The 129,667-nt window shown below is 40.7% G+C and overlaps 5 protein-coding genes across 8 annotated transcripts; 3 read left to right on the forward strand and 2 right to left on the reverse strand.

Moving 5' to 3' along the window:
- Window positions 1-5,517: 5,517 nt before the first annotated feature.
- On the forward strand, window positions 5,518-37,142 carry rap1gds1 (RAP1, GTP-GDP dissociation stimulator 1). Of its 2 annotated transcripts, XM_038731248.1 has the most exons (15): window positions 5,518-5,847; window positions 8,932-9,039; window positions 11,705-11,827; window positions 13,663-13,788; window positions 17,745-17,891; window positions 24,772-24,900; window positions 25,357-25,482; window positions 26,305-26,448; window positions 28,232-28,363; window positions 28,687-28,821; window positions 30,041-30,166; window positions 30,719-30,858; window positions 31,868-31,994; window positions 32,468-32,596; window positions 34,581-37,142. In XM_038731248.1, the coding sequence occupies exons 1-15, from the start codon at window positions 5,844-5,846 to the stop codon at window positions 34,706-34,708; spliced, it is 1,824 nt and encodes a 607-aa protein (XP_038587176.1). In that variant the 5' UTR covers window positions 5,518-5,843; the 3' UTR covers window positions 34,709-37,142. The 2 variants fall into 2 exon arrangements, with proteins under 2 accessions (XP_038587176.1, XP_038587177.1); XM_038731249.1 differs by lacking the exon at window positions 17,745-17,891.
- A 1,431-nt stretch (window positions 37,143-38,573) lies between these two features.
- tspan5a (tetraspanin 5a) lies at window positions 38,574-56,033 on the reverse strand. Of its 2 annotated transcripts, XM_038731553.1 has the most exons (11): window positions 55,679-56,033; window positions 53,174-53,224; window positions 50,549-50,695; window positions 50,288-50,458; window positions 49,138-49,263; window positions 48,596-48,643; window positions 47,692-47,808; window positions 47,497-47,558; window positions 44,646-44,759; window positions 41,770-41,810; window positions 38,574-41,669 (listed from the first exon to the last, which is right to left on the reverse strand). In XM_038731553.1, exons 1-9 carry the CDS (start codon window positions 55,757-55,759, stop codon window positions 44,687-44,689), a joined length of 876 nt encoding a protein of 291 aa, XP_038587481.1. In that variant the 5' UTR covers window positions 55,760-56,033; the 3' UTR covers window positions 38,574-41,669; window positions 41,770-41,810; window positions 44,646-44,686. The 2 variants fall into 2 exon arrangements, with proteins under 2 accessions (XP_038587481.1, XP_038587482.1); XM_038731554.1 differs by lacking the exon at window positions 44,646-44,759 and having other exon boundaries at window positions 55,679-56,032.
- Window positions 56,034-59,728: 3,695 nt separating this feature from the next.
- LOC119912485 lies at window positions 59,729-65,618 on the reverse strand. Its single transcript, XM_038731693.1, has 2 exons — window positions 65,276-65,618; window positions 59,729-61,434 (listed from the first exon to the last, which is right to left on the reverse strand). The coding sequence occupies exons 1-2, from the start codon at window positions 65,559-65,561 to the stop codon at window positions 61,019-61,021; spliced, it is 702 nt and encodes a 233-aa protein (XP_038587621.1). The 5' UTR covers window positions 65,562-65,618; the 3' UTR covers window positions 59,729-61,018.
- Window positions 65,619-68,932: 3,314 nt separating this feature from the next.
- On the forward strand, window positions 68,933-111,584 carry frem1a (Fras1 related extracellular matrix 1a). Of its 2 annotated transcripts, XM_038732424.1 has the most exons (37): window positions 68,933-69,024; window positions 79,369-79,811; window positions 80,248-80,342; window positions 80,447-80,757; window positions 81,537-81,733; window positions 82,266-82,589; window positions 82,684-82,792; window positions 83,434-83,565; window positions 84,995-85,339; window positions 85,441-85,583; window positions 86,582-86,778; window positions 86,866-86,956; window positions 87,061-87,228; window positions 87,317-87,525; window positions 88,506-88,599; window positions 89,302-89,554; window positions 90,302-90,505; window positions 94,621-94,806; window positions 94,987-95,183; window positions 95,268-95,478; window positions 96,608-96,752; window positions 96,851-96,992; window positions 97,803-97,998; window positions 98,153-98,417; window positions 99,497-99,914; window positions 101,656-101,857; window positions 101,939-102,083; window positions 102,168-102,297; window positions 102,457-102,529; window positions 104,381-104,530; window positions 104,797-105,005; window positions 105,100-105,147; window positions 105,229-105,414; window positions 106,263-106,394; window positions 106,953-107,068; window positions 107,267-107,352; window positions 110,077-111,584. In XM_038732424.1, exons 2-37 carry the CDS (start codon window positions 79,569-79,571, stop codon window positions 110,277-110,279), a joined length of 6,555 nt encoding a protein of 2,184 aa, XP_038588352.1. In that variant the 5' UTR covers window positions 68,933-69,024; window positions 79,369-79,568; the 3' UTR covers window positions 110,280-111,584. The 2 variants fall into 2 exon arrangements, with proteins under 2 accessions (XP_038588352.1, XP_038588353.1); XM_038732425.1 differs by lacking the exons at window positions 97,803-97,998; window positions 98,153-98,417; window positions 101,656-101,857; ... (9 more) ...; window positions 107,267-107,352; window positions 110,077-111,584 and having other exon boundaries at window positions 99,497-99,669.
- A 1,213-nt stretch (window positions 111,585-112,797) lies between these two features.
- On the forward strand, window positions 112,798-116,313 carry LOC119911542 (leucine-rich repeat-containing protein 72). The gene is made up of 4 exons (XM_038730447.1): window positions 112,798-113,059; window positions 114,280-114,462; window positions 114,556-114,633; window positions 116,003-116,313. Exons 1-4 carry the CDS (start codon window positions 112,896-112,898, stop codon window positions 116,193-116,195), a joined length of 618 nt encoding a protein of 205 aa, XP_038586375.1. The 5' UTR covers window positions 112,798-112,895; the 3' UTR covers window positions 116,196-116,313.
- The last annotated feature ends 13,354 nt before the right edge of the window (window positions 116,314-129,667 follow it).

A 129,667-nucleotide genomic window follows, 5' to 3' on the forward strand; every position in this document is an offset into this window, starting at 1 on the left:
CAGTAATTCCATTCAAAAAGTGAAACTTGGATATTATATTCATTCATTCCACACAGACTGATATATTTCAAATGTTTATTTCATTTAATTGTGATGATTAAAACTAAAATAATGAAAATCCCAAATTCAGTATCTCAGAAAATTAGAATATTACTTAAGAACATGAAAAGTATGAGCATGTACAGCACTCAATACTTAGTTGGGGCTCCTTTTGCCTGAATTACTGCAGCAATGCGGCGTGGCATGGAGTCCATCAGTCTGTGGCACTGCTCAGGTGTTATGAGAGCCCAGGTTGCTCTGATAGTGGCCTTCAGCTCTTCTGCATTGTTGGGTCTGGCGTATCGCATCTTCCTCTTCACAATACCCCATAGATTTTCTATAGGGTTAAGGTCAGGCCAGTTTGCTGGCCAATTAAGAACAGGGATACCATGGTCCTTAAACCAGGTACTGGTAGCTTTGGCACTGTGTGCAGGTGCCAAGTCCTGTTGGAAAATGAAATCTGCGTCTCCATAAAGTTGGTCAGCTGCAGGAAGCATGAAGTGCTCTAAAACTTCCTGGTAGACGGCTGCGTTGACCTTGGACCTCAGAAAACACAGTGGACCAACACCAGCAGATGACATGGCACCCCAAACCATCACTGACTGTGGAAACTTTACACTGGACTTCAAGCAACGTGGATTCTGTGCCTCTCCTCTCTTCCTCCAGACTCTGGGACCTTGATTTCCAAAGGAAATGCAAAATTTACTTTCATCAGAGAATATAACTTTGGACCACTCAGCAGCAGTCCAGTCCTTTTTGTCTTTAGCCCAGGAGAGACGCTTCTGACGCTGTGTCTTGTTCAAGAGTGGCTTGACACAAGGAATGTGACAGCTGAAACCCATGTCTTGCATACATCTTTTCCTTCCCTTCACCTCTCTATTAATGTGCTTGGACACAGAGCTCTGTGAACAGCCAGCCTCTTTAGTAACAACCTTTTGTTTCTTGACCTCCTTGTGCAAGGTGTCAATGGTCGTCTTTTGGACAGCTGTCAAGTCAGCAGTCTTCCCCATGATTGTGCAGCCTACAGAACTAGACTGAGAGACCATTTAAAGGTCTTTGCAGGTGTTTTGAGTTAATTAGCTGATTAGAGTGTGGCACCAGGTGTCTTCAATATTGAACCTTTTCACAATATTCTAATCTCTGAGATACTGATTTTGGGGTCAAAATGAAAAGGAATGAACACAGTCTGTGTGGAATGAATGTATACATTATACAAGTTTCACTTTTTGAATGGAATTACTGAAACAACTCAACTTTTTGATGATATTCTAATTATATGACCAGCACCTGTATATACAGTCTATGATTGAAACATGTTTATGTTATATTATACCAACAGATTATGCCAAGAGTGAGGGTCAGAAAGACAGAGGTCTGATTCAGCCAGATGTTTTCATGCACATTTTGGAATTACGTTTAAAAACAGCTGGATAGAAACGGACTATTTTTGCATTATTTTATATTTATGTTATGAATGTTAATTTTCATATTGTTCATATTGTTGAAGAAATGTTTTATAAAATGGATTGACATATACAATAAAAAACATTTTGAACAAGAATACGGAGGAACAACTTCCCTCACCAGGAAGATACAATTTCCACAACGGTCTTATTACAGGGAGTCATGTTACATAATAACTGTCAGAGACATTAACAGGTCTTAAACCTATTGTTAAATAACTCTAAGTTGTAAAACCTCAGGTGCTGCTGAAGGTTTATTTTCATCAGGAATAAACCTAATCAATAGTAAACTGATAAACTTTCAAAAGGCATTACCTTAGAGACCTCTCAGAATGGTATAATGTTGTGCAATACTTGCAGCTGGTCATACATGCCAGAATTACTAATATTTAACCATTTTGAAACACTGCTTAAAGAAAACATGGCTGTGTCTGAAATCACTCACTACTCACTTGTTTGCCATTTTGAGATAATTATACCCCATATAGTGGACTCAAAGTATCCCAGAATTCACAGTGAAAAGTAGTGTACAACAGATGGACACTAACCCAGCCGTATATACCATCATGCATTGCACTGATACAAACATGGTTCACCAGCCTTTGATCTGGCACATTTTAATTGTGCAATGATGTATTAACAGTGCAGAAAGAATGACCTGAGATGAACATGTCAGCAGCTGTGCTGCCTGTTTTCCTTCTCACTCTCAGTCTTTCCTGATTGACTCCTTTTGAAATGACACAATTGGTTCCTGAAGTTCTCAGCATCAGCACAGTTACTGCACTGATGGCGGTGCTCAGAGAGAAACAAACTTTTACAACCAGGCTTTTTGAGGGCCCTCCCTAGTTTGGGTCCCTGGATCCCTAGTTCCTCTACTCTCACTTCATCACCCCTGCTTACAGGTACCACCTAAACTAATCTGCAATGTTACTGTGCTGCCATCTACTGGACCACCTTGGAACTAGTTTGTGTGACAAATAATCTCAAATAATCTACTTTCTAGCTTTTTTTGTAGCTCTACTTTTTAGCTCTGAGCTTTCAGTCCAATCCTATCACCCAAAACATTGCTAATGGATGATTATGCAAAACCATCTGCACAAAGTTAGGCAGCTAAACAATAGGTGAGGTGGGAGAGATTGTCATTACTGTCAATTGTATTCCAAACATTCATTGCACGTCTGTAATGAGACACAAACTCCCTCATGCCCATCGACCAGCCCGACCTTCACATCCTTATCATCTGGATGATGACATTAAAGACACGCTGCTTCCTGCATTGGCATGGGACCTACAGTACATCATGCTGCTGGGCTGTTCAGTCGCATTTCTCAGCCTTCTTTCAGTGAATCGAACTGGCTCAGATACCATCACATGACCTACATATGGTAAGCGTTGAACGTCGGTCACACGATGGATGTATAAAGCCTATAGTTAGGGCTGGCTCAGGTGAGTCCTGAACCATCCCTTAGTTATGCTGCTATAGGCCTAGACTGCCGGGGGATTTCCCATGATGCACTGAGCTCCTCTCTCTTCTTTCTCTCCCTCTGTATGCAACCTCATCCCATTATTGCATGTTACTAACACAACTTCTCCCCTTTCCGGTAGTCTTGTGCTTTCTCGTCCCTCTCCTCTCTCCTCCTATCACTTCCTGCAGGTGTTTCTGGCTCTGGAGCTGTGGAGTCTGGATCTGTGGTTGCGGGTCACCTGCTGCCCCCATGTTCCTGCTCGACACCCTCTGTTACAACTATTGTTACTAGTCCTATTGTTATTATTGTAATTATAATCATTAACATTACGATTGTTATCATTAACACTACTATAAATATCTGTACCATTATTCATTTAGTCTACAGCAACATCACCTTTACTGTCTGTACCTCTGTGTGTATATTGTATAGGCTGCCTCCCTCCCCTCTCTCTCTCTGTTCCTCTCTCTATCTCGCTCTCTCTCTCTCTCTCTCTCTTTCTCTCCCCCAACTGGTCAAGGCAGATGGCCGCCCACCCTGAGCCATGGTTCTGCTCGAAGTCCACTTGCAAAGGCCCATTGTATTCATGTGTCTAGTCCTGTATTTTATCAGGCCTGAGTGCAGGTGCTAGCAACAATTTGTTAAAATCCATACAAGGCCCCATTGTCCCTCGGTCAGATCTGCAGTTAATTCGCCTGAGCCCCTGATACGGTGTGATATAAAGTTCACTGTTTCTTTTAATAAACATCTTAAACATTGTCCTAGTGTTTAGTAGTTATCAAGCTAGGCATACAGAATATTCAAACATCATGGCTAAATAAAAATCTTCAACAGAAGACACCCAGTCTTATGGGCATGGTGTTTTTTGTCCACAGAGGGGTGCTGTGATACCAAATCACAGCTAAAAATCTGTCTAGTTTCTTCCTTTGTATATCCTCACTAGAATTAACCAGAGAAGACAAAACTTGGACAATTAAACACAAATCAGCTATCAGACTCTTAAACTGTAATTCATCCTCAACACTGCTCCACTGATGATAGTTTATTTCTGTTTACCATTTTTCATAATTGCTTCTGTATTAATGTATATTGTCTGCTATGTAGCAGAAGGGAGTTACAAAGCTCAATTTCCCTCTATAACTTGTTATATTTTCACAATAAACCTACTTACCTAAAAATAAGCAATAGAAAGTCCATGGACACCGCAGCGGGTGCAACAAGCATTATTAGGCTACATACATTATTAATAATAAATTAAACTAAGCAATATAAACAGCAACTGCTGCACACATACACAGATAAAGCAAAAGAGAAACTGCACTACTCACTGCTTAGTGCACTTACACAATGCTGCGTTGTTGGGCAATGCGTCGGTTGCTGAACCTATCATCTGAAACGTGAGTTACAACAATCAATGATTTTGTTTTTGTAATCACCTTTTTGAAAGTCATTCTATGAGCCGTTCAACTCTCGTTCATTCTCAGTCCACTCGGCCCCTCTGTCCTACTATAACCAGTCCACTCTGCCCCTCTGCCCCACTATAACCAGTCCACTCTGCCCCTCTGCCCCACTATAACCAGTCCCCTCTGCCCCTCTGCCCCACTATAACCAGTCCACTCGGCCCCTCTGCCCCACTATAACCAGTCCACTCGGCCCCTCTGCCCCACTATAACCAGTCCACTCTGCCCCTCTGCCCCACTATAACCAGTCCACTCGGCCCCTCTGCCCCACTATAACCAGTCCACTCGGCCCCTCTGCCCCACTATAACCAGTCCACTCGGCCCCTGTGTTCCACTATAACCAGTCCACTCGGCCACTCTGTCCCACTATAACCAGTCCACTCGGCCCCTCTGCCCCACTATAACCAGTCCACTCTGCCCCTCTGTCCCACTATAACCAGTCCACTCCGCCCCCCTGTCCCATTATAACCAGTCCACTCGGCCCCTCTGTCCCAATATAACCAGTCCACTCGGCCCTGTGTCCCACTATAACCAGTCCACTCCGCCCCTCTGTCCCATTATAACCAGTCCCCTCTGCCCCTCTGCCCCACTATAACCAGTCCACTCCGCCCCTCTGTCCCAATATAACCAGTCCACTCTGCCCCTCTGTCCCACTATAACCAGTCCACTCTGCCCCTCTGTCCCAATATAACCAGTCCACTCTGCCCCTCTGTCCCACTATAACCAGTCCACTCCGCCCCTCTGTCCCAATATAACCAGTCCACTCTGCCCCTCTGTCCCAATATAACCAGTCCACTCCGCCCCTCTGTCCCAATATAACCAGTCCACTTAGCCCCTCTCTACTAAAACCAGTCAAGGGGTTTGGGTACTTTTCCCAGGCAAGCTAGCTAAAAAGGTTCAGGTAAATATGTTAATATCTGGTGAGCAACTGTCTTGTGCTTTCAGATATGTCTCCGGCTGCCACCTACCGGCGGTGTGTCCCATGAGCCCGTTTTCATTAAAACGGTTTTATTTTGAAGCTTGGGACCGGAAGTCCTACTCTTAATCCCGTGTGGGTGACTTGACTTTGGCACGTCAAACTGCTGTCGTGAGGGGAGCGCCAGTGAGCAGGAATTGACTGTTGGCGTGGATATGAGAGGAAGTTAGATGTGTTAAGCTGGTAGTCACCCGGTGTACAGGCCGCTGTACAACAGCATCCATCTGAGCGGGACTGCCCGACCGGCCCAGTGGCTCCTGTCGCTAACTAACTGGCTAGCTAGCTAGCTAACATCAACCCGCTAACTTCACCAGTTTAAGGCGGCGTAAGGGACGAACCTTGTGGGGAAAACGGGGCCTCCGGCTAGCACGACTCGGTTTACAGCTGCGCTGGAGAGCTTAACACCCGGGTTTATTTTCCGGAGCAACATCCTGCTGAGATGGGTGAGTAGACAGCTAGCTCACTCTGAGCCGAGTTAGCTACCAACAACAGTTTTTCACCATCTAACTTAACGTTGACCATATTTTTTCATTTATAAAAACGTCTGCAAGCAGCAGCGTATGGTTAACGGTTGGCGTTGTGGGTCGTGCGTTAACGCCACTATACCACTTTGTTTAACGTTACCTTCATAGTTTTCTGTTTTGTTGTTTTAACGTTATCGTTAGTTAGTAATATGAAAAGCTGCCTGTAACGTTAGCTGAATCGCGTGTGCATGCGCGTGTGTGCGCGTGTCAGCTTCAGTACTCGGGTGGGGTAACGTTGGCTTGTCTGACTCTCTCCATCCTCTTTCCGCTCTTATTGGTCGTGATTTTTTCCCCTGTTAGCAACGCCAAGCTCTGAAAAGGTTCAGCATTCGCACCGTCTTGCCCGATGTAATTCAGATAGGACTTGAAACGGCTCGAAGGTCCCAGTTGCTAAATGAATGGACCTCCCCTGAAATGGCAGTGCTGTTGGTGTTGTAGATGGCACTCCTCCATCTCCACAGCTGTTATGCAATAGGATCCAGCAGCCCACTTTGGGTTGCTGTTTATACTGCACTGCTCTCCATGATATCACTGTTCCTGATTATTGATGGTGGACACACATGGGCTACTGATGGATTGAGCACAGGCCTGACACTACTGTAGCAGTCACATCTCTGTCTGCTGATTTAATTTAATACGGCTTAACATTAAAAACATGCTGCACATTCACTAATAATTACCTCTCCAGTGCCCAGATGAGGCATAGCATCCCTGAAAGGCATCTAGAGAAATAATTGTTTGACAGCTGAGCTTATGAGGCATTTCAGAAGGTCTAGCCGAGGCTGGATCACTCCTGTTGCCATTTGATGTAAGGCATCTATCATGGGGGATGGATGTGTGGGTTGTGCAGTGCACAAGCAACTGACAGCAACAACCAGGTCACTGCATCAGTGTCTGCAATCCTTATGCAATATATCATTACCTGGTTTGTAGGCACAATACTGGAATGACCAGCAATTCTAAGCATTTCAAATAATTAAAATAGACCTGATTATCCCTTGATGATCAATAAAATATATGAGAGTTAAAAATGTCAGCCTGGTGAAAAAGCATCCCTCTACTCATACAACACATGTTCTGCATTTGAGCCACTTGCTGAATAGGCTTCCGTCAGCCAGTATTTAGCCTAGTTGTTCTAAATGATTAATATCAGTGTATTGCATCAGACTGTAAATACGTATAAATTGAATCTCGATGTAGAAAATCGCTTTTCACTGTTGAGCATTTCTGAAAGGAGCCCAGAGTCAAAACCTCCATTAAGCACACAGTCACTATGATGTTATGAGGACACTCTGTCATTTGTTTCTTTCATTGATTAATAAGAATAACAGGAATGATAACCTCCTCATTTGCCGTAGCATGTAATGGATGTGCAGCAGTTAGAAACCATTACGTTTAATGTGGTTAAAGTGACTGGCGGTGCAGCAGATTGATAACTTCTAGTCCTCATAATGGAGTAAAGGGTAAAAAAAAAAGAAGAAAAGCACTCAAACAAAGATATAGAGTAGAAGAGTTGGTCATAAACTAATGGACACAGGGGGTTTCGACCACAACTGGCTCGCAGGTTCTTCATATTGTTGGCTGCAGGCAAGACGTTAGCTTGGTAGCTCCACTATGTGAGTAGCAAAATACATGTGCAGGTAGTTTGCAGGGCAGGGAAGATGCCAGTCATGTGGCAGAAAAGGCAATTGAATGAATAAAAAGGGGGAGACTGATGACACCATTTGCAGAGGGAGGCCAAGATCAAATTAAAGCTGCAAGCAGAACTTGGTGGGCCCTCGGCAGGTGAAGCACTTCTGGAGTTCTGAGTTGGCAGGCTCTTTGGGCGCTGCACGAAGGACTGAAACGTCACTTCCTGTGTCACTTAAGTGGCGCTCGAAAGCACCCGATAACTGCACGTCAAGTCCCAGTATGTCAAGTGTGGAACACGGCGTGAAAATTTTATTTAAATCAACTGATGGATCACACAGAGCTTACTTCCTGTTGCCAGTAGGCGGCGCTACAACTATATCCGAATATTGGCATGTAGATGTGTTTGGGGCAGGACCGTCATCAAGCACATAATATTTGTTACCAATACAAAAAAGGAAGACTCACAAGCTTTACAACATGACCTCATCAATGTGTTAAGGGTTTTCTAAGATAGTTTGAAGTAGATATAGCCAACCTGCAACCTGCACAGCATAGAAGTAGTCGCTTCCCGTTGCCAGTAGGTGGCGCTATGACTATGAGTGAATATTGGCTAAGACGGGGAGAAGGAAGGCTAAATACAGTGGTATTTTACCTGCTATTATCACAGGGATCAGACATGTAGAGGGTATTTCCACAGATCTCTCACAGTAGTTACAAACACGATTATGAATGTGTCACAGAGAGATGGATAAATATTTATGTTTGGCGGCAAAAGTTTCTAGTCAGCTTGCTTTTATGGCGCTGCACAATGCAGTACCTATTTGGAAGATCCAGGTCATTTAATACTCGGAAGTCGAACTTTTTTGGCTTCATGTGCCACTGAGCAACCTTCATAGGAATGAAAGGAGCAAATTACAATTCTATCCATATCAAATACAAAGTCTTGAATTACAGAGGTTTTTTTTAGCCAGACAGAACATATTCTCTCGTTTCCCTTTTTAACCACTTCACTTATTCCGCTGCATCTCGAGGGGGGGTGGGGGGGTTAGAACCTATCCCAGCACACATTGGACAGGTTGCTAGTCACTCACAAGCCCACAAAACATACTGGAATAATATTTTTTTGTCATAAATGTGTCAGTTGGAGGGCTTTTGTCAGACTGTTTTTTTCCACGACAAGTTTGTTCCATTTGCTTAGATTTGAAACTGCTTTCAAACTCAACAGGTAGGCCAGCCAATCTTTTCAGACTGAATGCTTATTAAAGTCCTGCAGCCTAAATACCTTGGAGGCCACTGACTGAATGGCACCAGGGTTTTCAGCGTGTCACTACCATCTCCCTAAATTAAAAAACTTATTTATTCTGTTTACAGACAACCTAAGTGAGGCCTTGGAGAAGCTGAAGCTAGCGTCTACAGACAGTGCCACTGACAGCGTGGAGAGCTGCCTGGACTGCCTGCTGAAAGCACTCGTCAACAACAGTGAGTAAAGCCTGATTTACACCTGTGTTGTAAGTCCATTACTTCCTTTCTAGGTTTCCCATTATAGTCTCTCGGACAATCTACATACTCTGAAACCTTATCTAAATTACTCTGATCAATGTGGTCGCTTGTTTATTTAATAAATCCTATTGGAATTGTACTCAGATGACGAATGTATATGTGCACTTTAAATGAGCCAGTGAAGCCACGTCTTTGGGCAGTGGGACAGTTTTTGACAGACAGCTGAGTAATGACATCTTGCTGTTAGATGAGCAATTCTTTCCTAGCTGATGGTATAGCAGATCTGTCATTAATTTAAGTGCAAGTATTTAGGTATTCAGTGTAACTGCTGCTATAACTAGGGATGGGAAAAGATCGATGCTTAGAGCGATTCATAAATTTCAAAAACCTATTTTCTAAATGTTAATTGTCACGTAACGTTGACAGAACGCATACGTGTAACTTGGAAGTGCAGCGCCCAGACAGTCTGTGGCGTGCACATAACAGACCAGTGTTCCCCCTGTATTTGGCGCAGCGCCACTACTAAAAGTTCACACTGCCATTTATATCAGTGTGCAACTAATAATGTTACTTGCTCACTGTGCGAGGACAGTAACACTCCCACTCCCTCATTCTTAAGGACCTCTACGTTAGGGCTGCAACTACTGATTATTTTCACTAATCTGTTAAATACTTGTTCGATTAGTCGACTAGTCACGATGATTATTATTATTATTATTATTAGACTATAATAAAATTAAAAGTGAATTTTGCATAATAACGTGTTAGATTTATTTCCACTACTGGAAATACCGCTCGTCCCGTGTGCTCTCCGCCCGGACCCCAGCTGGCTAAGCTATTCCCGGATTCTGCTCTGTACCTCGGATCAGACTCTCTCACTCTAGACTCTCAGCTACGGTTCAAGCCAGAGTCTACAGCCATGCTAGCAACACAGCGATGCCTTGTGCTAAATCAGGGTTTTTCCTGCATAGAGGAATTTTTGCCACCCCCCCAAAGAGGTTTTAGCGAGCGCCAAAGGGGGGTGGGTGGGGATGGGGAGATTCGCTTAATAGAAATTTATCAAACAACTGTTGAGCAAGCAGAACATAAACTTGAATTTCGACATCTTTGACTTCCATCAGTCACCTGTCCTCTCGCGCTACAGCAAACTTGCAAACTCCTTGTTCTGTATGCACGTTTTTTTCTTATTGACAAGTTGGTACTTTGCATTAGCAAATGAGACTAATCATCATGTAGAGCATTTTTCTTGCAGAATAATTTAATGAAAACAACGCACAAAAATGGAATAGCTGTTTTGTCCAACATGCTGATGAACAGCTATTGGAAGAATGGTGGTGGACTGACAGACAAGCAGACCAACATGCTGATTTATTGGACCAATCTTACACAGTGTGCCATGCAATAAATCTGCCAGATTGAATGCTGTCGTTTTATAGATTGCCTCTTTTTAAATTATATATATCCCTTACCAGCCTGTACTCTTCGTGACCATGAGTCAGTCAAGTTGAACATGTATGATGAATTGCAAGTTGAAACTGATGAAACGTTGGACAATATGAGCTTATTTCTATATCTGCTTATTGTTATTAGTGTATAGGTTGTGTCTCCATTACACAATTTGTCCATCAAAGAGCGCTGACAAGTAAATTTTTACAGTGTGAAACTAATGTCCTACTCAGTATTTTTATTGGTCACAATTTTATAAAAACACATGTTAAATGTATGCATGTAAGAGTAAGCAAGTGATACATGAACTCTAGGTATCTGGTTTAATGCATTGGTTTACATTGAAAATAAGTGTGATATCGCAATCACATGTGACAATTATATGCTTAGGCTGACCAGTTTATTGAAATCTAATCAAAATTGCAATATAGCCTACTGCAATTTTCAAATCACAGGATGTGCAGTATTTGTTAAAGGGACATCTATCCATCCATCATCAACCGCTTATCCTGCGTACAGGGACGTGGGGGCTGGAGCCAATCCCAGCTGACATTGGGCAAAGGCATTGTGTCTCAAAATACCATTTTAAATGAAATATTGTGGTGCTGCAGAAATATTCTGGTCTTCACTTCACATTCCACAGGCTTAAGAAAACATCTTTGTTTGGTTCAGATTCCTGCAAAAATCACAACATTATTCATTTTAATGTGTTTTAAATTGAAATTAAATTAAAATGAAAATTAGAATAATAATTACATACTACATATACTACAATAATAATTCCCTCCTATTTTGCAAATCGCATATACCGGTATGTATTTCCGCCCATGTGGTTGCTGCATGTAGATTGACAAAGCATTTCCATTTCGAACGACTTCCAGAGGTGGTTTGGCCGATCGGATCACTATCCGTCCTCTCGTACACTTGTACTTTCAATCTTTCTATTCAGTTCATCTGATCACCCAAAATGAATTTTAATGCCAGTTTGAAGGAGGCTTAACTTCCCAACATGAACAGAGTTCATTTGACCACTTTACTGTCACAAACTGGGACCTTTGATTTCAGCCTAACCAGTTAGTTCAGTTAGAAAGTGATATGACCGTAGCATTGATACAGAGCATAGGAGCCCTTTGGATTTCTAAAAAAGCATGCTTTCATTGGAAATTGAAATTCATTCTCTTTTTTTTTTCTCCTGCAGACACCGAAGCCAGTGTGAAGATCCAGGAGATGGGCATTCTTCCCCTGCTACCCACCCTGCTAAACCCCCAGTCTTCCTGCACCCCTAAAGTAGCCAACATCATAGCTGAGATGGCCAAAAATGGTGAGGTTCGGTTTCCAAGCCCATCCACCCAGGAACATCCTGACTTTCTGTTCCTCCATTCGTCAGTATTCTATTTTTAAACTTTTTCTTGTTGCCATACTTTTTGTTTTTACACGTTTTCTTCATGAAGACATTATTTGGTGGGACAGGAAGGCAACCCTCTTGGTTATGGATATTTTCTATGAATTAAAATATTTCAAACAGAAACCTGTTTGATTGACAGGTCATTCTCCTTGGCATTTCAGAGCTAAGCTGTCACTGACTTTGAGGTTATTGTGTAAGGACATACCTGCAGTGTCAGTGCGCTTCTATTTTCTATAATGCCTCTGTGTGAACGCAGGACTAGCTTTTAAAGTAGGAAAAAGCTGCCGTGAATAGGAGTTGGGGCAAGAAAAGGTTAGGATAATGAATGGCTTTTTAGCAGCTTGCAAGACTGCAGCTAATGATCACTCCCCAGCAGTTTGCCAAGCTTGGCAACAACCCGCTGGCCTTTATCTGTCGCCGCTCCCGGAAATTTCTGCAAGCAGCCAAGTGACTGCCAAGCTTAAGACTACTCCCTTTCTGTCTGACAGTGTGAACTGACTTGATGTCTTCTAAAGACTTATTTGTATTGATATAACGATAATATAATAAAATAAAAAAATATTTCTTTAATGATAATGCACATTTGAAATGATTTTTAGATGTTTACACAAGGTATTTGCTATTATAAAACTTGGTGAAATTGTTTCAGTGTGTGTATCAGTACATTTTGATCATTTTCAGCAGACGCTAACAATACCGGGATAATACTGATAACCCTGATCATTTTGGTCACTATAATGGCGATATGAAATTTTTATACCGTTTCGTTTCATCTCTGTTACCAATTAGCATAAATCACCACCACAACAGAGAATAGTGTCTCATCCCCACTAAAACCCAGATGTTCCAATATGACTGGCCAAATGAAAATGTGATAACAGCATGGTGACTGGTGAGACTCTCCTTACCGCAGCATGTTAACTCTGAGCTGTGGGAACTGTAAACCGCCTTAGTCATTTAGTTGAGTGGGGGGCTTTGCAGTGAATCAACTCCCATATTGTCATCATGGAAATGAGGCACTTAATAACAATAAAGACACTTATTTAGGTGAACTAAACTGGCCAAAAAAACTGGTGTGGACTGAACTCAGGTCTGGCTTGAGACTTGACTTGCAGTTTGACTTTACTTAGACTTCAGCCTTTTGACATAAATGAATCATAACATATTCTTTCCAAGCCGGAACATATGCCGTGTGTCATAGAACGTGTGCATCGAGTCAGCAGCAGATAAACTTGGAAGCAGGGGGGAAAGGTGTGTTTGGCAGATCAGACAACAGACCACAAATGAGAATTAAAAGGAACATGGAAAACATTCATTCATGATTTTCTGATGTTGCCTCGTGCAGCTTAAACATAGTGGAGACTTAGATTTTCTCCAGATTACTTATTATCTTGTCCTTCACATTTTGATTAAAATGATATTAAATAAGCACCCGAACTACAGTTCAAATTTGTCCTTTGAGACTTCTTGAGATCATAGAGTAGATTTGAGCTGCCAGTATCTTTTAGGATGGTCAGAAAGAACGTACTAATGGATTGTATTTGTTCTAATCAGCATAAAATTTCCATTCTCTTTTACTTGTCAATTTTCTTTTTTGTCCAAGGCACATCATAACTTGTTCTTATAACCTTGCAAATAACCAGTGAAATTGTAGTAAAAATGTGAGTAATATAGCAGCTCGATGCTCTACAGCTAACTTCAGACAGTCTTTTACTGATGCACTGTTATCCAATACGTTTTCCTCTCTCTAGAGTTCATGCGGAGTCCCTGTGTTGAAGCCGGCCTCATCCCTCCTCTAATTCAGCTGTTAAACTCCACCGACCAGGAGGTTTTACTGCAGACTGGCCGAGCTCTTGGCAACATCTGTTATGACAGCCGTAAGTAGGACTTTGCTTTGCTTAGGGAACGCTGAGTCCCTCATGAGCTTTGTCATCACCATCACGGAGGTAATAGAAAATGAGTAAGAAAATGATGCTGCTGTTGGACTACAGGAGACAAAGCTTGGATGTTTAACATGTGTTTCCACTTCACAAACCTCTAGCAGGGTTACAGCATTACATACAGGGAAATACTGCATTTGTATAGAGGGCATTACAGTTCTCCCTTGCTGTCTATTAGGTGTGAACTCAGTTCAGGTAAATGAGGCCAATTGTTTGCGTATTTGGAACCACACTGGTTGCTGTGTTACTGGAGTCCATATGAAAATATACATAGTGACCATACAGTACAAATCAACACCACTTACACACAACTCACGATTACTTATTAACACCATGCAACACCCACACTCACACATTAAATTCAGTTCTTGTCCATGTCTAGGGCACTATGAAATCTGTGTTTTACGTTTGAAGCACATTTAGTCATCAGCTGGTGTTTAATCATCTGGTGGATAAATAAAATTTGAACAATTCAATAAGAAAACATTAAGAATTGAATCAATATCAGTGAATTGACATCTGACAATTTCTTCCCACGGATCCTCTGCAGGACAGCCTCCATATGCTGCTCCAACACACAGTATTAAAAAAACAAAACTGTGTGTGTGTGTGTTCATACTCGGCTCCGCCCTCAGTGAAACACCAACACAGAGAGCAGAGGACAGAAGCAGCATGCCCTTAAATGACACCAAAACACAGCAGCATCGTTTTTTTCATAACGAAACCCAGATTTTTATCTTTTTGGCAGATTCTGTAATTTAAATTTGATTCCAAGTTTATGATCAAATTCCGCAATTCCGTCCGTGTTTTCTACATCACGTCATATGCATACAGTAAAAATTACATACAGCATTACTTACTTTCAACATTAAATACAACACAAGTAGACAGATTCAGAAAAGCTCTGAAAAATAAGTAAATCTATAATCACCAGAGTCTCTTTTATGAAGATGCTTATAATAATAAAATAATATTTCAAAACAAGACTCACTATTTTGTGAAATAATCTGTTGAGGGAGTAAATTCCATTTATAGGTTACTGTATGCACAAGTTTATTCTAGTTTACAGTTTATGGTGATATAAACTATAGCCCGGCCGATAGTGATTTCAATATTGGGGGTGTCTAAAAAATGTAATACTATATATCAGCAGATAAAAAAACAACAAAAAACACACAAGTTAAACAACAATCTTGATAGGGATCCCTTAGACTTATTTGTGTTTCACCTCGGAGAAGCTACAAGTCTGAGCCACATGTTCTCACCATAATTATATCTGTAGCATTTGACAATGCAAATGTGTTACATCCCGTTCTAAACCTTCAAGTTAATGTTTAGGTGCAGCTAAAAGGCTTAATATTACTTATATAAATAAGAGAACTGGCTGTTGGAATAACTATATTTCTTAATGCAACACATGGATGTGGCTATTCTGTGTTTGAAGTTGGGACAAAGGAAAATGGTTTTGATAAACTAACTATTTTGCACACAAACCCTGTTTGTTTAGTGATATGCAAACTAAAATCTAAGGTATCACAGTTTATATGACAAATATATGATTGTGTTTGAAAATGCTACACGTTGCACCTTTGAGACATCTGCTCTAAAAAAATTAATTAGTGAATGTACCAGTGGAGTGTTTGAGTACTGACCTCGGGGGAGAGCAGCAGAGTTTAAGCCTGATTTTGCAGCCAGCTTTAGAGGCTTTAATCACAGCTGTCGGTTCTGGTGCATAGTTTCTCCTCTTGCAGAAAATCTGGGTATCTGTGGAATTTGGTGGGATGTGACATTTGTTTGAGTAGAGGGGGTCTCACTAAGCTGGCATGGTTTTACGGTAGACGCACCAGGAGAGTGTGGAGAAGCAGCTGTTCGCTACCTTCAAGAAACACACTGCAATATGGGAGAAGTTGCTTTAGTAAAATTTTAGAATTAAATAGAAGTTTAGGAGGTCTAAATCTTTAATATCATGTATATTCAGACATAATTTAGCACGTCTAACGTTACACCTTTTAATTAATGATGGTAAGGGTATAATCACATGCCTGAACAACCTCAAGTGACCCCTTTAAATATGAAAGAGCAGCGGCACTAGTCTGAGCTCCTGATGGACCAGCACCTTTCCTTATCCCTACGCCTAGTTCACCCTACACGATTTTAAGCCCAATTTGCCAGTCGCCGAGCTCGCCTGTCAGGCTGTGATCGGGGGTAAAGTGCAATTATACTTCTGCGTCAAATCGACGGCATAGGCTACGCAGAGGCTACGCCGTCACCTGACGTGCACCTCCTCAAGTCAGAGATTAGTCGGCGCTCGCAAAGCGTTGTGTGCACTACTCAACGACGCAACATATATATATATATATAATCGCTATCTTTATAATAATAAACAACTCCTGTGTCATGTGTAGTTTCTCATCATTTCCTGTGCCACTTTTCACGTTTTTTTTCCGACAAAACGTGGTTTGGAGGCCAGCCATCAGGTGACAGAGTCGTCGTCAGCTCGTGTAGTGTGTCGCCGATCTTTAAAGTAGCCACCCAGGCTGTTGGAATTGCTGCTTGTCCATGTGTCCTTGGGATCAAACTCAACACAAAGTAGGAGCTTTTTTATGCTTTTCTCTGACCAAACCATGAACATATTGAGTGCTCAAAACGAGAGAACTGGATGTCCGTCTTAAAGAGCCTTTATGAATTAAAATTGCGTTTCAAGCCAAACACATATTGCTGCTGTTCACTTTCCTCTGGGTTTTAAGTGTCATGCACGTAACTGACGTATAGTGATATCGGTCAGTACCACTAACCATTGGCAGGTGTTGTTTAAAGCTGTACAGATCCTTTTCTGCAGCTGTCACCAAGGCCAAGACCTTTGTGGTTGCTAAGAACTAGCCATAGCTAAATTCTAACCATTTAATGCTAGCACATCCTCGCACCAGCCCTTCTACTCAAGTTCCTGCTGGGACTGTCACCTGAGAATCTGTTTGTTCCTATTTCCTACCACTACCTTTACATGAAAAAACATTTCTGAGTCGGCGTCAACAGCAGCTTCATGTGAACAGAATAGAAACAGAAAATAATATTATGCACATTGCTTTGAGGTGTTGCAGAGAGTTCAGGCATGGCATGCCGCCACGACTGAATGAAAGTAGCAGACACTGATGCTGAGAAGGCAGGCTTATGTAACGCTTCTTTTGGCAGCTATTCTGCCAGACAAAAGCCCTCCCAGAGAGACAATCATCACTGTTGTGCATTTATTGCCCCCCTCCTCCCCAAAGAAAGAACAACACCAGTAAAGTCATTTGTATTTAATATTAAAGGTGAAATGTACAGGCCTTCAAAGGAGTATGATATGGAAATGGAAACTGTGCACAAAGGCTTAGTTATGCCAAAAGCATCCGTTGCCAGTGATTTGTTCATGAAAGCTTTTTTTTTTTTTTTTTTTAAGATTGCAGTTCTTTGATTTTGCTGTTGTTGATTGTGTTGATTTTAATTCTTGGCTGCAACAAAATAATTGTGAGAGCTTTGGCTTAATTATGTTGCCTTACGTACTCTGCAAAGAAATGTGTATAAGGGAAGAATTGTGGCCATAAATGTCAACTGTGGCATTAAATAAACCCAACTCTAGGTTCTTCTATGAATTTGAACAATAAAAAGCCTTTATCAGATGTACTATGAACCTCACACCGGACCTAAACTTGGATTTGCTTTATGTCATATATCCTTTACTTAGTTTATTCAGCAATGTGACTGTTTTATAGCCTTAGTTTGCATTGATTTCTATGTTTTGTACTTCTTGCCTAACATTGCTTTCATATGTATTTTTCAGGTTGTGGTTATTTTTCTTTTCTTTTTTTCCCCTTTGCTTTGTGGTTGATTTGTGTCCTGGCCTCTTTGTTTTGCAGATGAGGGCAGGAGTGCAGTTGACCTGGCAGGAGGGGCTCAGATAGTAGCTGAACACATTAAATCCCTCTCCCAAAATACTGAGCCGGAAAATGAGAAGCTCTTGACTGTCTTTTGTGGCATGCTGATGAACTATAGCAATGATAATGGTAATGACCATCCTCCCCCAAGAAAAACTGTTCACTAATCTCAACTAATCAGCGGATGTTCTCTTTCTTATACACAGACTATGTTGCATCATTTTCTGTCACAAGACAGTAGGGTTGAACTGAACCAGAGGACTCTATGCTTTTCTTTTTGGACTGACCTTTCTACTGATCTTTCTACCATGCTCTCCGTTGCTTTTTCAACTTCGCCTCTGAGGTAATCTGCAGTTATTAATATTTGCTGAGTGTCAGCATTCATAGCAGTAGTACCCTGCCCCTGTAAGTTTGTATTAGTAATAGACTCGGCAGGTAAAACATTAGCTCGTTCCTCTCCTTGCTTTTTAGCCATGCTAGTGATATTGCTCTTGGGATGGCAAGGTCTGTCGGTCCTGTGGGATGGATTGCTGTGAAGACATTAATCCCCAGAGGATTGACTTTTCCTCTACCACCACCTAGGGCTGGGCGGTATATCGGTATATAATGTATCCCGATATATATTTCAAAAGAGATATGAAATTGGACAATACCGTTTATACCGATATATTTTGATGTTGAGTTAATTAATGTTTCCATGAAGTCCTGCCAGCGTTTGCTGCTCTCTCCCTCCCTCACCGCGCAGCCCCGCCCCTCCCTCTGCGTCTGCACGCAGCCGTCTGCTCACAAGATGGAGGGAGACACAGTGCTGGTCAACACTGTTAAACACCTGGCTTGTAAAAAGAAAAGCACGGTTCATTCAGTGTTTCCCACACATACACTTTACTTTGGCGACACACTGTAGCATTTATCAGAGAAACACAGTGAGTGGGTACTATCTGCAATGGAAAACAGAGGACGGTCGAGGCGAGTACTGGTCTGGTACTGGTATTGGAAAAACGGCATAAGAAGCGGGGAACGTTAGGTCTGTGAGTGTGAAGTGAACTGAGGGAGGCGATTTTAATAATTGATACTTAAGATGTAGAATGAAGTATAATTAAAACGGTGAAATAAGAAACTAGCTAAGTTACTAAAAGTAGTAAAAACATGCCCCCCCCCCTCCCCCCACCAGAAGATGATTGGCACAACATTTTGTACAGATATTCGTGGTTCCTAATGGTTTTTCCGATAGCTCCACTACAATGTTGACATTTGTGAATTTAAGCGAAATATCTATATAAACGTATCACTATTGGATATACTGCCACAGATTTTGGTACACACATTAATATCCCCTCAGGATGGATCGTAATAACTTTTCATCCAGCACCATCATCAGTTCAACATTTCTGTTTGTCCTTTGACTTTTGACTAATTACCTGTCAAACTAATGACATTTCCATCAGCCTCAGCTGTACTTTTTTTTTTTGTGCTCATAAGCAAATGTTAGCATGCTAACACTCGCTACGCATACTGATGTTAGCATTTAGAAAAAAAACCCTGCTGTGCCAAAGTACAGCCTCTTGGCTGTAGACTCTTCAGTCTCGTTACATTTCTGTTTGTTTGTGTACAGATTAAACAAATTAAATAACCATATCTTAACTGCAGCTCTCTCTGAATCACACAGACATGAGATTGATATCAATCTAGAAGTAAGTTAAAAGTATTGCTTTTTAGCTTTGTACAGATTTTCTACAAGAAATAAGCACATTTATTTAGTTTTTGTTCCCATGCAATTTTTCTTGCAGTTAAATACAGTAAGCTTTCGCTTCTATGTGTCTATCTATATAATTTGTCTGCATTTCTTTCTATAGACTGATATTTACAATGAATTTACATACATAATCAGTGTTTTTGCCTGTTTAAAAAAAGTGAATTTATAGTCCACTTACCTTCCTGTATCCCAGCATACATATTTATTGTACTATGCACCAGTTTGTGTCTTTGTGATTATAAGGCTTGTTGAGAGCAGCGAGTATGTGATCTGACAGACTCAGACCTCCTGCCAAAGTGTCTTTTGGCACTAGATGAGGGTTGGATCTGTTTGGCTGAGTGATGGGAGGTTTTGGGTGGCTCTAACAGGATGGATGAGTTTCTGCAGCTTTCACCATCTAGCGGACTCTTCATATCTAGCTAACGTTGAGAGAACTCCCCACTCACTAACACTGAATTAACGGCATTAGTTAAAAAGAATCTCTGAAGAACAAGACACAGGTATATTTAATTTTATATTTACTTTATTATTAGAGGATAAGTTTCTTTTGATGTTGAATGAATATATAATTGATAATCAGTCATATAATTCAAAAGTAAAATAGTTACAGCATGGCTCTGAATACTCGTAACACTCGTTGCTGTTTTCAGTATCTGACATATGCTAATATTTTAAATATTAAGTGATTCCTTGCTGAAAGTATTGTAAAGACAAATAATATAAGAGTTGATAAGTGGCTTCTGTCTCAGACTAGTGCTGTTTATTTACTGGTAGCATTGATTTTCCCCCCATCAAGTTTGTTTGTATAACCCAATATCATATACAGTATCTAAATATGTCTAGGCCCATGGGCGAGGAAGCTGTTGGCAGAAAGTAATGGCTGAATTATAATCAAAAGGACAAGAAGTGCAAAAAAATAAGTCCTAGAAATGATGTACAGTGGATAGAAAAAGTCTACATACCCCTGTTAAAATGCCAGGTTCTTATGTAAAATAATGAGACAAAGATAAATCATGTCAGAACTTTTTCCACCTTTAATGTGAACAATTCAATAGAAAAACAAACTGAAATCTTTGAGTATGAAAAATAAAACCCCTCAAATAACCTGGTTGCATAACCCTTAGACTAATACTTTGTTAAAGCACCTTTTGATTTTATTAGAGCAGTCAGTCTTTTTGGGTAGGAGTCTATTAGCATGGCACATCTTGATGTGGCAATATTTGCCCACTCTGCTTTGCAAAAGCGCTCCAAATCTGTCAGATTGCGAGGACGTCGCCTGTGCACAGCCCTCTTCAGATCACCCCACAGATGTTCAGTTGGATTCAGGTCTGGGCTCTGGCTGGGCCATTTCAAAACATTAATCTTCTTCTGGTGAAGCCGTGCTTCTGTGGATTAGGATGTGTGCTTTGGGTCGTTGTTGTGCAAAGGTGAACTTCCTCTTCATCTTCAGCTTTCTAACCGACGCCTGAAGGTTTTGTGCCAAAACTGCCTGGTATTTGGAACTGTTCATAGATCCCTCCACCCTGACTAAGGCCCCGGTTCCAGCTGAATAAAAACAACCCCAAAGCATGATGCTGCCACCACCATGCTTCACTGTGGGTATGCTGTTCCTTGGGTGATGTGCAGTGTTGTTTTTGCAGCAAACATACCTTTTGGAATTATGGCCGAAAAGTTCTACCTTGGTTTCATCAGACCATAACACATTTTCCCACATGCTTTTGGAGGACTTGATGTTTGTTTTTGCAAACTTCAGCCGTGCTTGGATGTTTTTCTTTGTAAGAAAAGGCTTCCGTCTTGCCACCCTACCCCATAGCCCATTCATATGAAGAATACAGGAGATAGTTGTCACATGTACCACACAGCCAGTACTTGCCAAATTCCTGCAGTTCCTTTAATGTTGCTGTAGGCCTCTTGGAAGCCTCCCTGGCCAGTTTTCTTTTTGTCTTTTCATCAGTTTTGGAGGGACATCCAGTTCAGGTCAGTTGTGCCATATTTTCTCCACTTGATGATGACTGTCTTCACTGTGTTCCATGGTATATCTAATGCTTTGGAAATTCTTTTGTACCCGTCTCCTGACTTATGTCTTTCAACAATGAGATCTCTGATGCTTTGAAAGCTCTCTGCGGACCGTGGCTTTTGCTCGGAGATGCAACTAAAGAAAATATCAGGACTATCCTACTAGAACAGCTGAACTTTATTTGTGATTAATCAGAGTCACTTTAAATGATGGCAGGTGTGTAATGACTTCTAGCTAACCTGAGTTTGAATGTGATTGGTTAATTCTTAACATAGCCATATCCCCAGTTATAAGATTTCAGTTTATTTTTCTATTGAATTGTTCACATTATAGGTCACATTAAAGGTGGAAAACGTTCTGACATGATTTATCTTTGTCTCATTATTTTACATCATAAGAACCTGGCATTTTAACAGGGGTGTGTAGACTTTTTCTATCCACTGTAGTGTCCTCATAAGGGCTTTTTAGTTTTTTCTGTTTTCATTGCCTTTCCAAAAAAACTCTGAAAGCTTTTGCTTCATTTACGCTGTCATCAAGCCATCCATCAATGTTTCCAATTTTGTGGCACACCATGTAAAGTCCTCTATAGGGGCTGAATTAATATCATGATTTATTGAAGTTCAAACAACGCATGTAACATCTGTTATGTTGGATTTTTCTTTGTCTCACTTGCTTTAAGGTTTTAGCTGGTCCTGGTACTGCAAGTTCTGATCGTCATTCAATAAGGATCTGAAAAGATCTTGTATGTTGCAGTATTGCTTTTAACTTTTCCCTTCTCTCTTCTGTTCAGCTCATCCACTCACTCCTGTCTTCCCTCACCATCGATTTATAGACTTTTTTTTTTTATAAAAAGGTGTGCGTAATGGCTCTACCAACTCTTGCCAATAGATGGCAAAGGTATCTACACTTTTCTCTTAAGGTTTTGGGAATCTGAAATGTGGAATTTACTTTCTGCTTCTAACTCACCCTACTGTCATAGAGAGGGCCATGACACCATGTTGTGGGCGAATTGGCATTTAACGCAGGTGTGTATGTAAAAACTGCTTTAAATAATAATTCATCATTTAAGGGTTTAATTGTCGTTGTGATTTACATTACCCCTCCTTAATTCTCTGAAAAATAAAAAATGTGAGTATTTTTAATAGGTTTTATTGTGATTTCCCTAAAATACTTGTTTTGGTGACATAATCACAGTGTGAATGCACAGTTTAAAGCGCGGCTATGTAACTCCTGTAAACATGACCACCATGCTCACAAATAGCACCTACGTGATAATGATAAATGCTAAACTGTAGCACAAGTGGAGAAGCGTCATAAATTCAGTAAACTGACTCAGTAACAGTGACACAACAAACCTAATGTTTGCTAACATTAGCCACCATAAGCCACTGGTCACACTGGATGTGTTACTCTCCGCACCCCTTGTTTTGCAGGCATACATAAAGATAATAAGCAAAATGTTATTTTAACAGAAATGCTTTCATTTGACATAATTCTGATATATTATTGTACAGTTCTCAAACCCTTTTCTCGAGGCCAACTGTCGAATGTAATATGTTCGTCTAATGAAAGTTATGGTTATCGATACAGGATTTGCTGAGGTGGGGAAAAAAATAACTCAGACTAAGCAAAGGCCTGGTCACACCACAACACTTTCAGCCATTTTCAGTTGATTCCAATGGAATCAGCGCGATTAGTGGTTTTGCTCGTAGGGATGCTTTTTTGCCAAGTTCAGCATTGGTGACTTTAACCCGCAAACTTTCACGTAGCAAAGCGTTATGACTGATCTTTTGAGGGGAGAGCCGGAGAACCCAAAATGAAGCTATCATAGCTTAATAGCTGTGTGTCACAATTCACTTTCATTTAACCTCTGTTATCTCTCTTATTTTTGTGAACAATTTTTTATTTGGTTTCATATTAACAGACAGAAAAAAGGGGAAAAAAATAAAAGAAAGGCATAAACATGTACAGAAATACAATATACACACCCTCATTCCCTCACCTCAACCTACACACGCACACCCAACCACACACAAACAATATAAACAAAACTAACACAATTGTACTTTATCTAATCCCCCCTACACTCCCTACTGAGTCATCTACCGTGTGCCCCCCCCCGGCAAGAAATTCAGTAACTTGAAGAGCTGAAGACTGTACTTCAGAGCATTCCCAAACATGTGAAGAAAAGTACCTATACTGCCTTGTGAACACAGTTGACAGAGCGGAGATGACTCTAACTTAATCAGATGTCTAATTCTGGGCATTAATAAGTTCTATAGACAAATCTTAAGTGAATGGATTGGTGATTAGGATTTTTAGAAGCTTGGTTAATATTATTCCAAATAGTTTTCCAAGCTATTGTAGGGGAAATGAAACTATAATCATTTTGCCAAGTTGTTTGAATTGCAATTGGTTTATAGGAACTTTGCATTATTTGAGAATACATTGTGGATACCAGCAGTAAATTATGGTTATGAAAATGCCACTTTTTTTTTTTTTTTTTTTTTTTTAATAGTCAAGTGTTGTTGGTCGCAAGCTTCCAAATTAGTAAAAGATTAGAAATAATAGGCCCAAAACGCATTTTGGCTTGTTTTAATGGGAGTCTGCATAAATTAAATCTTGTAATCTGTGCGTATAAACTAATTTCTCTTCCAGAGAGCACCAACAAACAGATTTTGTGGGGTCTAAACAAGATTTTATAGTATGCAATACAATTGCACCAATGATAGACTTTTAAATTTGGAACTCCCCTACCTCTAGCTGATTTCTCTGTCTGAAGAGTTTTGAGTTTAATCTTTAGTCTTTTGTTATTCCAAATAAAACCAGTGATTAAACTATGCAAACTATGCCAGTACTCAATCTGTGGGCTTAGAGGCAACATAGAGCTGAGAAAATGTACTTGCTATCATTTTTATAACAGAAATCCTAGCATCAAAACATTTAGGCCTTGACCTCTGTTATCTCTGTAGTTGCCAGGGGGAGTAAAGAGAGAGAATCACCAGATTATTTTTGTTATACCGCTTTCTGGTGTGACCAGGCTTTAGTGTATTGCATTGAACAAAGGTTTGTGTTTGCTGAGGAAGAATGTGCCATCGTCTCGCTACTACAGCAAATGAGCTTTCAGGTCAAAATCAAATCAAATGTCGCATATGTTGTTCTCCTGGTCTCCTCAGCTCTACATTATGTTTAGAACAACAGGTCGACTGCCCGGCTTTCTGTGTCTTTGTTTTGTGCAGATTCTTTACAAGCCCAGCTGATCAACATGGGTGTGATTCCCACTCTGGTGAAGCTGCTAGGCGTCCATTCCCACAACACAGCCTTGACAGAAATGTGTCTAATTGCCTTTGGGAATTTGGCTGAGCTTGGTGAGTACAACTAAATACCTATTTATCCAAGCCATTACAAAATGGTGAACAGTATCATCAACGTCTCACCTACCTAGATTTCTTCATTTTTATTTACTGCAAATTTTTTAGTCTGTCAGTCTGCAGAATCAGCTCGCCGTGGTCTGAGTAGACCTAGCCCAACTCTCAAACACAAAAAAACACGCCCCCCTCAAGGAGCATTGTGATGCATAGCTGAATATCTTTTCTTTCCTCCAACAAACAAACATGTTAACCATAAATTTGAAAATCACTGTGACAATAGTTTACTACAAAAGTGGATGACATATTGTGACTTCAGTTGGACTATAAAATAAAACGTAGGTCATAGTTCTCCTGCAGGGCCTAGAAACACTATTAGCCTAAATAAGATGTCCATGTAGAGGAATTCCTTCTCTTTCATGACATGCCTGTATAATCCTCTTCTGCTGTTCTCAGAGTCCAGCAAAGAGCAGTTTGCCTCCACCAATATTGCTGAGGAGCTGGTTCGTCTTTTCCAGAAGCAGTCGGAGCACGAGAAGAAGGAAATGATTTTTGAGGTTCTGGCTCCACTTGCAGAAAATGGTAATGTAATTTGTCTCATCTTTCTTTTTTCTCATAACTGAGCGCTACAAAAGGTCATATCCACTGTATGGGAGGTCTAGAGATGCAGGCGCTAAAGAGTGAGAGACGCAGCGTTCTCTCGTGCCTTCGGAGGAAAATCAGGTCCACCTTCTCTATAGTAAATCATCCTCTCAGTGTGTGAGTCATGCTTTCCAGGCTAGCTGCACAGTCATGGCAGACTGCTCCTGCATTTGCTCAGCTGCTCTTTTTCAAACATGTCAGCGTGTGTGTGTGTGTGTGTGTGTGTGTGTGTTACAGCAGCAGAGAGAGCCTCTTACTGACTGTTATCACCATTCCAGGCACACTGGGTGCTCATACGTTTTCAGTCTCCAGGACAACGTCCTACATTACTCTAGAGAAACCTCACTCGCTCTCTGCCTCTCCTTCTCTTTCAGTTGTCAGGCTGCATCTACATTAAGATCTATTACAAGTTTTCAGAGCCCATTCTGATGTCTTCAGATATCTGCATATAATTTAAACACTTTGAGCTCCAATTCTTCTATGAAAGGTGTTACACAAATAAAGTTTGTAAAAATAAAGTTATTAGTGTTATCATATGATGCACCGTTGCATTGCAGTAGCAGTGTTTCAGACTTAACTGTCCTCCCTGAACGTCTTGTTCTCCTTCCCCTGCCAGATTTTTATTATTAATGTTGTTGTTTTTCGTTCTTATTAACTTTTATTTGCTGTATTTTTTCTGTGGACTGTGATTTTATGTTCAGCACTTTGAGAAGCTGCTTTTAAAGGCGCTCTATAAAATAAAGTTTATTATTATTATATTAGATGTGATAAAGCTGCAGCTGGTGGAGGCCGGCTTGGTGGAGTGTCTCCTGGAGGTGGTGGGTCAGACTGTAGATGGAGAGAGAGAGGAGGACATCGCCCAGCTCAAGACTGCCTCTGACCTCATGGTTCTCCTTCTGCTGGGAGGTAAACACACCAGGGCTTGTCCAATACATGGCCGATAATAACTCCTTGTACGTGGCTTTAGGATCAACAATTATACCACAGACTTAAAAGGGTTCATGTGGTCTGTCTTCAAATATTTAACAGTCAAATTTATTTTCAGCTTCATAGAGTTAAGGTGGTTTTAAAAAACATTAAAATTCCCTCTGAATCGGAGCTTTAAAAAGCTTTCTGCAACAGTAATTAGAAATTCATAATTTCTTCAAGCTGTCAGATTAATCTTGCTGTCAAATATATACAAGGTCATGAGGGGAGAAGATTATCCTCTAACTGACTTAATTTATGGACAGAAAATATAACCTACATACACACACACATATATGACCATAAATACAAAGGTGGAATAAACCTAAACAGTAAATAAATATACATACTGGAGTCTCTGCAGCTATTCTTACAAGACGTATCACATGATGGTGTTCTTCATTCTTGTATGTTAAAGGAGCACTATGCTACAGTACGTATATTTAAAGAGCGATTCAGCAATGATTCATCATGTTCTACCAGTGCTTCATAAATCAACAGGAAGATGGTCCACAACATTTTCTCTTCCTCTCTAAGCTCTCTCAAGCAGGCACTGAGTGTAGTGCACTGAGTGTGCAGTTTCTAACAGATGTTTGCCATTATCTAATGGCCAAAAATCCTGATGTGCCAGAATCAGATTACATGATATTTTTGTCTTTTGGGATGATCGCTGAGATTAGGTGATTTTAATGAGTCATAAATTGTCCTGACTTGGCTGAGGGACAAGGATGGGAACACCAGTTTTCATCTTTTTGGCCCCCAATAGTAAGGTTGGGCCATAATTGTGCCAATATTGTGAATTATACCCTACATTTCATTACCGATGAATCTGCCGACTATTGTCGCGATAAATCGTGACTCTACAGTTTCATGTCATAAATGACAAAGAAAAACAGCAAATCCTTACATATAGGAAGCTGGAACCACTAAATGTGACTTAAAAAGATGAATTGATTATAAAAAATAGTTGCCAATTGATTTTCTTTCGATCGACCTAATTACTTAATCTTGTAACCGTTGCAGCTCTATTTCAATCCCATACCCAACACCAAAAAATACTGCCTCAAAATTTACCAGTTGAAACTCAAGCAGGCCATTTTATTGTTCAAGCCTTAAACTGTATTTCTTGTGTTGCCTTTCATGAGGTAATCCAACACTATATAAAATATATAATATATTTTTAAATAAACTAACAGTTTTGCATTGTGTTGCAACAGTGTAGGTTTCAGAAATAAAAAATATATAGTAATGCAAACAGCAACGTCATGTAAAATTTACTATTGTTAATGCACTGACCCTAATTTAACTGAAGTTTAATTAAAGTCTCTTTTTAGGACAATTTTAACTGTAAATTACACTTTTTTTTTTTTTTTTACATAATATACTGCAGTTTCAGAGATGGTGGCAGTGCCCAGCCCAGAGTAGTACAGTTTTCCTCTCAGGCTCAATACAGTCTCACTAAGCTCCTGCTAGAGGACAGGACTGCCCTAATAAAGCCTGAGAGGTGAAACACAGCGAGTATCAGCTCCTGTCGTCTCTCCTGTGCATTGAGGTGTCTGGAAAGTCAGAGGACAAAGTTCACAGGCACTTGAGTAAGAAAATCACAATGAAACTGTAAAAGTGAGGGGACATGTTCCCCCCCCATCCCCAGTGGAAATGATGCTCTTGCTGCCTTATAAAAGACTGGCATTGTGCAGTAATCTGTCTCCCCCCTGTTGTGTAGATGAGTCCATGCAGAAGCTGTTTGAGGGAGGAAAGGGCAGTGTCTTCCAGAGGGTCCTGTCCTGGATACCGTCTCATAACCATCAGCTGCAGCTTGCTGGGGCACTGGCCATCGCTAATTTTGCTCGCAACGGTAAGCTTCACTTCACAGTGTGGTAAGATGAGGTCCCAGAGGGAAGTTACTGACCAAAATGTTTATTACGCAGAGTGGGACGTTCCTGCATAAACATATAATAATAGTGTACAACAAAGAAAAAATACCGTTTTACATTTAATCATAGTTGTAGAGTGATGTGTAGTGAGAAAGTGGTAAACTTAGTGGTAACATACCTACTATCGATAAAATAATATTTTGTTACAGTATTAATTACAGGTGACGGTAATAGGACTGTAAGCCCTGCTCAGTATCTGACACATCAATCTATTTACTCTTCTTGCATGTATTTCTGTGTGTAGATGGGAACTGCATCCACATGGTGGACACTGGGATTGTGCAGAAACTTCTGGAACTGTTGGACCGGCACGTTGAGGAAGGCAACGTGACTGTTCAACATGCAGCACTGAGTGCCCTGCGGAACCTGGCCATACCTGGTGAGCCGCTGCATCAGTCAAACTTAGAGGAGCTTGCACACACACCAGGATCTGTGTCGTCTAGCTACTATATACACTTTGTATATTTTAAAACCTAATTTAGAATACTTTATTCTTAAGTAAGTTTGAAATATACTTTTAACAACATCAAGTATAAACAAACAAAGTGACATCAGCCTGGTATTTTGAGAGTCGTCATCTGCAGTTGTTGCAGTATAAGGTAAGATGATTATACATTTAAGGAAAACATTTCTTGTGTTTGCCTTTAAGACAAAGTGTAAAATTTGTTTGCAAACTCCAAAGACCGATAATGATAATGAATGAAAACTGTGTGTTTTATTGCTTCACTTGTTTTGTTAGAACAGTGCTGAAACACTATCAGCAGGCTTCTGAACTAAAATTTCAAAACCATAACTCCATTTTTCAAACAGCACACCCATTTCCCTAAACTCCACGCACAAATCCCTTCATTTCTTATTGCCTATACCATGCAGTCATTGAGAAAACACTAACATTCAATATTGTTCACTCATTCAGCACAGGTTGAGCTCAGTTAGCACACAGCTACCCAGGTGGAAACACAAACAGTCAAAATTGATAACACACCAATCAGAAGCTTCAATAGAGAGAGTCAGTTCGTTCAGTTTTGGAACAATGGATCCAGAGAGATGTGAAGGAAGAGGTGGAGGACACCAGAGAGGAGGAGGAGGAAGATGAGGAGGAGAGGTAGGAGGTGGAGAAGGAGAACAAGAATCTCTGGCCTGTCCCAGACCAAAGATGGGATGCTGGGGCAGAATAATATCTTGTACTGTACAGCACACTAAGGAATAAGAAATGTGCAGATGTTTACATTTGTTGTTTCTTTTGTTGTGTTCATCATGTGAAAAGGTTTTTGAGGGGGGGGGAGACCACAAGCAGCATTACTAATAACCAGTTTTTGTAGTATTTTGAATTTTTGTCACCAGTGTGTAAGACTGTGTTGCTGTGTGTGTGTGTGTGTGTGTGTGTGTGTTGTGTCTGAGGGCAAAGTTTGCTTTTTCAGCAAGATTGAATGGTTTTGAGTGGAAAGCTTCATTTTGACCTAAAATTAGGATGTTTGGAGAACTGGGTGAGAAGTTGTGCATTTGTGTTTAGAGTTTCGAGAAAAAGAGGCATAATTTCAAGAAATGTGTTTAAGCAATTGAGATAAACTGTAATCTGCCTTGTTTCCTCTCTCCAGTGGTAAACAAATCCAAGATGCTGTCAGCTGGAGTAGCGGACGTGGTGTTGAAGTTTTTGCAGTCAGAGATGCCACCAGTCCAGTTTAAACTCCTGGGGACATTACGTATGCTCATCGATACACAAGGTAGAACTTTAATCTGTCCTTTTCTCTTTACACCAAATCCATGAAAAGCATCACAGGAAATATATATTGACCCTGACAACACATTCTAGACTTACTGAGAATAGAGTGAAAATTCTAAAGTATATGGATATCCAGTGGTCATGTTACACACACCAGTTGATGATGTTTGAAGAAACCATAAAGGATATTTCAAGCAAAGTTGGCAGCAAGCTTTGGCTCCTGTTTAATCTTTGGTGTGATAATCAAGAGCTTCTTAGCAGCCCAGCCCATACGAGCCTCAATTCTGAGTCATAAAGACACACAAATATGGTAACTGCTGCTCAAGTCCTGACACTGGACAGATGGTCCCATATACAGAAAGTCTTTTTAACCAGAGTGAAATAAAATGTGGTTCAGTCAAATGCGACTGTACCATGTCTGAAAAGAACTTCAGTGTTTGCTTCTAATCTAGACCCTCAACTTTAAACCTAAAAAGCTTTTCACTGCATTTTGGTGACAGTGGACACCAGAGTCACTAATCTTGTCACACTAATCTTGTGTGTGTTTGTTCAGCTGAAGCCGCAGACCAGCTGGGAACCAATGGGAAACTGGTGGAGAGGCTAGTGGAGTGGTGTGAAGCCAAAGATCACGCGGGAGTGATGGGCGAGTCCAACAGGCTCCTGTCGGCCCTCATTCGACACAGCAAGTCCAAGGTCAGACGCCATTCTTCACACACAAATTACATTAAACTGGTCACGTCTTTGGTTGCAGTTAATTGTTCTCTTGTGCTGTCTGTAGTTGGTGGAGTTTTTCTCATTTGTTATTTTGAGAGGTTTCTTATACCAGCTGCACATTATTAATTTAGAGAAACTCTGTACCTTCTGCAGCCACAAGTGGCAATTATGGAACATTAGTAAATGCTAAGTAGGGTAAACTGAGTAACTTTGCCAAACTTCTATCACTACACGAGTCATAAACCCTACATTTGTATCTTCCAGACTGGATTATTTTAATGTCCTTTTGTGTGGTCTTCCTAGCTGTGCTACTAGAAATATGTAGCTTGTTCAGAATGCAGCAGCTAGCTCTTGACAAAAACTAGAAACTTTGACCCTATAACCCATCCTGGCCTCTGTTCACTGGTTACAAGCTAGTGCTGATTTTTAAGGTTCTTCTTTTTACTTCTGAAGCCTTGCATGAACTTATATATCTGAGCTGATCACTGGCACACCCTCTTCACTGTCAGTGCTGGTGTCCTGGTCATTCCTTTGTTTAACAAAAGAAATCAGTTGGCTTCAGAGCATTTGCCCACCGTGCTCCTTATCTCTGGAACGGCCTTCCATTACATGTTAGAGAAGCAGTTTAGTGGACATATTTACATCGTAATTGAAAACCTAACTTTTTGCCAAGCAAAAGTACTTCTTAAACGACGCATCGATGAATCGTTGAAATAATCTATCGAAGCTTCGAATACTAAAATCATCGTTAGCTGCAGCCCTACAGCTGATTAATTGGGTTTACTAGTGTATGGGTCTGAACATGGCGTCTATCTATAAATCATCCAGTCATCTCGTTGTGTCATGATGAATAACGGAGCCATCTATATTATTTACTACATATACATTTACCTTGTCTGCATTTATCTGAATGTACATCTCAGGATTGGTTCATTAAAGGGATGGTTGTTGTTTTTTTTTTGTTTGTTTGTTTTTTTGTGGATTTCAGGAAGTCGTCAAAACGGTAATCCAGGGAGGAGGCGTCAAGCACTTAGTTACCATGGCAACTAGTGAGCACATGATCATGCAGAATGAAGCACTGGTGGCCTTGGGTCTTATAGCGGCTCTGGATTTGGGTAAGCGCAAGAACTATTGTTATTTGTAATTTAAGTTTTACACTTTGGCAAGTTTGAACATTAAGGCAGTATTTTGTGTGTGCTTTTTAGTTAACTGCCTTTGAATTTGCATGATGAAACAAAATGGAGACCTCAAGCGCTAATGATTCTCCCCGTCAGCTGCCAGGAGCAGGGAGATTTTCACCTCCCGAGACAGGATCTGTAGAAATGCTTAAAGATCTGCTTAATCAGAAATCCAGGTTCATTGAATTTGAGTTGAGCAGAGGCCTAACTGTCTGCAGAAAACTTTGCAAAAGCAGTGCAAACTGTTTGACTCCGTTCTGTGACTTCTGAGAAAGGAAGCTGAATGCATTATATATTATATCCACACTGAAACCTGCTCTTCTGCTCTGTAGCGCACTCACTGGTGGAAACAAAAACATGTCGCCATATTCATCACGGTTTCCCACTGGAATTCTTTTTCTGGATTTCAGTTGCAGCTGAGAAGGACTTTGTTGGAGCCCACCTGGTGTCAGTGCTTCACAAGCTGCTGTCAGATGAGAGGAGTGCGCCAGAGATCAAGTACAACTCTATGATCCTCATCTGTGCAGTCATGGGCTCAGGTGAAAATTGTTATTATTTTTTAACTCCGATTGAAGTGCATAGTTACTGTATCTAGGGCCGGGCAATAAAACAATAATGATAATCATCGCAATATAATTTTCCTCAATAACAATATAATAAATGTTCAATATATTAAAAACAAATTAGCACTTAATTTTTCTATTAAAATATTAATTTTGTTGAGGAAAAGGGACTGAAAAAAGATTTACTAATCATATTGTTAAAAAAGATTTTATCAAAGTTGTTTTGAATGTTCTCCCTCAGATTTGTGAAGTGATCCACTGTTTGGCAACAAGTGTTTGTGACGTTCTGACCATAAAGAAAAGTTTAATCGCACAATTAACCATCTGGTTTCTTCAGTTTTCACTCAGGAGCAAAAATCACCCTTTAAACTTGGGAGAAATAATGATATGACATTTATCGTGATAATTATCGATATCGAATGCTATAAAATGTGTATATCGTGATAGCATTTTTGGCCATATTGCCCAGCCCTAACCGTATCTATCAACCACACCCCTGACTTGTCTTATAAATGATACTTATTTTGAAAGATTTCAATAGTTGCCTTTTTGAAACTACTGTATAATGCAAGTGAACAAATCAATCACAGCCTGGATGGAGCAGGACATAATAAAAAGTGTGCTACAGTAAACTTTCCAAATGTTGTTATTATATTAACATATTGTTTTGCATAAATAGTTATGATTATTGGCAAGTTAGTAGCCTACTTAAAATTAAAGTTAGAGACTAACTACCATGTAGAACAACATTTTTCTTGCACAAAGTTAATGAATAAAAAACTGAAAGAGAGAAGAGTGGTAAGCTAAATACTGTACTATTATATGAAATTATAATGAATATAGTAACATATAATTAACATATTAATATCAAACTAACAGTTTACTATTATATTAACAATATACTTTTAATATAATGTTATAATATACTAATACACTCATTTATACCAGCTCCTCCTCCAGGTTGTGGATAGGGCCCCTGTAGCAGGCAGATGCCATTGTGACAATATGTGCTCCTCCTGAGAGCAACATGTTCCCCTTGTTCTGTTTTACATCTGTTTTACTAAAGTTGTTGTTATAGAAATGCACACAGAGATCAGCTTTACGATGCAGACAGCAGTTGTTGATTGCAAATGTTTGTGCTACACTACCATCACTCAATTTATTCTCAAGTTTTGTTCCCTTCTGGCCTATTTGAATTATGTTGTATTTATACAGTGGTCGATCGAAGTTATCACAAACAAAGAGTGTTTAGTTTTACAGTCTCAATCTATTTAATGATAAACGTAAGTTAAAAGTGCGTTGTGTAGTTTTTGAGGCTTCTAGCTGTAAGATTTTGGATTGCAACCAACAGTCCACCCTTACATATTTATGCCTGAAAATAAATTACAACTGTGTCAGGTAGTTATCAACTGGTCTGCGTTTGCTGGCAAACTAACATTATCTAGTTTGAACCAACTAAAACACAAATCACACTGTGTTTCACATGATTTGCAGTAATGTTGCACACATAAAAGCCGTGGCCGATATAAGGCAATAGATTTTCGCAGGAAATCCAACCAGTCCTTCACATAGAAAACAGTAGGCTTAAACAGGCTGTTATATACAACTGAGAAAGTTGGTGAATGGCTCAATGTTTAGGTGAGGTTACAACCTGGTCACACATAGGCAATAAAATGTTATAAATATGTTTAAATTCCTTTTAAAAACTCCACAATTCCCCTTTTAAAGGTGTGAGGCTGACTTTACCGGTTACAGCTCAGTAGTGGCGCAGCAGTTTTAAAATATGTTGAAAAGGTCTTGAAAAAGGTTTTAAAAGGTATTGAATTTTACTTCAGGATTCCTGTATATACCCTGATAACATCACTCTGTTGTTGTACTGTACCATTACCTGAATACCAGCTTCGATTTGAAAATTCATGATACTTTCTTCCCCTCCCTTCTTTTTTTTTTTTTTTTTTAGAACCTCTCCACAAAGAAGTCCAGAGCCTGGCGTTTATTGATGTGGTGTCCAAGCTGAGGGCTCACGAAAACAAAACGGTATCACACCAGGCGTCGCTCACGGAGCAGCGATTAACTGCCCAGAGCTAAATGACTGTGTTCAACCCCAACCACATCCATCCACCCTGCCTGAACACCTAATCACCCAATGACTCCTCATGACTGCTCTCCCCTGTGCCCCATCGTCACGTGCCAAGGTACCATGTCTCGTTAACTGCCAGCCAGACATACAGTCGTGTCTCTGCCCCTGACCCTCCGCCCTGCCCTCCGCCCTGCCCTCCTCCACTAGGGTTAGACTGATGCCGATTTGGATTACTTAAATATACAAATCCTAAAAGAGTTTGCCCAGAATTTGATACTTGACAGTGGGGGAAAGCCTCTGAAACCGTTTTTAGTCTACTGTGGACACCAGAACTCTCCTCTGAAAGCCATAATAATGAGATTTATTTAGGTGGGTTAGCAGGTCCTTAGGCAGGGTGAGACAGGTTGCATTTCAGGCTTTACAGACTAACACCCCTTAAATGTTCTCGAGGTAGTCACTGTTGACTTACTCGTCTATCTATTATTTTTATTTGAAATAAACTGATACATCAGTCTAACCCTGGTCCCCACATCTACTTGTGCATGCATCTTCTGCTACAAGTAGCTCCACAGGAGCTGAGGCACCATAAACAGCCTAACGCAATAGATAAGAGACAACACTCTTCTACGACCATAGCTGTGATGCCATCCGCCGGTAATCCACCAGAGAAAAATGTGCACAAAAGAACAAAAAAAAACCCCTCTCCCTATTGTGGTTTTTCTTTCATTTTGAAGAAAAGCAGCCATCCATGATGTGCCCAGTCGTGTCCCATGTAGCTAAAGTATAAATTGACTAGAAACTGTGCATGTTTTAGTCCTGAAGGTGTGACGGTGTTCATTTCACCTCTCCACCGCTCCTCTCATACTCCAAAGTACAGCCTGCCCTTCCTCCACTGACACCTCTAGTCTTGTACACTCCTTTTTTTGCAACGGTTCTTTAAGACTTGGATCTAGAGATTTTATGAGATTTTTAATTCTACAGTTGTCCAAACACATTCCCCCTGCTCCAACAGCTGTACAGTGACGTTAGAGGCCCCACAAGTCTCCACCCCATCGCTGAAAGAGAATCATGTAAGAAGCAGGTGAGGCAAACACAGAGAACAGGGCTGTAGTCAAGTCTCCCTTTGTTAGTCGAGTCAAGTTCAGCTCCAAGACTGAACACAGCAAGTCAGGACCACAATACGGAACTGATAGTGTGTCTGTCCCTGTGCAAATATACTGCAATGCTTAATGCTGATTGTTGGAAATACAAACTAATCATATGGTAGGCTATCTCCTTGGTGACCTATAGGGTGGGAAAAACAATGTCAGGGGGGTGCAAAGTAAAACAAAAGTGTGATTTAGTATGAACAAGAAAGGTCTCCTCCATTCAAGTCAATACAAAACATGTAAAATCAAAGATGGCGGAGATGTCTTTTTCGCAAAATCATTGATTTCAAATGAAATGAAGGAGACTTTTCTTGGTCAGACAAAATCATGTTTGCGATCACGTTTTGTGACTTTGCACCCTCCTTATAGTTGCTAAGAAGATTGCCTATTTAACATCAATTTAGTCAATGCAGAATATACATATAAATATCTTGTTTGTAGCACTGCGCTACAAGATAAAAAATGTATCCAAAATATTTTTGGATGGAGGAAACGGTGGAGTAAGCTATGAAGAGCAGCCACGAAGAAGACACGCGTTAAAGTCAAAATAGGCAGAGACTAAGAAGTCAGTACTGAAGTACTACAGCTTAGGTTCAACATTCACTCCGTGATCTGTTCTAACCATAGACTGTATATAAAGCATAAACCCCCCCCTCCATGTTAGCAGCCAAACTTAAAAAACAATCAGTTTGTACAGTGGTGGGAGGAAGCATCTTTAAATACAGTCTGCGGTTGTAACACACACTAGTGCCCCCAAAAATCACAAAACTAATTTTACAGTACGAAATAAAGCTGACACCTCTCCTACGCGTGTGTACAGTTTCTGTGTGTGTGTTGTGAATGCGCTGCTTGGGATCTGCAGCGTGGAGCAGCGTGGATCTTGTTGAGGACGGTAACTGACTGCAGACACTGAACTGTCGCTGTATATGTGCTGTTTAAATCCCCAACCGGCACCACCCCCTCCAGAGGACAGGTCTCTCTTTATGTACATGGACAGTTGGTTCTTCTACTCTAAGAAATATCTGCTAACGTGCACATCTCAGCATGTCCGACACTGTACCGACACTCTGTTAACATGCCACGGTGTGTTTGCTGGTCTGGGCCCACGCTTTTTTTTAAAAGGTATGAATGGTTATTTATCAGATTTGTGCTCTTCTAAAGACACATGCCAGTGAAGATGTATCCATAGTAACTGCGTAAAATACTATAAACTTAAATGTTTGTTGTAAATGTCATGAGTTGTACATTTGGAGGATTGTAACTCAGCAGATAATTAAAAGATGATAGCTGGTGACGGCTCATGTCTTTATTTCTACTTTGTGTCAGTGAAGTGTGGTAGAATTCAAACCAAACACAGAATGGCTAGCATATAACAAAATAAAAAAATACCTAGGCTGTCGCTTTTTCAAAATATCGATCAATTCAAGCTTGATCCTAAACTACTTTGTAGAATTGAGCAACACATTCTCAAACCCAACTCGTCATATATGGACACTTGCTCAAGACCCCATGGCATCACTTTTTAACACCCTGGTTACCCTTTAGTGTCATTTTTGCACATGTAATCAAGTAAACAATTATAAATATGCAATGGCTGGTTAGACTTTCAAAATAACCCATAACCCTCCTTTATGAAGCAAATTCATGAAGTCCAAGAATACGTAACAGGTCTAGACCGTACTCTTTGAAGTGCGTCTCTGCTTACTTTACGTTGTACAACGGCGTATTAGTGCCATTGTATGATTTTTTTTAAAATTACAGAACGTTTGGAGAAAAACCTGTGAAAAGTCGTACATTTATAAGACAAAACTCAGCTATTCTTCGATTAAAGTGGTGAATTTATAAGAAGAAACTCGCAAATTTACAAGACAAAAACTCATGTAATAACTTACCAAAGGCTCATCTAAGCTACTTTCACCAACCAGTATTATGAGATACTTTTATTCTGTTCAAAGACCAAAAGCATAAAAAACTGGGGAACAGCACAGACTCTGATCTGAAAAGAACTTAGAAAACATTATTTTCCCCTGTAAATTTTAGACTTAATAATCTCAGAGAATATTCAAGTTTTTTTCTGGTATATTTACCACTTCAATCTGAGGAATTCGGAGTTGTTGTTTTTTGACATTACTGTCCACTCTGGCTCCGTAATTGTTTTTTATTTTTTTTGTTTTATTGTATTTTAAGCTATAAAGGTCTTAATACGCTGCTGTTGACTTTGCAATTACATCATCAACTTAATTTCTTTTTTGGTCAAAACACAATTTGTTTTCTGTGGTGTTGAATTCAAAATGCTTCAGTGTCATCTATTTACTATGTTTCTTCCATTACGCGTTAGTGAAGCGATAGCAGCACGGTATGCAAAAGATGTAGGAGTTGTAAGTGTAAGTGTTTGGATTTTGAATTTAGATGACCAGATCCAGATTGAATATATTTTCCCCCACATTCAAATGGTAGTTTGCATTTCAACTGGTTTAATCATCATGTGTTCATGTCTATGTCCTCTTTATAAAACATGTCCTGTTGTACACACAAGGCTTTTCAGGGATCCAATTGTCTGGAATAAACAGAATTCAGACTCATTTGTATCAGCAGCGACAGACGCCAAAGATGTCCACAGACACTGACAGATGATGTGTGGGAAGTGCAATGCATAAACAAATCAGTGTCAAAATATGGACCAAAAAAACACTTTAAAGACTCAAGAATGCAAGAGAGAAAAGAATCAACATTTTGTCACCTTTATTAATTAATTTGACTTAATATTAAAACCAGTCCAATTTTAACAGGACATGAGACAGGTAAATTAGAGGAGGTAGTACCATTACAATGTTTGTGGGATTTACTGTGATCATCTAAACAATCGTTGAAAGCAGTACAGGTAGTGATGAGTGAGAGGCCTGTACAGCAACACCTCAGAGCATTTTACAACCTCCTAAACCTGCTGCATAAACTCTATCTGTAGTGACAAATCTGCTTCAGTAGGACTGAATGTTTTGCGAGTTCTAAAACCAAATCAAATGTACAGTAAATATTGTTAATCCCTTTTTACGTAGCACACAAGTCACACTTTCAGAATGCATCCCACAATATCAAGCTGGACAGGCCGAGGAGACATACTTAAAAATACTGCAAATACTTTGCTACAAATAAAACAAGTGATGCATGCTTGGAGCAATGAATCACTTTAAAACAGCAAAAGAAACACCGATTAAAATCAACATCTGAACACTTAGCTTTTTCAAATTCCAGATTTAATCTCTTAAATCTCAAATATTTTCTTCATTCAATACTGTGCATACTGATCAGATCAGCGTCAAAAATGTGGAAAAAGTGAAAATATGAGGTGTTAGTATGAGAAAACCATGTACGGTGTCCAAAAATGCCCATCTCCCGAAATGGTCTGTTAAAATTTTCAGATCCACACCAAAGACAAATGACTCGTTGCTCTAACCACCACACTTTGTGAAACCCGAGGAGTAACATAACCTCGTGGTGACGGTTATAAGCAACATGTGAAATGAAATGACAGTTGGGGGTATTAGCTACATACATTTTGTGGTCATACGTCATGCATATGAGGACACGAACACGCTTTTCCCCACATTTATCCAGACCTTTTCAAGTCTCCAAAATGAAAAAAAAGGTGCAATTTACTCTCAGAACTGTCTAAGAATGACAATGACTTCTTCCTATGGGATGTAGTGTAATAAGCCAAAGTTTCCAATACCTGTGCTAGCGCTGATATTATACTTGGGTACAATTGTCAAAACCTTTCTTTTTCAGTGTCTTACTTTGAGAAATATAAACTCTTTAAAAAAAAAAATCTAATAGAAAGGAGTTCAGCTTTAAATCCCCTCTTCATATTCATCATTCTTCCTGACCAAAGTGGTTGAGAAGAAATCACTTTGTAGCATGACTCCAATGTAAGAAATGTATGAAAAACTACTGTCCTCGTTTTGTGCAAGAATGCAGTCAAAGTATAGCTGAAGCTAACATGAAGCTTTAGCAGTATGTTAGCCAAACAGCATATGTATCTTCCAAAGTTGGGATGTTTTTAGTTACTGGGACAAAACACCAGCAGTAAATAAGGTAGATTTAATCATCACATTACAACAAGTTTGTAAAATGAAATGCAGTTAGTAGTTCCCTTCTGCTACAAAGCAGGGTGGTAAACAGAAATAAACTATTTTGCATGGAGCAGTGCTGAGGATGAATTTGAATTTAGTCCCACAGCTTGGGGCAAAAAAAAAAAGCTGCTCTGCAGTCTGCTGTTACAACAGCAGATACTTCTGTATTTCTTGCCAGAAGGCAGCAGGGGGAACAGGCTGTGTCTTTTAATATCCTCTGGGCTCTGCAGGCACCTCACCTCACCGATATCACTGATGCTCAGGAGATGGGTACCAGTGATCTTCTGAGCAGTTTTAGTCACCCGCTGCAGAGCCCTCCGGTCCTGGGCCGTGCACATCCCATGTTAGTGATGTTTCCAGTCAGGATGCTTTCTATTGCTCCTCTGTAAAAGCTCAAGAACTTGGCGTGGGCATTATGTTAAACCTAAATATGACTGCCCAGACAAAGTAGTCACTAGTTGATTTGGCTAACTTCAACTGTTAAAGCCTCACATTTGCTTCAGCTTTGAGCTCTGGAAAGCATTTTCACATGGATATCATGTAGTCACACTACAACGTGATAGTTTCACAGCCAGTATTGAGAGGAGGAATGATTAAAGCAACTAAACTGCTTCCGCACAGACGGCATCATAATATTAATTTTATTGTACTGAAATAGACTTGACGAAATTTGAACCTATCCATAGAGCTAAACACAAGTAGCCGTTCTCCCAAGTAACATAACCAAACATGAACTGAAAAATAACTCAGTTGATATCCGATTTAAGTATCTGGACACACATGCATTGCCATAGTTCACTGGGCTCTGTGCAACACACACATAGCAGTCAATACCAAAAATGTATTGACGTTTGATACCCAGACCTAAATATGATGCCATTACACATTCAACCATGGTTCTGAGAATTTGTAGCACACAATGGAGCTACCTAGTGTTAGTGGGAAACACAATACTCCATCACTAAATTAACTATGATACCTTAGTCCATTAGTTAAGTAGAAACACATTATGCTAAACAGTGGAAGTCATTTGTGGTCATCGCCTCTTTAATGCTGGATGAGTTCGAATCGGATTTCCTCAGTTGGTTACTTTCACAATTTAGCTGTCCCTTGCAAGTTCTCCAACATTGCCTACCCCAGCTTTAAATGGGTATTTATATAGCTGAAGAAGTCATGGTGGAAAACACAAAAATCCTAAAAGGGTTATTTTGAGAAAAAAAAGGATATCCTGCTTTTACTTCAAAACCAGCGCCCATTTCCTGACTTTCAGGGACTTTCGTGACATGGCCCACCACAGCCTCAGTCCTGGGCAAGTGGTGGAAAGATACATAAAGCAAGCACTGAACTTTATAACAGATCTGCAGTTTCTTGTACACAAGTATTTCACAGTCCTACATGATGGTTGTAGCAATGGAGCGTTATTTCCACAGTGAAAAATACCAATCTAATATCAAAAAGATGTATCAAAACTCCTACTCTACACGTAGCTATTAAAAACTGGAGCAATGTGACAATCTGCATGTAGTGCATGTTTAACCATCCTCGCCGACGTTTTACAGTAGTCACACAGTGTTATATACAGAGGATTTCACATATTAGTGCCTTGAAAAAAGGTGCTGGGTCCGAGAACAAAATGGTGCAGGTGATCGGTGAAGTCCTCTGTTCAAGGAGGCGTGTTCAAAGACCTGGAGCTGACAAAATAAAATGAACAAAATCTAATGAACATTATTTTCCATTTTCATGTGATCCTGTTAAACACTGAATTTCACCTATAGAAAATTAAAATGTTACCTGTTAGAAGTGAAATGCTGCTTCAGCATTAGGTAAAGAAACTGGAAGAGAGAAAACAGAACACTAAATCATCTGCTTATTAACAAGGCTAAACACCCCTGTGTGCTTCAACTGTTTAACACGAAAAGTTCAGAACACGACAGAAAGCAGAACATTGTTAAGGAGTTGTTAAGGGTTAGATTGGGAATGCTGGGAAAACAGTTTCTTGCAAAGGATCAGCGGTCTCAACTAAAGGCTGGAGAGAGAAGAATGTCTTCAGTTGGACAAAGTCACAGCGAACAGACAGCGGAAGAAACAAAGGAGTGTTGTCTATGTCACAGGACTCAATCTCTACAGCTCGTAGGAAGATGGAGGAATCGACACACAATCACACTGAAAACTATGTTTTGATTTGTCACTGACTTCTATGATTTCAAGACTCAAGTTAGGGCTGGGCCATATGGCCAAAAATGTTATCATGATAAAAAATTTCAATATCTAATTATCATGATAAATGTCAAATGATTATTTCTATCAAGTTAAAAGGCTGATTTTTGCTGTTTGAAGAAATCAGATGGTTAGTTGTGGTTTTAAACTGTTCTTTATGGTCAGAACATGACAAACACTTGGCAAATAGTGGATCACTTAAAAAAAATCTGCGGAAGAACATTCAAAACAGTTAAAATATATATTTTTTTAATTATATGCTTGAGTAAAATTAAGTAAAATCTTTTCTGTCCCTTTTTCTCAACAAAATAAATATCTTAATGGAAAAAACAAGTGCTATTTTGTTCATGATTCAAATGAATTCAACATTTATTGACGATATACTGAACTTTTGTTATATTGTTATTGAGTATATTGCAATAATTATCATTATTTATTGCCCAGCCCTAACTCAAGTGCATTTTTACTAGCATTTCAATAAGTTCACTCCAACACAGTCCAAATTTCCCAAAGGTCCAAATTCAGATTTTGACTTAAAGATATGGAAATTCAACAAATTAAACACAATCGCAAATTCACTTGAACAACAACCACAAGGTCTTGATAGTTCTTTCTGTAAAACCAACCCTCATTAATCTGAGAACAGTTGGAAATCTATTGAAATGAGAATGCAATATTTTCCTGCTGTGTCTGATCTTAAGCTTTTAAAAGGATAATGGCCTATTCACATTACAGCGGGAAAACAGGGTCTTGCGCTGGGCGTACAGTCTCTACTGATCTGCAACTCCCAGTGATGCTGTACTACGTGGTGCCACCTCAGCCACAGTGCTAATGTTGGATAACAGCATTTCACAGACTCAAACCAATGCTAGCTGCATGTGGATATTTTCACTTTCAGCTCACCGCGGACATACACGCAGGGCTATCATAACAACCCAATACAGTAATGGAGGAGACAGCGCAAGAGCTATTGTTCCACGCTAATGTGAATATGGGCCTTAATCCTACAGAATTATATTAGTGTGATTGAACTATAATGGCTATAGTTCAATCACACTAATTCTAAAAATTAAATCCTTTATAAATGAGCATACAAAAAGGAGTACAGAAAAACAACCTGTCGAGATGCTAGTTTTCAGGCACACACAGCTTAATTTACACTTCTTAACCTATAATATGCTCTCATTTCTGCTACTTCGTCAGATGTTCCAGATGTCAGAATGCAGGATATTTTGGCTGTGGTGGAAAGGTACCTTTTAACATGGAGTTTCATGTCAGAAAACATTTTCTGCGATTATGGTGTCAGCAGCAGTATACGCTGTCAGTGCTACACGGCACTGCTTCAAATGTTAAAAATACATTTTAAACATTACATGAACTTAAAGTGAAACACACACGGCAGCATCAGGATACAAAATCCTGTCCTATTTCCTAGCATCGTCAAACGTCAGCCGTCCAGAAAAGTATTATTTTTATCACATTTGCTCTCTGAATCAACAACCTGACTTGCTCTGTCTGTATAGCGCCTCTGGTGTGCGCATAACTTGATGCAGCCAGTGTGTGTTGTACATTAGTTCATTGCAATATAACAGCAATATATGAATTTGTATATCATTTTGATATAAACAAATAGTTGCTAAGCTATGGCTAGCTAACACTACTAAATACTGAAAATATATAAACGGGAAATGCTGCATGGAGAGCAAAGAGAGCAAGGTTTCATTTGTGTTTTTTTTTTACCTCTAGTGTGGAGTCTGGGGCGTGTCACTGGAGTAATTATAGACTGTTTTTAGTGTTTAGTTATAACAGTTCTAACAGTAGCAATATATAAAGCCATTATATGTTGGCGGGGGTCGTGTGTAGAATCAGAGTTCCTGTTACATTTACTATAGGATGCAACTCACTTAATGCTTACACATCTTTGAATTTAAAATTAAAAAAGTTATATTTAAAAGTAATTTTTTTCATTTTGACATTTGACAACTATTTGACAACTAAATCATTTAAAGACAAAAAAAAGAAATGCAATTATTAATTTGCAAATCATTGCCATCATGACATGTTCCCTGTTGAAACAGGTCCGTAAGGGGTCAATCTAATTGGTGTAAACCAATAGGCTATTAGTTACAGAGAGAAAGGTGGTTAGAACTGATAGCATGAGTAGAAAGTGCGGTTGTTACATTTCTTGGTTACATTGTACACACACAATGTTGTTGAGGCAAAGTCGGGATTTGAAGTGCCCATCTCATTGGATCTTTAATTTATTCACTGATTAAATTAAACAAAATTACTCCAGTGGCACGTTTTAACCTTCTTAGCACAGTGTAAGGGTAGAATGAATATGCAACAGCTCCAAGTTTACAGATTTGGACCTTAAATGGAACACAACACCAAACAGAGATCACCCACCAAAAGACAAAACAATGACCAAATGGATCCATCACACCCACCGGCTACAAACACACATACAGCGTGTGTGTGTGTGTGTGTCTCATGAGTAGTAAGCCGATGCTTTCTTGCTGGAGTGTGGTGGGAGTCGACGCATGGAGAGAGGGGGGGGCACCCTGATGAAGCATGGAGGAGGAAGAATGAGGTGGGAGGTGAGTTTTGGCACTGTGATGGTAAAGCTCAGTAACCGTCCTGCCTTTACTCCCCTCAGCCTGCTAGGGGATGACTGCTGACAGAACTCAAACATCTTATTGTAACAAAGAAAAACAGGCTGGATAAGAAGCTGCTAACACTATGCTCTCTTTCTAGCTGTAGTTATTTATCTTTGTCTAGCATTTGTTATTTTCAAGGATGACCTGTGTCAAGAGTCCCTAGTCAAAATTGCATATTTGTCATTTATTCATTTTATTCTAATTTTCAGTGTTTAATGCTATTTACATTCTTACATTCCTTGCTCCTTGTTGAGACCCTGAAGTCTCAAAAGACTATATCTTTTTAATCAATTTAGACCAGGATGTACTGCAAACTGGATAATAGTAGTGCCACAAGATACAGATGTTATGCTAATAAGATAATAACTTGGGCACACGGGTTTATTATCTCACTACTTTGGGGGCTTTGTACTTTCCAGACCTAACTTCAAACCTTGAATCAAGCATTCGTTTTAGAGCCAAAACATACTTCAGACCATTCTTTTTTGATAATTATTAAAACTATTGTAAATGTCTTTTTCTTTCTTTAAAATATTCTAATGACCTTCTACCTGCATCTAAGGGTTAAGAAATGATTTCCTCTCAGGGGAGGTGAGAAATGCCGGCTTCAGACTACACAATATCAGCCATATAATAGCCCAACCCGACAGAAGTAGGCTGAAGGAAAGGATAAAAGGCTTTGGGCATGACAATTGATGGTTTTATCCTGTGTTTTATTGTCAACGTCCCGACAGATGTCTATATATGATGTCTTTCTTTATTTAAAGATGCCGTAGAATACTAATGTTCAGCTTCATACTTGTATTTAAGGATTTAGACAATGTTTACATGCTTTAATGTTTAAAAAAACACACTGTCCATTGCTTCAGCACCTCTGTCTCAGTTTTTGCTCCTGTATCTTTAAGTCCCCCCTCCCTGAAAGCCCACTTGCTTCTGATTGGCCAACTTCCCCAAGCACAGAAAAGGGGCAGGGCCTAGCCACACCATGCTGAATCCGACTGAATCAAGGCCTGCTATGCGAGACCGACCTCACTGGTTACTGTAAAAAATACTGTAAAAACACATCTTAATAACTTTACTCTCTGGTTTTACTGAAACTGGATCAGATTTGATGGCGAAAATATTGTGTGGTTTTCCTTCTGATGTCCTCCGGCTGCTCTGTTAACTACTGCTATCAGCAGCTGCTGCTAGCTACTCAGTTAGCTGTGCAGCTAGCCGTCCTATTGCTGATATCCTGGACTGGAAGCTAGGTGCTCCGGGGGTGTGTTGGTGTTTACACAGAAGCTTTGGACTGCTGGTTCAGCGCTAGCTGATCATAGAAGCTACCATTGTGGTAACTTCATAAATCACAGAGCTGAAGCAGAGCAGCCAGAGGACATCAGAGGGAAAACACTACTTCCCTTTATAACAGTAAAGGCACTTTCTGTGAGACACTGAACAACCTCCAGCTCTGGCTCTATTGGTGCGTTCTATTTGACAGGGGAAGTCTGAATTTCTGAGTTCCAAGTCGAAATTTCAACTGCAATGCCCCCTTAAGTAAGATTTCTGACTCGGAAAATCGAGAGAACCTCACAAACCCCGACCTTAAAATCCAAGATGGCTGCTCCTGGAATCAACAGTGGTGAAAGCTGCAGTAATACACTGTTTATTGCACGTGTCTAACTTAAATCATTACTGTGTAATGCGTTGTTTTCAGCTGATATTGCTAACAAAGGCCAGAGGCATCCATCTTGGTTTTCTGAATCTCAATCTGTTGTTTTACTGGAACGCCGTTCCCAGCTCCGACTTCCGAAGTAAATGGAACGCACAATATGAGCTTCTCTAGAATGTGGGCTGGTTTCTGTAAATTTTGCGGGCGTAATTACTAAAGATCTCAGATGTTACATAACATCTCGCCCTTGCTGGTATTCACCCACATTCGAATCTTGTGCATGCACGAGATTTACATATGTAGGAGGAAACAATGGTGACTGAGGCTCATGGTATGTCAGCTCCATGGACAGAACCCTTTTATTCAACTATGCCAAGGTTAATACAGGTTTCCATTCTACAGCACCTTTAAGGCTTTTTCCAACACAAACCCCTATACAGACCGCTCATACACACCGCTCCGGATGCCATGGTTTGTTTATGTTCTTGTTTCTGGAAGATAGCCCCTAGCACCTCCTTCCCGAGGACATCACGCAGGTCGCAAAGATGGCTAGCTTTGATTGGTTGGGGTACCAACATGTAGTCTGTCATGTCGCTCGGCAAGAATATAATACTACTATAATCATCTAATCTGAAAAATATGGTGTAGTCTGAACCCGGCATAACAAGCAATGCCAAAGTACTTTACATTATTCACAGCAAAATTAGTCTATCTTTAAAATACCATGCCGTCCTGTAATCCAGACATACTTTTTGTTGGATTGGATTTATTTTTTTTATCTCCATAATGTATCCACAACACGGGCCTGTGAGACACTTGCATGTATACTATGAGAAAGAGCCGAAGTGTCTCATGTTGTGAAATAGACACAGTAAAAACAGATGGGTGCCAATCAAGGGAAGTGTGTTTCAAAGGGAGGAAAACAGCGTTGTCTGAATGTGGACACATGAGACACTGAACTCATGTAGTAAAAGTAAATCATTTTCTCACCAGCTCGCCTGCACAGCTTCGATGTCGCTCACTAAGTTTTGGGCCAAACAAATCCCAAAAATCTGTGGATGAAAGACGAAAAAAACCACAAAATGGCAACATTAGACATTTTTTCAAAAAAGGATAGATGGAATGATTCTTTGTTTCAGGCTGCTCTGGAACATTATGAAGCTTAAACGTGTGAATGGAACTGGCCTGCAGTAGTGCAACTCCGATAAAGATCCCAGCCACCAAGGTAAGGTTGTCCTGTAGCCACTTCTCAAACTGCGGCACGCAGCCTTTCACATTGATGTAGTCCTTCTGCTCAGAGTCCTGTGATGAACATAACCCTCTGTGGTCATCTTTACATCCTGACTGAATGTACTCACAGCTCAGATTAAAAATACAGTCTTACCTCGAGTTAAATGAAAACATTTGCGTTTCATTTCTGTGTCCAGTACAGAGATGGATCCCTGTTTAGCCTAGTTTAGCACACAGACTAGAGCCTACCTTGGTTAAAGTGTTAGGAACTGCCTTCAAATAACTTCAAAGCAGAAAATACTCTCTGTTCTGGACACAGAGGTGAAATTTTTGAAGTTTTTGATTTCATCTCACAGTGTCAGACTGTCAACATGTTCACTCTTTGGAAACTTAGTCTAGAATGTGAATGGCATCAGGCCAGCTTCAAGTCTTCCTACAGACAACCAATGTAGTATTAATCAATTCTAATCTAACAATAAGTATATGATAAAATGCATAATGTGTGTCACACAGACATTTTCCATCCTTTAACTTCTGGGTGACAAATTGGTAATTGTCTTAAACTGTTGGCCTCCAGTGGTAACATTAGACTTTAGCAAAACTGTAATACATACATGAAATTTAGCTGCTGTAATCCAACTTTTACCTGCCTTAAATAAACCGTTAGTAAAATCACAGTAAGACTAAACTAAAGACTAAACTAAAAGAATTTAGTAGAGGAGAAATATTACATGATTTAAAGGAAACGATGGATCCACCCAAGTCAAAAATAGAAACTAGGAGGGCAGTCGTCGGAGCATCAAAATGGAAGCAACTGAAGAGGGAGAGCGACTGAGTCAAGTAGACGTGTCTTACTTACAGGTTTCGCTCGAATGTCGTATCCACACTGAGTATTTATTACATCCTCCTGGAGACAAAAAGGAACAAACTTTATAGTATCGTGTGTCTTTGCGTACAGCTGCTGGTGGCGCTAAAGGAAAAGTATTGAAGTATGGGACACACTGACCAACTGGTATTACCATTCAGGGTCCTGCTCATGGGACAATAATAAACAACAATAAAAAGCTGACTGATGACAAAGTTTGAAGTGCTGGGCTACCAACACAAACATTACAGGGTACCTTTAGAGGTTTGGCAATTTTATTGAACTCTAAGAGAGTTGGTCAGTTTCCATACTGGGTTTAATTGTGTTTTGTTTAAATACCTCTCAGGATACAAGCTTTAAATTCACACACAGATATCTGACACATTTAAAAAGATGTGAACGGGATCAAAAGTCAGAATCAGCCAGGCATTGTGTGCGACCTAAGGTTTTTACAGTGTGTCTGATTTTGCCCTGATGCACACATGCATGTGGAACTCCTTAAAAGTGTACAAGCATGCAGAGTGAGGGACTTGTACCGCTGGGTCCTTGGTGCAGCAGGAGAAGGGAACTCCACACTTTTCCCGACTGGGATTCCCATCGGTACAGTTAAAATAGATGTTCAGGTTCCAGTCGTCTGCTCCGAACGCACCGCAGCACTCCCACTAAAGTCAGGCGGAGAGGGAAAAAAAATGTTTGGGCTGCTGTGGTTGGAATTCCAGATTAACTATTTGAGAACAAAATTATAAAAGTTTCAGACATTAACAGAGTTAAATGCACCACAAGTGGACCTGATTGGCTCCCTTCATTAAGGAATTACTACTACGTCGTCCTAAGTCCAATCAGACCAGCTTGTGCTATTGAAGTGCAAAGCCTCCACACAGCAGGATTAGCTCATTTAAATGAGAGGAGCTGCTGTTGTTTGCCTAACAGAGTCGATCTCTCATCTCTGCCTGGGAGAACCAGTCATGACGCCCTGACTGCTAGAAAAACCATGGGCCTAGCTAAAAACTATATACTATATTCAAAATCACATTGACAAAAGCACAGCAAAATACACTTCATTAGACAAAGAGTCCCGTATATATTATGTTTGGATTCTAATTATTGATGCATTAATTAAGCATCTTTTTAAGGCTGCAGCTGGTAAAGTTGGAGCTAATTTCAACTACTTTACATACTGCTGAGGAGCATATTGTATTAATGACCTGAATCTGCAGTGTAACTACAGCTGTCTCATAAATGGTAGAGTCAAAAGTACAACATTCGCTCTGAAAATGAACTTAACTAAACTAAACACTGTTTATTAGGGAGTACAAGTAATTACTGGGATCTGGGAACATCTGGCGGCATTGTTACAACAACGGGATAGGAAATGCGATCATTCAGGTATTTATGTTTTAATTACCATTTTCATCATAACAAGATTATTGTGCTGTTTCCTCTTGTGTTATAAATGACCTGTCTTAGGCTGGTACATGCAGAGAATGAATCCAATGAGGATTAATAAATTATAACTTTCTTCTCACATTTGAAATATCACATAAAACTGACATTTTAATACACATCATTAAATACGTCCTTATATTTTTGTTATTATTACTATTATAAAGTCAATGAGTAATTATGTTAAATAATATTTACCAAGATCATTGTGATTATGATTTTTGCCATATTTGATCAACTTACATATTCCTGAGTGAAATCGATAAGGTTCTGTAGATCGATGTCGTCCCGGTACGCTCGGATGTTATTGTTGATGAACAGGTTGAGCTGGTCTTTAATCCAGTCCTTAAAGACAAACGCCAGAACTCCCGTTGTCAACTCCAAGAAAAAGATAATCCCCAGAAACACCGAGAACTGCAGCAGGAAGAGAGAAGACCACACTGTGAGTTTTCTCATCATTCGTCACTGCAGCGTGAAGACTGGACGTTTCAGCATGGAACATACAAACTTGAGCAGAAACATGTTTTCCCGGAGAGCTCCGATGCATCCTGCAAAGCCCAGAATGAACATGACCCCCCCGACCACCATGAAGAGCCAGACTGGGTCCAGGCCCCCCAGGTCTGTGATGGACGAGATGTTGGACAGAACCCCCTGGAGGGGAGAGACGGAGCACAACAACACAGTGAGTCTCCCAAGCAGCTGCGTCTCTTTCAGGGCACAACACATTTGCCAAAAAGGTCACAGTGACTTCAAATAGATGAGATGTGAATCAACTCAGAGGGGAAATAAGGCAGCTGCAACACGAAGAGTATAAAAACCCCACATTGTCTTTGATGTGGTGCACTTCAGTGAGATGTTTGTCTCTTATTTCTAACATCCTGGGTTTCACGGCGTATTCCACTAACAACCATTTGGTAAATTCAGCAAATTCAGTTTGAACCTAGTTTTAAACTTAATAGGGTTGTGTTAAACCTTTGTTTAATCACCTTTACGTGGAGAAAATTCTGCAAACCCTTTATAATTGGAATTTAAGCCTGCATTAAATAGATGCAGGGGCGGGGAATAAAAATGTCGCCGCCAAGTCGGACACATTCTGCCTGCGTGAGCTGAGATCAATAACTGGTCTCACGAACTTTGCAAAGAAAAATGCTGCGAGACCAGGCAATAGCGCGGTTCCAACTTTGTGCAGCCGGAGAAAAGCAACTGCGGCCGCCAGACTCAGCGCCTGCAGCCGCCTTGCTCCCGCAAGGTTTTAATGTCATGTGACACGATGATGTTTTGCAGCGCCGGCTAAAGTCGGACACGATTTCTAACCAGCATGCATCACGTTAAGTCAGCACTGCATTGCCCGTGTACTTTAACCTCATTGGTTTAAGGTTTTACTGACACGCATGACGTATGTGACGTTATATTTATTATAAGAACTTCAGATCCTTTATCTGTTCTTTGATCTCCTCCTTCTGGTGGCTCACTTCTTACACTATAGTTTTCAATTCCAACAAGAAAGCATACAAAACACTTTAGTGAGTGTTATTGTAAAAGAAGTTCAGTATTTTACCCAATATGGTAGCCCCTTTTTTCCCCCAGTAGCCTAGGATTATTCTCAAGTCAATTAAAAAAGAAATAAAAAATATTTTCTGCAGGTATTCCCTGTGTGACTTTCCCCTGTCCACCTTAACCCATCGCCCCGGATGTTTCCATAAGACATTACTTAGAAGTAATTTTATGTGTGTAAAAAAACTGAACTTGTGTCTTGCCTGGAAATATTTTAGAGCAACATATTTTGGGGTCAGTTAACGGTGTGCATTAGTTTTGCAAATCGGTCTGACATATTGAGGGTAACACTCATATTTTGTACATAGAAAAGACCTTTGTATACTGTTCATTGTATTCCCCATCAAAAAAGACAAATGCAGCGAGATCAGCTGTTTCTCTAAGCTCTCAAACTCTACGGTACGTATTTATTATTTATTGATGGTTTATTTTAGTAGGAGCTTTTACAGCTTGCACAGGTAAACTGTAAACGGCCATCCAATGTATGTTTCCTAGCGTTTTTAGCAGTTACTAATTTACAACACCCGTCCCAGAAGGGCTTTTAAAGAAACAAAACATTAAAACAGTGAGGGAAAAAATTAAATGAAAAAAGTACAGAGTAAAGTAGAATGTGTCTGACTTGATGGCAGCCTTTTTACACCCCACCCCTGCAGTCGCCTGCAGCTCACGCTTGACTATCCAGTAAGCCAGACGCAGTCATCTCGAACGCACCTAGTGTTTTTAGCTGATTAGCTAACCGTTAGTGTCTGATGTTCGCGTGTTGCAGACACTAACAGAGTTGGTTTGCTGAAAACAGATGTCTGCTGAGGCCAGAAAGCTGCGCAGAGCTGGTGATTGTTCCATGTGTGGTCGTCACTACAAGCAACACCTTTCACACCACACACGTCATTCCATCCACTGTTTATATAAAACTATTGATTAGTGCAGCTTAGGGCTGGCTAATATGGCCAACCATCTTATCACGATAAACCATTTCATATGATTTGATATCGATAATTATCACGATAAATGTTCAAGTTTAAAGGCTGATTTTTGCTCCTGAGTGAAAGTTGAAGTAACCAGATGGTTAATTGCGGTTTTAAACTTTTCTTTATGGTCAAAAACACTTGATGCCAAACAGTGGAACACTTCAAAAATCTGAGGTAGAACATTTCAAACAATTAAGGAAGGAACCTTAAGTAAAATCTTTTTTCATTCCCTTTTCCTCAATAAAATCCATATCTAAATAGAAAAATCAAGTGCTAATTCTGTTTGTGATTAAATCAAAAATGTATTGATAATTGGTTATTTTGTTATGGAGGAAAACTATATCGCCATAATTATCATTATTGTTTTATTGCCTGTCTTAGTGCAGTTTTAATTTGGAATAAGCAGTGGTATAAAAAAACATATTTAATAAAATATCCTAATTGGTAAACAGGTTTAAACAATAAACAGGGTAAACACAATAATGTCAGATATTATTTGGACATATAGGAATAAAAACAACAAATAAAAAGATTCTGCCTTTTTGTGACAATACTGTATTTCTATTTTCCAACATCACTATTCATAACTCAGAGTGTCTCCACTTACCTTCTCACTCCATGCCCACAGTCCAATTCCAACCAAGGCCATGCCCAGCAGCTGCAAAACAGCAGTCATGTCAAGTTAGTGGAAAGATGCTTTGATGTTAAATGACACAGTGCCAGACTGTCACTTCCTTATTAAATGAAAATACAAATATATTTCCTCTGAGGCTGCTATGACCCTGTGATGTGGGATCAGTATTTAGCTGGCTTCCCCTCGGACCTCAGCCTTCTTTGTCTTATATGTCAACCTCAGTAAGATAAACTAAGCTGTATTGTATATTTTATAGTATGTTTATCTTTACAATAAAGTGACAGATGCAAATTTTGAACTAGGGATTCTTTTTCCACATTCCATCATTACATTACACCATAATATCACAGCACTTGGAGTTTACCACCAGGAGCTTGGCTTTCTGTTTGTTTCATCTCCAGGTAGCCTATGATTTAACACTTCTCTGTACATTTTTATTTGCTATTCACGTCACTTGTCACTGATCGATCTCTGCGTTCCATCACATCAATTAAACACTTTCCAATTCATTAATCCATTTCAACAACACACTACCACATCACCGTACCACATGAAGCTCGTCGCTTCAAACTTTCAGTTCATTTCAACTTTAGTCGTTGTGCTGGTGTTTGCCTGCTGCTGCAGTCCTCTGTCTGTGTTTAGAGGCCTGTTTAAACATCCTACTGTTGCAGTAGCCTACATTTACTGTAAACTGTGCCCATAAATAATTGCACATGCATTTGAATATGTAGTATTTTCATTATATATTGATTCAATTTGTAATATTTTCTAATTGAATAGTTAGAATTTTATTATTCTTTCTGATGACAAAATTGTACAACACAGAATTCATAACAATTTAAACAGAACACACAGAACCTGGCAAAAAATTAAACAGAATTTGGCAGAAATTTTAATGTATTTCATATGATTATAGCATAACTGTAGCAAGCTCCATTGGGAGCTAGTAACTTTAGCCAAAAAAATGGAACGGAGAATGTGACGAACCTAAACAGGCAGTACCTTGCCAAGGACACTTCGACATGCCGGGGATTGAGCTGCCGATCTTCTGGTTAGCGGGCAACCAGCTCTACCTCCTATACAACTTTTTAGCACCGGCTGCAGATTTCTGCTGCTGTGTGTTCCCATCTTGCTGCTCTGCACCATCCAGACAGGGCTGGGAGTGTATTTCCCCTCTGATCTATGTTCACCTTCACTCAGCCCTGTTCCACTTTCTTCCCACACCTGAACCAAGAGAGCAGGTGCGCTTGGAGACGCCCACACTGTCTATGCAACCAAGACCCGCCGCTTTGCATTTGTTGTTGTGCTTGTTCAATTAAAACAGGGCCCAGAACGCCTGAAACATGACGGTTCCAACTTTTCAAAAGTGAAAATTTGCTGCTTTTCTTGGTCTGCGTTGTAGTAAATCATTTCATTTTAATGATTTGGACTGTTGGTTGTTCAAAACAAGACATGCGGGGACATTAACTTGGACATTGGGATGGACATTTTTCTGAAGCTTTACAGACCATGTGATTAATTGATCGAGAAAATAAGATCAATCAATAATACAAGTCATCATTAGTTACAGCCATAACCTACTTTTTCAAAGAATCTGGAAGAGAATTTAATAAAATGTATTTGTCTAATTTATGAAGATTTGGACTTTACGACTGACCCTTAGCCCCCCCCTGTCATTTATGCAAAATGTGTTAAAATGGGCACAAATGTTTCCATCTGAGCTGATAATCCACCTGTCAATTATCGTTTATGTCAATTTTTAAGCATAAAGGCCAAAACAACTGCTGGTTCCAGCTTCTCCTCTGTGCAGATTGACTGCTGCTCTTTGTTTTCTGTGCTGGTAAACTGAATATCTCTGGCTTTAGAACCGTTGTTCAGGTAAAACACGGTTTAAATTGGCAGTGTGGGCTTTTTACTATTTTCTGATATTTTAAGTATTCTTCAAATGGATAGATAACGAAAACAACTGGGGGTTGCAGCCCCCATTTCCATGCAGATGAAATTTATTTGAACATGTAGTCCCTGCAGGCTTCCTCACAGATCATTCTTGCTGTCAGCAACTAGCGTCCACCGTATGACATCACCTTTTTAAAACATGACGTCGTGTCTAAATAACATCGTGAAGTGCAAGAGCGTGTTATGGGTGCCCTTCGCTGTGAATATGTGATATGAACGTGTCAGCTGATGATAAGCCTGCAGTCTGAGCTGTCATTAGTTCACCACAGAAAGCCGATTAGCTGCGAGTTGTCCGCACACCGAGTTGCTTCACATTACATTTCAGCACGGAAAGAGTCACAAAAACGCACACATGCACTGATTTGAGTCTGAAAATGAACGTGAATGATAAGGGCACCATGACATGATGCGAGGATGAGTGGGGCCTTCCTCCCTATTGGCCAGCGGACATGATGATGGCCGAGCTGTGCTGGCGAGAGGCGCAGCTGCGTAACGTTGGAATAAACAATAAAACCGCCTTACCCAGAACAGGATGTTGAATCCAAAAATGAAGTATTTGATGCAGCAGCTGACCTCCTGGCCTTTGTACTGATTCCCCGACATGTTTGAGCATCATCAGCGCGTTGCCCGTGAGAGGAAAAAACACGGCCTGCTTCACAGGCTTTGTGTGCGGGATGGAACAGGTTCAGCGCCCCGGGGATGCATTTCACTTTGTCCGCTTCAAATGTTCACGCGGCCGCTTCAGAAACGCACCAGGAGCATGCTGGGAGAAGCTCAGGACGCGGGCACACACGGAGCACGGAGAAAAGAAACGGAGGATACCGCAGAGGAACAGCAGCAGGACGGTCCTCTCCGTCTGGGCAAATAGCGCCTACAGGAGGCGGTACCGCTGCTGCGGGAGGTCGTCAATGATTGGCTGAAAAACTACTTGAAAGACTGAGAATGTAACCAATCATATCAGTGGCAGGATGGCGGCACTTCCTGTGTCTGTCTTTGAAGAAGGCCTACTTATGAAAACACAGATACTGATTCTTAACAACAAAATCATCAACAACAACAACAACAATAATAATAATAATAATAATAAAAATAAAAGGCTTGTTTTAGACACATTTAAAAAAAAACATTTTGACAACCCACCAACCAAACTTAAATGTCATGTTATTTACTGGTCAATTATATTATATTCATCTCCATTAATTATGGCGTGGAGTCATTTCGTTTTGTTCCCTATAAAGGTTGCATTGTGTGCATGTGTATAATGTGTATCTAATTATATAATTTAAAGGACTTCCATTATAAAACAATACATTTCCAGAAATATTAATGAGGACATGACCTTGGTGACCTCAAAGGTAGCCACATCATCATCATCGTCATCATCATCATCATCATCATCATCATCATCATCATCATCATCACTATCAAGCCAGGATTTTACAAATACTGAAGTGCAGATTCCCTGAGGAGAATTTTTTAAACAAGCCACCAAACTCTGTATTTTAAACTGACTGACTGGTTTACATTGATCTTACCGCTGGCATTAACTGCCATTGTTGTCTGGTGCCAAGTACTGTATGTACTTCTGTTGAAAAATTTATTTTTTAATTTTAATTTAAAACATTTTTTGAATCAGAATCAGAAATATTATAATAATAATAATAATATTTATTTGTAGAGCACTTTTCAAAAACAAGTTACAAAGTGCTTTAACAAGTGTAAAGACAATAATACCCAAATGACAATAATACAAAAACAATACAAGATACAAGCATGAAAACATTGAAAAGACTAAAATACACGTTTAAGATAAATATAAAATAAGTAAAATAGAATAAAATAAAAGGGAGAAAATGAAGTCAAATAAGATCGGGAAAGGCTCTCCTATAAAAGTATGTTTTAAGAAGGGACTTAAAAGAGTTCACTGACTCAGCTGACCTGATTTCCTCGGGCAGGCTGTTCCAGAGCCTCGGGGCCCTGACAGCAAACGCTCTGCCCCCTTTAGTTTTCAGTCGAGACTCTGGAACAGACAACAGACCTCTGCCCGAGGATCTCAAGGTACGTGCTGGTGTGTATGGGACTAAAAGTTCAGAAATATAACAAGGCGAGAGGCCATGAAGAGCTTTAAAAGTGATCAATAGAATTTTAAAGTCAGTTCTAAAACACACAGGGAGCCAGTGTAATGAAGCTAAAATAGGAGTAATGTGGTCATATTTCTTTGTTCTGGTTAAAAGCCTGGCAGCTGAATTCTGGACAGTCTGGAGTCGATCAATAGATTTTTAGGTTAAACAGGTGAAAAGGCTGTTGGAATAATCCAGGCGTGATGAGATGAAGGCGTGTAAAATGGTCTCGGTGTCCTCAGCATAAATATGAAAAGTTTATGGATAATATGTCCAAGGGGAAGCAGATACAAGGAAAACAAAATGGGTCCTAAGACCGACCCCTGAGGCACACCATATTTAACTGGACAGAATGAGGAGACATAGTTGTTTACAGACACGCAAAACTTCCTATTTGACAGGTAGGATGAAAACCATTCTAGGGCAGTACCAGAGATCCCCACCCAGTGCCTCAGTCTGTCTAACATGATGTTGTGATCAATGGTGTCAAAAGCAGTGTTAAGGTCCAGGAGTACAAGGACTGAGCACATACCTTCATCAGCAGACATTAAAAGGTCATTGGTGACTTTAAGCAGGACAGTCTCAGTGCTGTGGTACTTCCTGAAACCAGACTGAAACTTTTCAAATATTTTGTTATTTATTTATTTTCCAGTACAGTGAGCAGCTGTTTGGACACAATTCTTTCTAGAATCTTTGCAATAAAAGGCAGTTTTGAAATTGGTCTAAAATTATGTGGGAGGGAGGGATCTAAACCAGGTTTCTTTATAAGTGGGTTCATGCAAGCCGTTTAAAAATAATCAGGGACACAACCAGTAGAAAGGGGCTGTTAAAAACAGAGATATAATGGGGCCTAACAGAATCTATTACTTTTAGTAAAAAGGTATTACATCAAGTGGGCTGGAGGACACTCTCATTTGTGATACTGTTTTTAAAAGCTCAGACAAGTCGATGGGATAAAACTGGTTAAAACTCTCTTGTTGCTGGTGAGGAACCTCTGAGTAAGAGGCAGTGGGGGTAATAGAGGCTCTGATTGACACCACCTTATTGGTAAAATAAGATAAAAACAATTCACAGTCATCATTACTTCCAGCTGAGGCACAAGGAGGGGTTGGGTTTACCAGCTGATCCACAGTCTTAAACAGAAACCTGGGATTGTGTTTATGTGTAGTAATGAGTTCAGAAAAATAGTGATTGCCAAAAATTAATGAGGACAGTACCTCAGCATTGACACCTGTCTGTGTTGGTACAAATACATGCAGGTTAGCTGAATTGGTAACCCTACATAGTCCATGAACTTGGACTGTATTCACCTCACAGAATGACACAAATCACAACACATACCATAGCTTCCACAAACAGAATACACCAAGTGCACAAAAACTGAAGCAAAAGGCACACAGCTTCCAGTTACACTGAGGGAGGAAGTGAGAAAAGGATTCAGGGAACCTGTGCTCTGTAAATGCAAACCCCTCAGAATTAATACTGTATTTCCTTAAAATGTTTGAAAGGCGGCATTGTATCAGGGTTGGACAGCTCCAAAACATGTGATACTGAGTGGCTTCAGGATCTGCTGGGTAGTGAAGGGAGGCTAGATTACCCTTTCACCAATTCATAACAAAAGTTATCTCATTGTACTTTTCATATAGAGCAGGTCTACACCGTACTATTTGTAATATTATTTACAGAGAACCAACAATTCCCACCAGGGAAAGGAAAAAGGAAAAAATCCCTTTTAGCATGTAGGAACCTCGAGCAGAACCATGGCTCAGGGTGGGCGGCCATCTGCCTCGATTGGTTGGGGGTGAGCGAGCGAGAAAGAGCAAGAGAGTCAGAGGGATGAGGGAGAGCAGCCAACACAATATCCACACAGAAATACAAACAGTAAAAGTAGTAGTGGATCAGAAAATTAACAATGGAACTGAAAATTAAAGTAGTTATAATGATGATAATAATGGGACTTGTCATAACAAATGTAGCAGAGGGTGTCGAGCAGGAACACGGGGGCAGCAGGTGACTCGCAGCCACAGATCCAGACTCCACAGCTCCAGAGCCAGAAACACCTGCAGGAAGTGATAGGAGAGAGGAGAGGGACGAGAAAGCACAAGACTACCAGAAAGGGGAGAAGTTGTGTTAGTAACATGCAATAATGGGATGAGGTTGCATACAGAGGGAGAGAAAGTAGAGGAGAGAGGAGCTCAGTGCATCATGGGAAGTCCCCCGGCAGTCTAGGCCTATAGCAGCATAACTAAGGGATGGTTCAGGACTCACCTGAGCCAGCCCTAACTATAAGCTTTATCAAAGAGGAAAGTCTTAAGCCTACTCTTAAATGTGGAGATGGTGTCTGCCTCCTGAACCCAAACTGGAACCTGGTTCCACAGGAGAGGAGCTTGATAGCTGAACGCTCTGGCTCCTAGTCTACTTTTGGAGACTCTAGGAACCACAAGTAACCCTGCATTCTGGGAGCGCAGTGCTCTGGTGGGGTAGTAAGATAAGATAAGATGTTTTAAGTATTGACCTATTATACTGTAAACCAAACAGTAATCTGATAAAACACCAAATTAATTTAGGCACAATGTAAGAACAATATACATACACAATATAATAAAGGATTTTAAACTAGATTTCGATAAAGCCCTGTAGTTGAGGAAAGTTTTACCACTTTGTTCGCCCACATGTACATGGAGGTGAACAAAGCATCCACAAAGGTCATGTTTAGTGCAGGGCTGCTTAATTAAAATACATAACAGGGTACAACTATTCATATTGTTTGATAAATAAGTGTAGCCTATATCATGAATACACACGTTATACAGACATCTCAGAGAGACAGATATCTTAAAACTCAGACAAATTAAACCAAAATGATCTGCATGGCTGGAAGTCAATGAGAAAATGTGTTTTGTTTTTTTGTAATGTGGTTGAACTGACCATTTATACTTACATATAGCCATTGAAGAATGTCCAGTTTTATTTAATATGTGGCTCTTACAGGGAAATGAACACTCGCAATGTCTGCTTGTTTCTTTGTTTGATCATTTCAAATTGCGTTATTTTGTTCGCCAACATTTACTCTGAAAGTTTTCACAGGAAGTGTAATAATGCTTTGACAGGGGGATCTATCATCAGGCTACATTGGTCTCTAGATTTGACTTGTCTTATTAATTATACAGCTGCTGATGTTACTGGTGTTGTTTCTAATTAAGACGCTGATATCGATTGACAGATATTATCAATAACAGTAGCTGATAGCAACACTGTTGTTACATCAGTGAAATGTTGTGTTAAGGGCAGTGTGCTCCCATGATCATCAAGTGACATGACTACCCACATCTCCACCCCTATCAAGTCAGACACAACAGCACTAACACTTCCAGTGGAAACCTTCAAAATAAAAGATGGTAACAAAAGTGCAGTTCTGGTAGAGTTAATACAATATAATGTAATAGTGCATCACTGATAGTGATGCTGAACTGTGAAGGCTACATTACCTGAAGGAAATGCAATGTAATGACAAATGTCCGTTATCAGTTCCTAAACACCTAAAGTAAAAACATTAAAAAGGTTATAAAGAAGTTTTCTGTGGATTTAATTTAGTTAAGTTTTTGTCTGTGTCAAAGTTACAACGCTTTAACCTTGCCTAGCTAATTTTGAGCTGAAACATTTAGCATAATATCCACCATATCAGAGGTGGATTAACAGAGAATTATTCATTTTAATAAAAAAATAAAAAAGATGTGGTCAGTTAGATGTGGACGGGGTGTGCTTGGTAAAGCACCAGTAAGGGTTCACTCAGAGAGCCTCTGTTCAGACAGTAAAGACTCTGTGTCAGGGCTTCATGAAGGACCAGACTCCCACTCTCGTCTGTATATCTCAGCTGAAAGCCCACCATCTCCACAGGCTTCACAGCCAGAACAGCTGACACATCAAACACATCGAATCCAGATGAGGGTCGCTGATCCAGGATCAGCAGCCTATCCTCGAGAGCGGGACTTTCCTTCAGAGCGCCCTGTGCAGCTGTGACGCTGTGCAGGGTGATAGTCACACTGATGGGACGGGGGTGGAGGATTTTCCTGAACAGAACCAGCTCTGCACCCAGCATAGAGGGGTTCAGGCTGCTGACATTGAACCAGATCCACCCTGGAGGAGCGTGTTGTGGTCCTGGATGATCCAATGAAAAAAAAGAAAAGGGGAGGGTTCATTAAGACTACAAATTTTAAAAGATAATACCTGCAATAACAAAGTTTTTCTGTTCTTTCTCATTATTTTGTGTATATGTGAGCAGACATTTTAAACTTATGCTGTGTGATCACATCATATTCTGTTTGTTTTTTTAAACTATGTCAAATTGACTGTGCGCTTTACACTACAAGTCACATTCACACACTGATGGCAGAGGCTGCCATGAAAGGTGCTCATCAACAATTCAGTATTTTGCTCACACACTTCACCATGCAGCCTGGAGGAGCCAGGGATCAAACCGCCAACCTTGTGATTTGTGTGTGACCCGCTCTACCTCCTTAGACTCAACCATCCCAATTAACATTGCACGGTAGTGCAGTTTGGGTGCTTATTAATTCTGACTAAAATGCAGATGCTTTGTGCTGCAGATATGATATTCACTGTGATGGATGATACACAATTTGGGCTAAAACACGATCACCAAAATCACCAGTATGCTCCTTTAACTAACTTCAAATTCAAGCCTTTACATACCAACTAGTATCTGTTTTAGGTTGTACATTTTTATTTAACATCATCACACTGGAAACAATTACAAAGTTAAAGTAAAAGTGGGTGCACAGAGACTAAAACCCTTTAATACCATGTCACTAGGACATTTAAGCCTCTTTGAGCTCATTGTTTTTTATATTAGAATGAAGAATGTACAATACAGAAATGTGGACCTGAAAAGTTATAAAACAAAAAGGTTTATTTATGCACTCAGTACTTGGTCGGGCCTCCTTTGCATGAATTACTGCATCAGTGCAGCGTGCCATGGAGGCAATCAGCCTGTAGCACTGCTGATGTGTGATGAAGCCCAGGCTGCTTTGATAGCGGCCTTCAGCTCGTCTGTGTTGTTAGTCTGGTGTCTCTCATTTTCCACTTGACATCACCCAGTAGATTCTCTACGGGGTTCAGGTCAGGTGAGTTGGCCAATCATGCACAGTAACACCATGGTCAGAAAAACAGTTCCTAGTGGTTTCGGCATCTCCATACAGAAAGGGCGTCACTTTGTGTGAGAAAGGTGGTGGGGACAAGGAGCGTGACAATACACTTAACTCACGAGATGCGAGGATGCACAATATTGGGGTCACGAGAACAAGACAAGAAGATATTTCAACATTATTTTGAAGAAACATTCAATGCTGAAATATATGATTGGGGGTCAGAAGATTCTGAGCATTAATCACATAATTCTCTGCATTCTGGAGACTTTTTCTGCAGCAATTTATGGAAATTCCTTTATTTATTTAAAGGGAAACACAATCCAGATGGCAGGTGACGATTCAAAATATAAATATTTAATGGAATACAATGCAGCAATCAGTAGCTTGTTTTCTTTTAGCTTAAGTTACTTTTTTTGGACAATGCACATTTCTTTCTTCTGTATTTAAATTGCATTGTATGTTTTCTTACTGTGCAAACAAACATTTAACATTTCTCATTGCAAGCTATTTTTCAGAACATTTTTAACAAATTATACTTGTCCCCAACGTCCCCAGTGTAAATGACACCTATGCCATAAAGCTTGTCTGCAGATGGAAGCAGGAAGTGCTCTAAAATCTCCTGGGAGGCGCTGCATTGACTCTGGACTGGATAAAATACAGTGGCCCAACACCAGCAGATGACATGGCACCCCAGGTCGTCCCTGACTGTGGAAACGTCACACTGGATTGCAAGCAAAGATTCTGTGCCTCTCCACTCGTCCTCCAGACCACTGAGCAGTCCAGTTCTGTTTCTCCTTAGCCCAGGTAAGATGCTTATGATGTTATCTGTAGTTCAAGAGTGGCTTGACACTATTTAGCTCTAGACCTTCTGTGGTCCTTGTGGAGGGGGTCAATGACTGTCTTTGGACAACTGTCAGGTCAGAAGTCTTCCTCATGATTGTGGTTGTGTGTACTGAACCAGACTAAGTGATTAAAGGTTCTTCTCAGGTCGACATTTCTGCATTGTACATTGTTTATTCTAATATTTTGAAATATTGATTTTTGATTTCCATGATCTGTAACCATAAAGATTACAACAAAAAAAGGCCTAAAATATTTCACTGTATGTGGAATAAATCTAGAATATATGAAAGTTTCACTTTTTTAGGATATTCTAATTTGCACCTGAAATGCACCTGTACATCATCACTGGAACACTGCTAGGCTAACTACCATACAGGTGCTGGTCATATAATTAATCATCCAGAAGAAAAGTTGATTTATTTCAGTAATTCCATTCAAAAAGTGAAACTTGGATATTATATTCATTCATTCCACACTGACTGGTATATTTCAAATGTTTATTTCATTTAATTGTGATGATTAAAACTGACAACTAATGAAAATCCCAAATTCAGTATCTCAGAAAATCAGAATATTACTTAAGACCAATACAAAAAAAGGATTTTTAGAAATGTTGGCCAACTGAAAAGTATGAGCATGTACAGCACTCAATACTTAGTTGGGGCTCCTTTTGCCTGAATTACTGCAGCAATGCGGCGTAGCATGGAGTCCATCAGTCTGTGGCACTGCTCAGGTGTTATTAGAGCCCAGGTTGCTCTGATAGTGGCCTTCAGCTCTTCTGCATTGTTGGGTCTGGCGTATCGCATCTTCCTCTTCACAATACCCCATAGATTTTCTATAGGGTTAAGGTCAGGCCAGTTTGCTGGCCAATTAAGAACAGGGATACCATGGTCCTTAAACCAGGTACTGGTAGCTTTGGCACTGTGTGCAGGTGCCAAGTCCTGTTGGAAAATGAAAACTGCATCTCCATAAAGTTGATCAGCAGCAGGAAGCATGAAGTGCTCTAAAACTTCCTGGTAGATGGCTGCGTTGACCTTGGACCTCAGAAAACACAGTGGACCAACACCAGCAAATGACATGGCACCCCATGCATGGCATTTACTTTCATCAGAGAACATAACTTTGGACCACTCAGCAGCAGTCCAGTCCTTTTTGTCTTTAGCCCAGGCGAGACGCTTCTGACGCTGTGTCTTGTTCGAGAGTGGCTTGACACAAGGAATGCGACAGCTGAAACCCATGTCTTGCATACGTCTGTGCGTGGTGGTTCTTGAAGCACTGACTCCAGCTGCAGTCCACTCTTTGTGAATCTCCCCCACATTTTTGAATGGGATTTGTTTCACAATCCTCTCCAGGGTTATCCCTATTGCTTGTACACTTTTTTCTACCACATCTTTTCCTTCCCTTGGCCTCTCTATTAATGTGCTTGGACACAGAGCTCTGTGAACAGCCAGCCTCTTTAGCGATGACCTTTTGTGTCTTGCCCTCCTTGTGCAAGGTGTCAATGGTCGTCCTTCGGACAGCTGTCAAGTCAGCAGTCTTCCCCATGATTGTGTAGCCTACAGAACTAGACTGAGAGACCATTTAAAGGTCTTTGCAGGTGTTTTGAGTTAATTAGCTGATTAGAGTGTGGCACCAGCTGTCTTCAATATTGAACCTTTTCACAATATTCTAATTTTCTGAGATACTGATTTTGGGGTTTTCATTAGTTGTCAGTTATAATCTTCAAAATTAAAAGGAATGAACACTTGAAATATATCAGTCTGTGTGGAATGAATGTATACATTATACAAATTTCACTTTTTGAATGGAATTACTGAAATAAATCAACTTTTTGATGATATTCTAATTATATGACCAGCACCTGTACTTCTATTGTTATCAAACAGGAGATGTAAAACATTCATTTCATGATTAGCTATGTTTTAACAACACCACGTAAAGTAGCTGTAATATCTAATACAAGATGGTAATTCATTTCACATCCTTACCAAAAACACTCCGAAAACTCTGCACTAGTGTGCCATCTGAACTCCCAAAGTCTTGAGCCTCCAGTGAGTCCAGACGCTGATAGATCCTCCTCATGTAGGGATGTGGCTGGGCCTGATGGCTCGCAGACACTTTATTGATATGTAGCATTTCCAAAATGGCTTTGTTGAGCTCCCGGTCATCCTCTGCATCTCTGTGGTGATCTATCAGCAGCAAGCTTGTGACAGAACACAGCAGGAGGAAGACCCGCGTTACATCAAAAAATCCCAAATAGACTCCTTGGGCCATTGTGAGATTAAATTATTTCCAACCGGTCTAATATGATCCTGTGCCTGCACTTCTTTTTCTGTGCTGTTGAAACTTCCACCTGCCAGGCTATTGTAACAGTGTGTGCACTGTAGGTATGCAGGAACCACAGGGGCTGTCACGACTTAGTGATTCTGAAGCTGAGGAATGTTACTTCCTTTTAATAAACACTCTACCACAGACTGTAACGTGCCACAGTCCTGCACTGCTCTCAACAAGCAACCGCTGGGCTGATGCACTGACTGGAAAGACTCCACTGTGACTTGAAGGAAACACTAGACATGAGCAACAAGGTATGACTGTGACTGAAATTACTGCAGGTTCTATAAAATGAGCTGCATGGTAAACTCACATTATACTTGTGTTTTCTTTATCTTTCATTCTAGATAATTCTATTAATTGCCAACTCCCACCACAAGTCTCTTCTACAAAGGATATTAATCAATTACTACAAGATAAAGTTGTATGTCTGTTCAGAGAATGTAGTAATATTTAAAGGAGACACAGTGGTCTGGTTTTTGTGCATATGACTTACTATGGCTTTGTTGTGTGTTTCCTACTTTAACAAGTCAAAATGTCTGCTAAGAACAAGGCCATAATGGAAATGCTGATAAACAGACTGTGTTTCAGTGACATGTGATTTTTTTTTTATTACCTACAAGTCAGTCAGTTTATGTTTCACCATTTCAGTTTATTTGTATATTGAGAATTGATCTGAGTTTCACAAACTGTTCACTGCTTGGGACTGCACTCCGATCGAGCTGACAGACTACTTCACGTCATGACTAAACACCACGGGTCCACTGTGACTAAACTTAGAGGGATTTGTGTTCTGGCATTTAAAGAATATACATCTGGTCTGATCTTTTTGGAAGAACAGCCGCTTCACCACCAGTTTTGATGAAACTCTGATTTCAGATTGCAGTTGAGGGTGCCTGTGTCATTTCTGGTTGACAGCATGGGTTTACTGGTTTAAATGTCTAATGTGATTTCCAGGAAACAGGTTGGTACTACATAATCAAAAAAGTATGTAGTATCAACCTTGGACAATTCATTTCAACTGGTTCGTTAAGGCAGCTAAATGGAATACCATGTATTTGGAGTGGTCATATTGTTTTCTCAGACTAACACCGACCCCTGCTGGCTTAAAACTACAGACTCAATATGTATGTATGCAATAAATTTGTCACATTTTCTCTTCAATCACTTTAAAAAGGCTTTTACACATGTTCTAGTATAAACATTTTATCTGTGGCTTTCCTTTTTAACACTGGTGTTTGTTTTCTCTAGCAACTTTAACTGGTGGATTATTGGAGCAAACTATGACAAAAAAACAAAACTTTGCATTGAAAAGAAATAACATTGAAAACAAAAAAAAGTAAAAATTTAAGATCAAATCCATGTTAACACTTTTTTATGCTGGCTTGTGGTCAAAGGCTTTACATCCGGCCAGTTTCACCATTCAGAACCAACTATATACACTTACTACTAGTTTGTTTAAAGCATACCCCAGCCTTAAGAGTAGCTAAATCATCGAGCCCCCGTAGCCTAATAGTTACATAACTGTATGTCTATGGTTTAATTCATGAGAGCACGTCATTCCCATCTCTCTCCCTGTGTTTCCTGGCTGACAAATAAAAAGCAAAATGGCTAGAAAATGATCTTTGGGTAGAGGTCAAGGTATATAGATGTGAACTTACACTCAGGAGACCACTGAGTAAGCAGTTTTTAACACGTGTTGAACATGAAAACATGATGAAAACGTCCCTCACCATTAACAAAGTGATCATTTACAATACATTTGCTCATTTAGCTGACGCTTTTATCCAAAGCAACTTACAATTGCCATGTATGTCAGAGGTCGCACGCCTCTGGAGCAACGAGGGGTTAAGTGTCTTGCTCAGAGACACAATGGTGGATGAGTCACAGCGGGGAAGTGAACCTGGGTCTCTCACACCAAAGGCATGTGTCTTATCCATGGCACCCCATTTAACCCTAGACCACAAAGTTTTACTTAACCCTAACTAAGTAATAAACACATCTATATGTCATTCTAAAGGACAAACAACACATTTGATAATCTAATTTTTAAATGTGACTTTTAGCCCACGAAAACCTAGGTTCATTCTATGGTTCATTAAAGGCTGTAAATAAACAACATTATTAGATAGTATCGTCCTTGTATGAAGCAAGCCACAAAACATACTGTTGAAAAAAGGCTTTGTTCCAAAGCTGGATTTCTAGTTATCAGCGTTGTTATAAATGTCAGTGGGATATTGAATGAGGTTTTCTTATTTTTGGAATAGAACCTGAAAGTTCCAGTTTCACTTTGGCTCTCTATAGCAAACGTGTTCGCAAACAATTGCATCCAGCAGACACAGAGCAGCATAAGCGATGATTTGGAGCCATGGTTTTGGACATTTGATGTGTGTAAGGTCAGTATTCACTCTCCTTTAGCTGTGGTTTCGGTCTGGTGTTCACCAGCTAGTCACTAACTTTGCTTCTTTGGTGCTGGGCCGGTGGTGTGCAATGGCTTAATCTGAGCTTTTTCACTAAAAACAGATGCTGGAAACCAGGTTGATTAAAGGAGTGAGACTAAGCCAAAACAGTAAAGCTGCGGGGCGTAAAACTAAAATAGTGAGCTAAAAGCCTGTTAATTGGAAGGTTCAATCCCCGGCACCTCCAGGCTGCATGTCGAAGTGTCCTTGGGCAAGATACTGAACCCCTGGTAGCTGTTCCGTATGTGAATGTTAGTTTCTAACAGTAAGTTTCTTAGGCTCAGTGAATGAAAAGTGTGTGAATGGTGTATGTAGAGTAATGTAGTGTAAAAGCGCTTTGAGTGGTCAAAAAGACTAGAAAGGTGCTATACAAATGTGGAGCAGAGTTGGTGATAATCTCTGTAGGTTCGTCAAAAGTGACAACTTTGACATTGCATATAGTAATTTGATCCATTATTGATGTAAAGATCCAGGACATCAAAGTAAAATCAAATACAAGTCCCCCCCCCCCCGCCTTTGCAGGATGTTTATCCTTTCGAGTACATGAAGTCCATTTTCTCTCCTTTGGTGTTTTCTTTACATTAGTGCACTGTTAAGCCTTTTATCTTTGCCCCTTTCTGGTCAGTAATGACAAAGCTGTCCTTTAAACCACCAGGCTCACTGGACAAGACTTTGATCTCAGAGCCTGGTGTTTGTCTTCAGGTTTTTCCGCTCCGGTTACTGATCCCGCAGCAGCAACAAGAGGAGGAAGGCGTCCTCAGTCAGTTCCTCCTGCCCTGGGCCTCTGTCCCTCCCTCTATCTCCCTCTCTACTCATCTTGCTCTCTAGTGGGTGGAGTCTGTCACTTAGGAGTGAACACGATTCTGTCAATGAGGTAGTTGCTGTTAACAGCAGAGGAGAGCAGACAGGCAGGAAGAAAGAAGAAACACCAGATGTTGGTAGATCAGGTAAGGACATGTCTAAATGTCTGTCTCTGCTGGGGATCTCTAGCTTTCCTGTTGAGGAACATAATACGATGTTTGCTCGGATGTCTTTTTCTTCTTCTCCCTCTTTTTTTATTCAGTTTTTTCTTAATGATCAACATCTGCACTGTGTTTGTCTTCCCTCTTCATCTCATTATTTTGAGAAGCCTGCCTCTTATTGCCTCATAATATTTATCAGAATACTCTGAATATTAACTGATGCCTCAGTAAACTCCTGTAGTCTAAATGTGTCAAATATTTTTGTCAGTTCATGGATTTTAATTAGCATCACCAGATGTACTGTACATTTAAGAAAATCTGGCTTACAAGAGTTGAACGTACCCACCACCATCAATGGGAAAATTTAACATGGCCTACATGCTCTTTTGCACAAAAAGTGCACAAAACTGCACTTTCACCCGTTTGTCACATATTCAGCTCTTGTTTTCAGGAGTTGTGCAGTGTATTTGGAAGTTTTTTAAGGCTTTATGTTGCAATTTCTGGATTATTCTGCTGCACAAATGCCAAATGTTATGCGCTCATGTTTGCAACAGAATGCTTTCTTCTTCCCCGATGGCTCGCCTTTCTTTTGAAATTGCTGGCTGCTAAGGACCCTGTCATTATTAAGATTAGAAGAAGACGCTGCTGTGAATGGATGTAACCGACATTCCCAGCTGTGGAGCGTAGCCACTTCTTATATGACACATCACATTCCCCCACAGCTGTTTGTTTTGTGTTCATCATTAGTTTGTGGTTTGGGAAAGGCAGGATGAAATTATGCTGGGTTATGGAGGGTTTACTTATAGAGAGGGTAGACTTCTGAGACACTATTTGACTTTTATGACCTCTGATTGTTATTTTATGCTTGTGCTATGTTATCTTTCCAAGGGGGAGGTGGGGTAAACAGACAGAAAGCACATGTTCTCATGTTCTGTTTTTTCCAGCTGGCATATGTAATCTGTAATCTTAATATCTCAAAACTGCCCTATATCCAAAAAACCTTTAGATATGATGTATTATATGTAGTACAAGAAGACTGGTGATTGTTGAAATGTTTTAATATACTATTTTACAGTGGGGGAAAAAAGTATTTGACCCCTTGCTGATTTTGCAGGTTTGCCCACTTACAAAGAATGCAACGATCTATAATTTTAATCATATGTACATTCTAGTGAAAGACAGAATCCCAAAGAAAATTCCAGAAAATCACATCATATGAATTTATTAAAATTGATAACCATCTGATGAGGAAAAACAAGTATTTGACCCCCTTGACAAACAGCATGTTAATATTTTGTAGAAAAGCAATTATTGGCCAGCACAGATGTCAAACGGTTTTTATAGTTGGTGACAAGGTTTGTGCACATTTCGGCAGGGATGTTGGCCCACTCCTCCCTGCAGACAGCCTCCAAATCATTCAGGTTCCGAGGTTGTCGCCTGGCAACTCGAATTTTAAGCTCCCTCCAAAGATTTTCATTTGGATTCAGGTCTGGAGACTGGCTAGGCCACTCCAGAACCTTGATGTGCTTCTTCTTCAGCCACTCTTTTGTTGCTTTGGCGGTGTGCTTAGGGTCGTTGTTGTGCTGAAACACCCATCCTCGACCCATCTTCAGCTCTCTCACTGAGGGAAGGAGATGTTGGTCCAGAATTCCACGATACATGGCCCCGTCCATCCTCCCCTCAATACGATGGAGTTGTCCCGTCCCCTTGGCTGAAAAGCACCCCCAAAGCATGATGTTGCCACCACCATGCTTGACGGTGGGGATGGTGTTCTTTGGGTTGTACTCGGTGTTCTTTGCCCTCCAAACACGACGAGTTGAGTTGAGGCCAAAAAGTTCTATTTTGGTCTCATCTGACCACATCACCTTCTTCCAGGCCTCTTCTGAGTCGTCCAGGTGGTGAATGGCGAACTTCATGCGGGCCTGTACATGTTTCTTCTTGAGCAGGGGGACCTTGCGTGCGCTGCAGGATTTCAATCCATGACGGCGTAGTGTGTTACCAACCGTTTCTTTTGTAACTGTGGTCCCAGCTGCCTTCAGTTGATTCATCAGTTCCCCCCTTGTGGTTTTGGGATGATTCCTCACCGTTCGCATGATCAGGGAAACCCCACGAGGCGAGATCTTGTGTGGAGGCCCAGACGGAGGGAGGTTGGTGGTGGTGTGATGCTTCTTCCATTTCCTGATAACTGCACCGACAGTTGATCTTTTCTCTCCAAGTTGCTTTCCGATTCTCTTGTAGCCCATCCCAGCCTTGTGCAGATCAACAATCTTGTCCCTGATGTCCGTAGAAAGCTCTTTGGTCTTGCCCATGGTGGTGATGTTGGATGCTGGTTGTTTGGGTGTTGACAGGAGTCTTTTATACAGGTAACGAGGTGAGGCAGGTGTATTTGATGTAGATAATTGGTTGGGATTGGGGCTGTGTCTTAAAGAAAGACTAACTGGCTTGTAGGAGCCAGAATACTTGCTGTTTGGTAGGGGGTCATATACTTGTTTTTCCTCATCAGATGGTTATCAATTTTTATAAATTCATATGATGTGATTTTCTGGAATTTTCTTTGGGATTCTGTCTTTCACTGTTAGAATGTACATATGATTAAAATTGTAGATTGTTGCATTCTTTGTAAGTGGGCAAACCTGCAAAATCAGCAAGGGGTCAAATACTTTTTTCCCCCACTGTATATATATACTATATATATATATCTTCATCGGCTTTTTCATCGGGGCAGCAGCTCCAGCAGGGCACCCCAAACTTCTCTTTCCCGAGCCACATTAACCAGCTCTGACTGGGGGATCCCGAGGCGTTCCCAGGCCAGTGTGGAGATATAATCTCTCCACCTAGTCCTGGATCTTCCCCAAGGCCTCCTCCCAGTTGGACGTGCCTGGAACACCTCCCTAGCCCGCTTGTACCTGTGATCTCGTTCTTTCGGTCATGACCCAGCCTTCATGACCATAGGTGAGGGTAGGAACAAAAATTCTCCGGCCAATCTCCTGCTCCAGTCTCCCCTCATTTGTGAACAAGACCCCGAGGTACTTGAACTCCTTCACTTGGGGTAAGGACTCATTCCCTACCTGGGGTTGGCACTCCACCGGTATCCTGCTGAGAACCATGGTCACAGATTTAGAGGTTCTGATCCTCATCCCAACCGCTTCACACTCTACTGCGAACTGATCCAGTGGAGCTGAAGGTCATGGACCGATGATGCCATCAGGCCCGCATCATCCGCAAAAAGCAATGACGAGATCCCAAGCCCACCAAACCACAGCCCCTCCTTGCCACGACTACGCCTCGATATCCTGTCCATGAAAATCACAAACAGGATTGGTGACAAAGCGCAGCCCTGGCGAAGGCCAACCCCCACCTGGAAAGAGTCCGACTTACTGCTGAGTACTCGGACAAAGCTCTCGCTTTGGATGTACAGGGATTGGATAGCCCTGAGAAGGGCCCCTGTCACCCCATACTCCCGCAGCACCTCCCATAGTATCTCCCGGGGGACCCGGTCATACGCCTTCTCCAGATCTACAAAACACATGTAGACTGGATGGGCATACTCCCAGGCCCACTCCAGGATCCTTGTGAGAGTAAACCGAGAGTTCCCGCCCCTTGAGGCACCTATGGCCTTGAGACCACAACTTCCCGCTGCGGCTTCAGCAATAGAGGCTTTGAACATTGCCCACTTATGTTCATTGTCCCCAACCTCCACAGGGATGCCAGAAAAGCTCTGCTAGGGGTGTGAGTTGAAGATCTCGCGGACAGGGGCCTCCTCCAGACGTTCCCAGTTCACCCGCACTACCCGTTTGGGCTTACTGTGTCTGTCCAGAGTCTTCCCCCACCCCCTGACTCAACTCCCAGCTCTCTGAGCTGTCAACTGATCACCACCAGATGGTGATCAGTTGACAGCTCAGAGAGGTGACGTTCCATGTCCCCAGAGCCAGCCTCAGCCTGGGTCTGGTCCGTCGAGGCCCCTGACCTTCACCGCCACCCATGTGGCAGCGCAACCCCTGCGGATCTCCTGATGGATGGTGGGTCCAAAGGATGGAGAAGGGGGTGCCACGTTGCTTTTTCGGGCTGTGCCCGGCCGGGCTTTGTGGCAAACCCGGCCACCGGGCTCGCCGGTGAGCCCACCCTCTGGGCCTGGCTCCAGATTGGGGCCCTGGGCTTCCTCCGGGCAGGGTCACTCCTCCCCTTCCTCGTCGTTTCATCAGGCGTCTTTGTGATATATATATAGTATATATATAAAACCAAGTCAAGAGATTTGTCTCGTGGAAGAAATGCTGTGAGACTACGAAGAAAATCTTTTCATATATATTGGCTGGTGCTCCATCTTCCTCCAAAAATGCTTCCGTTCATAAAAAACCATTAAAGGGGTAGTCCAATGATTTAGTACTGCACTTCCATAAAGTTGTTGGACTCACAAGAGACAGATTAAAAAAAGAATGGTCAAAATCAAAGTAGCAGTGGCCAAGATATACTGACTTTCAGTCCCTAATATAGGTCAACTGGATCCTACATTTCCCATAATGCAACTTAATAGCATTTAATTAGACTCTCCCTGATTGGTAAACAGCCCCATATTTAAAATTTCATATTCCTGAGTTGTAATTCCGCCTTGTTAAAACTCTTTAGCGAGGTGGTAGTGAATTTCTGAAACAGTTTTCATCACCACGCAGGTTTCATATATGTTAGAAACAAATGTGTTGAAAGTCTTACAGAGTTTCATGAAGTTCTAATGAAGCGCTGAATATCTAGCAGTGTCTCCGCCATTGTCTTGTTGTTTTAGTGTTAATAATGTTGTAGGTGAAACCAATGTGAGATGCCTATTTTGAACTAAAAAGCGTAGATATGGGTCACATGGGGCACAAATAAAATTGAATTGAATATTGCTGCAATTACATCGGCTTGCTTTAAAGCTTGGTCTCACCAGAGTGTAAGTGTTTATCAGCATGTGTTTATGAAACAGGGGGTGAAAAGCTTGGTGACTTAGTAACTACTTGCTAGGCTAGTTGGTCAAGTGATTTAGCTGACTAGCTAACCGTTAACACACTAGCTAGCTGGGAATGTGTTAGCCAGACTCAATAGCTGTGCACCAGCTATCTACTGTACCTTGCAGCTATCTACCTTGCTAGATGTGTTAGCATATAGTTTGTCAGATATCACAGTTGTAACCAGTGTATAAAATATTGGGAGTCTGGGGGGTCTCAGACCTAATTAATACCCAGAAGAGGTCAAAATCAAATGTTTGCCAAAGTTAAGCTAATTATTTCCTTTTTATCTATACTGCAAAATAGATATTCATGTTTTAATATTGAAAGGTGAGGAGCTACACAGAAAATGTGACTGACAGCTGATGTAGCCTGTATTGCTGGGGATGCAGCTGCTGACATGGAACTCTGCAAACTATACTGTTAATATAGGAAATAATATAATAACACTGTAGATCCGCTCGTCCTCTAAATATTTTGAAATCCTTTATTATTCTTATTTATTCAATGGGGGAAAGTTCTTAAACAGTCCTTAATCTCATCTTATATAACATGAGATTCAGAGCTCTGCTGCTATTCTACCAGTGGTCTCATAGTATAAACTGTGAATCTTTAGGCTCACAGTGTCAGAAAAGCACACATGATCAGGTAACAATTAAATCCCGGTGTAGTGTTGGAAGATTTAAATAATAAGTGATGTGCGTAATATTTTGGAGAGGTGCAAGTTTGTGTCTGTGCCGGTCTGAGCAGTTTTTATTTATTTATTTATTAATATGTAGCTTCAACACAGCTTTAATCTATGATGCCTAGCATTCACCACAGAGCTTATTTGATCAGCCCACTGTTCAGGTCCCAAGTCTTATATTAACGTGTCAGACCGGGTCGGGTCTGGAATTGATTTAGAGATAATTGCAGGAAACGTTTGGTTTTACTGCTGCGGTTTGCAGGTGCTAGGCAGGTTTGCAGAGAGATGCAAGACTCTGGACAGAAGATGAACATTTTATACATTTTCCATAACATCTCCCTGTTTTTTATGTGTTAACGTGTGGAGGAGTATGAGTGGACCAGAGTATATCACTATCCAAAACCCCCTGTTTTGGATTCGCTGGCTCTCCATTCTCATTTGGGTTAGAACTGTAGAAAGTGTTTTGGTCAACAGGACAAATTTGCGTTTTGAACTTGGCACAAAATATTTGCATGCAAGGTGGCAACTGCTCATCAGAAACAGAAACTAATATGTTAACACACGCTCACACACTGATCGCACAGCCTTCAGGAGCAATTTGGGGTTCAGACACTTGGACAAGCAGACTGCAAGGGATCAGTCTGCAGACCTTCTGATTAGTGAACAATCCACTTTATCTCCTGAGCCACAAGTAGCCACAATTCCATTGAAATGAATTCCTTTCGCCCTGAGATTTCACTGTTTTTATTGCGGGTGTGACAAGACCGTGGAAGGCTCCCTGTAAACCAACAGAAGACCTTATACAACTGCTTTCACAAGATGAGTAGAACTCGTGAGATGTAAAATGATATTTGTGTGTAAAATCTGTGGAGTGCCCCTTTAAGAGGGTGTGAATCAGCTGGAGAGAGTGGTACCATACCATCCAACATTGATGTATTGTTTAGGTATGTATTAGGGAGAGCATGTTGTACTACCTCAAGCTTCTGGGAATGTAAATCCAGTCTGTGTCTAGACAGTTGAGAAAACAATTCACTCCTTCTCACGTGTGAGGGTAGTTCAGGGTGAGGTTGGTGGTCTTTGCCTGTCTAGCTAGGATCTATATCCATAGTATTCAACATGACAGGAAATAGGACAGCTTCCCTGGATGCATCTTGTTGAAATTATATTGTATAGCGACTGTAATGCAAAGCTTTGCCAAAACAGGAAAAGGATCAACTGCAAATGGGGACAGGACTGTCTGAGTGTTCCGGGCAGCTTAACATTAGGACCTTTCCCAGGACTCCCACCTCCCATCTACAGCCTCCCCACTGGGACTCACATCAGTCAGTGGGTCATCCAAATCTTTAACAGGACAGATGACTGAGGCCTTTGTGCTGTTACAATGAGAATAAATATCAGTGACATGCAGTTGTTTAGTGTGACACAATGCTGGACAGGGTGTTATCTGCTACAATGTGATCCACTCTCAGCTCTGGCATGCAGGTGGACTTTGGCTTCCTCTACATCTCATTACTCACAAAGCTGCATGGTACATAGCATGTATGTGCACATGTAGACTAGTAGAGAAGATACTGCTCATAATTTTCCTTGATCTGACTGACTGTCTTTAAAATTAGCTTTGACTGGGACAGTTCATCCCGATGGGGTTTGATAAGGTTGTGGTCAGATGGTTATATTAACAAGGGATGAAATGTGGAACAAACATGTGTAATGTGAAAGAGGTCACTCATAGTGACCGACCTACAGAGAATTATCACCAAACTCTGCAAAACTCTGTATAATCTAGTTCTCTTAGCTCATAGTTTTGGTCTTTCTTGACCCTTTTGGTTCAGTCTCTTCACTCTCATCACCCCACTTCTGCTTCCAGTGAAAAAGCTCTGATAAGCCCACTGTACATCGGTCCTGCACCAAACAGCAGACAAAGTTAGTGACAACAGCATTAAAGGTTGAAAACAAGGTTGGCCATGGTTGAAAATAAGAATTTTTGTTCTTAATTAACTTGCCTGGTTTAATAAAGGCTAAATAATAAATAAAATAGTTGCAGAACTGCACTTAAATTTGTGAGGTGACACAAACACAATAACAAATTGAATAGAGTGAGGATATATCAGCTAGTCCAAAAATCCATTGGTGCAGTTCCTTTTTTGTATGTTTTTTGAGGTGTTTGTAATCAGCCTTGCTGTTTCCTGACTGTACAGCACAAATTATACTTTGGCTCACACGTACCAAAGGTCACAAGAGGTCATTCAAAGTACAAGTTATAGCTGTCAGGTGAAACCACATACCTCCTAAATGTCACCTTTTCAGGAAGTATGTTGCCTTGTGCTCAACCACACCAGAACCAAATTTACAGCATACAGTTTTTTTAATCCTACAATTAAAGTTAAAACTCGACAGTCAAAATGAGACAGAGCATATTCTTCGGATTAATAGAATCACCACTCTGTTGGGGTCTGTGGTGGAGGTGAAGGGGGGTTGAGACCATTTGGAATCCTGTTTTGCACTCAACTCCTTGAACATGATCTTTCCAGTTTCCTAAACGCAAGCATTGTTCACAGGGGCAAGCTATAACACGTTCCCCAATGCAGAGGCTGATTACAAGGTGCATTTCTGTCCAAGGTGCTTTCTGTGTGAGGTCTGGGGTTGGTGTCCTAGACAAGTGTTGAAGGAATGTGTCAGGATGACATCTGAAGCCTGTTTTCAAATGCATCCTCATTGGGGTCTAGGGTGAGGAAAGATGAAACGTTATTGACCCCTTGGGAGAAATAAGAACAAGGGGCCAAAAGCAGAACAGAATATACTGAAAACTGGCAATGATTGCAAGAGGAGCAATTTAAGGCACCCTTAGGTTATATTAAAGATAAAGTTAATGATTATAAGGATGGAGGGTTTAATAGGATGCTTGTCCTCTACTGTTTTTAATAAGTATGGTAACTCCGACAGAGAATAAAAGGCTTCTATAAGTCCATGTTGGGGGTGACCATATAGGTCAAAGGTCACTAAGAAACACCAAGCCATTACTAGAGAGAGCCTGTTTAGCCTCAGGTCAACACTTGTTAATTACGGACATATTTCCTGTCAAGCTGAACACAGAACAAGTCACAAAGTTTACATATAGAGAATTTGGACATGCCTGAAGCTGGTTGAAATCTCAGATTATTGCTCTTCTCTGTCATATAATTACCAAAACAAGAACAACAATTACAGTTGTTGGTGTATTCCTCCATGTGAGGGCGTTCTTATATTGGTGGTCTCATGCTCCCGCTTGTAGTCTTGTCTAATTATATTGTTACTTGTGATATTGGCTGCTTCTTATAGGAAACTTTGAAGTTACGATGGAGAGCTGATGATGTTGGTTGGTCCATTTCTAGAAAAAAGTATTAAGGAGAAACATGAAACAACACTTAATGTATGTGATCTATGTTTTGTTTTGCATTATGCAATAAAAATTACATTGGTCAAAAAAGACTTTTTTTAGACAGCCAGTATCCGGCACTGACTGAGTTATATTGTGCAGAGCATGTCATTTTACATGCACATGTCATAGAGAAGATAAATGCAGACGAGCAACAAAAACAGACCTTCACCTGACTTTGTGCTTTCCTGCACACCCCAAACTAATGAAATACAGCATCTCTAATGTACATGACATGCAAAAAGCTTAAAATGTGTACACATGACGCACAAATGTCTGGCATGCAAGATATACACCATCCCATTATATCATGTAACCCTGCCCCCTTCATTTGAATTTAACAGATAGAAATAAAAAGTTGTTAATGAACCAAGACACTGAACAAGGAGGTGACATCCGGCAAGATACTGAACCCTGAACTGCCCCCAGTGGCTGTTCCATCGGTGTGAATGTGTGTGAATGTTAGTTACCGTTCTGAGCAGTTATAATGCTATTGTGGAATTGCATTAATTTTCATGTTCCAATTAATATATTAATATAGTCCGATATAGGTTTCCATACAAGTTTGAAGGGAACATGCAGTTTGTGGGTTTTACTATAATGTAAAATCTTCTTCATAGTTGTTTTGACAATGTTTTAAAAAAGCATTAACCTGATGTCTGTTACATGATCTAAAATTGTTTTGTATATGTAAAGGAGTCATGGACTGACATATTTCTGTCATTCATATTGACAAACCCACTGAGAATTAAAATCCTTTCTGCCCAGACTGGGAGCTTGAGTCCGTAGAGAGTGGCATTGCTAGCATAGGGGCTTTGGACCGCTGGAAGGAGGAGACCACCTCTAGAAGCACAGCTAACTGAGCCAACGGCTCCTACCGTTAGCAGTTATCAGTTACTTTGCAACAAGTAAAGCCATCTGTTCATCAACTGATTTTCCTTCACAACCAAAAAAGCCTCATACGATCACTGCTTCTATATTCATGTAGTAATTGCCACTACAGAAACTACAGTACATTCGGTTCTTTTCAAAGCTCAACTGCTTGTGCGGAGATTTTTGCTAACATGTTAGCGTAGCTTATAAAATCAGTAAATGCAACTTTAATTGCAATAATATTACTGTTTCTCATTTTCCTGAAATGTTGTAGTTTTTTTGGTTTTGTTAATTTCCTTTGTGAAATGTGTTTGCACTTCTAGGCCACATTGATTATATATGTGTTACAGACTCAAACTTTTTTAATTTCTTTACAGCTCATGACTGATGTAAACTGGTAAAAGCTCCTGCCATAAAATCATCACACGAACAGAAGAAAATGTAACTTCTTCTCAAGAGAAAGATATCCTTGGTTTACTAAACTCTCCTCCTGAAGAGTGTTTCTGAAAGCAATCCTGCTTTTGTTTGGAGTAAGTCCTTGAAGACCCTACAGGACATTTGCTTGTGACTGACAGTGATGGGTTCACAGGGTCAAACTCTGGCTTGGATCTTGCTTCCAGCGCTTCTGCTGGGAGTGACCTGCTCATTGCATGGTTCCCTTGTGAAAGTCAATAAGGGTTTAAAGGTGAAACGGGGTCAGTCAGCCTACCTCCAGGACGGTGACTTGCAGTTTCATATTCCCCGTCAGAAGGATGCATGCAAGGTGGAGGTGGTGTTAAATGAGCCCATAACTCAACGAGTGGGAAAGCTCACGCCTCAGGTAATGGGAAAATCCTCTTCATATGAAAACCCAAGTGTGTCAAGGCAATTTACCATGTGTAGTAAAACCAAGGTGTATGGTTTCAAGGCATTATTATTATTATGCTTCCACAGTACTGTTAACATGTACGAAACCATATATGTTATTAGTGTGTTGTTGTAATGATGACAATAGCTCACTGCTGGGTTCCATCATTCCATCTTGTTCCTACTAAATGTAAGTGGCTCACAAGATCCCACAGTTCCACTCCCCAGCTATATCTCTGTGTAATTCATCTTTTCAAGCTTGAAGTTTTATAATGCATTGTCCCTGTTAAATAAACTTTAAAATAATGAATAAATATAAGTTAGCTTTGCATGTCCAGGTAGTTCTACATACTGTAGTCTTGACTGCACAATTTTACTTGATAATTAAGATTTCTACCTTATTTGTTCAGGTATTTGATTGCCACTATCTGGCTGATGAGGTAAAGTATGTCCACAACGGCTGTCCACTGTTAAAGGAGGACACTATCAAGCTTCGACTGTACAGGTACAACACCTGAATATCCTCAAGATGGGAAACACACTTATTCACTTTCTTTCCTGTTCTTATAGCAGTATAGCAGCATGATCATCTAACATTATTCTCACCAGGTTCACAGAGACAGAGACATACATGGAGGTGTTTTCTCTGCATTTGGACATCATGGAACCTGAATGCAGCATCATAAAGCTGGGTCCCAAATCCCTGGAGGTTCCTGAATTTTACAGCCTCTCTGATGCTGTGGATGGCAATGTGGTGTCCTTCCACTATGAGAGGAGGTCTAGCCTGGAGTGTAGCATCCATTTGAGTAGTCATGACACCCACCTGCCTGCCCACGGCCAGCTGGTCACCGGAGAGCCAGAGAAAGCCACGACGAGAGGCGACGAGCCAGAGAGCTTCATCCACCTACGTCAGCAGCTAGGTAACTGACAGGTGATGGTGGCAAATCCCCAATCCATAAGTGAATAGGAAAAAATCCACCAATGAATGTCGTAGACTGGGATTAAGTGCTTAAGTAACAATGGGGTAGTATGACAGTACAGAATGTCTCAGTGATCAAGTGCAGACAGTTGACTGTACCATTGTTTTCCGATTGACAAAAGACAACGGCCTTTAATTCTGTACAGAAAAACCTAGTGTAATTTGTATGTTTTGGGTTCCCACGAGCTTGTATGTCTCTATGAGAATGATACGGGCTTCATTTAAAGTTTTAATGATAGGATAACTAGAGACACAGGTAGATGTAGAGACAACTACTGCATGTATGTGTCTTATCTGCATTTATAAAAGGTCTCTAATTAAGAAGTACATACCTAAAAAGCTTCGAAAGCAGATGTAAGATTGGTAAGAGCTTCTGTCTGAGTGGAATCAGTGGGATACACAATGGTGTCATCAGCAAAAAAAAAAAGTCATTAAAATACTGATTAGGCAGAATAATGTTAATTGTGTTTAATGAAGTGATAATGGACCAAGAATAGAACCCTGTGGCACCCCATTACTGATTAATTATTGGACTATTACTGAAGAAATACCTTATTGAACCCGAGGGTAAATTTGAGGATCAGCTGGTCCCTGGTGTGAACTGTTTGTTTTTCCTGTAATGTAAGCATGGGACCAATTGTAACCAATAAATCAAGCACAAAGAACACAAAATATGATGCCAAACTTGTGTAATATCTCTATTGTTGTGTAATTATTCAGATAATAAAGACAGAGCAATGTGTAAATCTGAAGACTGCCTGAAGGGTCTGAAGCTAGTGAAGTTCACCAGAATTCCCTGTGATGACTTCCTGGTGATGGGGCTGAGGTATCAGCACATAGACCCTCCATCCCCAGACGCAGACTACATTGCAATCAGACTGGACCTCAAAGACACCAGGAGTGGCAGTATATATCAGGTAATTTGGTTGTTTTAATGCTAATTCTTTTGTATTTCTTTGTTCCTTACAACCTGATTTTTTAAGAGTATATGTTTCAAGTCACTGTATTTAGTTAAAGCAAAATATTGGTCTGCCATTGGGCAGATTGAATGTCTGCATGAGTTCTCCCCGATTGCTCTGGCTTCCTCCTACAGTCCAAAGACATGCAAAGGTTAACTGGTGACTCTAAATTGCACTTAGGTGTGAATGTATGTGTAAACTGTTGTTTGTGTCAGCCCTGTGATGAACTGGCAACTTGTCCAGGGTGTACCCTGCCTTTCGTCCAGTGTCGGTTGGGATTGGCTCCAGACCCCCATGACCTACATGGATAAGTGGTTGAAAAAATGATGAAAGTTGATGAAAAAACATTTTGCCACTCCAAAAGAGACTCTTAAAAGATGAATTACTATCTATGTCCCAAAATTTGCTTACAAAACTTACAAAATACTAAATTGACAAAATCATAGGATATTTAGTTTGAAGTATTGGTTGTTGTGTTTTCTTTACATAGTCTGAACAGGCCTGGATTCCAGTGCAGATCGTTGGTGCAATGCCAAACCAGCCTCCCAAACAGTCCTTCATGTCCATGTTTATTCTGGAAGTGGACCAGTTTATCCTCACTCCGCTCTCAACTGCTACACTGGATGCTGAAGATGAAGAAACTCCCAAACAGCTTTTGGTTTTCAACATCACCAAACCCCCCGTGGATGGCTTCATCACCCATCTGTCTGATCACACTCGCCCAATCTCCTCCTTTACATGGCTCGATCTCAATGACATGCTTATTGGCTATCAACCTCCAAACTCCTCTCATACGCAACGCAGGAATTACGAGGTACTTACCTTTTCTATACTTTGTGCAGTATAGAAAACAATTTCAGTTTAGTGTTGTCAATGTTTTCTGAAAATCTCTGTATCTTCCCATACAGGTGGAATTTGAAGTTCATGATTTTTTCTTTGAGAAGAGCCCATCAATGACTGTTCACATGTCTGTAAGGAATGCCGACACGAATGCACCAAGAGTGTCTTGGAACATGGGTATGCTAGCATCGTCATATTGCAAAAGCTTTTTTAAATGCAATAAAATCCAATTTACTTGATTGCTGGTAAAATGATTATTCATAGTGACAATGCATTAGGGACTCATCGCCCTACTTCAGCAAGAAAACAACAAAAATCCCACTGCACACTACCTGCCTATCATAAAATGACTGACAGACCAAGTTAGCAAGTGAGCAAGTTTTGTGAAAAACGTCAAACATCTACCAGCCACAGAGCCAGATATTTCTCTTAAGAGTAGGTAGAGACCCCAACAACTAAAAGATATTTTTGTGTGTCTGTTAACTGCCCCATACAATTGAACACTTTTATCAGGCAATAATATGCCAGGCTATGTAGCTGTCAGATTTTTGGAGATCTTCAGGCACCAAGTGGTCAAAGAACACAAAGCCACCTTTGGTTTTTGCAGCTTTAAGACAGCATTAGCTGAGTCAAGACATTGGAAATGATCTCCATCTAAAGGAGTGCCTCCAGAGCAGCAGTCTATAACTTCTCTGAACACAGAAAGTTGGACAAACAGCTTTTAACATTATCTTTGGTATCTTTCAGAATGAGGCTTGGCATGTTTAGTATACTTAGCTAAGTAGTTTTTAACCGCTCATTAACAATTTGCCTTATAGGTCTCAGTCTGTTAGAGGGTCAGTCCCGGCCAATAATGTGGGAGCAGTTCCAGATTGTGGACAACGACAACCTGAATGCGGTTCGTATCATCATTGTGGATGGCCTGCAGCATGGAAAACTCACTGTCAGAGGTACAGACACAACAAGTGATCCTCGATCCACGATTGTGAAAATCCTACTATGGCAAAGGGATGACCTGGTCTATCAGCCTCTGGTATTCCTAGCCTGATGATGATGTTTCCAATGTAGCTCTCGCTGAAAGGACAGGGACGCGTTCAGACCGGATAATTTCCTAATTTCTTTGACATCTTGCTGCCCCTCTGATTTATCTAGAAAGGATTTCAGCGCCAGGTTGGGAACCAGTGTTCTTAACAAACAAGTCTAGCACCACCGAGAGGGATTGGCAAGCTGTGGCAGCCTTGACACTGTTTCATAATGGAAACTACTGTGCCAGACTTAGCCAAACATCTCCTAAAATGCTGTACTATGCAAAACAGGAAGAAGCCATCTTTCTTTTAAAATAAACAGGATTTAAAGTTTACAGTTTCTTAAATGAAGAAACATACAAGGTTTCTGTAGTCTTAATTTTGAGAACATTACTATACTACGGAGCCTGCTAAGGGAAGCTAGAGGGCTACTTTTGCGTCCCCTCGCAATACCTCACAATACTTTTGCTCCTGGTAAATGGAACTCATGTTATATTTTAGTATACTGTCAGGCGGAGTGAGCAGGGTGGGACTGGAACATTATAAAGTGCGTAGTGCAACCATTATGTGAAGTACACACCTTATGTGTATCGCCTATCTCTATTTTAATAATAGCAGCATCAGAGTGGTTAATAGTAGCAGCAGTAGGTCTAATAATGAAATAATTAGCAGCATCAGAAATAGCGGCAGCAGTCTAGTAGGCTATGTAAACAGTGTGGAAGTGTAGTAGCAGCATGGACATTTATATTGAGTGGACAGTATTACATAATGTGAAATATGTAGAACTACATAAAAAGTCTGACAGTTAGGAAACAGTGTCCATCCGCTTTGAGTGTTTAAGCACCAAGCATCACCGATGTAAACACGGAGTCCGCCTCCTCTCATCTGCCAGAGTCTTGCGCTCTGACAGAACACGGTGCACCCGCTGAGTGTTCCGGGACATTGATGGGTCAGGTCTGTGTAAAGATGTGGACATAACAGTCTTTCATTTCCTGTTGCTTGGCAGCATGAGTCCCATGAGTCCCATTTCGTCCAGACTGGACATTTACCAGGAGCAGTTTAAGCTGTGTAAGCAAGGCTTAGAAGGAAGCATTGTGAGATAAAGCAAAAGTATTGCAAGGGAATGCAAAACAGCGAGGGGACACAAAAGTAATCCTCAAAAAAATTCTTGCCCTGACCCCTAGGAGGTTCTGTACTATTCCACTGGTATGAGGTGTAGGTTATCTACACCAAATATCACATTTACTTTAATTTGTCAGTAATATAATATTTATATCATTAAAATGAGCAAATATCAAAATGATTTTTTTAATTTGACTTCTGTTTTTCTTTGAATGGTTCATGTAAAATCCAGGTGGGAAGGGCTTCATGTTCACCGCCAATGACATCAAAGCGGGCGTGGTTCGCTATCATCACGATGACAGCGACTCCATTAACGACTTCATCATCTTCCGTATCACTGACGGCCCCCATCAGACCCGACACAAGTTCCCCATTAAGATCCTGCCGAAGGACGACAGCCCTCCGTTCCTCATCACCAACATGCTGCTGGAGGTGTCTGAGGGCCAGATGGCCTTACTGAGAGGCTCCACCCTCCAGGCTTCAGACATGGACTCCAGCGACGCCTACATCCTCTTTAACATCACCCGCCCCCCGCAGGCAGGAGAGGTCATGAAAATCCCAGGAGCAGGGCTCACAGGTCAGAAGAATGGACTTTACTGTTTATTTTATTTTAATCGACATGTACTTTGTTGTGGTTTTTAACCAGATTATGTCATGTTTCTGTTGGTTTTAATCCAGGCTATCCTGTGAGCCACTTTCTGCAGAAAGACCTGTCTCAGTCCATGGTTTACTATCGACACCTAGGAAACGAGGTGTTTGATGACTCCTTTGAGGTGGTGCTGTCGGATTTCCATGACCCCCCCAACCTGTCAGAGCCTCAAGTGTGTACCAGTGACACATCTTTAAAATACTGTTATTAAGAATTTGGAAACAACATTTCAATTTATGCTGAATGGTGAGGGACACTTCAAGCACGATCCTGATTAGTACCAGACTGGTAAATGTTGTTTCTGATGTGCAGATGGCACCTTGCATGGTAGCCTCTGCCGTCAGTGCATGAATGGCAGACTAGAAAGTCAGACCATTTACATGGCTCGAGAGATACATAATAACTTTAACACAGAAGTATAAATTAAGCTTAAGAGTCTGCAGCCAAACTAGCAGCACAGTGAGCTGTTAGACCACAGTCATGCTTTGAGCTCAATGCTAACATCAGTGTGCTAAGATGCTCACAATGGTAATTACATTTACTCATTTATCTGACGCTTTTATCCAAAGCAACTTACAACTGCTATACATGTCAGAGGTCGCACGCCTCTGGAGCAACTAGGGGTTAAGTGTCTTGCTCAGGGACACAATAGTAGATGTCTCACAGTGGGAATCAAACCCAGGTGTCCCACACCAAAGGCAAACATCTTATCTATGTACCATCACCACCCCACCACCTACAAACATGTTGTTCACTAGAGTTAATGTTTACCATTCTCACTATCTTAATTTAGTGTGTTTGCATGCTAACATCTGCAAATTAGCACTAAACACAAGGCCAAAGAATGTCATCAGTTTCACAGGTTTACTAAAACTCAAACTCAAACTCTAGGGATAACCAAAGTCATTGGGATTGATCTTCTGGGGACCATGAACGTGACAAATTTCATGACCTTCCATTTATCATTTGTTGCTGATATTTAATTATGAATAAGTGGTGACAGATCGACTGACCAGCTGTCTTTGCCGTCACGGATGCTCGTTACTCACATGGCTAAAAAACTGTTGGAATTTAAAAATCTATCTATAGTATAGGATTCAATAATACTGCAATGAAATTCCATCACAGAGTTGTACTTGATTGATCTATTATGGTGTTCTTGTGGTGCAGGTGGTGATGGTGCACATAGAGCCTGTTCCTGACCAACCACCCAAAGAGTTTCCTGGTACCAGCCGATGTCTTGTGATCAAAGAAACAGAAGTGGTCCATATAACACGGCAACAGCTTCACTTTGTAGACCAGGAGTCCCCAGACAGTGAACTTACGTATACGGTTACTACTCCACCTTTCTACACAGGTCCTCACAGGTGAGTTTGCCCTCAAGTTCAGAAAACACGCTAGGAAACAAGCAGTGGAAAAACAATCTGAATCTGTGCTGTTGTCACCACGAGCAGCAGTCCAGACGCAGGGCGGCTGTTCTTAGTCGACAGCATACCCAAATTCACCAAAGACTCCAGTGCACCAGTGCTGAGGCTCTTCACACAGGTAATTCTTTTAGTTTTTTTTATTCAGAAATGCTTTAAATGTACATGCAATGAGACTAACTTATACAAAATGGATCTAATTTCTTCTTTTTGGCTTGTTCCCAGCATGCAGTGAATTTCATGAAAGTAGCCTACATGCCTCCAATCATGGACATCGGCCCTTACCCCCAGCATATCCAGTTTGTTCTCTCTGTAACCAACCACTTAGGTAAAACAGTCACTGGGATCTGCTTTAACGTCACTGTGGTGCCAGTGAACAACCAGCCACCACAGGTGAAAAAGAAAATCATTTCATTTTAATCTTATTCTTGCCTGTGGATGTGTGGATAAATAGAAAAGGTGTGGATGTGCTGTGTTTCAGGTTATTACCTCCCCTCTGACTGTGGATGAGGGAGGGGAGAGCTGGCTCGGGCCTGAACACTTGCAGCTGTCGGACGTAGACTCTATGGAAGAAGCCCTGCTGGTGGAGCTTCAGAGGGAACCGCAGCATGGGGCTCTGCAACTAGGCGGGCTTCCGCTGAAAGCAGGCCACGCTTTCACTGTTCAAGACCTGAAAAGCTTTAAAGTTAGGTCAGACATCCTGCTTCATTTGTTTCTGTCTTTCATGTAGGATTTACACTTAAATCATTCTTGATAAATATGGATGAGGAAAAATTATATACATGGAAATACCTTTACAATGCAATACAGTTGAATATAGTTCTCTCTGACTCTGTCAACAAAAACTGGCTTTACAAAGGTCCATTGGGCTGCATTGGAGTGTAAATACAGTACATACAGTGGTAGGGCTAAATGATATTGAAAAAAATATCTTATTGCGATTACTTTGACTGATTTTGCAGTTGGATATGATTTGCAATTTTGGAGGGAAAGATCATTTTTACATTATTATTCTGATTTTCATTTCATTTTTGCTCAAAACATATTTAAATGTGTAATTTTTGCAAGGATCTGTACCAAACAAAGATGTTTTCTTAATTTTGCAGAATATAATGGGTAGGCCAGGACATGGCATTTTTACACACTTTTTTGCCTTTAACAAATATTGCACCTCCTGCCGTTTGAAAATTGCAGTAAGCCATAATGCAATTTTGGTAAGAGTTCAATTAATTGTTCAGCCCTAATCTGGAGACAGTTGGATTGGACTTGGCTCAAAGTAATTATTGACCACTAGAGGGAAGAACAAACACACTTAATATTCCATCAAGTTATTACGGCTAATGTGTCCAATCAACTTGCCCACAGACATCCAGCGGGTGCAGAGCAACATCTGGGGTTTGTTTCTCTCCCCCGGACTCATGTTTATGCCTATGTTCCAACAAACACTGTGTAATTGAATAGGAAAACATGATCCGAATCATGATACTTGCCAATTGTCATCAGCTGTTCGAAATGATTTGCAGGATAGGTGGTGTGAGGTTGCTGAGTAAGTAGATACCAAAGCTGTTTAGAAAAGTTTCCTTTATTTTAATTCTCTGACTATTTTCATTTTAAATGTTTATTTTTGGTCACTCAGCAAACCTTAATTTCATTTGTCATTTCTCAATCAGGTACAATCACGACAGCTCTGAAACTGTAGAGGACAAGATTGAATTCGCTGCAACAGATGGAACCAATTCAGTCAGCTTTGTCCTGCAAGTGAAGGTAATTGCCCTCATTTGAGAATGAATGGGGGCGTATTTAAAGACGGACAATCTTTATGCCTTTGGTTCTTCTTTCTCAGAAAAATGAACCTTAACTGTTTTATCAAAGTGACTTGCATGCATAGGTGTCATTTACACAGGGGACGCTGGGGACATGTCCCCACTACCTTTTGAAATGACTAATTTAGCTTGCAACAAGAAGTGTTAAATAACAAATAGAAATTCTATGAAAAAGGTTTAATTGCACAATAGGAAAACATGAAATGCAATGTATATATAGAAGAAACAGATCTGCCTTGTCCAAAAAAGGTGACTTAGGTTAAAAAAACAAGCTGCTGATTACTGCATTAGATTCAATAATATCTTTATATTAATTGTCACCGGCCACATGAATTTTGTTTGCCTTCATATAAATAAAGACATTTCCACCATAAATTGGAGCAGAAAATGTCTCCAGAATGCAGGAAAGTAAGAGTTTAATGCTCAGAATCCCCCAGACCCCAAATCAAATAGGATATTTCATCAATGAAGATTTCTTCTAAATAGCATTGGAGTATCTTTTTGTCTTGTTCTCATGACCCCAATATTGTGCATTCTCACGTCTCGTGGACTAAGTGTTTCGTTACACCCCTAATATGAGCCCTTAAATGTACCCACCGCTTTTCAACACAAAGTGACGCCCGTGCTTACATGTCATCTCCAGGTGATGCCCGTCAATGATGAGGTCCCAGTGTTGGTTACTGGATTGAAACCGGTTCTCAGCTGTGCAGAGGGACAGGAAATAGTCATCACAGCTGAGTATATCTACGCCACTGATGTAGACAGTGACAACAGCAGCCTGGCTTTCCTGATTGCCCGGCAGCCGTACCATGGTGTGGTGCTCCGAAACGGTGTCATCGTTGATCGCTTCATCCAGGCAGACATCATTGCAGGGACCATCAGCTACAAACACACAGGTAGGCAGCAGAGAGTGGGCTTAAGGCTGAGGTGTTTAAAGCCTGCTGTTACACAGGTCAAATGGGTATAAGGTGCACTCTTTCAGACAATCTTTTCTCAGAGGCTTTCCTTGTATTGCACTTCACATGAAAACTGAGGGAAGTAGTTGCATTAAGAATTAAGTAAGTAGAGATCTTAAGATAGAAGTTAAAACTCTGGCTCCTTTCTAATATCATATGTTTGTTCTTTTTTAAATTATTTTGTTGAATTTATTCACTGTTTCGGTTTCGTGTCCCACAATCTTACACAAGACCCTTTAAAGGTGGGGTTATGATACCTTAACTAACTGTCATTATCATTTAAATGATGTGAGCTTTGTATCATCTGTATCCACATTCAAGAAGACATATTGTTTGAACTGTTGTGGAGGGGAAACCCAAGTTTACTCACTATTCTAACTGCACAGCATTGTTCATCTGTCTTTATAGGGTTATGTTTATGTTTATATTTATGATTCGTTCCTGGTATAAAGTAAATAGGAAAACATTAAATTGCAGAAATATTTTTTTTCCTTTATGCTGAATTGGAGCTTACAGTTGCTCCATTCTTTGCACTACTGTGAATGATCTCATTCTCATCATTTTTGGCTGCACATTACATTTTTATAAAGCACCTGGACGTGTAACATACAGTAAATATCTTAGAGAGATTAACTTCAGTACAGCAGGGATTGTCTCTAAAATTACCTAATATGATTGTGGTTTTAGGACTGGAGATTGGACTCACTCCTCGCCATGACACCATCACCTTTGTCATTTCTGACGGAGAAACAGAAAACTCTGCTCTGTGCTGCAGTGACGGAAATCCCATCCGGACCAGAGGCGCTGCTCAGCTACGGGACAGTCTGCCTGTGTACGACCTTCACATCACAGTGTTTCCAGTTGACAGCCAACCACCTTCACTGACAACAGGTGAGCCATTTCTAACTCAGTTAAAGCCGCTACAGACAGGTGGTCATCCTATACAAGTGTTGTCACTTATTTTGCTTGGTAAGAACTCTCCGGACTGTACGTCTGTGGGAGTGTGCATGATGGATACTTCCCTCACTCTACTGTTGCACCTGCTACTTTGCACTGTACTCCTCCATCCATCCATCTATCCATCCATCCATCCATCCATCTTCATCCGCTTTTCCGGGGTCGGGTCGCGGGGGCAGCAGCTCCAGCAGGGGACCCCAATCTTCTCCATGAATATCACAAACAGGATTGGTGACAAAGCGCAGCCCTGGCGAAGGCCAATCCTCACCTGGAAAGAGTCCGACTTACTGCCAAGTACTCGGACACAGCTCTCGCTTTGGATGTACAGGGATTGGATAGCCCTGAGAAAGGCCCCCCTCACCCCATACTCGCAAAGTGGCTCCCACAGTATCTCCCAGGGGACCTGGTAATACGCCTTCTCCAGATCTACAAAACACATGTAGACTGGATGGGCATACTCGCAGGCCCACTCCAAGATCCTTATGAGAGTAAAGAGCTGCTCCGTTGTTCCATGACCAGGATGATCGGCCGAACCCTCCGTTCCAGCACCCTGGAGTAGACTTTACCGGGGAGGCTGAGAAGTGTGATACCCCTGTAATTGGCACACACTCTCTGGTCCCCCTTTTTGAACAGGGGAACCACCACCCCAGTCTGCCACTCCTTCGGCACTGTACCCAACTTCCACACAATGTTAAAGAGATGTGTCATCCAATACAGCCCCTCCACACCCAAAGCTTCTAGCATTTCTCATCAACCCCTGGGGCTTTGCCACTGTGGAATTGTTTGACTACCTCAGTGACTTCCACCAGGGAAATTGACAAGAAATCAACCTCCAGCTCTGCCTCTACTAGAGAGGGCATGTCAGTCGGATTTAGGAGTTCCTCAAAGTGTTCCTTCCACCGCCCAATTACCTCCCCAGTTAAGGTCAACAGGTTCCCATCCTTACTGTACACACCTCCTGAGGTGGCGGACAGTTCTCCAGAAACACTTTGGTGCCGACCGAAAGTCCTTCTCCATGTCTTCTCCGAACTTCTCCCACACCCGCTGCTTTGCATCTGCCACAGCAGAGGCTGCAGCCCTTCGGGCATGTCGGTACCTTGCAACTGCCTCCGGAGTCCTCAGAGACAACAAATCCCGGAACGCCTCCTTCTTCAGTCAGACGGCTTCCCTGACCACCGGTGTTCACCACGGTGTTCGAGGGTTACTGTCCCTTGAGGCACCTAAGACCTTGAGACCACAGCTTCAGCTGCGGCTTCAGCAATAGAAAATTTGAACATTGCCCACTCATGTTCAATGTCCCCAACCTCCACAGGGATGCCAAAAAAGCTCCGCCGGAGGTTTGCATTGAAAATCTCACGGACAGGGGACTCCTGCAGACGTTCCCAGTTCACCCACACTACCCGTTTGGGCTTACCGGGTCTGTCCAGAGTCTTCCCCCACTCCCTAACCCAACTCACCACCAGTTGACACCTCTGCCCCTCTCTTCACCCAGGTGTCCGAAACATGCAGCCTCAAATCAGATGAAACAATTACAAAATCGATCATTGATCTTCGGCCAAGGGTGCTCGGGAACCACTGTACTCCTCCATTATTCTAATATACATTTGCAACGCAGAAATATTGACATGTCATTACAGGAAAAACACAGGTGTAATTGAAAACATGAATCATATTATTTACACTGAACAACATTATAAACACAAAACTTTTTGCCTCCATTCATCATGAGCTGAACTCAAAGATCTAAGACTTTCTCTATGTACACAAAAGGCCCATTTCTCTCAAATATTGTTCACAAATCTGTCAAAATCTGTGTCAGTGAGCACTTCTCCTTTGCCGAGATAATCCCTCCACCCCACAGATATGGCATATCAAGATGCTGATTAGAAGCATGGATATTGCACAAGTGTGCCTTAGGCTGGCCACAATAAAAGGCCACTTGAGAATGTGCAGTCCCATCACACAGCACAATGCCACAGATGTCACAAGTTTTGAGGGAGCGTGCAATTGGCATGCTGACTGCAGGAATGTCCAGCAGAGCTGTTGCCTGTGAATTGAATGTTTATTTACCTTATCTACCATAAGCCGTCTCCAAAGGCATTGCAGAGAATTTGGCAGTACGTCCTACCGGCCTCACAACCGCACACCACGTCTAACCACACCAGCCCAGGACATCAGGGTTCAATTTTCACTGCGAGACATGTGTCACTGAACAAGACACTTAACCCCTTGTTGCTCCAGATGTGTGTGACCTTTTTAATTAAACATCATATATCCAATTCTGTACATTCAATTTTGCATTGCAGTCAGTCCCTTTGCTCTTTGTCTCCTGAGTTCACAGTACTGGGTGCAGTGAACTTCCTGGCCATCTCCTGGAATGTAGAAGTATTAGGTTAGTTTGAGGCCTGGCTGTCATAAATTGGTCACTTAACTTTCCATTAATGCGACATTTGAGTCATGTCAGAGCCTATTTTGTGACCCAAAGGTCATGTGAAGACTGAATGTTTGGGGGAGGTTAAGCCTTGGTGCTAACAGAGCCTGTTTCATGACACAGTGGCCATGTGGAACTTGAGGCAAGGTTAATTCTGTCTCATAATAATTGTCTCATTTAATAAAAGATACATAAGCACCCATGTTTATTCACACTACAGCAGTGTATGAATTAAGTGTGCTATTTTTTTTGTTACATTTTATTCAAAAGCAATATTTACTTACATTTTACTTACAAATCCCCTGAGAAACAGCTGGCTTCTCCTATCCACAAACTAAAGTTGGTTAGGTTGTGGAGAGAGTGGGCCACTTAGCAGCTAAATAGCCAAATTTGTTTTTCTGGTGCTGGGGGAGACCAAACCAAAGCTTAAAGGAGGAGTGTGAGTATTGGACTTAAATTAGGCTGTGTAACATGTTGATCTGTGGGCTCTTGAGCTTGTTCAGGTTAGTGTTATAGTCAAGACTGCCCAAACCGAGATCATGTCAAGACCAAGACCTGAGTTTATCAAGAGTGAGACAAGACCAAGACTTTTATGGGCTGAGACCAAGACCAAGACCAGTGCCCCACATTACACGAAACACAATAAAATGTGGAACGAGATCATAGGTACTTCTCAAATTGATCTGAAAGATCCACATTTTCCATTGAAACACCCACATACAAACACTAAGAGCTGAAATTAACGTAAGCAACTTTATTCAACACTGCTTTTCCATGCTTACCATTGCGGGGAGGGGGGACAGTTGTTAACAGTAACAACACATTTTTAATTAGGTTGCATTTGAAGCAAAAAGTTTTAGTTAGGATGCTAAGAAATAAATGAGACAATGCAAAAGCAATTTATTGATATTCCCAAAGTTAAGGTCTTGACTGGTCTTGAAATAAAATCCTGAGTCCCAGACTGAGACAAAACCAAGTAGTCCGAGACGAGACCAAGATCATCAAAAAGTGGTCTTAAGACCGGTCTGTAGACCAAGACTGTGTCTGGAGCAAATTACCATACATGGAAAACGGTCTCTGTATGACATCATACAGTGTGTAGAAAAAACTGTTTTCAACACCACAGTTTTCAGAACAGCGGGAAATCTGAGGTTTTGGCTCATAAGGATATCTTTTAAATACTGTTATCTTATTATTTAAACCCTTGGCTACGTTTAACATGAACATATGACATTCTAACATTATAGATATGACAGCATATGAAAGCGTGATAGGCCCCCTTTAAAATTCAATATTCTGGATGGTAGATCAGTCTTCCTGTTACCTGTACTTCTGAGTGTCACTTTTAAGGCTACAGCTAAATACTGTATGAAATAGTTCATATCAAACGTCACCGATCATATTTAAAAACAAACACCAAAAGGCCACAGCACACACAAAATATAATTTAAACACGACCAAGGCAAGTGAAGCACATTTCACATACACAACGACAATTTCAAATGCATAAATAGAAAATAATTTAAAGGTGTTAATAATAACATTTTTTTTTACATTTTATTAATATAGGACTTTTAAAGCCTGGTGTTTTAGCATGATTTGACCTCTTTGTTTGTAGGAGACATCTTTGTGGTGGATGAAGGTGGGACTGCCTCGATAACGACATCTCATTTGAAGGCCTCTGACATGGACACCGTCCAGGACAAACTGGTGGTCAGTCTGATGTCTGCACCCCAGTTTGGCTACATTGAAAATGTCCTTCCCAGTCCTGGCTTTGAGAAAAGCAACATGGGCATAAGCATAGGTAAGCATTATTATGAAAGGGATGGATTAAGGGTCCGGAGAGTGGAAAGAGGATTTGGGGAGAGGGTCGAGTGATGAAGGGGGTCGAGGGGTAATGGACAAGGGGGTGAGGGGAAGAAGATTGAGGGTGGTCTTATTTCCCGAATCTATAAAACATTTCCCCAAACATTTCTTTCCCCAGCTTCCTTTTCATACAAAGACATCGTGGAGGGCCATGTGAACTACGTACAGTCCAGACACCAGAGAATGGAGCCCACAGCTGACCAGTTCATGATCTGCGTGTCAGACGGCAAACACAGCTCTGCCCACGTCCCCTTCTACATTATTATTAACCCCACAAACGATGAGGTCCCGGAGTTTGTGGCTCGCAACATCACAGTAAGTTTTTATGGTCAGACATTCACATCAGATTTTCTTCACAAGATATTGTCCAATATTCACCCGATGGCTTTCTGTGATGAGGTACGGGAAGGAGAAATGAAGCAGCTGAATTCATCCGTTTTACATGCGATGGATCTGGATGTCCCCAAGAACATCCTGCTCTTCAGTGTGGTCAAAGCCCCGAAGCATGGCAGCATCATCAACCACAGCGGCGAAAAGCCAGTCCACAAGAGAAGGGAGGCCAATCCCCAATCCCCAGTGGTCGACTTTACAATGACAGATCTTACAAATGGTACTTTACATGTCAGTGGCACTTTTTACATGTCATTTCATTCATAGGATGTAAATGGACAATTAGTTAATCTGCTATAGGTTCTCAGTGAAGCTGGGGTCTGGTTCAGAGTATGTCACCTCAGTTCTAATGCTGCATTCATGGCCAATTGTAAAGATGGCCTTAGAGTTTCACACTGGAAACTACCACTGTCTTCAGCCCTCAGACATGATAGAAAAATTCCATATTTAAATAACCTGGGTCGCATTTGTTCATTCTTGTTAGTCTGACCATCAGTTATACAGGTATGATCAGTTCTGATAAATATTTACTTACTAACTTTACTTGCCGATCTGGAGGCACAGCACCTCTGCTAGACTCAACACAGCACATGTACTGGGTTTTCCAGCAGTGCTCCATGATAGCCAGAGATCAGCCATTTAAGTAAAGTTATTCTGTATACAGTACTAGATGAATAACACATTAATAATAAATAATGTAAAGGTTTTGGGCCCAGGTGTTCATGATCAGGAGAACGAGACAGGTGCAAACAATCCAGGCAAAGACAGGAGATAAAAGTAGTGCTAGACGCAACGCAAGGAGGAAAACTACAAAGCAAACCAGGAAACAGAACGAATGAAGAGAAGGAACACACAGATGAGACAATAAAGGAGCAAGAAAAGAACACAACCACACGAAAAAACAAAACCCAAAACCCCTCACACAGTCTACTGTTTTACTACATGTAAACATAACAGTAGACTGTTAAACAAAACCTCAGCATTATTTCATCTTGACAGTTCAGACACCACATATTACATGAACTTCTGCCAGAACCAGAAAAACAAGACCCTGATTACAATATTTGAGAAGTAGCCTATTCTTTAAATCAAGGGAAACAGTTTAGTTGTGATTCGTGGTGATGAATCCCAATTTCTACAAGTTCCCAGATTGTGATGTCACCAGCAAGGAAATACTGGCACATGCCTTTTATTTGAATGATTCATATTTATCACATCAATAATTGTATATCCATGACTCTGTAAAGGCAGGAAGTAACACTGAGCATGCAGGCCTTTGAAGAATAATTTAAACTCACTGTTACGTCTTTCCATAAGTCAAAAAAATCGATATCATCCTTGGTTTTCAGGTATGGATCTGATGTACATGCACGATGACTCAGAGAATATGGAGGATAGTTTTACCATCCAGTTGACTGATGGCAAGCACCGAGTCCACAGACAGGTGATGGTTAAAGTGCTGCCAGTCAATGACGAGGAGCCTTGTGTGGTCAGGTTAGCCTAACATCTTTATTACAGTTCTTGTCTAAAGAGAGTCATCACATCACTGCTAGAAAAGTAACTGAACCGTAGCTCAATCTCCTGTCCTCCAGGAACAATGGACTGCAGGTGGAGCCAGGAGAAGCCAGACTCATATCCAGTGTTACCCTCTTTGCACAGGACAGTGATACTCCTTCTTCAGAGGTCATGTACATGTTTGAGAGTGTTCCTACCCGAGGGCTTCTTCAGCTTAAGGTTGGTGCCGAGCCATGATATCTTCAAGAGATACACCAAATATTTTGATATTGTGTCCCCTGTCAGTTTAGCTGTGTCAGGTGATGAGGACATACTGAATCATCCATTAGTACCCAAGAGACCACTGGTGCCTGTCAGACACAACATACAGAATGGTAAAGGCTTACAGCAGTTCTAAATCCAAATGACAAGTCATCTTTAATGATTCACAGCAATTCTGGCAGTCGGTCATTTGCAAATTAGTCTGGCGATGTCAGGCTCTACAAGAGGGTACTAGTCAGTAGGAATAATACACACTTACTCATCTATAATAATTCCAAAAATAAAGCTTGCTACACCACTGCCATTGAGTTTAAATTCAGTAACTCCAATAATCTGTTGGAAAGGACCCAGATGAATAGTTAAATGTCTATCAAATTGTCAAACAACCATTTTTTAAATTCCCCTCCTGTCACTGCCCACAGAAAAACATCCACATTGCAGCTTAGAGGACGGAGTAGTCAAAGGTTTATACTGTTTGCCAGAGTTAGCTCTTTGCTAAATGGTGATGCAGTTAAAAGCAAGAATTGTTTGATAATTAACTGATGCTTTGGATTTAAAAAAAAACTCCACAACATCTTTGGCATTGATTGTTTTGATTATGGATTGTCAAAATGCTGAACCGGATTGATCGTGAACATCTGCTTTAGCCAATCGTCTACTGGGGACGTTTCCATCATGTTTGTGTAAAGGGAAATTTCACTCTTTATTAAATTCCTTTAGCATATGCTGCTTTATAGTAATGTGAAACTGTGGCTGATCGTGTCTCAGGAAGGTCAGGACTGGGTGACACTGACAGCTGGGAGAAACTGCACCCAGGAGATGGTGGACATGAACCTTCTGCGCTACGTGCACACTGGCCTGCACGGTGCTAAAACACAGGACTTCTTTGTCTTCTACTTGTTGGATGGAAAGAATCAATCACCCCCGCAACACTTTCACATCTCTGTCAAGGATCTAGAAAAGGGTACTGGAATTCACTCACTTCACTTCCCTTCGACACAGGATCAGATTGTCTACTTGTGAAGTCCTGGTGACTGCCAGGCCACATCGTCAGTTCATACAGATATGGTTCCAGTTTAGATGTGACCTTTAAGTGTCTCCTCCACCATGATTTTCAGGAAATATTGCCATCTTTGTGAAGCCAGTGAACGTCAGCCGTGGGGATCGTGTGGTTCTCACCACAGATGTGCTGATAGCCACGGACGGCACAGACAAGCCCGAGGAGCTTCTGTTTGTCATCACCAACCCTCCTGCTCACGGACACGTGGAGTACATCAAGCATCCCGGACTGGCAATCTCCACCTTTAGCCAGATGGACATAGCAGCCAACATTGTGGCTTACGTGCATGACAACCGCGCCAGCACACCCACAGAAACCTTTCAGTGAGTCTAGAAGCCATTGTCCAACTTGCTCAAATACTATGTTGACACTGAGAGTTCCTCACATAACACAGATCTGATGTCACATTTAATTCAATTTATTTCAATTCAGTTTTATTTATTTAGTGCCAGTTCATAGTAGAAGTTACAGTATCTCTTTGCACTTTTCAAAGAGAGCAGGTCTAGACCGGACTCTTTGTGATATTATTTACAGAGACACAACAATTCCCACCATGAGCAAACACTTGGGAACAGTGGCAAACAAAAACTCCTTTTTTAGAGAAAAGAAGCCCAACTCAATAGCAATACAGAAAAATGAATAATAGTACTAATCATGATAGCAATTTATTTATGGTTCAGAATTGGATCCTACTTCATAGTACATCATTTACAGCAGCAGTTACATTATTTTTATTATTACATTATGTATATACATTATTATTTACGGTCAAAATGTAGTTAGTCAGGATTGCCATGACAAGTATGCCTTCCTCCGCTGTTACTCCTAGCAAAATGTTGACACAATGGTAGCTTGGCTGAGCTAGCAGTAGCATGTTCACTTTTGCAGTGCAGGACAACTAGTTAGCTCACCATAACATTTACTTGGCTCTGCATTGTATTTTTACAAACCTGGACGTTTCAGATTCACATACAGTAAGAATGAAGGCAACAGTGGAACCGATTAATTTTTATGCACTGTTTGGTAGGTGAGTGCCTTGTGCAACAGACAATAGAATTGAAGCAATGCTGTTAATGTTGTTAATATTGTTAATTTTGATTTTCTCAAGATACCAGTTTATTCACCAGAATCTGGGGCACTGCAGGGGTCCCGCAGAAGCTCGTCCATAGCACAAAATGGTGTGCAGCATCTTGAACCTCATCATAGTTTTTCAGTTTGCACAACTGAATGCATATAATCCCTTATTTTTCTACAATCTTGCTTTATCTTTATAATTTTTCTTCTGTTTGGCTGTGTGCTGTATCTCTCTTTCTGCCAGACACTAAGCATTGTGATTGTCGTCCTTGTTGTGGTTGCCCAATCACGACCAGCCCCTGAAAGTATACACTTGTATGTTTTGCAGGTTTGTTGTGAGCAATGGTAAGACCAGCCGAAATGGAAGCTTTGAGATTGCAGTCGAAATGGTGGATCGCGTCCTGCCGTCTCTGTCCTCCAACGAAGGCCTCTCAGTTCCACAGGGCTCCTCCATGATCCTGGGTCCTGACAGCCTGGCCATGTCTGACCCGGACACTCCACCCAGCACCCTGACCTTTGTCCTCCTCCAGCCCCCACAGTATGGCAGGCTGCTTTTACGTGGTACCACACTAACTACTGGCTCAAACTTCACCCAGAGAGACATACAGGAGTTGGAGGTAACATATAAACATGGGGGGGGGGCATCGCAGATCGACAGATTTGCCTTTTCTGCGTCTGATAGCACCAATCGGGGTTTCCTGCTGGATGGGCGGTTACAGACAGATCCTGTGTTCTTCACTATTCAGGTAGGTGATACGGTGTATTCAGGGATCTAAAGGCTCTCCCAGGGGGTTTGCAAATATTTCCCCTGCATCCTATGCTCATGTAGTAAACAATTATTTCAGATATATTTATTTATTATAAAAAACAGATGAATTTAATCAGTAATTCCTTGTTGGTCATGCGTGATGGGGCGGGGTAGGGGGAAGACTGGTTTGTTTCTTTAGCTGCCTTTTTTCCATTATAAACTTTACTACAGTATCTATGTAAAGTTTTCTAGCTTTAGCCATCATAAACTACTTGGCATACCAGACCAACTAAGGCTGTAGCAGCAAAACCTCTGAATGTATTGACTTGAGCAAGGGTTCATTATGTTGGTTATTAATTCAAGGTACAAGGTTGTTTATTAGTCATTATACAGCACAAGGCTGCATAACTAAACAAACTTTGTAGTTCCTTCATGCTACACATACACAACATATAATTAAGTGTAGGCCTATATTAAAATATGGTATAACATATAAAATAAAATAAAACAATATGTACAGTTATTTATATACATATATAGATACACGTAAGCAACCCAAACATTACACATTTTTTGAATTTGCATCTGGGGTGAATGTGAACAGCAGAAACCAGATGATGATATGAAAGTTTCATCTTCACAATAAACAGTCTGATATTTGGGAAACAGAGTCCTTCTTGACTGCGTTTGAGTCCACCTCCTCTCATCTTGCCGGAGTCTTGCACTGACAGCCACGTGCTTGTTGTTGGATTTTGATGGGGCAGGTCTCTGTAACAATGTGGGCACAGCAGTCTCTGAATTCCATTGTATGGTCAACATGAGTCCCATTTTGAATTAAGTCCAAGCTGGGCGAGCCTGGCTCCTGTCCTGGCTGTCTTTTCTCTTGTCAGAGCAAAAAACTGTACCCGCCGTGGCGACTGTCCGGTTGTTTGGCCCGGGTGGATTGTGGTCTGCTGCTCTTTAATTCAACTTTTCACTTGTAAGAGAAATAATGTTATTTCTACTGTCAGGGAACTGTAACTTCAATGACAAACACAGTATTACCTTATGCAAAAATGTAATTGATAACAGAACAAAAGCTGAATAGCTTTCTCACTAGATGTTCAGACAGACCAGTCACGTAAGGTCTCACACCAGGATTCTCATCATCCATTACATGTTAAAATGCTAACTGTAGTTAAAACCCTAATTATAGATCATTGAAGATAAAATAACATGTACTTGCCCAGTAAGACTTCACTTTCCTTGTGGCTTTGTTAAACATCATACTGCAATTGTTTCACACTATTATTACAGTACCTAATTCTTTTTGAAAAGGAGTCCAAAAAAACTACGACAGTAAACTTGAGAAAAAGTAAGCAAATTAAGTGACTTTCTCTGTAGTGTAGTGTAGTAGTCACAACATGCATCATTGGTACACTGATGTATCAGTGTGCTATGAAAAGCAGATCTAGAGTGTTAAATTTATGTTTATCGCATTGCACTCTTCACAGAGCATGTCTGGAAAATACTTGTTATAATATTATTAACAGAGACCCAACTGTTCCCACCATGAACAAGCACTTGGTCACACATACAAGGAAAAAACCCCTTTCAGCAGGTAGAAGTCATGTAATAGTGGCTCGCTGTGCGCAGCCTTGAGTTACAGTTGTGTTGCTTGCAGTATTGCTTATATTGCCTGGTTTTATTGATGATAACCAGTCTCTATTTTATTTTTAACAAACCGTGTGTAATTTCAGATCAAGCCTCTGGATAAGTCATCTCCTGAGGTTGTGAAGCTGCTTCCTCTTTGGAAAGCAGAGCTTTTAGGCGACGGACGATACGGGATCTTTCTGTCATCCCATGCAGTGAAGGCCCAGGACAGCGATAGCAGAGACGAAGAGCTGATGTTCTGCATTGTTCGCCAGCCCTACTTTGGTTACCTAGAAAACATAATGACAGGTCTGGAAATACATTTTGTTTTCATCTTGATTAGAACTGAGTTTAGAATTTAGAAATAAGTCTTTCTCTTTGCTCATGCAGGTGGTTTTGTACCACAGCGCTTCTCTCAGATGGAGCTGAACAAGAGAACTATTGCATACATCATCAACCCAGACAGGGAGTCTCTCTCAGACAGCCTGGAGTTCAGAGTGTCTGATCCTTTAGGGAACACTGGGCCCTCTCATAAGTAAGAAAAACAGTGTAACACTGATTTTTTTGACATGCTGAATTAACAGTTTAGTCTTCACTGGGCTTGACCTTGTCTCTGCAGACTTGAATTCAGCTGGTCCACCGTGGAGCTGTCCCAGCCTGAGTACTCTGTGTGCGAGGGCCAGGGAACTGTCTCGCTGGACCTCATCCGAAAAGGCAATTTGGCCGAGTCTTCATATATCACTGTCAAGGTCTGAAAGTAATTTGCTATTGAACCTGGGGAACTGCTCTTAACTGACTTTATAAGCATATTTACCTCATCACTCACCTGATGCTTGTTCTTTTTTTTTTTTTTTTTTTTTTTTTTGAGATTTTAAGACCTGTTTCTGTGTCATGTTTCTTTGTCGTAGGTAAAGGAGGTGACTGCAACAGCTGGAAAGGATTTCCTCATAAGCCCTTCCTCTCTGATTCAGTTTGATCCTGGTAAGTTCTCCTTAATATAGAAAGCTTGCATTATGTTTTTCAAATTGAGGGGGCTCTTCACGGATCATACAAATAAAGATCTTTTTACCCTCATGATGTCATCAGGGTTATCTTAGACTTGGAGAATATAGAAGACAGCCTGTGTTACAATCTGGGGGTGTGGAGCTTGAAAGATCTGTTTTCCCAAGCAGGGTCTGTCAAAAGACGCTACTGAATTGCATTATGGGAAGTGTAGGATCCAGTGTTTTGGAGCTTGACTAATACTAGCAACTAAAACTAAGTTTTCTTCTTTCACCTTGATCTTTTTCAGTTTTCAGCCACATCTTGGCTCTGTTTGAAACAGAAGGCAGTTGCTTCGCTGCCTCGCTACCATGATAGACAGGTGCCTCAGAAGGCAGAACTTTCAAGTGAAGGCATCTTCTGAGAACATTGGTTTCGAACAGCCTTTTAGGGCAGCACTTATGGCAGTGTGTGACATTAGCACGCCGTCTTGCTTGTCTCTTCTGGCTGTCATTCACTAGCCTTAGTGTCAGCTCGCTAGCTATTGAAAAGCATTATTCTTGCGCTAACGCAGGCGCACAGATTTATGCGTAACAGGCATCATCGAGTCAGCATCGATGCTGCCTTCAAAACTGACCGTTACGGGGGCAGTTTGAAGGCATCTTAGTAGACAGGAAGAGATGGTCTGATCCATTTCAAACAGCACTTGATGTCTCGCTCTCCTGTTAGACACCTTCTGAGTTTAACCCATTTCAAACACAGACCTTGTGCCACAGTTGACCAAAGTTCAGAATTTTTGTCATGTGATAACAGACGGTTGTATATGTGAGGAGATTGATATGTAATATGGATTTATAGATGATACAATGTAGGTCTAAATGTGAAACCACACATCATATTTATATGATTTATATCATACATATGGGTGAACAGGAAGAGGAGTGTATGCTGCCCTTCCTGGACCAATATCTCCACTTTAACTCTACCTTACAACATAAAAGATCATTTGTGAGGAGCCTCCTACACAGAGCACAGCTTCTTATCAATGACACAGAGGATAGAGAGAGGGAGGTACAACAGGTCTAAGGGGCACTGTGGCACACAGTGTACAAGGAATGGATGATGAGAATCCTGGTGTGAGACCTTACGTGACTGGTCTGTCTGAACATCTAGTGGGAAAGCTTTAAGTCACAAACAGTCATAAGCACCACAAAGCATTCAAGATCTCTGCTGAGAGGGAGAATGGAGCAGTGTATGGCATCATTGTGACATCTGTGGGGAAGCACTACATCGGAGAAACAGGGACCACATCAGCTGTCTGGGAACACCAGACCAAAACTGCTCACAGCAGGAGGAGCGGCAGTCAGGGGACAACCAGAGAAAGATCAAGGTGGACATCAAAGTCCAACACCTGAGACCATCTTTGAACAGTGACAGGGGTTAACACTTCCCTCCATATACAACCACCTGTTCTCATGTATTCAAAAATCCACACTCATGTCACTGAACACAGTGACAACTGAGCAAACTCTATTTGCTGATGAAGTTAACACGATGTGGCTAAGAGTTTTGGCAAAAGACTATGTAAGTGGACCTTGTGATCAGAAGTTTGCCCAGCTTTTATTGTTACTCAACTTTATGAAAGTACAGTCCTAAATCGCAGAAGAATCCCTTTAAGAAAAGTCACATTATAAAAATATGTGTAAAAGTGTAACAGCGCTGTTGCTACTATTGTCAGCATTGAGTGTCACTAAACAACCAGAATTAATGTCTGTATAAAGAAAAGATACAAAACAGAAAAAGTCACAATGAGACCTCTTGATAAAAGCTGAGATGTGTCTGTCAATGTAGGAACGTCAAAGAGAAGCTGGCAATCTGAGATTATTCAGGATCACCTTGAGGAGGCTGAGGAGATGTTTGAGGTGCTGCTGGTCTCCCCTGAAGGCACCATAATTGGCACCATCAACAAGGCCCAAGTCACCATCAGGGGCTCAGGAAGTGGTAAAAATAAACCCCAGCTGTGTATCTTTAATTACAGGATACTTTGCAGGTTGCATATGTTTTTTTTTTACATGGCTACCAATGTAATTAAAATAAAATATAGATTTTAAAATATTTGACTGTATGTAATGTATAACCTTACTACCACAGTTTAGTATTTTTATAACAGTTATGTATTTGTATCACAAGATGGGACCAGTTGTACTGAATAAAACATCAAGGAGTCACTAACTAACAAGACACTAACATGACCGAAAACACAACAGGGCAGTGCGGGCTGAACCAGGATCAGGAGGCTCCTGTTCTCGGAGGAAAAGAGATTCGATCAGACACGTATCCCCAGCACGGATTAATTAAACTAGAGAAAGTGCCGCTCGGCACAGATTCAGTATTCTGGACCCGTGGAGACAGCATCTCCAGGCCTGGAGGAGATGTCCCCAAAAAGAAACTCAGAGTTAAAGGCAATCCAAAGTCTGTAAGTAACTGTTTTTAAACATCTTCATTCAAGCTGACATTTTCCTTTTTGTTGTGGCCTCAGCTTAAAGTTGTTATTCTCTTTCATCTTTCAGATTGCACCTTCATCGGTTTTTCACAATGGGACAGATGTCATTTACACGGTGAGCAGCAGCAGCCTATACTAAACTGTGCTAACCCTAAAGTACAAAAACTTTTCATTTGTCTGGTCTCTCTAATCCCAGTATCATGGCCTAATGCACATGCGAGTAGAAGACGACACTTCCCCATCGAGGAGGGGCAGAAAGGCAAACATCCGTGTGGTTAGTAGGGGAACACAGCAGCAGGGGTCAGCAGTGCTTACTAGGTCAAAGTCAGATCCTCAAAGCAAGATCCCAAAACCTCAAAAAACTGGACTGGCTCAAGAAGATGTGAGTACAAATGTTACAGTCCTTTTCTGGTTCTTGGAAAATGTGCTTAATGTTGAGTCAGCTACATGGATTTGCCTGATAATCAGACTAATTGTCATTCAGTTTCACTTCATTCATTTAGCTTGGCATTGTGTTCATGGTTGGCAATTTCTGTTTGGAAGGGGTGGTTATTTTGTATTGTTCTTGTCCTTACCAGCCAGTAGTGTAATGATGTATCACCCCACCAACAACATTTTCACAGGCCAAATAGGCTACAGTAGCGAATATGTGATAAGGAATATGTTGATTTAAGAGTTATTGTCCGTGTTACGCAACTGTACAACTGCGTCAATCTTATCCATACTTGTCACCATTATGTGGTCATTTCTTTGTCGTTATTTCTCATGGATATAGTTAGGTGACGCAGGTTCCATGAAAGAAAAAGAAACCAACACTAGGTTAGGATCAGGCTATGTGGCTTGATTAGAATGAATTACGTGTTAGTCTAATTAGTTTAAACTAGATTTTTTGGAAAAAGTAACAGCCCTAAACCAATTATGTTTTTTGAAGATGGTTCTTCAAATTTAAAAATGTAGACAATAAAGATATGATGAAACATAATCTGTCATCCCTGCGATGAACTGCGACCTGTCCAGGGTGTACCCCGCCTTTCGCCCGATGTCAGCTGGGATTGGCTCCAGCCCCCCTGTACGCAGGATAAGCGGTTGACGATGGATGGATGGATGGATGGATGGATGGAATCTCTCATATAATCTCACATTTCTGCCGGTCTGAGAATGTTGGGGTTCTTAAAACATATTTAAAACAAACACCAAATTAATTTTCCTGTGAATATGTATGCCCCTTAGACTAAAGCTGATAAGTCTATATCCAAGCCCTGTGTGCCGGAGCTGATGGGACTCCTGCATTTCAACCAGACTACCAATCAGCTCTTTCATTGCAACGGTGTCTCCTGGAAACCCTGGGCATCAACTGATCAGGTATTCCAACTTCACCACAGAGGGAACCTACTGATAGTAAGAGCATGCACTAGCTCATTTGCAGCACTGCACACATTTCCAAACAATGCTGTTTTACTTAAGTTCCTTAGAGCTTCAGGATAATTCCTCAGAGACAATCATGAAGCCCACATTTTTAGCTCGAGTTTTTTTTTGTAAGACCATTAATTAAATTTCAGGGGAACTTTCTCTGTTTGCCATTGTGGACCAATAATATGATCTCTGTTTTTTCATGATTCAGTCTGAGTCCATAGCCCCATAAATCAATGCCAGAGATGTAGTTTTTAAGAGAGTAAAGGCATTTAGATCCTCAGGATTGACAGCTGGACAGCTGTATAGAATAGAGTGTCGTCTACATTGCGCTAAAAGTCAATACTGTTAGCAAATAAAGACTAAGAAGTTGTGCATCTAGTATAGATCCTTTTGGAATGAATTATTGTCTTTCCTCTCAAAAGACATCTAAAATAATTTATTAATTTGAAATCACTCATGTCCATGTACTAATGTCAACATATCTGTCCATTTCCTCCTGAAACACAGATGGTGAATGCTCAGACATGTTCTAAGGGCTGGACATTTTATGGGGGCCACTGTTACACCCTGAGCTCTGAGCGCAAGGTCACATGGAGCACAGCTAACAGGGCCTGCAGGGAGAGGTAAAGTTTAACAAAGAGCTCGTACACATGCTGTGTAAAAGGATAAACGGAATTGGAGAAGAACTGAGAAAGAAAGCATGGACATACATGCTTCTGATTAGTTATCTGCCATGCATAAAAACTAGATAATCTGATTTGTATGCAATATGAATTATCCTTCAGAATACACAACTTTTCCTCTTGTCTTATTGATTCCAGATATAAAGGGACTCTAGCAAGTGTTCTCTCTAAAGTCGACATGGACTGGCTGTGGGATTTCAGTGGAAGAAAACCATTTTGGATAGGTGGGTGTCTTTGAATCACTTGTTGCAACCATGGACTGCATAAAACATGGACATAGTATCAATTCAATTCAATTTTATTTATATAGCGCCAAATCACAACAACAGTTATCTCACAGCGCTTTTCATAAAAGAGCAGGTCTAGACCGTACTCTGTGATGCTATTTACAGAAGCCCAACAGTTCCCACCAAGAGCAAGCACTAGGTGAAAGAGGCAAGCAAAAACTTCCTTTTAAGAGGCAGAAACCTCGAGCAGAACCATGGCTCAGGGTGGGCGGCCATCTGCCTCCACCGGTTGGGGGTGAAGGAAAGAGAGGGAGGGAAAGAGAGAGGGGGAGAGAGAGAGCGAGAGAGAGAGAGAGGGAGAGGGCAAGAGAGGAACAGAGAGAAAAAGAGAGGGATGGAAGGAGAGAGAGGGGAGGGAGGCAGCCTACACAATATCCACACACAGAGGTACAGACAGTAAAGGTGATGTTGCTATAGACTAGAAGTGAAAAATGGTACAAATATTTATAGTAGTGTTAATGATAACAATCGTAATGTTAATGATTATAATAACAATAATAACAATAGGACTAGTAACAGTAGTTGTTGTAGCAGACGGTGCCGAGCAGGAACACGGGGGCAGCAGGTGACCCGCAACCACAGATCCAGACTCCACAGCTCCAGAGCCATAAAACCTGCAGGAAGTGATAGGAGGAGAGAGGAGAGGGACGAGAAAGCACAAGACTACCGGAAAGGGGAGAAGTTGTGTTAGTAACATGCAATAATGGGATGAGGTTGCATACAGAGGGAGAGAAAGTAGAGGAGAGAGGAGCTCAGTGCATTATGGGAAATCTCCCGGCAGTCTAGGCCTACTGCAGCATAACTAAGGGATGGTTCAGGACTCACCTGAGTCAGCCCTAACTATAAGCTTTATCAAAGAGGAAAGTCTTAAATGTGGAGATGGTGTCTGCCTCCTGAACCCAAACTGGAACCTGGTTCCACAGGAGAGGAGCTTGATAGCTGAACGCTCTGGCTCCTAGTCTACTTTTGGAGACTCTAGGAACCACAAGTAACCCTGCATTCTGGGAGCGCAGTGCTCTGGTGGGGTAGTAAGGTACAATGAGCTCTTTAAGATAAGATGGTGCCTGACCATTAAGAGCTTTGTAGGTGAGAAGAATGATTTTAAATTATATTCTGGATTTTACTGGAAGCCAATGCAAAGAAGCTAAGACAGGAGAAATGTGATCTCTTTTCCTGGTTCCTGTTGCTGCAGCATTCTGGATCAGCTGAAGAGTCTTAATGGACTTTTTCGAGCAGCCTGATAATCAGTGACGTCACTCATAGCTTTCTAAAGAGTCATTGTGAAGCTCAATGTGGGCGGGTCCCGGCGGCTCTAGACATTACCATCTATAGCCTCTTTTCCATTACTGGTACCATCTCAACTCGTCTCCCCTCGACTCTACTCGATTCGGTTTTGGCCCGCCATCCTCCATTTTCTATTGCAGATAGATAAATCTTACAGCTGTGTTTTCCTCTGCTGTTGCTGCGGCTGCAGTGGTATGTGTGACCCAAGGGCTCTGTGAGCGGCTGGCCGGCCGGCCTCGCGAGCTACTCCCGCCGGTTGGCACGAGCTTCCCCTGCCGCCACTCGCGGAGCTCCTCAACTCTGAAAACGTTTAAGCACGTTTTTGATCCGCCATCACTTTGGCAATATTTGAAATCTACACAGTTGATTTCTGACCTCAAAACTTCTCAGAAGTGGATTCAGGGATGAAAGGTTGACAATAGTTATGCAGAATTCAGGCTTCATGCACGTGAATAAACATGTTTATTTCTACAATAAAGTTGGGCATTAAACTATTGGGGTTGACTTAGTTTTGAGCCCACCTCAGGTGGCAATCCGATGACCTGCAGTTTTTAGGACTTCCAGGCTTAATTTTTCAGCCCCTGAGGTTGGTTTCTTCTTGGATGCATGCAAGGTACTTCCTATCAGAAAGTGCCAAAGATGTACTTTTGGAAAAACTACATTAAGTAAATCTTTGGTAATGTTAGCTAACTGTGAATGGCGTTGTCAACACTCTGGTTTCACTGTAAAGGATGACGTCAAAATGCATATGCAAGAAGAGGTGAGCAGAAGCTTATCATACCAAAATTAGCACACCCAACTAACAGCCAGAGCAAAACAGTTCAACATTTTAAAGTATTTAATGAGGCCTGGTCACATTAGGCAGATAGTCGACCTCTCAATAAGACTGATATCGGATTCACAGTTGTTTTTTTGGTATTGAAAATAGGTAAGAATTAATTAACATACATCATTTGGGGTTTTTTTATTAGCTTTTTGCTAACATGAGAATTTAACACACTCTTGAGAGTTCAACACGGTGCCACACTGCAGTGGGACTGCGGGCTATTAATTGGCCCGAACATTGATATTGTTTTTCTATTGTAGATGATAACTTCTTTACTCATTGTCAACATAATTGTGTATACTATGATTTTCTGTTGTGAATCTATTCGGTGCACACGATAGTTCCTGTCCATAGATCCTGGGAGAGGGATCCCTCCTCTGTTGCTCTTCCTGAGCTTTCTTCTATTTTTTGCCAGTTCGAGGGTCTAACAGAGAGTGTTCTATGCTGTACAGATTGTAAAGCCCATTCGGGCAAATTGTGATTTGTGATATTGAGCTATATAAATAAAATTGCCTTGACTACTCTGACTAATTTTTCTCCTACTGTTAAAGGCCTGAATGACAGGGATGGCAAAGGACACTGGGAGTGGGCGGGTGGTGAGCCTGTCAACTACACTAACTGGAGAAAGACGCCCCCTCGGTCTAAAATGAAGGGAAGCAAAAAGTGCGTCCTGGTTTGGAGAAGGGCAAAGTGGCAAATCAGGGACTGCAAGACAAGTAAAGGACATCGCTTTGTGTGTTCGGTAAAAGCTTGAATTGGACAGTCATGAGCCACTGTGTTATTTCAGAAGAGTTGCAGGAGGACGGACTGACCCTCAGGACATTCAAACTGCCATAACAGACAACTTTCCAATAAGGATAAGTGGGAACTTGGTTGGAACTGTTCATATCATTTATAATGAACTCTGTGATAATAAAAAGTAAACTTGTACACTAAGTTACATTGTTTACATTGCAAGGATTTTAATCAAAAGCTGGGAGTATTGTTTTATATGTAAAGCTTTACTGTCTTTTGCTTATTTCAGACATAACCAAAGCTGGATTACCAACCTACAATTGCATGATGTATAGGTCATTTAGCTGCAAAACTGTTTGTTGATTTTCTTCTTGGTGCAACATTACCTTCCCTGTGTCCAAATATAGTTGTATGGCATTTATTATTTTTATTTATATGTGGCTTACATTGTACATAAACCTGTATTCATTTGTGTTAAATCACATCACCACAGCCTAACTGACACTCAGTTTTCTAGCAGAAGAGTGCTGTTTGGTTTTCATGTCAACAGGTAAAACATAATGAAATTGCCACACATAGTGGCTGCTGTGTGTACTGTACTCAATGAGAATTTGGGGGAGAAAGGGAATATACACAATTCACAAACAGTGGTGGTGTTGGTGGGGAGGAGGAGGCAGTGGGGCCTAATTTTGCTGGTGGGGCCATTGCAGAAAGATACTCCGGCCATGGACAGAACATCTGTACCAATTTGTTCAATTGCTGATTTTCTTTTTCACAAAACTTTGTTTTTAACATGTTTTATGAAGATTAAAATGAAGCTTGAGCTCTTCATATCTTAAAAGATGTATTCAAACCTCTTTACAGACATGTTTATTTGGCTCTGTAAACAGAAACAGAAACAGAAAAAAAAAACATGAAATATATATTTCAAGTTTTTTTTTTCTGTTTCTGTTTCTGTTTCTGATGAAATCATTTGTGTAAATTAAGCTTTAATGGAATATTTTGTATAATTAGTTAATAAATTTTTTCATTAACGAGTATGATTACATCTGAAAAGGTCTTATTTAATCATTTGTAAAAATTATCGTTACAATGTTAGAAGAATCAAATCAGAATTTGTGTGAATTTCTACAGTTTGATTTCAGACAACAGACTCTAATCTATAATGTGCCTTGTGAGTGCTCATATGTAAGTGTCTGTGTGAACATACTCCAACATAAGATCATATTATAGCGCTAATGTTATTTCTCAATCTAATAATATGCCATTGTCTCTGATCAGCAATCGTGCCACTAGGTGCAATAAAAACTGGATTTAATGTTTACATTTTTTCATTGGTTATAAACCCGTGTTGTTGTTGCTGCCTATTTAAGAATTCAACACTACTGATGTTATTTAGATCTGGGCCATTGGGTCCTGCAAACCACAAGGTTAAGCGGCAATGTGATTATCCCCATCATGTGATCTACAGCCGGGTATGAAAGACGGCCTTTTATATGAGCTGTAAGCACTTCTCAGACGTTTGCATGCACTGAAAAGATATTCCAGATCCTCTTCAGCTTGGTAAGTCCAGCTAAACCTGAACGGATATGTACGTGATATGTGTATGCTGCATCTAAATTTCTATTTGAGTGTTGCTCACAGTAGCAGGACAACCTGAAATATGTGCAGTTTAAGATGATGTAAATATTCTTATAGCTGCATTTGATATATATTCTGTCAGGCAGAAGGAAAGTTTTGAGACAGTCACACTTTGACTGATAACACACCAGCACTGTTGCTGGTAGGTAATACAATGACTGCATTAATAGCTGCTAACTTACTTTACAGTATATCATTTGCAGACTTGGGCAATGAAAAATATTTACATAATACTTTCTTAAGCATGCTTTTAATATGAAGAGCAGCCCTATTTTGAATAATCTTAACCTTTATAATAACGCGTCTCAGTGTTCAATCCATAATAACATTTAGAATAAAGATGGCTTTCAGGTGACATAACACACATTGTGGCAGCAGTTCAGTATCTGTCAGTGTTTGTTTTCATCCAAACTTTATAATAATACTTTTGGAAAATGAGCTTAATCACTTTCTAAGAGTGAAATGAGAAGACTGATATTAATCTCAGTGTTATTTTCTCCTGACTGTAACTTAATGTGGTGGTTGGTTGTAGAAACCCAGTCCTCATTAGTCTCACATACATGTCTTAAGATTGCAAGAATATTTGTGGCATAATCTCTCAAATGTCTATATGCAGATGGAATAAGAGCACAAATATTGCAGTTATGGGGCTGGCAAATGAGCCAAAGTTTTGCTGTGATATTGTATTGGACTGCACTATACTGAACAGCTGTTCACGTTGTCGTGTTCACCCTTTGTAGGCAAATTGTAAATGTAGTATATACTGTAAGACTGTAGAATAAAATGTGTAATTAGTCAGTTCTATTCAGCTGATAAACGTGTTTGAAAACCCAAACATGATCCCTTCCTGACTCATTCAGACTCTCTCCTAACCATTAATCATTGTGTTGTTTATTCAGGGTTTGATCATGACATAATCATCTGACTTCTCTCCAAATCTTCACCATTACCAGTGGAGAGGAACTAAAGAGGTTGCTCAGCTGAGGTTTTTGTCATGGATCAATATACCTCAGGCCAACACAGTCAACCCAGCCCCACCTCAAGCTTTCAGTGGCTCTCTTTTGCTTACCAGGGTCTGACAGAAATCCCCTATGAAACCATTCTAACACAGACACACACACTGGAGGTTCTGGACCTGAGTTACAATTTGCTGGATGAGTATCCTTTCCTTGATTACCAGAACCTTCAGTCAAGTGTTCCTTTATTTCTTCCAAACGTTGGTGGGGTTTCCCCCCCCCCCTGTTTTACTGCATATGTTAGATACAGGTATGCCTTTTACAGCAGCACATGCCTGACTGAGAATACTCAGCAGAATAACAATTTTACATCTCTCTGACACAAATCAAAACAACACACTGTGTTGCAGAGTGTTCCCCCTGAGTGTCATACAGTCAGAAGCAACAGTGAGGTACAGATGATGGGACGTGGATGAGTCAGGGAGTGATAGTGATCAAATTAGGAAATAGTGGCATTTCCTGATGAGCTGACGTGCTAGCTTTCATGGCTTTCATGGAAAAAACCTGGGTGGGGTGTTTTGACATACACCAAGCCATGCTAGTGGCTCTTTTAAGCTCTGCAAGGTTAGCTAAATCTGCATGCTTACGTGCTCACAATGACAATGCTAACATTCATTTTAGCATGTATAATGTTTACTTTGTGCTAATGTTAAATTATTAGCTAACAATTTAACATTAGCACTAAACACAGCATGAGATTGATGGGAGTGTCATTAGTTTTGCAGGTATTTGGTAATAATCCATTATTGGCCTGATGCTGGATGAAAATTCAGAGGATCACCAATGTTATGACAATTCCTCCTGAAGGGAACAGAAGTTCTGTACAACATTTCATGGAACCCTTCCAAATATTGTAAAGATATTTCAGTCTGGACCAAAGTGGTGGACCAACATGACAGACAAACGTTGTCCTAGCATAGCTTAGCATGGCTTAGCATGGCTAAAGAGACACATTTACTAAATCTTACCATGTAGGAAGAAACTGAGGGGCCAGTGATTGTGGAAGAAAAGTGTGTATGTTTCAAGGGGTCAAGGTGACCTGGATCATGCCAGGGACTATAGATAGTGTCTGAGCTGTCAGTTTGCTAAACCAGAGAATGGATGGATAGATATTAGAATTTTAGAAATCCACTATTTCCTGAAAATCTATTTTCAGGTAATCTATTGAGGGTGGTGCTAACTGTGTGTCTTAAGGTAAACACTTACCTGAAGTCCTAGTTAATATTCGTTATTTACTACATATCTTTTGTAACATTATATGATATACCCTGTTGTAGTAAACTATTCAGTCACAAATACATTATGATGTATATTTCTAAGCAGTTTGAGTTTGGTGTATTTCTCCTTCATTAAGTCTTATTGGAACCCGGCTCTGCTGGGTCAGCTGGAGAAGCTCAGCACTCTGATTCTGGACTGCAACAACTACACATCTCACATCAAGTTCCCCTACATGCCGAGCATCACCACAGTGTGCATCAACAAGAACAAGATCAACAATTTGCCTGTGTTTGTGGAAGAAATCAAGCGAAAGTTCCCAAACATAAAGTGAGCCTGGGACTGGTTTTCATTTCTCCACAGGAACTGCCGCTAGTGCATATGACCATGATTTTCATTCTTCTATATTCCTTTCAAATACAGGATCCTCAGTATGATGAACAATGAGGCAGCACCTAGCTATTTCAATGGAGGAAGTCTGACCCAGTACCAAGACTACAGGTGAGAACCAAGGTTATTCTTTGTGGTCACTACAGAACCCAAATCAAGAATCACACTGTATGTACAGTTTATTCTTTGTTTATGAAAATAATGTCAAAGGTTGTCACTTAAATCCTACAGACCTGCTAATTAGCAACCTGGTCCCACATTTTAATTACAAGTTATGAAAATACAGATGCTGTATCTAAACAGGACAACAAAACAAGTGAACATGTTAATCTCAGAACAGAACCAGACCACTGGTGCAGCAATTATGGTCTTTCAGAGTTTGACACTTTAACTTGTACTGTGGCTCCCTCACCTGGTGTATCAGCACATGTGAAAAGATGTCTGATAGTGATGTAGTGATGTATTTATGAACAATTGGTCAACTTATTTTATTTAAATAAGGAAGCCAAAAATGAAATGATCACAAAACTGCTCCAATAGATAAAACATAACATCATACAGTACTACAAATATACAACACCAACACATGAAACCAACATGGGAACAGAATATTGAAAAGAGAATTCATCAGTGTAACACAAATACATCAATTTCACATTTGATTGGGAGAGCTTATTCAGTGATTTAGACAGACCATTGTCTAATTGGGTTAGGTCCATTAAATCTGTTATCCAAGGATTGGTAGAAGACTGTTACAGCCCTTTTCACTGACAAGTCCAGAAAGTCCATTATCAATATTAAACAGTTGAGCTTTCTGTTTCCAGTCAGGCAGTCCAAGAAACAAGCAAATCCAAAAACAGGTACAGACAAAAATCCAAGGTCCTAGAAACCCAGAAATACATCAAAACACTGCAGAATAACTCAGGGAACAGACAGAGACACTCGGCCACATACAGAGAAGAAACAACATTAAACGAAGGGAAGACACAGTCCTAAATACATAAGAGGGAGTGGATTAACAATACACATGTGAAGCCAATTGGACAGGAGCAAACAATCACACGAGTGGGAGAACACAAAGAAAAAGAAGTGAAGTGAACACAGGCACAAGTCGAGTACACAAAATAAAACAGAAAATGCAGAACTCAAAACTCAATCTATTTACCAATGGACAATGCCACAGCAGGTGCAGCAGTGCACCTTCCACATCACAACCATACCAGCGTAATACTGTTTTGTATTTGTAAAATTTAAAACCTAATGTTACAGCATTTCTGTACTGTTACTGAATGCTGCATCCAACTGTGTTATGGAAGCGTGTACGCCCATGTCACAATCCCACTCTAATTTTACTCTGGAGTTACAGTCAGACATTGGACATGATGAAATGCAATTAAATGTAGATACAAGTGTAAATGCCTTTCCGATTCTGTACCTAATTAAACATTTCCATGTTTTCCCACTGTCTTTGCCTCCTTAGACAGTACGTCATCAGTCAGATCCCAGGCCTAGAGATTCTGGATGACACTGAGGTCCTTGATAAGGAGAGAGACCAGGCTAGAAAAACCTACAGGCTGCAGCAGAGCAGTCACAGCAGCAGGAAGAGGAAGGAGGAACCATCAAAGAAACATACACACGTGCAGAAAAAGTTAAATACTGTTATAAGACAATAGATATACTAAGTTCCCTTCCTTTTAATGTTTCACTGTCAACATTATGATACACACTGTGTGTTCTGTATCTGCTTGTTTTAACATATATTTGAAGCTACAGGAGGTTTATACTGAGTTAAATATTCAAATCTAAACACCATGTGTTATATAAAGCTGTACTATCAAATTAAAAATATTCTACATGTCTTTTGCATCATTTTGTACACCTTACCCATAATTCAGCCTGACATACTTTGGAAGTTATATTGTCTACAATTATTAATTAAGTTCAGTTGGTCTGAGCAGTGTATGGTTATCATCTGTCAAATTATTCTGATGGCATCATGTTTGTAGACACAATCCCTGATAACATTGGAGCAGTCTTTGTGTAGTTTTCAGCCTATCGCGTCACTGTCCCTGCGTCAGATGCAAAGGCGAGTGGGGCTGCAGCTGCATGCATTGCAAGTGTCATCAGTTGTGCTCCCACTGCGAGGAGCCAAAGTCAAAGAGAAAGCAACGGTACATGCCTACACTGTGGTCATTTCCCTGAGAAAGTTACACTGGACAAAAATGCCTATGACTTCACTGGTTTCCAGTGTACTGAATTTCTAGCTAATGTATGGGCACACATAAGGTTTAACTCTGAGTTTGTTGAATATTTACCTCCAATATTTGAGAAGGATAATTCAAACAAATCGAGCTTTCAGTTGTTTTCAGTGAGAAACGTTACTGTACTGAATGAGGCTTCCACTCTGATGTTGTCCTTTGCTGTTATATTGCATTACAGAATATTATGTGGGTCATGTAAGTTACAGTGACTGAGACCGGTGGAGAAGCATTAGATAAATTTAGCTTTATCAAATAGTCGGAGATAATTGTAGTCTGAAGTCTCAGTTTATTACAAATGCATTTTAAGGGATTACGTATTAAGCAAAGAAGAACACTCACTATGTGTGAGTTTGACCTTTATACTTTTAGTGCATGTGGCGTGCGACTTCTTTGTCTCTCTGTTCATAGCCAGATAAGTTGAATGTGTGTGTGTGTGTCTGATCTGTCCTCAGATACTAGAACATTCTGTCTGGTTTCAGTTCTTGTTTTTCTTGCCTTAGGTATTATTTTTTAGATAGGCTGACTCAGTTATACCACACTCCATGTGTGCAAGAGATACCATTTCTAAGAAAGAAGCTTATAGCACGGTTAGACTCAGGTCATTTATTGCCACAATATAACAAGTTATAGAGTGAAATTGAGTTCTGTAACTCCCTTCTGCTACATAGCAGACAATATACATTAATCTAGAATTTATTGGTAAACAGAAATAAACTATCATCAGTGGAGCAGAGCTGAGGATGAATTAGAGTTTAAGAGTCTGATAGCTTGAAGGAAAAAGCTGCTCTGCAGTCTGGCAGCAGAAACTTCTATATTTCTTCCCAGAATGCAGCAGGGTGAACAGGCTGTGGCTGGGTGGGTACTGTCCTTTAGTATCCTTTGGGCTCTGCAGGCACCTCACCTCACCGATATCACTGATGCTCAGGAGATGGGTACCAATGATCTTCTGAGCAGTTTTAGTCAGCCGCTGCAGAGCCCTCCGGTCCTGGGCCGTGCACATCCCATGTTAGTGATGTTTCCAGTCAGGATGCTTTCTATTGCTCCTCTGTAAAAGCTGACAAGAACTTGGCACGGGCATTTGGCCTTCTTAAGCTTCCTCAAGAAATACAGTCGTTTCTGAGCTTTCTTCAGCAGCGTGGAGATGTGAGACGACCATGTCAGGTTCTCTGTGATGCTGATTCCCAGGAACCTGAAACCTGTGTTCACCTGCTCCACCTCAGCACCACTGATGGAGACAGGAGTGTCTTTATCTACCGTTTCCTGAAATCAACGATCAGCTCCTTAGTTTTGCTGACGTTGAGCAGTAGGTTGTTCTCTGAGCACCACTCTGCAAGATTATCAATTTCCTCCCGATATGAAGTCTCATCATTGTTTGAAATCCGGCCGATGGTGGTGGTGTCATCCGCAAACTTCACAACGGACTTCTCTCCATGTTGGGGGATGCAGTCGTCGGTGTACAGCGTGAACAGCCTTGGGGGGCTCCGGTGTTGAGCACTAGAGTGGAGGAGGTGTGTCCGCCAATCTGAACTGACTGGGGCCTGTTTGTGGTGAAGTCCAACATCCAGCTGCAGAGTGTTGTATTTAAAGCCAGAGTGCTGAGTTTGCTGATCAGCTTCATGGGGAGATTGTGTTGAACGCTGAGCTGAAATCCACAAACAGTATTCTGATGTAGATGTTGTTTTTCTCAAGGTGTGTGAGGGCTGAGTGGAGGGCAGCGGAGATGGCATCCTCTGTGGATCTGTTGGTTGTGAAAGCAAACTGGTGAGGGTCCAGGCTGGCTGGGATGTTGTTCTTTATGTGCTGAAGAACCATTTTCTCAAATTGAACCGAGTGGACAGTCGACTGCCTGAAACACACACCCAGTCTGTCAAATATCCCTTTCCACCACTCTGACAAATAAGCAAAATTGTTCCAACTGTTCATGGACTCAGCAAGACCCCACTCTCCCTCCCCAAGCTTCCCAACAACTTCCGGGTTCACAGTGTTGTGACATCAGCCCTCTCAGAGAGCCAGGTCGTATCAAACCTTGTCCAAGCTCTCAGTTTCAGAGCTGTCTCGTTCCTCTCCTGTTCCTCAGGCTTCACAAACAACCCGAAACGGAAGTTCCCAGCATATCCTTGGAATTTCTTGGCATCACCCTCGACTCATCTCTGCCTACCAAGTATATCCACCAGATTTCCTGACGCACTTCAAATTTCCGCCTTCTCTTGCTGCTGGGCCACCTTGACTACGCCATCCGTATCATCCCTCAAAGTGAATCCTCTTTGCCACACCTCCTTTCCATAGCCTTTCTCTGCTCCATGTTTCCATGACCACGTTATGCTGGATGAAAGATGTGAGATGGAGCTAAAACACCAGTTCCTCTCCTCCCTGGACAACATCTCCTTCTTTTATAATGACCAAGTCACCAAGTCAGAAGATATCCTCATTGCTCTTTTCATTGAGCAGGTCTTTTCCGAACTCTGTAATATTATTTATTTTTGTCAATAGTCAAACTCCCCAAATGCTCGTTCCTACATTCCCCCTAAACCAACTCCATTAATGCTAATGGGGCATCAACATCACTACAATATGTTTTTCAATAAAGTAATCATTTTAAATACATTTTGTTATGCACGAATATAAATAACACTTTCAGTTCTACAATATGCAACATAAAAGCTTCAAGCCAGTTTCATATCTCCAGCGTGTTGGTCGGAGGTTGCCACAAGCTTACTTCATTTTCTCTGCAGAAAGCAGTTATGGAGCTACTTTAATGTGGCTGCTAGGCTGCATGTGCAAACAGTATCAGCGCTGCCTGTTTACTGGGGTACAGAGGAGTTTCTTAAACCTCTTACAGGCCTCTCCAAACTGTTGGCAGCTGCCACTACGGCTAAACTGGTTACTTTCTGTGGAGTAGCCAAATGGCATTTGTGTGTCACCTGGCAACCTGGCACTTCATCACCCACAAAGCCTGCATGTTAATGTCTGCAAAAACACGCCATCTTGGTTTTTGGTGGTGTTGGACAAAACTCCAGAATAGGCTTACTGTACACACTTTTAGATTTCAATCTGTAGTTTGGACTTTTCCGATTCCTGGGTTAAGATAAATTTAATATTATAATAGACATGATGCTAAATATAACCCATTAGTTTGTAGGGAAGTGGTTCTAGGATTGCAGGTAGGATTTTTTGGACTTATTGACAAATGTATGTGGACAGACTGACTTTAACTTAAGAAACTGTCTGAAGATTAAAACTTTGCTGAACCACATGTACCACAGCAGTAAGGTAAAACTGGCCAATAGTCTGGCTTTCTTGTCTTTCTTGTGAAATATTAGCTATTTCCACATATTGTTTCCCTCCCACTGACAACTGCCAACTTGTTACCGCATGCTTTGTTTTGTAAGAAAACCCCTTTTCCACATTCTGTGTTTTGCAATACCACAGTGTTTTCTTATCAATTCTGCTCTCGCTCTCCTCTTTGTTATCTTATCTCAGTTCCTTCCTCTGCTTGTGCTCGGCTCCCTGCTTTGGTACTGGATGTTCTTTCTTTGTGTCTCTCCACAGCTCCCAGCGTAAGGCATTCTTTCACTGTGAAGACACTGTGAAGGGTTTCCCAGCAGATGCAGAGCACGAGCACTGGTGTGCCAAACTGGTCAGTTAAATGGGGCATGAGGCTCAGCTTGCAGACCTGCCGTTCAACTATGCAGCAGGTAAAGGCAGACCTGTACAATTCCCTGCAGTTAGTGCAGAGAGAACCTTCTCTATATCCTGTGGCTTTTAAACTTAAACTCAAAGTCAATTATTATAATCTGTGTTTAATGCATTGGAAATGACTAGTTTGTGTTAGAGAATTCAAGACTCTCGGATGCAGTTTTCATGTCCATATGTGTAATAATATAAAAACAAGTCAACAACCATTAAGATGTAATGGATATAAAGGTAAAATGCCCCATGGATGATCGTTACAGTATGGTATAGTAAATTTTACCGGAAGTCAGTTGAGGAACTACAAATGCCTGAAGTAACAGAATAAGGTTTTTTGGCGTGTTGGTGAATCCAACACAATAAATAAGTATTTCATTACGCTGATGCCCAAATTATATGAAATATAATAGTTTTTTCCGTCCGTTGCCTCATAAATAAAGATTAATGAAGAAGAGACCCTGGAGATGTGTTCTGGAAACAGAAGTAAAATCTGCCAAAGTTCTCTCACCTGAGAACTTGGCCACGTTGCACACAGTGAAATGTAGAGATGAGAGTGGAATTCTGCTAATATCTTCCCCTCAGCGGAAGACTGTTGCATCAGCACTCAGAATTTAGAGGACTCAGTCCGTCCTCTTTATAGCTCCGTTTCTCAGCGCTTCTCTCTCCATCTACAACATCATCAGTTTCCCTGGTCCCACAGCAGTGTGAGTGTATTTGCCTGGGGTTCAGGTTAAAGTGATGAACCCGCAGAGAATTATCACCATCTCTGCAGTTCCCCTCAGCTCTACACAGCTCTGTTGCTGCTGTTAGCTCACTGTTTTGGTTTAATGGCCTGCATCTTCACTGTTTCGGTTCAGTCTCACCGCTATCATCAGTCTTGTTTCCTTCAGCAGACTACAGTCACGGAAGATCCACATTATATCCATAGGGAGTTCCACACTCTGTTGACCTTCTGGGTAAAACTATTTTGTTATATTGCCTACTGTAAGTTCTTATTCATTCAGTGAATATTTACCAGAATGTCTTTTTACAACCCCCAGAGGACGGGTGTATTTGCACCACACTCATTTTGCCTCCTAAATTTGGTTTGGAGTTGAAAGTCTTTGAATGATTGTGAGTTTGTCACGACACTTGTGAATCCCTTTCGGTTGTTCGCTGTTGATTCAAATGTTGTGAAATATACCCTGAATATACCGCCTGTTTCTTTTAGTTCCATGTTGCAGACAAGCCCTTGAAATGGCCATAATACAGAGTAGCAACCTGATTTGTAAGGACTTGCTTAAGTTATAGGTCAGTATATCAACGTGTGTGGTATCGTTTTTTTTTCCATCCTTTTGTTCCACTGAATTCTCTATCCGAGCTACAACACGCTCTGCATCCTGTTTGACCGTCAGTCTGAACCTCTTGTTTGTCTTGTCCAATAGGAAGTATCAGTGCTTCTGCCTCATGTGACCTTTGAACTGGTGTTCATCGGTGAGCATCTTCCCTCTTAAAGTGACAAAAGACAGCTTCTCATTCAGGCAGTGGTGGGTATTTAGCCCTGAAAGAGCAGAATAACAACAAATATGGATATGATCTGAATATGACTGCACATACCTGAATATAATAATGGAATCCAATCAGAAAAGGGTAGCTTGGTTCCAGACTCTGAATTACCACCCATTTTTCAGATTTGATTATTACGCTCATTCAAAGCTGTTTTCCCAGTTGGAGAAACAAGGAACCACTCAGAGCACTGTAGGCATATCATTTTCCTAAATAGCTAACTCTATAAAATACAGCAACAGAAAAATGGCCCACAGATGTGGATGAGATGGACACAGCAGTACAGACAGAGGGAAGGCGACAGACTGTACAGGAATAACAACTTTCAAGGGCCATGTAGTCCAAAACAGACCTGAACAGCAGACGCAGCCCACAGTTTTGTTTTAGCTACAGCAGGAGATAACATGAGGCAAAACATCACATCTGAGAAAGTCATACTGGACTTGAATTTAATTTACTTTACCTGACATTAACAGGGACAGTACACATTGAAGATACACTTCCCCCTACTGTTAAGTTGATGAATGTCCACCCAGCTCCCTGTTACTGGGCAAACTGAGGAAGCTGTAACAAAATCAGAGAGTGTATCTTTAAAATATTTAAGAGTAAGAGTTTCTGTAAAAGAAAACTGCCCTCTTTGAGGAGTCATGTGGAGGGAATGGCTATCTGATAACAGAGAGCCAAAACAGAGCTGGAATAAGCTGAGCTTTAGACTTTGTCTCAGCAAAACGTGGCACAATAGACATTTGTCCACGAAATAACTCAAGAACAAGCTGGGAACATGCTAACAGAAGCCTTTTGCAATAGTTAGGTTTTTTTTTGTAATATGATACGCTTTCTTTTTTCATTTTGTACATAACTTCATTCAAAATCAAGTTATTAAAGGAGTTTAAAAAATTCATTAGCTCTGTTGCTAAAGGAAAATAAGTTATTAGGATTTACTTTGCTCAAGCAAGTTAGTGCACTGATAGCAGAAATTTTTAGACTTTTGACTTTATTGTCTCCAAAAGGAGATTAGTTTTCACAGCACTGTACCATCAGACAGTGCGCAGTAACAACATAAAACGACAACTGTACTCTTTTATTTCTTTTATTTCTTTTATTTAAGGCCAGGCTGATTCTGTTGAAATTAACTGATTTGTGTCTAAACTACCTAAACTTAACAATGCATCTTATTCTCCTAAACCTCACAGGGAACACAGCACTTTTGCAAAACAATGACGTAAGCCTGTCCAGTCATGAACAGCGAGTGTGTGGCAGCACAGTACTTTTGCCTCCAATTTCTCTTTCGTCACTCATTTTAAAAGTCATGTATTGACAATCACAGCACAACTCATATCTGTATGTAAACACCACAAGACTAAAAAATGATTTGATGAGCACCCCCCTTTGCACAAAAGCAATATGCAAGCACTGCTCACACACAGATTGCAAATGGTGGCAGCGTTTCACAACCAGGTTAACAGGTAGTTTTTATGAGCTTCAATCAGCTGCCTGTAAATAAGAAAAACTAAGAGGGGCCTAAAATATGTTTAACTGAGACTTAGTAGATTAACCAGACTGTCTGTCCCACTGTCAGTCATGTGTTCCTGTTGTTTAGACATTTACGTGTGGGATGAAGATTTTAAGGAAACGCTTGTGTGAAGATGCATAAACAGTGTCTTAAAATCGACACAGCTTAGTGTGGACAACGTCGCAGCCTCCCCTAAAGTCTGAGAGGGAAACTGAATCCAGTATGGAGAAAAACCTTTGACAAGAGATTACATATCTATCCTACACACAGCCAGTGGCTTCCAGTGAACTGACCAGCCCCTATTTTCTCCGCTGTTAACTTGTTGACAGGGCCCGCTGTCAACCACTTTTGCCAGAATTTGTAGTGTGGAAAATTTGGATTTACAGCAACAACTGTATCTAAAGAAGGGTTAGACTCCCTAAGTGTAAAAAAAAGGGGGGAATAGAGTGGGAGATAAGGAATCATAGGAGTAAAATAAGCAAAGGTGAGAGAGGTTTATTTTCTATTTAACTTTTAAAACGTTTTTATATTTGCCTGTTGCTTTTATGTTTTATGTAAAGCACTTTGAATGACCCTGTTGTTGAAATGTGTTATACAAATAAACTTGCCTTGCCTTAAGTCAACCCAGCGTCATATTTTACAAAGAAGAGCAAACTATAATATTAGAAAAATACGAAACACATAATCCAGGCTCAAAACCAACAGTGCTGCAGCTGCCACATGCAGGAAGACAGAAAATTGCAGACTGTGTGAATGTGTGAGTTAACAAGCTTCTAAAATGATTGCCGGTCACTGAGGCTATAATCACATTTGCGTGTTCCATTAACTTAATGTGTTGCTTAGATGTGGTCTCATAGCATGTATGAGGGTTTTAGCCTTTTTCTTTCAGTGTGCTGTGTGTGTCAGTGAGCCTACGCTGTAGCCATAGCACAGACCCCTTTTTATCAGTGTGTCATGTTTGTGTCGTGTTTGTCTCAACTTCCAAGCGACATACTGTATACTAGATGCTTGTTTTGTGTGTGAAGTGTATTGTCTGCTTTTGAATGGCTGGAAGGAAGCCAGACTTTCCTTTGTGTGTGTGTTCATTTCCATTTCCTGCGTTTTCTTTTCTTGTTTCTTGTTTCAGGAGTCCAAACTCCAGGTAATAAATACAATAAACACACACCACCAGTCATGTTAGGACTGCTGACACACCAAGACTGCTCGTGCTCAAAGGACATACAGCAGTGGAAGAGGCACTCAGGTCCTGCATTCAAAAATGAACTTAATAAAAGACAGAGACACTATTATGCCATTTAGAAGATACTATTATGGCTTAACAGAACAACGAAAATAGGTGAAAAATGTGACTTCGCAATATTAGGATTGGCAAATTTGCTGCCAGGTTTGGTGCATAGCCAGGCTAAGCTAGGTTGACCACTTTCTTACTCCAGCACTCAGGGGCGAACTGGCACAACGTTTCACTAACTTGACTCCATCCCAGGTCACCCTGGTCACACAAACCACCAGACCGCTCATTTTGTAGACTAACCCTATTTGTTAATGTAACAGGTACCAAACTAGGTATAGATTTGGTACCCACAATATAAATTACAAACACTGGGACTGACCAACAAGTAGTCTGCTTTTTCAAGGTATGCTATGGCTATGGGTGCACCCTGAAAAACTTGGTAGGACTTTATAATAACTACACACTATGAAGCATTAGTTAAGTATTAGTAAATACGGAATTCAATGTGCTGATCAACCGCTAACTTGACATGACATGTAATTATTTAGAAATGGTCTAATAGTGCGTGTTCATAGATGTTTTATGACAGTAATAACTGCATTTCATGATTATTTCTGGTAGTTACTAATGGTTAGTAAAGTATTTTGTGTGAGCTCATCTAAAGTGAGGACTGTCTATGCCTCATTAATCATTTACAAATGAAATTTAAAGGCAATGGATATTCTCTAAACATTTGTTAATAAAGTATTTCATGATTAATTCAGGTATGAATTAAAAATGTACTAATACTTAACAACAGCTTCATAGTGTGTAGATAATAAAGAGTAAAACATTTATAACTGTGTTTATGAATGACTTACTAATGTGTATAAATGTATGAACAATGCTTTATAAAGGATGACTTCTGTATTTACTAATACTTCACTAATGCTTTATAGTGTGTAGTTATTTAACAGTGCTACCAAAAACTTACTAGAAATACACCCATCATAGCACATACAAATGTGCAGGGCTAGACAAAAAAGAATTAGCCTACACTTTTAAAATTGAGATACAGTTTGCTCAAATGTTCAGATGATCATCTAGAAAGTGAGACTCTCCTGATGCGTGGATTCTCCTGCTTGCTACATAATCACTGCTGCAGGCTAAAACGGCCCTCAGTCCAACAGGAAATCTCCCACTGCTCCTGATGGCCAGTTCACTAGTGACTGTACTTAGCACAGAGATATGAGACTGATCTCAATCTTCTCAGCTCACTCTCTGAAACAAAGATATCCCAAATACTATTCCCTATTCCTCTAAATGTCTTTTGGCTAATGCAAGAATATTTGGTTTAACCTTCAGTAAGTTTAAATGCATCAGCATTTTGTTACTTTCAGTTTAAAATAGGCTGAATACTACCTCGTGACTAGTAGGTAAAAGGAGGTGCCCTTTGATACCGCTATCTTGATACCACTTTTATGGGCTTTTAAATATACAGAATAAGGGACCCATTGTTACAAACTGTAGTATATTGGGAGAGTAACCTCTGAATATGTATGACATGTTTCTCATAGTGTTACAGTTCCATATGGGATCTGGGTTTCTTTTGGCAAAATACCGAGGTACATTAAGCTCTTATTATTATTAGCCAAAGGTGTTTGGGAAAGCTGTAAAATAAGAATGCTTTCAAAAATAGATATGTCAATAGGTTAAGAAAAATTTAAATCAAATCAGTATTGGGTGTGACCACCCTTGCCTTCAAATCAGCATCAATATCACTTGCACAAAGGTTTTGGAGGAACTCTGCAGTAGGTCGGCCCAGACATCTTGGAGAACTCCCCACAGTCCTTCTGTGGATTTCGGCAGCCTCAGTTGCGTCTCACTCTTCTTGTAATCCTGCCAAATATTAATTTGATTTAGAATTTTCTCAGTTTCCATTTTGAAAGCATTCTCACATAATAGCATTTTTTCCGCACCTGCCTTAAACTTTTACTACGTTTTGTACTGTATTTGGTCATTTCAAATCTTCTGGGGTTTTCAGATTGTAGCTGCAGGTTTTGAACGGTGATTATACCTTCTCAGCAAACTTCTTTAATGAAACGAATTTGGATTCAATCAAAATGCTGCTGAAACCAAACCAAACCAAAACAGTTGTTTATGTTGTAAAGTAAATATGTGGCAAAACTCTTTCTGAGACAAAAGCATTCAAGTCAACTGCAATTTCCACTGTGGCCACTACACCAAACTTTTCACGACTTGTTCAATATATGTGTTTATTGAATCTGTTCAATCCACACTGACTCATGTACAAGCCTTTAGCAAATGTCCAGTGCCCGGTAGTGGTCATTAGCTCCAGTGTCCGGCCATATCAGCACACACGATCTTCCCTTGAGTCACCACACCTGACCTTCAGGGAGTGGAAGGCAGCCGCCCAGCACGCACAAACAGGCAGAACTGAAGAGAACGAAAATGTTCTACTGTCATTAAATAAAAAAGTATTTTCTCCTCTGCAAAACATGACCAGGCAAGTTACTGACTGCTGCATATTTGTTTTGGCTGTGACAAGTCTTTGCCTATAACATGATTGCGAAAAGCCTGGTCTTTCCTTGAACTGTAGGAGCCATGAGTTAGTCTGCATGTATAAACAAGACAAAGAACTTGTTTAAAGAGACACCTGGGATTCTCACAGGGGACCCAAATGTGCTCAAAAGGCTCCTAGAGAGCTTTTCATGGTTTCTTAAAAAAATATGGGAGTCAAAGGGTGTAAGTGGGTTTTAAGATGGCACTAGCAAAATAAAAAAAGAGCTTTGTAAATGCCCTGCATAGAAATGATCACAGTTGGACTAGAATGTAATCAAGACCTTAAACACATTAAGTAAAACCCAATAAACGAGTATAATCTTTCAGTTCAAGTGGGTCCAGTGCCAAATGAGTCTTTCTGAGGGTCTCTTATGTAAATCTATCCAGCCATTCATGTCCATTATATAATAACTAGCTACAGGCACTACAGCAATGGCTCCACATCCATTAAAACCTCAGTGCCTGTCAATCACTAATTAAAAAAGACATGTTGTAGCGCTCTCTCAGTCTGCTTTGCACTGCAGTGTGGCCTGCTTCTTATTCCCCAGGGGAATTTGGAAAGTGGCCACCCCACCCCCACTACCTCCACCCCATCCTGTCAAAATTGCTGGTTCAAAGACTTCCTGACATCTGGCCACAATAGTCATTGCTGGAGGGTGAGTGGGAAGATGGATGGGCTGACTGATCTACAGGACATGATTACATTTTGTTTTCTCATTATGTAATGTTGCATAAAAGCAGGCACGAAGCCTTTAAAAGCAGACATGTTGTCTGACGAAGCACCATAATGTATAAAAAAATACTCTATATAGAAAATATAAATACATAAATTCATATTAAGTGATATGGTATGGAAGTCCCATGCTTTCCACAGGCTACATAAATAAATCTGACTAGAATTGGCTTAAAATTAACTATACATATTTTAAAAATAGATATACTAGTTTAATTAAACTTCTTGAAGGGAAAAAAGAGGGAAATTAAGGAAGCTTCCAACTGATGCTAATACTCTACATCATGTTGCTTCCATTTAGTGTGCATCTCTTGGTTTTGACTGTTATGATGTTATTTATTTTGTCCCTTTTTAGCCCCAAGACGCCCTAGCTAGTTAATCCAGCCCTGGTTATATAGACGGTTTGACAGAGAGCTGACTAGCTACAGAGATGACTAGTTAGCTTGCTAGCTTGCTAGATGATAGGGTGGAAACAGAGCTCAACAGTGATATCCCAGTCATATTCTGAATTGGTTTTGATTATTTGCCATAATGTCGTTACCATCCAAGGTAGACTTACCCCGAGCTATGAGATTGTGAAACGATGGTATATGCTCCTGTAGAACCCGCAAGTCCGTATATCAATCGTTTTATTTGTGAAGTCATGGAGAAGTAATATAGGCTACTACCCACAATCCTAAAATGTAACAGCGTCACAGAGGAGCCATGATGCACCTTTCTAGCCTGCTGCGTCTGAGCACAAGAGTAGCCAAAGGGCTGAAAATCACCACAGGCCATGTGCTGGAGTGTAATGTTAGTGAGGGCCAGATGTGGGTTCTGTCGGGGCCAGCATGAGAGACAAGACATACAGCGTTGTGGTGAAATTTACAGGCAGGCTAGTTAGGTAGCTAACATTAGCTGACAAGAGTCTAACTCGCACTAATCGTTCTTATTATTGTAGTGAATATAAAAAAATACACTTATATAACAGCAAATTACACGTTGTCAGGTCAGAAGGGGGGAAAGGCATCATTAGCAGTGGTCCATGGGATGAGTAGGTGTAGTTCCTTCAGTCTAAATATAATTATGAACAGGCTTTTACCTCCCATTTTCCATTTCGGCTAAATAAAACATTTTATAGTCATGAATTACGTCGTAGTTGGTTGGCTTAGTTCCAGGCTTAAAACTCTTTACATAAGTATTTTCTGAAACATCAGTGGAGTGAATGAATGGGAAGTTTACTCCCAGAACCAGAGCCCTTCAAAAAGTGGGCGGTCACTGTTGATCTCTATTGCAGGTCAAAATGACATGTGCACAATGTACAAATGAGAAATCTTTGGAGATTAGACCCCATTGTGACGTCCTCGTTTTTGTCCTGCGTGGTTTAGGACAGAATAGCGGGGACTGGATGGATGTGGTGTGCTCAGACCTGGGTGCTGGAAGTGATAAACTGGAGGTCAATGGAGTGTCTTGAAAACAAACTGTACACATTGATAATACAGGGTTATGACAACACTGCAGAGATGCACACTAAGATATGGAAGGTTGTAATAATAATAATAATAATACTAAATTATAACATAAGAAATACCTGTAAATATGTAGACCTATGACCTGTAAACATATTGCTG

The sequence above is a fragment of the Micropterus salmoides genome, unplaced genomic scaffold (genome assembly GCF_014851395.1).
Source record: "Micropterus salmoides isolate LMB-PRFRI ecotype aquatic unplaced genomic scaffold, ASM1485139v1 Ms_hic_scaffold_2, whole genome shotgun sequence".
NCBI classification, from domain to species: Eukaryota; Metazoa; Chordata; class Actinopteri; order Centrarchiformes; family Centrarchidae; genus Micropterus; species Micropterus salmoides.

Coding starts and splice junctions, on each gene's coding strand:
- rap1gds1 (XM_038731248.1), top strand. Junction 28,822..30,040: donor GCGGAACCTGGCCATACCTG/GTGAGCCGCTGC, acceptor TCCTCTCTCCAG/TGGTAAACAAATCCAAGATG. Junction 30,859..31,867: donor TTCGACACAGCAAGTCCAAG/GTCAGACGCCAT, acceptor TGTGGATTTCAG/GAAGTCGTCAAAACGGTAAT.
- tspan5a (XM_038731553.1), bottom strand. CDS start 55,759: ATGTCGGGGAATCAGTACAAAGGCCAGGAGGTCAGCTGCTGCATCAAA. Junction 48,644..49,137: donor GCTGCACCAAGGACCCAGCG/GTACAAGTCCCT, acceptor TTTTGTCTCCAG/GAGGATGTAATAAATACTCA. Junction 44,760..47,496: donor GAAGCTGTGCAGGCGAGCTG/GTGAGAAAATGA, acceptor ATGCTTCATCAG/GGTGCCCCCCCCTCTCTCCA.
- LOC119912485 (XM_038731693.1), bottom strand. CDS start 65,561: ATGGCCCAAGGAGTCTATTTGGGATTTTTTGATGTAACGCGGGTCTTC. Junction 61,435..65,275: donor GAGTTTTCGGAGTGTTTTTG/GTAAGGATGTGA, acceptor TGGATCATCCAG/GACCACAACACGCTCCTCCA.
- frem1a (XM_038732424.1), top strand. CDS start 79,569: ATGGGTTCACAGGGTCAAACTCTGGCTTGGATCTTGCTTCCAGCGCTT. Junction 95,479..96,607: donor AATGACAGATCTTACAAATG/GTACTTTACATG, acceptor CTTGGTTTTCAG/GTATGGATCTGATGTACATG. Junction 102,530..104,380: donor TCTGATTCAGTTTGATCCTG/GTAAGTTCTCCT, acceptor CTGTCAATGTAG/GAACGTCAAAGAGAAGCTGG.
- LOC119911542 (XM_038730447.1), top strand. CDS start 112,896: ATGGATCAATATACCTCAGGCCAACACAGTCAACCCAGCCCCACCTCA. Junction 113,060..114,279: donor AGTTACAATTTGCTGGATGA/GTATCCTTTCCT, acceptor TAAGTCTTATTG/GAACCCGGCTCTGCTGGGTC. Junction 114,463..114,555: donor CGAAAGTTCCCAAACATAAA/GTGAGCCTGGGA, acceptor TTTCAAATACAG/GATCCTCAGTATGATGAACA.